A 144,179-nucleotide genomic window follows, 5' to 3' on the forward strand; every position below is an offset into this window, starting at 1 on the left:
CATCTTGGATCAAGTTCTCGGTATTCTCAAGAGGGAGGGTGGCCAGCCGGATGTTGTGGTTTATGTAGGGACCAATGACGTGGATAGGAAGAGTGAGGAGGTCCTGAAAGGTGAGTTTAGGGAGTTAGGCGCCAAGTTAAAGGATAGGACCTCCAGGATAGCAATCTCAGGATTGCTACCAGTGCCACATGCAGGTGGGTTTAGAAATAGTAAGATAGCGCAGATCAACATGTGGCTGAAGACATGGTGCAGGAGGGAGGGCTTCAGATTTATAGATAATCGGGCAGTTTTCTAGGGAAGGTGGGACCTGTTCTGGTGGGATGGTTTACATCTGAACTGGAGGGGGACAAATATTCTTTCAGGTAGGTTTGCTAGAGAGGTTCCAGTGCATTTAAACTAAATACAAGGGGGGAGGGGGGAGGGGAGCCTGAGTGTAAGAACAGATGTATGGGAGAAGGAAGCAAAAGAAGATAGTAAAGTTGTTTGCACCGTTAGTGATAAACAGAGAGTAAGAGGTGGAGAATTTCTTAAATGCATCTATTTTAATGCTAGGGGCATTGTAAGAAAGGTGGATGAGCTTAGAGCGTGGATCGAAACCTGGAAATATGATGTTGTAGCTATCAGTGAAACATGGCTGCAGGAGGGGTGTGATTGGCAACTAAATATTCCTGGATTTCGTTGCTTCAGGTGTGATAGAACTGGAGGGGCAAGAGGGGGAGGTGTTGCATTGCTTGTCAGAGAAAATAGTACAGTGGTGCTCTGGCAGGATAGATTAGAGGGCTCGTCAAGGGAGACTATTTGGGTGGAATTGAGGAATGGGAAAGGTGTAGTAACACTTACAGGGGTGCATTATACACCACCTAATGGGGAGCGAGAATTGGAGGAGCAAATTTGTAAGGAGATAGCAGATATTTGCAGTAAGCACAGAGTTGTGATTGTGGGAGATTTTAATTTTCCACACATAGACTGGGAAGCCCATACTGTAAAAGGGCTGGATGGTTTGGAGTTTGTAAAATATGTACAGGATAGTTTTTTGCAACAATACATAGAGGTACCAACTAGAGAAGGGGCAGTGTTGGATCTCCTGTTAGGGAATGAGATAGGTCAGGTGACAGAGGTATGTGTTGGGGAGCACTTCAGGTCCAGTGATCACAATGCCATTAGTTTCAATATAGTTATGGAGAGAAGGATAGGACTGGACCCAGGGTTGAGATTTTTGATTGGATAAAGGCTAACTTTGAGGAGATGCGAAAGGATTTAGAAGGAGTGGATTGGGACAATTTATTTTATGAGAAGGAGGTAATAGAGAATTGAAGGTCATTTAAAGGTGAAATTTTGAGGGTACAAAATCTTTATGTTCCTGTTAGGTTGAAAGGAAAGGTTAAAAGTTTGAGAGAGCCATGTTTTTCAAGGGATATTGGAAACTTGGTTCGGAAAAAGAGAGATATCTACAATAAATATAGGCAGCATGGAGTAAATGAGGTGCTCGAGGAATATAAAGAATGTAAAAAGAATCTTAAGAAAGAAATTAGAAAAGCTAAAAGAAGATATGAGGTTGCTTTGCAAGTAAGGTGAAAATAAATCCAAAGGATTTCTACAGCTATATTAATAGCAAAAGGATAGTGAGGGATAAAATTGGTCCCTTAGAGAATCAGAGTGGACAGCTATGTGTGGAGCCAAAAGAGATGGGGGAGATTTTGAACAATTTCTTTTCTTCGATATTCACTAAGGAGAAGGATATTGAATTGTTTAAGGTAAGGAAAACAAGTAGGGAAGTTATGGAAACTATGATGATTAAAGAGGAGGTGCTTTTAAGGAATATAAAAGTGGATAAATCTCCAAATCCTGACAGGATTTCCCTAGGACCTTGAGGGAAGTTAGTGTAGAAATAGCAGGGGCTCTGACAGAAATATTCCAAATGTCATCAGAAACGGGGATGGTGCCAGAAGATTGGCGTATTGCTCATGTTGTTCCATTGTTTAAAAAGGGTTCTAAGAGTAAACCTAGCAATTATAGGCCTGTAAGTTTGACGTCGGTGGGTAAATTAATGGAAAGTATTCTTAGAGATGGTATATATAATTATCTGGATAGACAGGGTCTTAGACAATAGACAATAGGTGCAGAAGTAGACCATTCGGCCCTTCGAGCCTGCACCGCCATTTTGAGATCATGGCTGATCAATTACTATCAATACCCGGTTCCCGCCTTGTCCCCATATCCCTTGATTCCCCTATCCATAAGATACCTATCTAGCTCCTTTAGACCATGATTATTATGAGATGATACTAAGGTAGGTGGTGTTGTGGATAATGAAGTAGGTTTTCTTATTAGGAACAGTCAACATGGATTTGTGCGTGGAAGATCATTTTTGACAAATCTCATTTAATTTTTTGAAGAGTTTACTAGGAAAGTTGACGAGGGTAAAGCAGTGGATATCGTCTATATGGACTTCTGTAAGGCCTTTGACAAGGTTCCACACGGAAGGTTAGTTAGGAAGGTTCAATCTTTAGGTATTAATATTGAAGTAGTAAAATGGATTCAACAGTGGCTGGATGGGAGATGCCAGAGAGTAGTCGTGGATAACCATTTGTCAGGTTGGAGGCCGGTGATTAGTGGTGTGCCTCAGGGATCTCTACTAGTCCAATGTTGTTTGTCATATACATGAATGATCTGGATGATGGAGTGGTAAATTGGATTAGTAAGTATGCAGATGATACTAAGGTAGGTGGTGTTGTGGATAATGAAGTAGGTTTTCAGAGCTTGCAGAGAGATTTAGGCCAGTTAGAAGAGTGGGCTGAAAGATGGCAGATGGAGTTTAATGCTGATAAGTGTGAGGTGCTACATTTTGGTAGGAATAATCCAAATAGGACATACATGGTAAATGGTAGGGCATTGAGGAATGCAGAAGAACCTGGCAATCTAGGAATAATGGTGCATAGTTCCCTGAAGGTGGAATCTCATGTGGATAGGGTGGTGAAGAAAGCTTTTGGTATGCTGGCCTTTATAAATCAGAGCATTGAGTATAGGAGTTGGGATGTAATGTTAAAATTGTACAAGGCATTGGTAAGGCCAAATTTGGAGTATTGTGTACAGTTCTGGTCACCGAATTGTAGGAAAATGTCAACAAAATAGAGAGAGTACAGAGAAGATTTACTAGAAATTTACCTGGGTTTCAGCTCCTAGGTTACAGAGAAAGGTTGAACAAGTTAGGTCTTTTTTCTTTGGACTGTAGAAGGTTGAGGGGGGACTTGATAGAGGTGTTTAAAATTATGAGGGGGATAGATAGAGTTGACGTGGATAGGCTTTTTCCATTGAGAGTAGGGGAGATTCAAACAAGAGAACATGAGTTGAGAGTTAGGGGGCAAAAGTTTAGGGGCCACACGAAGGGGAACTACTTTACTCAGGGAGTGGTAGCTGTGTGGAACGAGCTTCCAGTAGAAATGGTAGAGGTAGGTTCGATACTGTCATTTAAAGTAAAATTGGATAGATATATGGACAGGAAAGGAATGGAGGGTTATGGGCTGAGTGCAGGTTGGTGGGACTAGGTGAGAGTAAGCATTCAGCACAGCCTAGAATGAATGAGATGGCCTGTTTCCGTGCTGTAATTGTTTTATGGTTATAGCAAGCACCTCCTCCTCTTCGATCTGTATAGGTTCCATGTCCTCACTACCTGTTTGCTTTATTTCCATTGACTCCATGCCAGTTTCCTTAGTAAATACAGATGCAAAAAACCCATTTAAGATCTCTCCCATTTCTTTTGGTTGCATACATAGCTGACCACTCTGATATTCAAGAGGACCAATTTTATCCCTTACTATCCTTTTGCTCTTAATATACCTGTAGACGCTTTTTGGATTATTCTTCACCTTGACTGCCAAAGCTACCTTATGTCTTCTTTTAGCCCTCCTGATTTCTTTCTTAAGTATTTTTTTGCACTTTGTATACTCCTCAAGTACCTTATTAGCTCCCTTTTTCCGCTCTCTTCTTCTTTATCTGAGTTCCAATATCCCTAGAGAACCAAGGTTCCTTATCCTTATTCACTTTGCCTTTAATCCTGACAGGAACATACAAACTCTGTACTCTCAAAATTTCTCCTTTGAAGGCCTCCCACTTACCAACGACATCCTTGCCAGAGAATAACCTGTCCCAATCTACGCTTTTTAGATTCTTCCTCATTTCTTCAAAATTGGCCTTTTTCCAGTTTAGAACCTCAACCCGAGGACCAGATCTATCTTTATCCATGATCAAGTTGAAACTAATGGTATTATGATCACTGGAACCAAAGTGTTCCCCTACTCACACTTCCGTCACCTGTCCTAACTTGTTTCCTAATAGGAGATCTAATGTTGCATCCTCTCTAGTCGGTACCTCTATATATTGATTTAGAAAACTTTCCTGAACACATTTTACAAACTTTAACCCATCTAGACCTTTAACAGTATGGGAGTCCCAATCAATACGTGGAAAATTAAAATCCCCTACTATCACAACTTTATGTTTCCTGCAGTTGTCTGTTATCTCTCTGCAGATTTGCTCCTCTAATTCTCTCTGACTACTGGGTGGTCTATAATACAACCCCATTAATGTGGTCATACCTTTCCTGTTTCTCAGCTCCACCCATATGGCCTCAGTAGACAAGCCCTCTAATCTGTCCTGCCTGAGCACTGCTGTAACATTTTCACTGACTAGCAATGCCACCCTTCATTCCTCTGCCTCTATCACGTCTGAAACACCGGAACCCTGGAACATTAAGCTGCCAGTCCTGCCCCTCCTGTAGCCGAGTTTCACTAATGGCTACAGTGTCATAATTCCACATGTCAATCCACGCCCTCAGCTCATCAGCCTTCCCCACAATACACCTTGCATTGAAATAGACACACCTCAGAAGATTATTACCACCACACACAACCCTTCTATTTGTCACTTTGCATGAACTTTTAACATCATTTATTTTCACCCCCGCTCCACTATATACTCTGGCACTGTGGTTCCCATCCCCCCTGCAAATCTGGTTTAAACCCCCCTCAATAGCACTAACAAACCTCCCTGCAAGGATATTGGTCCCCCTGTAGTTCAAGTGTAACCCGTCTCTCTTGTACAGGTCCCATCTGCCCCAGAAGAGGTCCCCATGATCCTGAAATCTGAAACCTTGCCCCCTTCACCAGTTCCTCAGCCACGTGTTCATCCTCCAGAGCATCCTATTCTTACCCTCACTGGCACGTGGCACAGGTAGCAATCCTGAGATTAGCACCCTCGAGGTCCTGCTTTTTAACTTCCTATCAAGCTCTCTATACTCACTCTTCAGGACCTCCTCACTCTTTCTTCCTATGTCATTGGTACCATATAACCATATAACAATCACAGCACGGAAACAGGCCATTCCGGCCCTCCTAGTCCGTGCCGAACTCTTAATCTCACCTAGTCCCACCTACCCGCACTCAGCCCATAACTCTCCACTCCTTTCCTGTCCATATACCTATCCAATTTTACCTTAAATGACACAACTGAACTGGCCTCTACTACTTCTACAGGAAGCTCATTCCACACAGCTATCACTCTCTGAGTAAAGAAATACCCCCTCGTGTTTCCCTTAAACTTTTGCCCCCTAACTCTCAAATCATGTCCTCTCGTTTGAATCTCCCCAACTCTCAATGGAAACAGCCTATTCACGTCAACTCTATCTATCCCTCTCAACATTTTAAATACCTCTGGCTGCTCACCCTCCCATTTCAGAATGTTGTGCATGTGATCAGAGACATCCCTGACCCTGGCACCCAGGAGGCAACAAACCATCCGGGAGTCTCTGTTGCGACAACAGAACCTCCTGTCTCGAGCAGAATCATCTGCAGCTTAATGTGAAAAAGACTAAGGAGCTGGTGGTGGACCTGAGGATTACAAATACCTGGGGATACGAATGGACAATAAACTGGACTGGTCAAAGAACACTGAGGCTGTCTACAAGAAGGGTCAGAGCCGTCTCTATTTCCTGAGGAGACTGAGGTCCTTTAACATCTGCAGGACGATGCTGAGGATGTTCTACGAGTCTGTGGTAGCCAGTGCTATCATGTTTGCTGTTGTGTGCTGGGGCAGCAGGCTGAGAGTAGCAGACACCAACAGAATCAACAAACTCATTCGTAAGGCCAGTGATGTTGTTGGGGTGGAACTGAACTCTCTGATGGTGGTGTCTGAAAAGAGGATGCTGTCCAAAAAGAATGCCATCTTGGACAATGACTCCCATCCTCTCCATAATGTACTGGTTAGGCACAGGAGTACATTCAGCCAGAGACTCATTCCACCGAGATGTAACACTGAGCGTCATAGGAAGTCATTCCTGCTTGTGGCCATCAAACTTTACAACTCCTTCCTCGGAGTGTCAGACACCCTGAGCCAATAGGCTGGTCCTGGACTTATTTCCACTTGGCATGATTAATTTATTATTATTTAATTATTTATGGTTTTATATTGCTATATTTCTTCACTATTCTTGGTTGGTGCAGCTGTAACAAAATCCAATTTCCCTTGGGATCAATAAAGTATGTCTGTCTGTCTATTGAGTCCCCATCACTACCGCTCTCCTCTTCTTCCCCCTCCCTTCTGTACTGCAGAACCAGACTCAGTGCCAGAGATCTGGCTTCCGCAGCTTGTCCCAGGTAACTCATCCCCCCTAACAGTATCCAAATCGGTATACTTGTTGTTGAAGGGAATGACCACAGGGGAGCCCTGCTCTGCCTGCCCTTTCCCCTTCCCTCGCCTGATGGTAACCCAATTACCTGTGCGCTGCTCCTTTGACGTAACTGCCTCCCTGTAGCTACTATCTATAAACTCCTCATTCTCCCGAATAATCCGGAGGTCATCCAGCTCCTGCTCCAGTTCCCTAATGCGGTTTGTTAGGAGCTGCAGCTGGATGCACTTCTTGCTTACTATTTTTGCATGCATGCCTCCTAAGTTTCATGAATCTGTCTGTACTTTAGATTTGCACTGTACACCAATATTTACAATATTCTCACAGTTTTGAATAACTTTTTCTACTAATATTTTTCCAGCAGTCATTTTATGTATTCATCCAACATGTCTGTTTGTCTTTGAATAGCCTCCACTTTCTTCATGGTTCACTTTCCTGCCAAGCTTTGTGCATGAAATCTGTTTATTCATTCCAGTTATTAACACATATACTGTAAATACCTGAGGGCAAAGTTCTAATTTCTGTGGCACCCCATTAGTAGTTGTCTGCTACTTATTTATATTTTCCTTTTTTTTAACATATATATCCATGTAAATATATTACTTCTAATTCCATGATCCCTTAACTTATGGAAAAACCTTTAGAAAAATAAAATCAAGTATTATTATTCAAAATATACATGGATACAACTGAACGAGACAGTATTCCCAGCATTCCTCTGGAGCCCAGGTGCATAACATAGGGGAGAGAGGGGGAGGGGGGAGAGAGGGAGAGAAGGAGAGGGAGAGGGAGAGAGAGAGAACACATGTATAGTCCAAGTCCCTGAGCGATATGCAAATTGATGGTACAGCTCGCGACAATCCAGCCTGTCATTCCACTGGTTGAACACTGGAGGGCAACACTGGAGACCATGCTACACAACCTCCAGCACCTTCTCACCTGGGCTGCAACAGCGAGTTAGCCCATGGCTTGAGGCCTGGTCCTCATGACAACCGAGATCATACTGCTGCCTGTCTCGCAACCAAACAAGGGAAACAGGCCTGCATCATCTTACAGTAGCAATGTCCAAAGGGGTCTTGTGATCACAAGAGAAATGCCCAACACAGTCACTCATGGTTACTCTACACACTGCTTTTGTACACCAACTCCGATGTCTTCGAGTCCAGGTCAGCTCCTCCGAACCCAGTCTGGTCCTTCTGCTGGCTTCTCTTCCCCCTGGGCCGGGTGCCGGCTTCTCCTTCTTATCGTCAGCTTTTCCTTCTCTGTCCTGAGCACTGACTACAGAACCGAGAACATAGACTCAGAGAAAGGGGTCCTACATTTAGAACGGAGATGAGAAGAAATTTATTTACATAAAAGGCTTTAACCTTTTGAAATTCCCTGCCCTAGGGGAACTTTGGGTACTGTGGTGAACTACATATACCTGTCTGGACATGCCCCCCCTGCTGACTGCTCCTGTGGCTCCTCCCACAGACCCCTGTATAAAGGCGATTGGAGGCACTGCTCCTTCCTCAGTCTCCAGGATGTTGTGTGGTGGTCGCTTGCTGCTGACAGTGCTTTCTTCCAGCCAATAAAAGCCTACCTTCACTCACGTCTCCGAGAGTTATTGATGGTGCATCAGGTACTCAGTTGTTGGAAGCACTCAAGGCTGAGGATGATTCTTTTTGGGCTGGATCAGCCATCGTTTTATGGAATGCTAGGAGAAGCTTGAGTGTTCATATGGCCTATTCCTGCTTCTACTGTGCAGGTAATTGTGAATTAATTTCAAGGAAAACAGATTGTAATGAGTGATGATTTGCAAAGATTGTGATGGAAGGCTTTGAAGTTATACTGTTTGTGATTGGCTTTATCTGAATCAACCCTGCATTTGATTAACATTGTTACAATCCATTAACTGCAGTCTTTTTATTGGCATAGATGTTGCAAACCTGCAGTTTTGGCTGGGGTAACAAAATGTCAGAAACAATATAGACACTTAATTATGTTAATGGCTGTATGTACTAGAAAACAAATTAAATGTCACTGACAGACTAAGTGAGGAAATATTGCACTGTATGATGTGCTTCCAATAACTGAATTTAAAGTTGAAAAAGTATGCTTAATCTTTTATTACTAACCAACAATAAAATCATTCAACTCTTCCGTAATTCATGTAAAACAAAGATGACCGACACAAGTGTAATTGGATCAAATTCAAACAATGCTGAGCAGTCAACATAAAATATGCGCTCCCTACTCACCCCCCTCGATGCTGCCATGCAGATGAACAGGTGACTATATTCATTTGTTTCTACCGCTACCCAAACCCACGTGACAATTGACCTTAACCCCAAGTGAGGATGTCACTTATAGAGCTGTCCAAACAGCTAGTCTTGGTCTTGATGTGCACCTACTGCACAAATCCTCTTCTGTGTGGAAAGACTTGAATGGCTCTTCCCATGATCCGCGAGTTGTGAGGCACTGTGTCATCAACTATAAGCACGATGTCTCCTGGGAGGAAATTGTGCTTTATACCTGACCATTTCTGATGTTCCTGTAACTGTGGTAAGTACTCCTTGACCCACCATTTCCAAAACAAGTATGACATGTACTGGACCTGCTTCCATCTACGATGAGCATAAATGTCTTCCTTTTGGAAGTCTCTTGGTGGCAAAGATACTGAAGTCTTCAGAAGCAACAGATGGTTGAGTATCAGTGTTTCCAAGTCCTTGGGATCAGATGATGCCTTACTAATTGGATGACCGTTGATAATAGCCCCTATTTTGCAAGGACTGTGTAGAAACCCTCTTCGTCAAAGTTCTAAGCCTACATGATGGAATTGAGGACCTTTCACACAGACCTGATCAATCTCTCCCATGTTCCTCCATGATGTGAGCCAGCTGGGAGATTGAAAATCTACTTAATTCCTTTCTAAAGAAGGACATTGCTGACCTGTGAATGATTCCACTTCTCAGTGGCTTATCTTAACTCACGCTCAGCTCTAACGAAGTTTGTCACATTATCAGAGCACAGTTCACAAACCTGTCCTCCTCTTGCTATAAAATTCCTTTGCATTAACAAAGGAATCTCTGTCTAAAGAAGACACCACTTCAATGTGACCTATACCGCTTCACTGTACTCCATCTGCTCTTCACCTTAAATGGTCCAAAGTAGTCCACTACTGCAGACACTCATGTGGAGAGACCTGTCTAGAGGTCGATTGGCTGGCATCCTGGAGCTGCGTGCGACTGTCAACAAACAACACACTTAGACAGGATTCTTCTTATAGCTGTACTAGCACCTGGAATCCAGTAGTTTGGGCACAAGCTGGACAACATGTGGTCATAGCCACCATGTCCTAACTCTTGACGTAAATGCCTCAGAAGGATGTCTGAGATATGGAGATCCTTTGCCAGTGAAACAGGATGTTTACACTCATCAGGCATAGCTGCCCTACCAAGCCCTCCACCAACTCTCAAGGTATCTTCAAGTACTGGATTGAGCTTGCGAATATGGCTGTTTCTTCTCATACTTTCTTCTCTTGGCAAACGTGAGAATTCATCTGGATCTCTTTCTTTAGCAAAACCCAATGATCTCCATTTCAGCCCTTTCCATCTCTTTCTCCAAAGAATATTTTTGTTGTTCTCCATCCAAGTCAGACTGGCAAGAGTAATGTTCAATTACTTCCTCTTCTGACTAAGAAACAAGAGCACATTCTTAATTCTAAGAATTCAGGCCACTGATTTCCTCAAACGGATCTGCAATCTTCCTATTACTCTGCAAATTAATCTCCTCCTTTCTCAAAGGTAAATTAATCTGGTAGTGGCTATCCGTCAGCTTTGCAGACTTTGTAACCAGCTCCACGAACTTGTGGTCTTCTCTTGACAAATCAAGTTGTTCATCCTGACTCCATTCTGGGAAGTCTGCCTTAAACTGCTGCTGCCAAAGCTCATCCAAGTTCAAAACTGAGATCCTGTTAACCTTCAGGTTTCCCTATGTACTGTCTCTTCCAACAACGAAAATTTCCTTTCAGTGGTCCATTAACAGTCTAACCCAACATTGTTCTAGTTGCATAAAGTCCATCATTAACATTGTGAGTCACTTGCAACAGGTACATTTGTCCCTTTCAGCAGCTCAATTTCTGAATCAATATCTGGCAAAGGAACATATTTCAAGTGAGACCATCCCTGGAGATCCTTCTCTCGTAGAATGTTCCCTCTATGGACAGGCATACTTTCCTGTGTGTAGATGTTAGGCAGATCACAATAATTTTCATCACCTCAGCCAGCCACTTCCAATCCTGAAGCAATGCAGCCACTCACGATTTTCTCTTGAGCCATGGTGCATAACAGAATGTGTGCTCTTTTCCCTGTCAGATTGAGCTTGTTCCTGAGGCCCACTGTGCAGAACACTGCTATACCTCCTTGATCTAGGAAAGCATTAAGTAACCACTGTTTTGTTACCTTCACTTGTAGTGGAACTATGGAAAGTTTACAATCATGATTACTAGCTCCTGTAAGGACACTGGATGTCAGAACACTGCCCACTGCTGTGTCTGATTCTTCCATGGCTTGTTCTGATTCTGCTCCCCTTCTCTTTGGGTGGATATGAAATGTGCTGGGATGCTTAAAACTGCATACCTTGCATGAAAGACACTTCATGCAATCTTTGCTGACATGTCCTGTATACAAACAGCCGAAGCAGACACCATTTTCCTTTAGGAAGACAACTTTTTCACTATGAGCCCTTTTCTCCAGCTGAGGGCACAAATCCAAAGTGCATCCACCCCCACAGAACAGGCAAACCCTTATGTTTGATGAAATCATTTCCCTTCCTTCAGCGGCCACAGTAGTAGCAAAGCTGCTTCCTTTAGTTCTAGAATGCATGACCTTTTACCCTGAGTGAGGGTGCACAACACACTTACAATACAGACAGACAATAAATAATGACTGGCTCCTACAGTAACCTTGGACATGATGTGCTGCTTGTGAGTTTCTGAGTCCTATTTACATGAGACCAATCACCAATCCCTTGGAGTTGGATTCTGACAGATCTCTAATATCCATTCTTTGTGGCGCATTATAACAATATTGCTTACATCCACCTCAAAGTACTCACCAGTGCTGCGTGGGTTGCTTTGGGATAATCAAACAGAGTTAAGGCGGTATCTGAGAAATTATCTAATGCAAAGAAAGGAGACAGAATTTCTTCAGTGTGGTCATTAAATTTACAACAGGGGTTCCCAACCCTTTTTAAGCCATGTTCTCCTGCCATTAACCAAAGAGCTGTGGAACCACAAGCAGTTAGGTTAATACCAGAGGTGTCTCTCAGCTTACTTTGTATTGGTGGCAAAGGGAGTAAATTAAATGCAATTGAACTCCACTTAGTGTTGATTCAAGTCTGTATGTGATGCTGGCACGCCTTGGATCTCCTTAAAATGTACACTCTGCCATAGTACATACATTTTCAAACATCCTAATGAACCAATGGGGCACACACAAAATGCTGCAGGAACTCAGCAGGCCAGGCAGCGTCTATGGAAAAAAGCACAGTCAACGTTTCCGGCTGAGACCCTGTGGTAAAACTGGGGAGAAAAGATGAGGAGTCAGAGTAAGAAGGTGGAGGGGGAGAGGAGAAGAAGTACAAGGTTGTTGGTGATAGTTGAATCCGGGAGAGGGTGAGGGGTGAAGTATAAAGAGCTGAGAAGTTGATTGGTGAAGAGATAAAGGGCTGGAGAAGGGGGAATCTGATAGGAGGCCATGGAAGAAGAGGACAAGGAGAAGCACCACAGGGAGGTGGTGGGCAGGTAAGGAGATAAGGTGAGGGAGGGAAATGGGAATGGAGAATGGTGAAGTGGGGGGGCATTACTGGAAGTTTGAGAAATGGAAGCTCATACCATCAGGTTGGAGGCTACCTACAGAATAGAAGGTGTTGCCCCTCCAACCCGAGCATGTATCATTGTCAAAGGCAGCCTATTACAAACTGCCTTGAGACAGTGGGTGAACCTTCTTGTCAAGCACTACTGTAGTTTATGTCATGAATCCACATAGTGCAGTTATGCAAAAAGAACTAACTGCAAGAAAGCAACAATAACTTCTGATTTATTTACACTTCAGAATATCCAACTTGCAGACAGTGGTCTTTTGTCCTTATCAGTTGAGGGGGATTGGAATTTGCGGCAAAGAAGCCTTGGCAATTTGCTATGGATATATTTGTCCAGCACTGTACAAAGCAGCTAGGAACGCACACCCTAAACTGTATGCCCATAGCAATGGGAACAGTAATGCAACATTAAACTTGCGGTAAACACAAAGTACACTGCAGATGCTGTGGTCAAATCAAGACGTACAAAAAAGCTGGATGAAATCAGCAGGTCAGGCAGCATCCATTGAAAGAAGCAGTCAATGTTTCCGGTCGAGACCCTTTGTCAGGACTAAAGAAGGAGGGGGCAGGAGCCCTATAAAGAAGGTGGGGGAGGGTGGAAAACCAATCAGAGGAAAGATCAAGGGGTGGGGGAGGGAAAGTAGGGAGGGGATAGGCAGGAGAAGTGAAGAAGGAATCTAAGGGGAAAGCACTATGGGTAGTAGAAGGCAGAGTCATGAGAGGTGATAGGCAGATAGAAGAGGAGACAGAGTGAAGGTGGGATGGGGAAGAGAGAGGGAGGGAATTACCGGAAGTTGGAGAATTCAATGTTCATACCAAGGGGCTGGAGACTACCCAGACGGTATATGAGATGTTGTTCCTGCAACCGAAGTTTGGCCTCATCATGGCAGTAGAGGAGGCCATGTATGGACATATCCGAATGGGAATGTGAAGGAGAGTTGAAGTGAGTGGCAACCGGGAGATCCTCGATGAAGCGGTCCCCCAATCTGCGTCGGGTCTCGCCGATGTAGAGGAGGTCGCACCGGGATCATCGGATGCAATAGACGACTCCAGCAGACTCGCAGGTGAAGTGTTGCCTCACCTGGAAGGACTGTCTGGGGCCCAGAATGGTGGTAAGGGGGGAGGTGTGGGGACAGGTGTAGCATTTGCGCTTGCAGGGATAAGTACCAGGTGGGAGTTCTGTGGGGAGGGACGTGTGGACCAGGTAGTTGTGGAGGGAATGATCCCTGCGAAAAGCTGAGAGGGGTAGGGAGGGAAGGATGTGCTTGGTGGTGGGGTCCTGTTGAAGGTGGCGGAAGTTGCATAGGATAATATGCTGGATCCGGAGGCTGGTGGGGTGGTAGGTGAGGACAAGGGGAACCCTCTCCCTGTTGTGGTGACGGGAGGATGAGTTAAGGGCTGAAGTGCGGGAAGTGGAGGAGATGCAGGTGAGGGCATCTTTGATGACGCCAGAAGGGAAACCACGATTCTGAAAGGAAGAGGACATTTGAGAAGTCCTGGAATGGAAAGCCTCATCCTGGGAGCAGATGCAGTGGAGACGGAGGAACTGGGAATAGGGAATGGCATTTTTGCATTGGGCAGGGTGGGAAGAGGTATAGTCAAGATAGTTATGGGAGTCAGTGGGTTTGTAGAAGATGTCAGTGGATAGTCTGTCTCCAGAGATGGAGACCGAGAGATCAAGAAAGGGGAGAGAAGTGTCCGAGATGGACCAAGTGAATTTAAGGGCTGGGTGAAAGTTAGAGGCAAAGTTGATGAAATTGACAAGCTCAGCATGGGTGCAGGAAGCAGCACCAATGTAGTCGTCAATGTAGCGGAGGAAAAGTTGGGGAGTGGTGCCAGTATAGATTTGGAGCATAGACTGTTCCACATAACCCACAAAAAGGCAGGCATAGCTGGGGCCCATGCGAGTGCCCATGGCTACGCCCTTGATTTGGAGGAAGTGGGAAGAACCAAAGGAGAAGTTATTGAGAGTTAGAACAAGCTCCGCCAACCGGAGGAGTGTGGTGGTGCTGGGGAACTGGTGGGGTCTGTTATCCAAAAAGTAGCGGAGGGCTTTGAGGCCTTCTTGATGGGGGATGGAGGTGTATAAGGATTGAACATCCATGGTAAAAATGAAGTGGTCGGGGCTGGGGAATTGGAAGTTATTGAAGAGGTGAAGGGCATGGGATGTTTCCAGCAAACATGAGGAAATCTGCAGATGCTGGAAATTCAAACAACACACACAAAATGCTGGTAGAACACAGCAGGCTAGGCAGCATCTATAGGGAGAAGCGATGTCGACGTTTCGGGCTGAGACCCTTCGTCAGGATGTTTCCAGCTTTGGTTCCAGGCTTCCCAGTTCGGGCCCAGTGAGGATCCCAGGTACCGCCATTTTGTTAACCAATGCTCCCTCTGCTTCTCCCATCAGATTCTCTGAGCCACGCTTACCGCCATGTGGAGATACCTGCGGTTCCTATCACTGTCTCTGCCACCACTCCAAGCCACGCTTTCCACCGTCTGCCATGGTCCACTACTTCACTTCATTCTCCATCGGATTCACGCCTCCAACCACCGTTTCTTCTCCTTCCTCACGTCCAAGAAGGATTACAAGCTTGCTCACTTGCATCACACGAGGACGACTGCCTCCAGCCCTCTGGACACCTACTTCTCAGACCTTCAGCACATTGCAGAACCATCCGCCTTGGACTCCGACCCCAACTAGCACCACAGCCCCCTGGACATAGGCACCAGCCCCCAGCGGACCATGAACTCTCTCCCGCTCCAGACTCAGACCACAGATCTGGCACCATAGATATGGGCTCCAGCCCCCGGCGGGCCATGAACTCTCTCTCTCTCCGGACTCTGACCACAGATTTGATGCCCTGCGGGCTATAAACTCTGGAGGCCCCAGCTGTGGGTCCGGCTCAGACTGGGATCCTATGGCCGGGATCGTCGGTGCTGCCGTAGGGTCCTGTTCCCCTGCTACCTCCTATTCTCGTTGTGACTCCCAGCCTTCCCTTCATCCCTCATCCCCTCTCCATCCCTCATCCTCCCCTCTGCCCCCTCTCCCTGAACATCCCACCACCCCTCCTCCTCCTGAGACTTCCCACTCCTTACCCTCCCTTAACCCCAGTCCCAACCCTTGCCGTGTCTTCACCATCCCCCCTAACTTTCCCCTATCTGAGGCAGAACACTCTGCCCTCAGTAAGGGCCTCATTTTTGTCCCCCTCCGCCCCCACCTCAGCGAGTTCCGTGCCCGCCATGATGCTGAACTCTTCTTCCGCCGCCTACGCCTCTGAGCCTACTACTTCAACAAGGATTCCCCCCCTCCCCCCAGTGATGATCCATTCTCCTGTCTTCTATGCTCCTCCACCTCCTGGACACCCCCATTGGGCCTTCTACCTGCTCTTGACCTTTTCATCTCTAACTGTCGCCAAGACATCAACCGTCTTAACTTCACCACCCCTCTCTTATTCTAACCTCACTCCCTCTGAACGCACTGCCCTCCACTCTCTCTGCACTAACCCCAACCTCACCATTAAAACCTGCAGACAAAGGTGGTGCCGTAGTAGTCTGGCAGACGGACCTCTACCTCACTGAGCCAAATGGCAGCTCTCTGACACCTCCTCGTACTTACCCCTGCCACAGGACCCCACCAAAAAACATCAATCCACCGTCTCCCGCACCATCTCCACCCTCATCAACTCCAGACACCTTCCTCCCTCAGCCAAAAAACTCATAATTCCCAAACCCCGCACAGCTCGGTTTTACCTCCTCCCCAAGATCTACAAGCCTGACTGTCCCGGCAGACCCATAGTTACAGCCTGCTCCTGCCCCACCGAACTTGTGACTGCCTACCTGGACTCCATTTTATTCCCCATAGTTCAGTCTCTCCTCACCTACATCCAGGATACATCCCATGCCCTTCACCTCTTCAATAACTTCCAATTCCCCAGCCCCGCCCGCTTCATTTTTACCATGGATGTTCAATCCTTATACACCTCCATCCCCCATCAAGAAGGCCTCAAACCCTCGGCTACCTTTTGGAGAACAAACCCCACCAGTTCCCCAGCACCACCACACTCCTCCGGTTGGCGGAGCTTGTTCTAACTCTCAATAACTTCTCCTTTGGTTCTTCCCACTTCCTCCAAATCAAGGGCGTAGCCATGGGCACTCGCATGGGCCCCAGCTATGCCTGCCTCTTTGTGGGTTATGTGGAACAGTCTATGCTCCAAATCTATACTGGCACCACTCCCCAACTTTTCCTCCGCTACATTGACGACTACATTGGTGCTGCTTCCTGCACCCGTGCTGAGCTCGTCAATTTCATCAACTTTGCCTCTAACTTTCACCCAGCCCTTAAATTCACTTGGTCCATCTCGGACACTTCTCTCCCCTTTCTTGATCTCTCGGTCTCCATCTCTGGAGACAGACTATCCACTGACATCTTCTACAAACCCACTGACTCCCATAACTATCTTGACTATACCTCTTCCCACCCTGCCCAATGCAAAAATGCCATTCCCTATTCCCAGTTCCTCCGTCTCCGCCGCATCTGCTCCCAGGATGAGGCTTTCCATTCCAGGACTTCTCAAATGTCCTCTTTCTTTCAGAATCGTGGTTTCCCTTCTGGCGTCATCAAAGATGCCCTCACCCGCATCTCCTCCACTTCCCGCACTTCAGCCCTTAACTCATCCTCCCGTCACCACAACAGGGAGAGAGTTCCCCTTGTCCTCACCTACCACCCCACCAGCCTCCGGATCCAGCATATTATCCTATGCAACTTCCGCCACCTTCAACAGGACCCCACCACCAAGCACATCCTTCCCTCCCTACCCCTCTCAGCTTTTCGCAGGGATCATTCCCTCCACAACTACCTGGTCCACACGTCCCTCCCCACAGAACTCCCACCTGGTACTTATCCCTGCAAGCGCAAATGCTACACTTGTCCCCACACCTCCCCCCTTACCACCATTCCGGGCCCCAGACAGTCCTTCCAGGTGAGGCAACACTTCACCTGTGAGTCTGCTGGAGTTGTCTACTGCATCCGATGCTCCCGGTGCGGCCTCCTCTACATCGGCGAGACCCGACGCAGATTGGGGGACCGCTTCATCGAGCACCTACGCTCTGTCCGTCACAATAGACAGGACCTCCCAGTTGCCACCCACTTCAACTCTGCCTCTCATTCCCATCTAGATATGTCCATACGTGGCCTCCTCTACTGCCATGATGAGGCCAAACTCAGGTTGGAGGAGCAACACCTCATCTACCATCTGGGTAGCCTCCAGCCTGGTGGTATGAACATTGAATTCTCCAATTTCCGGTAATTCCCTCCCCCTCCCCCTTCCCCTATCCCAGGTCCCTCTCTGCCTCTCTCCCCTTTCAACTTTCTGCTTCTTTATCTCTACAGTTCTTTCATGCTTATCCCCTCCCCTCCCCCCTTTATCTTTCCTCTGATTGGTTTTCCACCTGGCGCCTCTAGGCCCTACCCCCTCCCCTATCTCTATTACTGGGCTTCGGCCCTCTCTTCCCCCCCCTATTCCTGATGAAGGGTCTCGGCCCAAAACGTTGGCTACTCTTTTCTCACAGATGCTGCCCTACCTGCTCAGTTCTTACAGCGCTGTGTACGTATTCATTAAGTGTGAGTACCAGTTCCGCCAACCTGAGGAGTGTGGTGGTGTTGGGGAACTGGTGAGGTCTATTGTCCAGAAAGTAGCGGAGGGCTTTGAGGCCTTCTGGATGGGGAATTGAAGTGTATAAGGATTGGACATCCATTGTGAAAATGAAGCTGTCGGGACCGGGGAACTGGAAGTTATTGAAGAGGTGGAGGGCATGGGATGTATCCCGGATGCAGGTAGGGAGGGACTGAACTATGGGTGACAAAATGGAGTCGAGGTAGGCAGATAAAAGTTCGGTGGGACAGGAGCAGGCCGAAACTATAGGCCTACCAGGACAGTCAGGCTTATGGATCTTGGGGAGGAGATAAAAGTGAGCAGTGTGGGGTGTGGGAATTACGAGTTTTTTGGCTGAGGATGGAAGGTCTCCGGAGTTGATAAGGGCAGTGATGGTACGGGAGACAATGGTTTGATGTTTTTTGGTTGGATCCTGTTCCAGGGGTAAGTAAGAGGAGGTGTCAGAGAGCTGCCGTTTGGCCTCACTGAGGTAGAGGTCCATCCGCCAGACCACTACGGCACCACCTTTGTCTGCGGGTTTGATGGTGAGGTTAGGATTAGTGCAGAGAGAGTGGAGGGCAGTGCGTTCAGAGAGAGCGAGTCCGACTGCCTGGTTCACACGTCCCTCCCCACAGATCTCCCACCTGGCACTTATCCCTGCAAGCGTAAATGCTACACCTGTCCCTACACCTCATCTCTTACCACCATTCAGGGCCCCAAACAGTCCTTCCAGGTGAGGCAACACTTCACTTGAGAGTCTGTTGGGGTAATCTATTGCATCTGGTGCTCCCGGTGCAGCCTCCTCTACATCGGCGAGACCTGATGCAGATTGGGGGACCGCTTCGTCGAGTACCTACCACAACAGACAGAATCTCCGGTTGCCACTCACTTCAACTCTCCTTCACATTCCCGTTCGGATATGTCCATACATGGCCTCCTCTACTGCCATGATGAGGCCAAACTTCGGTTGGAGGAACAACATCTCATATACCGTCTGGGTAGTCTCCAGCCCCTTGGTATGAACATCGAATTCTCCAACTTCCGGTAATTCCCTCCCTCTCCCTTCCCCCATCCCACCTTCACTCTGTCTCCTCTTCTAGCTGCCTATCACCTCTCATGACTCTGCCTTCTACTACCCATAGTGCTTTCCCCTTAGATTACTTCTTCACCTCTCCTGCCTATCCCCTCCCTGCTTCCCCTCCCCCACCCCTTGATCTTTCCTCTGATTGGTTTTCTACCCTCCCCCCACCTTCTTTATAGGGTCCCTGCCCCCTCCTTCTTTAGTCCTGACGAAGGGGTTGGACTCGAAACGTTGACTGCTTCTTTCAACGGATGCTGCCCCACCTGCTGAGTTCATCCAGCTTGTTTGTACGTCTTGATTAAACTTGCGGCTGGTCCATAACACCAGTGGAGGGGTGGGATGGGCGCAATAAGTTGCCACGTCATATTTTGTACAACTCCGTCTATTCCACTGTAAGTGGAGTTTTGAACGTTAACAACGGGCTCCTTGTAGACTGGCCTTTTATTCTTCTGGCAATAGTCAGACTGACATTCTAACGAGGCGGATTTCACTCAAATGTCGTATCTCATACAGTAGCCCAGCTAATAATGCCTTATCTTTATTCAGTAACGTATGTACTGCGGCAGCACAACTGTTACTTTCTGTAAATCTTTAACCACGTGTGTCCTTTCCGCAAGTAAGTCTGTTTTCCAAGCCCCTCGCCAAGTTTTCTGTGGGTCTCTGCCCCCCATATCTCCTTCGTTTCCCTCTTCCAGTTATAAACCCCCTTCCCCCAGCCCCCTTGCTGCAGCAACACAGGTACCTGCGCTGCATTTGGTGGTGTGCCGGCTGTGCTCGCCCGGTAGTTTGCCGGCTTCGTCATCCATTTGCATGCGGCGGAGGGTAGGTAGGTCGGGGCGATACAGGTCTGTTTTGCGGGCGGCCAGGCTCACCCGGCGGGGCGCCTGTTGCTTGTCAGGTCCTTGACTGACATTTGCCGACCTGTTTTCCATCGGACTGTGCTCGGCTATCCCCGAGGATTCAGCCCACCTACTTGTCACCGACGCCGTCATTGCCCACAGTGATTTGTATCCGGGGAGACACCAGTTACTTAGCAACGAAGTAGCATTCACTGTTACCTAGTTGGTGACTTTATAATTTTACCACTCAATTGGCATCCTGTAGTCTTTAATTTAGTCTGTAAATATAAGTCCTTGGTGTAATGTTGTCATATGCAGAGCGTTTGATGGTATTTAATTTCAGTTTTCGTCAACCAATAATTAAGACTTGGATCTTGGACAAGATTTTTCGATTTCTACAAGGAATATATAGGATATAAGACCATAAGATACAGCAGCAGAATTAGGCTATTCGGCCCAACGAGTCTGCTCCACAATTTCATCATGTCTGATCCAGTTTTTCTCTCAAGCCCCAATTTCCTGCCCCTCCTCAACCTTTCCCTTTGACTTGACCTCCTCAGCTGCCTGTGGCCTTTAGTCACTACTCTCTGAGTAAAGAAATTCCTCCTCATCTCTGTTCTAAAAGGATGCCCCTCTATTTTGAGCTGTGTCCTCTGGTTTCAGACTCTCCCACCATAGGAAACATCCTTTCCACATCCACTCTATCAAGACCTTTCACCATTCGATAGGTTTCAATTAGCTCACCCCTCAATCTTCTGAATTCCAGTGAAAACAGGCCCAAAGCCATCAAACATTCTTCATATGACAAGCCATTCAATCCTGGAATCATTTTTGTGAACCTCCTTTGAACCCTCTCCAGTTTCAGCACATCCTTTCTAACATAAAGGACCTAAAACTGCTCACAATACACCAATTGAGGCCTCTCCAGTGCTTTATAAAGCCTCAGCATTACATCTTTGCTTTTATATTCCAGTGCTCTTGAAATGAATGCTAACATTGCATTAGCCTTTCTCACCACAGACTCATCCAGTACTCCAAACCAACATACCTAGCAATCGACTCCAACAACTTCCCATCACTGTCTGACTAACTAGCTGATAGTGTCCTTTTTTCTGCCTCTTTTCCTTCTTAAAGAGTGGAGTAACATTTACAATTTTCCATTCCTTCACAACCATTCCAGAATCAAGTGATTCTTGAAAGATAATTACTAATGCCTCCACAATCTCTTCAGCCACCTCTTTCAGAATGCTGGGATGGACACCATCTAGTCCAGGTGACTTACCTTACCTTCAGACCTTTCAGTTTCCCAAGAACCTTCTCACTAGTTATGGTAGCTTAATACTTCATGACCCCTGGTACCTGAAAGTTCCACTATACTGCTAGTGTCTTCCACAGTGAAGACTGATGCAAAATACTTATTAAGCTCATCCGCCATTTCCTTGTCCCCCATTACTACCACTCCAGCATTGTGTTCAAGTGGTTCGATTTCCACTCTCAACTCTCTTTTACATTTTATATATCTGAAGAAACTTCTGGTATCCTCTTTAATATTTTTAGTGAGCTTAATTTCATTTTTCCATCTTTACATTTCTAATGACTCTTTTAGATGCCTTCTGTTGGTATTTGAAAGCATCCCAATCCCCTAACTTCCCACTAATTTTTGCTCTATTATATATCATCTCTTTGGTTTTTATGTTGGCTTTGACTTCTCTTGTTAGCCATGGATGTGTCATCTTACCTTTAGAATACTTCTTCCTCTTTGGGATGTATGTATCTTGTGCCTTGCAAATTGCTTCCAGAAATTTCAGCCATTGCTGCTCTGCCATCATCCCTACCAGTGTTCTTTACCAATCAATTCTGGCCATCTCCTCTCTCATGCCTCTATAAATCCTTCACTCCACTGTCATACGGATGCATCTGACTTTAGCTTCTCCTCAGATTTCTGGGTGAATTCAATTATATTATAATCACTTACACCTAAGGGTTCTTTTACTTTAAGCTCTCTAATCAATTCTGGTTCATTACACAACACCCAATCCAGAATAACTGATCCCCTAGTGGGCTCAACCATGAGCTGCTATAAAAAGCCATCTCATAGGCATTCTAGAAATTACCCCTATTGAAATCCCACACAAACCTGATTTTCCCAATATACCTGCAAATTGAAATCCCCCATGGCTATTGTAACATTGCCCATTGGCATGCATTTTCTATCCCCCGTTGTAATTTGTAGACCACATCCTTACTACTGTTTGGGGGTCTGCATACAACATCAGGGTCTTTTTACCCTTTCATTTCCTTAGTTCTATCCACAATGATTCAATAGCTTCTGACCCCATGTTACCTCTTTCTAATGATTTTATTTCATTTTTCACCAACAGAGCAATGGCAGTCCCTCTGCCTGCCTGTCTTTTCATTACAATGTATATCCTTGGACATTAAGCTCACAGCTATAACCTTCTTTCAGCCTACAACATCAAACATGCCAATCTGTAACTGTGCCCCAAATTCATCTACCTTATTCCATATACTGTGCACATTCAAATGTAACACCTTCAGTCCTGTATTCACTCTTTTCGATTTTGTCCACCTTTTACATTGTATCTTATCCTGTTGACTGCAATTTTGCCCTTTCATCAGCCTCTCCTTGCTAGGAGACTCAGTAAACACAGCCACTATCTCTCTTTGTAAATCAACTAACTCATCTTCAGCACTATTACTCTGCTTCCCATCCCCCATCAAATTAGTTTAAACCTACCTGAACAACTCTAGCCAACCTGCCTGCAAGGATATTGGACCCCCTCAGATTCAGGTGTAACCCATCCCTTTCTGCACATCATACCTTCCCCAGAAGAGATCCCATTGATCCATAAATCTGAGACCCTGTCCCCTGCACCAGTTCCTCAGCCATGCATTCACCTGCCAAATAATTCTACTCTTACCCTCACTGGCACATGGTACAGGGAGCAATCCAGAGATTAATACCCTGGAGGTCCTGTTTCTCAGCTTTCTACCTAGCTCTCTGAAGTCTCTCTTCAGGTCCTCCTCACCTTGTCTACCTATGTCATTGATGTTAATATGCACCAAGACTTCTCGCTGCTCACTCTCACCCTTGAGAATGCCATGGACCCGATCATAACAACCCTGACTCTGGCACCAGGGAAGCAACCTACCATCCAGATGTCCACAGAATCTCATTTCTGTTCCTCTGACTAAGGAATCTTCTATCAACACTGAGTCCTCTTCACTTGTCTGCTTTTCTGAGGCACAGCACCAAAATCAGTGCTAGAGACTCAGTCACTGTGGCTTCCCCCAGTAGGTCATCCTCCCCAATTGTATCCCCAGAGGTATAATTATTATTGAGAGGATCAGCCACAGGGGTACTCTGCACTGGCTGTGCTTTTCCCCTCCTTCTTCTGACAGACACCCAGTTCCCCGTAACCTGCAACCTAGGAGTGACTACCTCCCTGTAGCTCCTGTCTATCACCTCCTCGTTCTCCTGTATGAGTCAAAGGTCATCGAGCGGCAGCTCCAGTTTCTTAACACGTCCTCTGAGGAGCTGCAATTCGGTGTACCTGGTGCAGATGCGTTTATCTGGGAAACTGGAGGTTCTCAGACTTCCCACATCCCACACAGAGTGCAAAACACTGCCCTTGGAACCAATCTCACTAATCTACAATCCCCTAACAGACAAGAAATGAACAAATAAGGGCAGAGAGAGAGAGACAGAGTAACTTACAAGACAATGTACCTCACTCAAACCCGATGAGCCAAAACCACTCGAAATACTGGCACACTCAAAAGAATGGCTGCTCCAAGAATGGCCACTCCACTTGCACTGAAATTATTCTTATCGGCCCTTTCTAATGAAACCTAATGCTAATGAATTTCTAATGCTGATTGGTACTCATCAACTCAGAAGCTGCTGTGAAACTCTGCCTTTGAAATCTCGATCGCCCTCCTGATTGAAAGGTAGCTCTTTTTATGTAGATCTGACTTGGATTGTCCAAGCAAAGTGCATGATCATACACTTACCAACACTGTATTCCATCTGCTACTTCTTTGCCCATTCCCCTAATCTTTCTTAGTCCTTATGTAGCCTCTCTACTTCCTCAAAACTACTTGCCCCTCCACCTATCTTTGTATTATCTGCTAACTGGCCACAAAGCTATTAATGCCATCATCCAAATCGGTCCCACCACAGAACCATTGCAGTTCCTTAGTTCTACCTACAGTGATTCTACATCTTCCAATCCTATGTCACCTCTTTCTAATAACTTGATTTCATTTTTTACCAACACAGCCACGTCACCCCTTCTGCCTACCTGCCTGTCCTTTCAATACAATGTGTATCCTTGGATGTTAAGCTCCCAGCTATAATCTTCTTTCAGCCATGACTCAGTGATGCTCACAACGTCATACATGCCAATCTCTAACTATGCTACAAGTTCATCTACCTTATTCTGTATGCTGCACACATTCAAATATAACACCTTCAGTCCTATATTTACCTTTTAACATTTTGTTCACCTTTTACATTGCAACTTATCCTGTTGACTGCAATTTTGCCCCATCATCAACCTCTGCCTGCTAGCAGTTCCACTACACTGCCTCGGTTTGTAAACCAACTATCTCAGCATCAGCACTATCACTCTGGATCCTACCCCCCACCAAAATAGTTAAAACCCTGCTGAACAGCCCTGGCAAACTTGACTGAAAGTATATTAATCCCCCTCAGGTTCAGGTGCAACCCGTCCCTTTTGTACAGGTTGTACTTTCCCCAGAAGAGATCTCTGTGATCCATAAATCTGAATCCCTGCCCCGTGCACCAGGTCCTCAGCCACACATTCATCTGCCAAATCATCATATTCTTACCCTCTCTGACGCATGGCACAGGCAGAAATCCAGAGATTACTGTCCTGAAGGTCCTGTTTTTCAGCTTTCTGTTTAGCTCCCTAAAATCTTTCTTCAGGACCTTTTCACCCTTCCTACCTATGTCATTGGTGCCAATATGGACGAAGACTCTGGCTGCTCACCTTCCTGCTTTAGAATGCCATGGATCTGAACTGAGATCTCCCTGATCCTGGAACCTGGGAGGCAACATATCATCCAAGTGTCTCCATCGCATTGACAGTATCTCTCTGTTCCTCTGACAATGGAATCTCGCAGTCCTCTTCATCTCTCTTCTCTTCTGAGCCAGAGCACCACACTCAGTGCTATAGTCCCAGTCACTGCAGCTATTCCCTGATAAGTCGACTTCTCCAATAGTATCCAAAGTGGTATACGGTACTGATTATTGAGGGGAATGGTCACGAGGGTCCTCTGTACTGGCTGCCCATTTCCCTTCCTTCTCCAGTCACCCAGTTACCTGCCTCCTGCAATCTAGGGGTGACTACCTCCTTGTAGCTCCTGTCTATCACCTCCTCATTCTCCTGTATGAGCTGATGTTCATTGAGCTGCAGCTCCAGTTCCTTAATACCTTCTCTAGGGAGCTGCAGCTTGGTGCACCTGGTGCAATGTGATTATCCAGGAGGATGGAGGTCTCCCAGAATTCCCACATCTCACACACAGAACAAAACACTGTCCCTGGAGACATTCTCACTGCACTAACTGTGGCCCAACAGACAAGGAATGAAGAATAAAGAAGAAAAATAAAGAAACTTACCCGATACTTATGTCCCTCGCCCAAACCTGATGAGCCAAAGCCACTCTAACACTGGCCCACTCACAACAATGATTGTTCCACTTGGCCTGCCTTATTTTAATTCGTCCTTTCTAATGAATTCTGCTCAGTGATTGGTCACAGTCCAATTCTAAAAACTGCTGCAAAGTGCTGCCTTTTTAACCTTGAGTTGAACCTAAGTGAAAAGGTATCTCTCCTTTTGTAGTCCCGCTCAACGATTGATCACAATCCAGCTCCCGTCAAAGCATCTTCAACATAAGATGTAAGAGCAATGGTAGATCATGTATGTTATTTGTTACCAGGTTGCTAAATCCCTTGACTGCTTTTGCACCCCAAAATCTATGCATGTTAGCCTGGAATTCACTCAATAACCAAGAGCCAAAGGTCCCTAATTTACAACCCTCTAAGAAAATTCTCATTTTAGTCCTAAATAACTGTCCGCTAACATTGTGGATGTGGCCCCTAGTTATAGATTCTCCTATCTCCAGCTTAAAAGAAACATTTTTCAATATCTACCATCAATTCTTGTTTGTAAGAAACTTACAGACTCTACTTTCCCTTTATAGGTCAACTGCTTCTTCTCAGAGAGCAAACAAGAGAACCTATGCTACAATGTTTATCCTTTCTTATCTGTGGAGGGCCAAACTATAGTTTTGCTAAGTTTATACATAACTCCAATCATTTTCCCGAACCCCAGTACATATGGATGCAAAGGTTCTATCTTATTGGCCTATGGCTGTCAGAAATCTACAACTGTGGAATAATTTGTCTTGTTACATTTAAAATAGCTATGCACGTCATGTTAGTACATAACAGGAACCGCGAAATAATTATTTAGTCCAAGAATTGTACTTGCCAGAGGTAAAAAAGTTGGATCTGAAATTGTTTCAAACAAGAGTTTAATGCATTGATTTTAATCTCAAGGCACAAAATATTTATTGTAGCTTTTCTCAAAATACTGTATGAAAGAACTGGAATTCCACTTTATTCCTACATATTGAATTCTTTCCAACTGTGCTTGGTTGAGATACCGCGATTCAAATTTATGAACCAGCAGATTTATCTTTCGTTTTCCGGGTTGCTCAAGATACCTCCACGACTACGCTGAAATGAGAATCCAGAATTAAAATACTGTGAGTGCTGAACATCTGAAATAAAACAGAATACTCAGCAGATCAGGCAGTACCTGGACAGAGAGACATCGTTAATGTTCTGACTTCGTGTTGACGTGAACTCAATACAAGGGGCGGTTGTTCCATCAGATGAGTCATCTTTATACGGCCCAAAAAATTTACCCTCCGAGGCAGACTGGTCCAGGAAGTATCTGCCGGACATCTCCCACTCTCGACCGTGACAGCTGGGGAACTTGAGGTTGAAATAGCACGTGATCTGGGTCTCCTGAGTTTTCGTTGGGAACCCGTTGCTCATACAAAGTGCAGCTGGGCTTCCGTACACGCCCTTTCCCACACACCTTCACCTGATCGTCCAATCATGGCCCTCCGTCCCGCCACTCATGTGCGGGAATGCGTGGCTGCAGAATGGGCATTTTACCTTTGATCGATGAAAGATAGACAATACCTTTGGTAAAGTCGGTAAGATATAGATTCATCGGATTGATTCCCAAGAAGAGACAGGTGACCCGCAAGGAGAATTCAAGTAAAATTGGATTCTACAGTGTGTTGTGTGAACAGCATACTGTGATTTTTGACGGAGTTCCGCAACTCTATAAGGACAAGATTTATGGGGCTCCAGGGTATTGTAGTAAGGAAGAAAGGCAACCTTTTCACCAACTATTTCCCGGACCATGAAGCGAGGTGTTTATTTTGAAATGGCCTACATTGCTGTTGCAATGCCAAATTTCTTTACGCTTTTTGAAAAGTTGTATTTATTTTGAAACCTTTTGTAATCTTGTGGGGCTTTTTTTTGCAACTTTTAGTATTGGGTTTGCCATCTTTTATGGATGTTGACGTTCCTTGGGGGGCGCCGATGCTTTTTTGCTGGTGGGGGAAGGGGTGTCATTGCTTTGCTGCTGCTTATGTGTGGGAGGGGGAGTTGGGGGGGCTTTGGAGTTCTAACATTTAACTGTCATTCATTCTTTGGGACACTCCTCTTTTCGTGGATGTTTGCAAAGAAAAAGAGTTTCAGGATGTATATTGTATACATTTCTCTGACTTTTAATGTGCCTACTGAAACTTATTGATTATAATCTAGGGAGGTAATCGGGGTAAGTTCCCATTGCCTATTAAATGCTCCCAATGGTGTGTGTCTTAAACAGCCTCTGACAACCAAGTCTAGCTCCTGACCTTCACGCAACACTCACAAAATGCTGGTGGAACACAGCAGGCCAGGCAGCATCTATAAGGAGCAGCACTGTCGACGTTTCAGGCCAAGACCCTTCGTCAGGACTTCACATGTGGCTTTGCTTCTAAGCCGGTTGGAACCGTTTTTACGACAGGAGAAGGGGCAAAGGTGGGTTACTGGCACCATAAAGCCAGTCGTTTCGGGCAGACGGGGCTCATCAGCCGAGGTTGGCAGCTCATCTAGGAGAAGGAAAACTCTGATCTCAAACCACCGCCGCCTTGCAGCTATACTCACTCATGGGGAAGGTTTTGGGAGTAAGCCCTAAGGGTAAAATCTGGAGCTGGAGTTCCTAAGGCAGTCCTACATTGAGTTCAATGTTGACTGGCAACTCCTACGACACTGCTGGTGCTAAACTGTATCGGTCTCTGCCATTCGTTTGGGTTCATCAGATGCGTGGAGAGGGGGAGCTTGCTACATGGGCAACAGCTTGCTCTCCATATCATACTGCCCAGGTTTGTACAATCTAGACAGCTAGCATGCAATATTCAAGGACGACCCTGACTGACGGAAGCCTCATTATCATCATTACTGATATTGGTCGTATTGCTCCATTCATCAAGATCTGAGCCATTTTTTGCCAGTTTACATTACTTTTCTCTTTGTTGGTTGTTACTTTGCATTCTGAATAGGAACCACACACAATGCAGAGAAATCTATTGTTGATATGGTAGCAGTATGGTACACTGCTGTAATGTGTACTCCAAATGTTTGAATGCTTTGTTCTTTGTTGTATTGTTTGTGTCATGCATCCTTCATTTTTTGTGCATTTTTTCTCCATTTTAGGTTCATCTATAAATATTTTTCATGATTATTCTACTATCTTGCCTTGTTTTTGACAATTAATCTATTTATTTATTTTAAGAGATACAACACAGTAACAGACTCTCCCAGCCAACCCAATCTGACCCATGTGATCAATTAATCTATTAACTGGTATGTGGGGGGAAACTGGAACAGCCGGAGGAAACCCACACAGTCACAGGGAGAACGTACAGACAGTGGAATTGAACCCGGTTCACTGGCACGGTAATAGCATTACAATAACTGTACTGCCCATAATCAATCTCATTCAGGTTATTGTTCTCAGGCTTGTTATTTTCACTACATCCTTCTTCACTGTTCCATTTTATTAGTGTTGATGCTTAATTTTTGATCTCAGGCCTCTGATCTCATTCTGATTGAAATGCAGCCTGTTGCATTTCAAAAGCTGTTCACCAATGCAGCCTTTACATTATCTGTGCTATGCCAGTTTCCTATAGAATGAATATCTTTCTTCCATTCTTGAAAAGCATATTCACTCACTTGATTTGGCTTCCTCTATGCCAATTAGTAAGGTGAAGCAAACATTGATGATAAAATTCAATATTGCCTTCAATGTGAACGACAAGGAATATCTGAGGAACTTAATAAGTACTTTGCTTCAGTGAAGGTCGGCCTGTGAGACAGCGGAAGAGTTTAAAAAGCAAGCAGATTGATGGAGCGGGCGATGGAGTAGTGGGAGACAGAGTAGGAAGGCTTTGGCTCAAGAGGCTTCGGAGGGCAGAGGCTGAGGACGAGCTTGCCGGGTAAGGTAAGGTGAGGTAAGGCCAGGTAAGCTCCTTTAAGTTAATCTAATTAACTTAGAAGTAGGTAATGGAGGCAGCAGTTAGGGCAGTCGGGTGCTCTGTTTGCAATATGTGGGAAATCAGGGCGAGCACAATTGTCCCTGATGACTACACCTGTAAAAGGTGCATCCAGCTGCAGCTCCTGACAAACCGTGTTAGGGAACTGGAGCTGGAGCTGGATGAACTTCAGATCATTCATGAGGCAGAGGCAGAAATAGACAGGAGTTTCAGGGAGATAGTCACCCCTAAGAGTCAGGAGACAGGTAGCTGGGTGACTGTCAGGAGAGGGAAGGGGAATAGACAGAAAGAGCAGAGCACCCCTGTGGCCGTTCCCATCAACAATAAGTATACCATTTTGGATACTGTTGGTGGGGATGACCTACCAGGGACAAGTTGCAGTGGTCACATCTCTGGCGCCGAGACTGGACTCTCAGCTCAGAAGGAAAGGATGGAAAAGAGGAGAGCAGTAGTGATAGGGGATTCGATAGTTAGGGGGACAGATAAGAGGTTCTGTGGGAGAGATCGAGAATCCCGGATGGTCTGTTGCCTCCCTGGTGCCAGGGTCCGCGATATCTCGGATTGAGTTCTCCGTATTTTCAAGAGGGAGGGTGAGCAGCCAGAGGTCATGGTCCATGTAGGGACCAATGACGTGGGTAGGAAGATGGAGGAGGTCCTGCAAAGAGAGTTTAGGGAGTTAGGTGCAAAGTCGAAGGACAGAACCTCCAGGGTTGCAATCTTAGGATTGCTACCCATGCCATGTGCTAGTGAGGCTAGAAATAGGAAGATAATGCAGCTAAATATGTGGCTAAGGAGTTGGTGCAGGAGGGAGGGCTTCAGGTTTCTGGACAATTGGGCCTTGTTCCAGGGAAGGTGGGACCTGTTCCAACGGGACGGGTTGTTCCTGAACTGAAGGGGAACTAATATCCTTGCGGGAAGGTTTGCTAGTGCTGCTCCGGGAGGGGGGGGGGGTTTACACTAGATTTGCAGGAGGAGGGGAACCAGAGTGTTAGAGCAGATAGTGAGGTGGAGGAGGATAAAGGTCATGCGAGAACTGCAAGTATAGTGAATGCAGTAAAGCCAGATCTAACATATAAAGAGGCTTTGAGGAAAGAGAAGCAGAATAAAGAGCATAAAGGTAGTAAGGTAGAAGGGCTAAAATGTGTGTACTTCAATGCAAGAAGCATCGGGAACAAAGTTGATGAACTGAGAGCTTGGATACATACATGGAATTATGATGTAGTGACCATTACAGAGACTTAGCAGGCACCAGGGCAGGAATGGATTCTCAATATTCCTGCATTTCATTGTTTTAAAAGGGATAGAGAAGGGGAGAAGGGGAGGAGGGGTGGCATTACTGGTCAGGGATACTATTACAGCTACAGAAAGGGTGGGTAATGTATCAGGATTCTCTTTTGAGTCAGTATTGGTGGAAGTCAGGAACAGGAAGGGAGCAGTTATTCTATTGAGAGTATTCTATAGACCCCTGGTAGCAGCAGAGATACCGAGGAGCAGATTGGGAGGCAGATTTTGGAAAGCTGCAAAAATAACAGGGTTGTTATCATGGGTGACTTTAACTTCCCTAATATTGATTGGCACCTGATTAGTTCCAATGGTTTAGATGGAGCAGAGTTTGTTAAGTGTATCCAGAACTGATTCCTGTCACAGTATGTCAGAATGCCAGACTAGATCTAGTATTAGGTAACAAACTGGGTCAGGTCACAGATCTCTCAGTGGGGTGAGCATCTGGGGGAAAGTGACCACCACTCACTGGCCTTTAGCATTATCATGGAATGGATAGAATCAGTGAGGACAGGAAAATTTTGAATTGGGGAAGGACAAATTATGAGGCTAGAAGGCTAGAACTTGCGGGTGCGAATTGGGATGATGTTTTTGCAGGGAAACGTACTATGGACACGCGGTCGATGTTTAAGGATCTCCTGCAGGATGTTAGGGATAAATTTGTCCCAGTGAAGAAGATAAAGTAGGGTGAAGTAGGGATAATAGTAGGGTGAAGGAACCATGGGTGACAAGTGAGGTGGAAAATCTTGTCAGGTGGAAGAAGGCAGCATACATGAGGTTTAGGAAGCATGGATCAGATGGGGCTATTGAGGAATATAGGGTAGCAAGAAAGGAACTTAAGAAGGGGCTGAGAAGAACAAGAAGGGGGCATGAGAAGGCCATGGCGAGTAGGGTAAAGGAAAACCCCAAGGCATTCTTCAATTATGTGAAGAAGAGAAGGATGACAGGAGTGAAGGTAGGACTGATTAGAGATAAAAGTGGGAAGATGTGCCTGGAGGCTGCGGAAGTGAGCGAGGTTCTCGATGAATACTTCTCTTCGGAATTCACCAATGACAGGGAACTTGATGACGGTGAGGACAATATGAGTGAGGTTGACGTTCTGGAGCATGTTGATATTGAGGGAGAGGAGGTGTTGGAGTTGTTAAAATACATTAGGACAGTTAAGTCCCCAGGCTGCTCCATGAGGCAAGGGAAGAGATTGCTGAGCCTCTGGCTAGGATCTTTATGTCCTCATTGTCCACGGGAATGGTACCAGAGGATTGGAGGGAGGCACATATTGTCCCCTTGTCAAAAAAGGTAGTAGGGATAGTCCGGGTAATTATAGACCAGTGAGCCATACGTCTGTGGTGGGAAAGCTGTTGGAAAAGATTCTTACAGATTGGATCTACGGGCATTTAGAGAATCAGGGTCTGATCAGGGACAGTCAGCATGGCTTTGTGAAGGGCAGATAGTGTCTAACAAGCCTGATAGAGTTCTTTGAGGAGGTGACCAGGCATATAGATGAGGGTAGTGCAGTGGATGTGATCTACATGGATTTTAGTAAGGCATTTGATAAGGTTCCACACAGTAGGCTTATTCAGAAAGTCAGAAGGCATGGGATCCTGGGAAGTTTGGCCAAGTGGATTCAGAATTGGCTTGCCTGTAGAAAGCAGAGGGTCGTGGCAGAGAGAGTACATTTGGATTGGAGGGTTTCAAGGGTCATTTCTGGGACCTCTACTTTTCATGATTTTTATTAACGACCTGGATGTGGGGGTAGAAGAGTGGGTTGGCAAGTTTGCAGATGACATAAAGGTTGGTGGTGTTGTGGATTGTGTAGAGGATTGTCAAAGATTGCAGAGAGACATTGATAGAATGCAAAAGTGGGCTAAGAAGTGGCAGATGGAGTTCAACCCGGAGAAGTGTGAGGTGGTACACTTTGAAAGGACAAACTCCAAGGCAGAGTACAAAGTAAATGGCAGGATACTTGGTAGTGTGGAGGAGCAGAGGGATCTGGGGGTACATGTCCACAGATCCCTGAAAGTTGCTTCACAGGTAGATAGGGTAGTTAAGAAAGTTTATGGGGTGTTAGCTTTCATAAGTCGAGGGATAGAGTTTAAGAGTCACGAGGTAATGATGCAGCTCTATAAATCTCTGGTTAGGCCACACTTGGAGTACTGTGTCCAGTTCTGGTCGCCTCAGTATAGGAAGGATGTGGAAGCATTGGAAAGGGTACAGAGGAGATTTACCAGCATGCTGCCTGGTTTAGAGAGTATGCATTATGATCAGAGATTAAGGGAGCTAGGCCTTTACACTTTGTAGAGAAGGAAGATAAGAGAAGACATGATAGAGGTATACAAGATATTAAGAGGAATAGACAGAGTGGACAGCCAGCGCCTCTTCCCCAGGGCACCACTGCTCAATACAAGAGGACATGGCTTTAAGGTAAGGGGTGGGAAGATCAAGGGTGATATTAGAGGAAGGTTTTTTTTTCACTCAGAGAGTGGTTGGTGCGTGGAATGCACTGCCTGAGTCTGTGGCGGAGGCAGATACACTAGTGAAGTTTAAGAGATTACTAGACAGGTACATGGAGGAATTTAAGGTGGGGGGATATATGGGAGGCAGGGTTTAGGGGTAGGCACAACATTGTGGGCTGAAGGGCCTATAGTGTGCTGTACTATTCTATGTTCTATGTTTACTGTGGAAGACACTAGCCGTATGCCAGAGGTCCGTGAGTGTCAGGGAGCAGGTGTGAGTGCCATTGCTATTACAAAGGAAAAAATGCTAGGTAAGCTCAAAGGTCTCAAAGTGGATAAGTCACCTGGACCAGAATGACCACATCCCAGAATCCTGAAAGAGGTTTCACAAGGGATAATGGATGCATTGGCCATGATCTTTCAAAATCACTTGATTCTGGCATGGTCCCGTAGGACTGGAAAATTGCAAATGTCACTCCACTCTTTAAGAAGGGAGGAAGACAAAACAGAGGAAATTATAGGCTAGTTAGCCTAACCTCTGTGGTTGGGAAAGTGTTGGTGTCCACTATTAAGGATGACGTTTTGGGATGCTTGGAGACTAATGACAACATAAGTTAAAGTCACCATGGTTTCTGCAAAGGGAAATCTTGCCTGTCAAATCTGTTGGAATTCTTCGAGGAAGCAGGGTGGACAAAGGGTGGACAAAGCAGGGTGGAATAATGGCAGTGGTTGTCATTTACTTAGATTTTCAGAAGGCATTTGATAAGGTGCCTCACATGACCAAAGATGTAGGGGAGAAGGAAGAAAAAGATAATAAAGTTGATCGCATTGTTAGGGATAAACAGAGAGGAAGAGGTGGTGAGTTTCTTAAATGCATCTATTTTAATGCTAGGAGCATTGTAAGAAAGGTGGATAAGCTTAGAGCATGGATTGTTACCTGGAAATATGATGTTGTAGCTATTAGTGAAACATGGTTGCAGGATGGGTGTGATTGGCAACTAAATATTCCTGGATTTCGTTGCTTCAGGTGTGATAGAATCAGAGGGGCAAGAGGAGGAGGTGTTGCATTGCTTGTCAGAGAAAATATTACACTGGTGCTTTGGCAGGATGGATTAGAGAGCTCGTCTAGGGAGGCTATTTGGATGGAATTGAGGAATGGGAAAGGTATAATAACACTTATAGGGGTGTATTATAGACCACCTAATGGGGAGCGAGAATTGTAGGAGCAAATTTGTAAGGAGATAGCAGATATTTGTAGCAAGCACAAGGTTGTGATTGTGGGAGATTTTAATTTTCCACACATAGACTGGGAAGCCCATTCTGTAAAAGGGCTGGATGGTTTGGAGTCTGTAAAATGTGTGCAGGATAGTTTTTTGCAGCAATACACAGAGGTACAAACTAGAGAAGGGGGTAGTGTTGGATCTCCTGTTAGGGAATGAGATAGGTCAGGTGACAGAGGTGTGTGTTGGGGAGCACTTCAGGTCCAATGATCACAATACCATTAGTTACAATATAATTATGGAGAAGGATAGGACTAGACCCAGGGTTGAGATTTTTGATTGGAGAAAGGCTAACTTTGAGGAGATGCAAAAGGATTTAGAAGGAGTGGATTGGGACAATTTGTTTTATGGGAAGGATGTAATAGAGAAATGGCGGTCATTTAAAGGTGAAATTTTGAGGGTACAGAATCTTTATGGTCCTGTTAGGTTGAAAGGAAAGGTTAAAAGTTTGAGAGTGCCATGGTTTTCAAGGGATATTGGAAACTTGGTTCAGAAAAAGAGGGAGATCTATAATAAATATAGGCAGCATGGAGTAAATGAGGTGCTCGAGGAATATAAAGAATGGAAAAAGAATCTTAAGAAAGAAATTAGAAAAGCTAAAAGAAGATATGAGGTTGCTTTGGCAAGTAAGGTGAAAATAAATCCAAAGGGTTTCTGCAGTTATATTAATAGCAAAAGGATAGTGAGGAATAAAATTGGTCCCTTAGAGAATCAGAGTGGACAGCTATGTGTGGAGCCAAAAGAGATGGGGGAGATTTTGAACAATTTCTTTTCTTTAGTATTCACTAAAGAGAAGGATATTGAATTGTGTAAGGTAAGGGAAACAAGTAGGGAAGTTATGGAAACTACGATGATTAAAGAACAGGAAGTACTGGCACTTTTAAGGAAAATAAAAGTGGATAAATCTCCGGGTCCTGACAGGATATTCCCTAGGAGCTTGAGGGAAGTTGGTGTAGAAATAGCAGGGGCTCTGACAGAAATATTTCAAATGTCATTAGAAATGGGGATGGTGCCAGAGGATTGGCATATTGCTCATGTGGTTCCATTGTTTAAAAAGGGTTCTAAGAGTAAACCTAGTCACTAGTCATAGGCCTGTCAGTTTGAAGTCAGTGGTGGGTAAATTAATGGAAAGTATTCTTAGAGATGGTATATATAATTATCTGGATAGACAGGGTCTGATTAGGAATAGTCAGCATGGATTTGTGCGTGGAAGGTCATGTTTGACAAATCTTACTGAATTTTTTGAAGAGGTTACGAGGAAAGTTGACGAAGGTAAAGCAGTGGATGTTGTCTATACGGACTTCAGTAAGGCCTTTGACAAGGTTCCGCACAGAAGGTTAGTTAGGAAGGTTCAATCGTTAGGTATTAATATTGAAGTAGTAAAATGGATTCAACAGTGGCTAGATGGGAGATGCCAGAGAGTAGTGGTGGATAACTGTTGGTCAGGTTGGAGGCCGGTGATTAGTGGTGTGCTCAGGGATCTGTATTGGGTCCAATGTTGTTTGTCATATACATGAATGATCTGGATGATGGAGTGGTAAATTGGATTAGTAAGTATGCAGATGATACTGAGGTAGGTGGCGTTGTGGATAATGAAGTAGGTTTTCAAAGCTTGCAGAGAGATTTAGGCCAGTTAGAAGAGTGGGCTGAACGATGGCAGATGGAGTTTAATGCTGATAAATGTGAGGTGCTACATTTTGGTTGGAATAATCCAAATAGGACATAGATGGTAAATGGTAGGGCATTGAAGATTGCAGTAGAACAGAGTGATCTAGGAATAATGGTGCATAGTTCCCTGAAGGTGGAATCTCATGTGGATAGGGTGGTGAAGAAAGCTTTTGGTATGCTGGCCTTTATAAATCAGAGCATTGAGTATAGGAGTTGGGATGTAATGCTAAAATTGTACAAGGCATTGGTAAGGCCAAATTTGGAGAATTGTGTACAGTTCTGATCACCAAATTATAGGAAAGATATCAACAAAGTAGAATACGTACACAATGCTGGAAGAACTCAGCAGGTCAGGCAGCATCCGTGAGAAAAGAGTAGCCAGCGTTTCGGGCCGAGACCCTTCATCAGGAATGGGGGGGAAGAGAAGGCCGAAGCCCAGTAATAGAGATAGGGGAGGGGGTAGGGCCTAGAGGCGCCAGGTGGAAAACCAATCAGAGGAAAGATAAAGGGGGGGGAGGGGATAAACATGAAAGAACTGCAGAGATAAAGAAGCAGAAAGTTGAAAGGGGAGAGAGGCAGAGAGGGACCTGGGATAGGGGAAGAGGGAGGGGGAGGGAATTATTGGAAATTGGAGAATTCAATGTTCATACCACCAGGCTGGAGACTACCCAGATGGTAGATTAGGTGTTGCTCCTCCAACCTGAGTTTGGCCTCATCATGGCAGTAGAGGAGGCCATGTATGGACATATCTAGATGGGAATGAGAGGCAGAGTTGAAGTGGGTGGCAACCGGGAGGTCCTGTCTATTGTGACAGACGGAGAACAAAATAGAGAGAGTACAGAGAAGATTTACTAGACTGTTACTTGGGTTTCAGCAGCTAAGTTACAGGGAAAGGCTGAATAAGTTAGTTAGGTCTTTATTCTTTGCAGCGCAGAAGGTTGAGGGGGGACTTGATAGAGGTATTTAAAATAATGAGGAGGATAGATCGAGTTGACGTGGATAGGCTTTTTCCATTGAGAGTAGGGGTGATTCAAACAAGAGGACATGATTTGAGAGTTAAGGGGCAAAAGTTTAAGGGTAGCACAAGGGGGAATTTCTTCACTCAGAGAGTGGTAGTTGTGTGGAATGAGCTTCCAGTAGAAGTGGTAGAGGCAGGTTCAGTATTGTCATTTAAAGTAAAATTGGATAGGTATATGGACAGGAAAGGAATGGAGGGTTATGGGCTGAGTGCGGGCCACTGGGACTAGGTGAGAGTAAGCATCAGCATGGACTAGAAGGGCCGAGATGGCCTTTTTCCCATGCTGTAATTGTTATATGGTTATATGATAAAATCCTATGGTGTTACAGGGAATATACCAACATGAATAGAGGAATGGATGACAGGCAGAAGGCAGCGAGTGGAAGTAAAGGGGGCCTTTTCTGGTTAACTGCCAGTGACTAGTGGTCAGTATTGGGACTGCTACCTTTCATATTGTCAGTGATTTAGATAGTGGAATTGATGGCTTTGTGGCAAAGTTTGTGGATGATACAAAGATAGGTGGAGGGGTAGGTAGTGCCAAGGAAGCAATGTGTTTGCAGCTGAACTAGACAAATTGGAAGAATGGCCAAAATAGTAGCAGATGAAATACAGTGTTGGGAAATGTATGCTAATGCATTTGGTAAAAGGAACAATAGTACAGACTATTACCTAAATGGGGAAAAAATTCAAATATCAGAAATGCAAAGGGACTTAGGAATCCTTGTGCAAAACTTCCAGAAGGTTAATTCACAGGTTGAGTCTGTGGTAAAGAAGGTAAATGTAACATTGGCATTTATTTCAAAGGGAATAAAATATAAAAACAAGGAGATAATACTGAAGCTGTATGGGATACTATTTGGGCTGCACTTAGAGTGTTGTCAACCGTTTTGGGCCCCTTATCTCAGAAAGGATGTATTGTCATTATAGAGAATCCAAAGAAAGTTCACGAGGATGATTCTGGAAATGAAGGGGTTAACATATGAGGCGTGTTTGGCAGCTTTGGGCCTTTACTCACTGGAATTTGGAAGAATGCATGGGGATCTCATTGAAATCTACCAAATGTTGAAAGGACTAGATTAGGTTGAACAAGTTAGGTCTTTATTCTTTGGAGCATAGAAGGTTGAGGGGAGACTTGATAGAGGTATTTGAAATTATGAGGGGGATAGATAGAGTTGATGTGGATAGGCTTTTTCCACTGAGATTAGGGGACATACAAACAAGAGGACATGAGTTGAGAGTTAGGGGGCAAAAGTTTAGGGGTAACACGAGGGGGAACTTCTTTACTCAGAGAGTTGTAGCTGTGTGGAATGAGCTTCCAGTAGAAGTGGTAGACGCAGGTTCGATATGTCATTTAAAGTAAAATTGGATAGGTATATGGACAGGAAAGGAATGGAGGGTTATGGGCTGAGTGCGGGTCGGTGGGACTAGGTGAGAGTAAGCATTCGGCACAGACTAGAAGGGCCGGGATGGCCTGTTTCCGTGCTGTAATTGTTATATGATTATAAGATGGATGTGGGGAGGATGTTTCCTCTTGTGGTGGTATCCAAATCTAGAGGGCACAGCCTCAAACTTGAGGGCAACCTTTTAGAACAGAAGGAGGAATTTTTTTTTAGCCAAAGAGTGGTGAATCTGTGGACTGCTCTGCCACAGACAGTGGTGGGGGCCAAGTCCGCGTCTATATTTAAAGCGAAGTTTGATAGATTCTTGATTGATATCAAGGGATGTGGTGAAAGAGCAGGTATATGGGGCTGATGAAATGAAATGGTGGAGCGGACTCGGGCCGAATGGCCTAATTCTGCTCCTGTGTCTTATGGTCTTAATGTGCTACTCAAATGAAAAGAATATTTAAAAATAATAGAAGTAAGTGATGTTAATTATTTTTGAAGGGACCATGTTTGACTTTAAAGATGTGGACTAATAGATTAGGGAAAACCAGTGGATTTGGATTCTAGTAGCTTTGAATAAAGCCTACAGAGGAAACTAATTAACAAGTTACAATATTATGGGTAATAGGATTAATACACTGACATTGATTGAGAATTTGTTATTGAACAGGCAGCAAAGAATGGAAATAATTAGATCTTTCTCAGATTGGCAGTTGTAACATATGAGGTACCTGGGGAATCAATGCTTGCACTGATCTATTCAAGATCAATATCAATGGTTTGGCTGAGGAGTCAAAATGGCATAGTGTAGGTTTGCCTGTGATACTACTCTAGGCAGGGTTGTGTGAATGGATCAGGATGGAAGAAGACTTTAAGGGGATGTGGTCAGGCTGGGTCAGTGGCAAGAATATGGCAAAGTATGGCCATCTATTTGATATACAAGAAAGAAAAGCAGAGTACCTTTTGAATGGTGAGAGGATAGGTAGTGTTGATATCCAAAGAGAATATCTTGTGCACAAGTTATTGAAGATGAATGGTAGGTTAATCTTTATTTGTGTTGAAGATCAGGTGGCCAGATATAGCCCAAAACTTGTCATTTACTAGGCAATAGTGATCCCTTCCATCTCATACACTGCTGAGATCTGGACCACAGCAGATACCCTCCAGGCACAGGGACAATACCATATCTCCATTAAATCATTCAGATTTACTGGAATCATCATTATTGTTCTCTACAGTACAGATAAACCCAGAAATCCGATCTTGGTTAGTCTAAGTAAATGTATTAGACCAGCTGTGATATTACACTTTTAACAAAGGTACTCTTTGGAGTTCTATCAGAAGAGTTGACCAAAGAATCAGAAGATCCTAAAATGAAAAATTGCAATTCCCTTACTGACCCTTAAGAACCTGCACAAAATGGATTGGGATGTGACCAATTACTTCCATCAAGAACACACAAGCCATTTGTAACTGGCAGAAGGAAGAGACCTCCACTTGTCTGTCCCATCAAGCACATTCTATTCCATTTGTGGATGGGTCTGCATTTCACATATTGCCCTCCTCAACCACAATCCTGAGGGTTTGCCCAAGAAGAAGAATACATTGTTTTGGTAGTTATTCCAAGATTACTATCTTTGAGGTTCTGTTTCTTAATTTAGTTTCAAAACTCAGAATCCTGACTCTTAGTTATGGGTTTCTTGTAGCTATCCATCTATCACCTATTAAACAATAAAGGCATGATCCCACGGCCTTAGTGTTGCAGCTATTGGGCCTGTGGGTTGACTGAAATGTCAGTTTAATGTCAACTTAGTGATTACTAAAGGAAAAACATGATCAGAGATAATTTCCATTACAATCTTTACTTGAAGATAAATTGCATGCTCCTGATATTGAATGTTAATTATTCACTTGTACAAAATAGTTGCTTTCTTCTGTGGTTTGCAGCACAAAATATCGAGGAGAAATTCTAAACAAGCCCAAGGTCCTGTATATACTTTAACATCTTGGTTGGCATCTGTATTTGCAATAGAGAGAGCTGCTGTTAACCAGTAACTGAGGTATCTAAACATATTGCAGGATAACGGAAAAATATAGTGAGCTGTATTTCATTGACCAAGTAGGACCAGCAGTTTTACATACCACCTAGAGATCTGGAATGTTCAGGATCTCATCCTCACAAAACGAATTATTCTTACAATATATAAACTACACAATGTGATATCTTCAAAACCTACAAAGTCAATTCTTTTGGATAAAATGCATATTTACAGTGAAAATATCCTAGAGTTCACTGTACATGCAAATGAATTTTCAAATGTGAATAATCATATACTTAGAAATCTTGTACATTTAATCATGAATTCTAGTGATATACACTTACACTTGAGTAAAATGCATTTATACACATTAATGATTCTAGCCCACAAAGTAGATTTCCAGTTTGCTATGTTGAGGACTGGTTGCCTGATTTCTGCCCCATCTTTGATGCACTGCTTTTGGCTGGGTTACAAGGTAGTAGGTTCCATCAAATGATGGAATATATGACTAAGAACATAAGGCACAGGAGTAGAGTTAGGCCATTTGGACCATCAAGTCTGCTCTACCATTTGATCATGGCTGATTTATTTTCTCTTCAACCCATTCTGCTGACTTCTGCCTGCAGAATTTGATGCCCTTAATAATCATGCCCTTTCTAATCAAGAACCTATCAAACTCCTCTTTAAACATAACCAATGATTTGGCCTCCACATCCAACCATACCGATGAATTCCACAGATTTATCATCCTCTTGCTAAAGAAATTACTCTGTATTTTGAGACCGTGTCCTCTGGTCCTAGACTCTCCCACAATTGGAAAATCCTCTCTACGTCCACTATATTGAGGCCTTTCAATATTCAGGACATTTCAATGAGACCCCACTAGCCACCTTATTCTAACAGACTCCAGTAAGTACAGGCCCAGAGGCATCAAATGTTCCTTTCATTCCTGGGATCATTCTCACAAACCTCATTTGAACCCTCTCCAATGCCAACACATCCTTTCTTAGATATGGAGCCCAAAACTGCTCATAATCTTTCAACTGTGGTCTGACCAATGCTTCATAAAACTTTAGCTTTACATCCCTGCTTTTGTATTCTATTCTCTTGAAATTAATGTGCAATTACATTTGCAAGCTCACGCTCATACCTATCAGTGTTTATTATTTCAATAGGAACATTTTCTGATCATATTTTTCTGTGGCTAATCCAAGGATGAAAGCGTTAACAACTGTATAGTGATTTGTACCGTGGTTCTTATGTACTTTATAAAGTTAAAATTCTTCAGTTGACATCTGACTTTTAATGTTAGATTCCAGAGTTGAAGAATAAATAGAAAAAAACAGTGAATGCTTTTACTATTTTACAGTATAACAGACATTTATAATTAATCTCCAAGACATGATATTGCTACCTACCCCTATAAGATGAGGTTAGAAGGATTTGAGGAACTGGAGTGAGGAGCTCGATAATGGTAATGGCCTTGAATGGAAATAAGGAAGTGGGAGATAGCTGAGTAAAGCCATTTGTTTTCATAAAAATGTTCTTTGTATTTATATTATTTCCCATGAAAGGTGTATAGGGTGTCCAGGGAGGGGTAGCACCTGTGGTGGCAGGCTTATTGTGCTCTGCGCAAGGGCAGCTCATCCACCTTTAGTCCCCACCTGCCACTCCAAGTAACTGTTTGTATGAGACAGTGGCCACACCCCGGTATACTGTTTTGACAGGTGGGCTAACCCAGGTGAGGGTAGCTAGGAACCTCCAACCCCAATGAGATAGAGATATACCTAACCCAGCAGGCAGAGCCAGTTCCGGCGGACTGGGCAGATGAGATTAGCTACAAGATCCAATGGCCAAGAAGGCGGTGCTGCAATACTTTGTGGAGAGCGAAGGGCATGATAAGGCACAGAAAGCATCATGGCTATCCACTGCAGCTGAGGAAGTCTCCAGTCATGATAATTTTTCGTACCATTGGACCAAGATTTTTGAGGCCAAAAGAATGGAACTGCCCAGTGCAACAGGTTTTTCACTATAAAACTCCTCCTGCACATGTTATGTCATCAATGGAAACAACAGACAACCAACACACACACTTTCCATGAACAAGGGGGAAACAACTAGAAGCCTGATCTTGGCTCTTCTGTTCTTAATACATTACAACCAATGTAGGTGACAGAAATGTTATCAGCTATTGTTGTAGTCATTAACTTGAACATAATTAGGGTCATGATGGGGTTGATGTGGAGAGGATGTTTCCTGTTAGGAGTAAATTTAGAACTAGGGGAATACTTTTCTTCAAAGGGTGGTGCAAGTAGAATTTTTGAATATTTTTAGGGCAGCTAAATTCTTAATAAGCTAATGCTATTTTGTTCATGGACTCCACTGAAAACAAATTAAGTACTATCCAAGGTAATCTCTTACACACTCCCATGTTCTTCACCATTGCAGAACACAAATAAAAGTAGTAGACAAACCCAGAAGCTATACTGAATTTGAGGTTGGCGGTAGTCATTGGAGAAAGAAGCGTGGAATTTGGGTTGTTGGACTGGGATCTGGGTGAGGATACTGAAAGCGTGAATCTGGGTCAGGATAAATGATCATGACTGGGGATGATGAGACGTGAAATGAGTTCCAAGAGGTGAATTAGGGTCAGGAGGTGCAGTTGAGGGGTTGCATTGGAGGATCAAGGGCAGGAAGCAGTGGTTTGGGGCTGGTGAGCAAAGTTTGGTGCCTATTTCCCCTGGGTCTTAAGTTGTGAGGATGGGGAGTTAAAACTGGAATTTGGTACAGTTTTGAGGGTAGCAATCGCTGAGGACAGAAAAGACCAGTAAATTCCACTGAGCATTAACAAAATTTAAACATTTACTGCCTGAAACTTACACAAATCACAGTCTGTACTGAATTCTCATGCAGACACAGTTCAACTTCTCTACAAATTCATTTTCTATGACCACTTTTACAGGAAATTGTAAAAGTTGCTGATTTAGGTTGAGACCCTTGCAATCCAACAGATATCTATAGATGCTACTTGAACCACTGAGTTCTTCTAGAATCATTGATAGGTACTTGATAGTCAGTGTGCTTCTGTGCCCTATGACTGTTCCTTTCCATTTGAAGCCACACGGTACTTTGGCCATCATCGTTGCAGACCTGTCAGTCTTGCGTTAGTTGTAGGGAAGTTACTGGCGAGGATTCTTGGAGATATGATTTATGAGCATTTGGAAAACCATAGCCTAATTAGGGACAGTCAAAGTGGTCTTATGTGGGCCAAGTTATGTCTATTAACTTGATTGGCTTTTTCCGAGGTGACAGAGTAGCACAGTGGATGATGTCCACATGAATTTTAGTGAGGCATTTGACAAGGTCCCTCACAGGAGGCTCATCCAGAATCTATGGTAAATTGGATGCCTGAATTCAGAATTGACTTACCCATGGAAGACGTGGTAGTAGTTGATGGGGCTTATTCTGACTGGAGCTCCATGACTCATGATGTTCTGTACTGTGACCGTTGCTGTTTGTGATTTTATGTAAGTGACCTGGATGAAACTGTAGGTGTAAATGAAAATGTAAATATCATGCAGATGATATGGAAATTGGTGGTGTTGTGGACAGCGTGAATGACTGTCAAAGGATAAGATACAATGGGATATTTACAGTTGCAAATATGGGCAGAGAAATGGCAGATAGCATTTAACCCAACCAATTATGAAGTGTTGTATTTTGAGAGATCTTATGTAAAGAGGCAGTATGGTGTTAATAGTTTTTTTAACAGTGTTTATCTGCAGAGGATCATAGGGTCAAGTCCACAGCTTCCCGAGAGTGGCTACATAGGTTTATAGGGTACTATAAAAGGCATGTGGTATACTTGCTTGTATTAGTCAAGAAATTAACTTCAAGAGTTGCTAAATTATGTTCCAACTTTATAAAACAATCTAGTTGCCCCATTACAGTAAGGATGTTGAGGCTTTGGAGAAGGTGAGGCTTAGCAGGTCTGAATCAGAGGGCAAGTGCTACAAGGAGAAGTTGGACAACCTTGGATTGTTCTGTCTGGAGTAGGGGAGGCTGATAGATAGAGATCTGAGGAGGTTTATAAGATGATGAGAGACATAAAAAGAGTAGATACCCAGTATCTTTTTCCTGGGGTTGAAACGTCTTAAACCAGAGGGTATTCATTTAGGGTCAAATAAGTTGAAAGAAGTGCACAGTAAGTTTTTGTTTTTGCATAGACAGTTGTTGGTTCCTGGATTGAGCTGGATGCAAATATGATAAAGGTGCTCAAGAGGATCTTAGGCACATCAATTTGCATGAAATGGAAGGATATGGACATTATGTAGGCAGAGGGATTAGTTTTGTTGGGCATTTGGTTACTAATTTAATTAATTTGCACAACATTGTGAGCTAAAGGGTCTGCTTCTGTGTTGCACTATTTCATGATCTATTGATTTAATTTTAACCCTAATAGTCTTTCCCTCTATCTTGGGTACCTTATGACTCCTGCTGCACTGTATGAATTCTATCTGGCGTAAGTAGGCAGTGTTTAACAGTTTTGGTTCCTTGGAGGAAGATGGGTAATCTGGTAGGTATGGAGGTAGATGGTAGGAAGATGGAGGAAGATGGGTAATCTGGTAGGTATGTTTCAGCTTGGAAAGTAGAACTGCCATAGCACATGTTACATCAGGATATTGACTTTTTTCCCTTCAGATATGGGAAAAGAGCAAGGATGCCAGCAAGTCTGAAATAGTTGATTTAGGGTGTTTTACCTCACACGTCTGCCTCACTGTTCAGTGAGTTCCTAGATGATCATCTACCCCACCCCACTAAATGGACATTCCTTGATTACCATAATATCCAAAAATCAATCTGTCTTTAGTAAACACACTGACTGAACTTGCTCAGCCCTCTTGGTTAGCAAATTCAAAGATTTACTATCCTCTGGGTAAAGAAATTTCTTCTCGTAATTGAATTGCCAAATCCTTATTTTGATACGGTGGACAACACCCCTCCCCCCCACCCACTGATGTAAATACATCAGCAAGGGGAAATGTGGTCTCTGACTGAACGTGTCCGCCAAGCTCCTTAACAATTTTGTGTGCTTTGATGAAATCACCTCTTGAGAATAAATGCTTATCCTGTTTGCTTAGTCTCTTCTTATGGGGCAGCTCCCAATCCTTTGAACATTCCCACCCCAACTCTTAATTTGTATGTTGTATTCTTTTGAGTCCGAATACTTGAACAGCACTTCCAACATCCTGTTCCACAATTAAGCATATGAATGATCACAAATGCTTTCCACTTACACAGCTATTGAGTGCCCTTTTGAAGCTTCCTTTACTGTAATCCTTGATAGTACACTTGAGATCTTAATCTCATTATTTAAAAATATTTTTCCTATCACATTTTGTTCTTTTACCACTTGTATTTATTCTTTGTTCTTTATATTTTGATCATTCATCCAATAAGGAAAGTTTTTCTTCATCTGTTATCTGTACTCTTCATAGATTTAAATACCATTAACAGATCTTTTGCAATTCCCTATGCCTGAATGAGAAATCACTCTAATGTGATTATATTACAGACTGCTCCCCCTGCCCCAGTAGCCACTGGGACACTGAGGAACAGATTAGAGTGGTTGTTGTGGGTGACTTCAGTTTTCCTCATATAGACCTCCTTAGTGTAAAAGTGTTAGGTACATCCAGGAAGGTTTCAGAAATTGCCATGTAGATATGGAACGTAGTACAGCACTGGAACAGGCTACTTGGCCCATATTGTTGTGCTGAACCAGCTGGAAAGTAAATCAAAAGTACCCAAATACTAAGCCCTCCTTCTACACCATGTCCATATACCTCCATATGCCCATCTCTTAAAAGCATCTAACCTTTGCCACCATACCAGGCAGTGCACTTCAGGCATCCACAACTCACTGAGTAAAAAAAAACTTAACCCTCACATTCCTTTTGGACCTACCCCCTCTCCTTTAATGCATGCCCTCTGGTATTAGACATTTCTACCCTGGCAGAAAGATAATCTCTGTCCACTCTATCTATGCCCCTCATAATTTTATAAGCCTCTATCAGATCCCCCCTCAGCCTCTGATACTCCAGAGAAAACTCCAACCAGAGTTTTATAAAGTTGCAACATAACCTCCTGACTTTTGAATTCAGTGCCTTGACTAATAAAAACATTCCATAAACCTTCTTAACCACATTATCAACCTATGTAGCCACTTTCAAGGAGCTATGAACTTAGATCCCAAGATCTTTCTGCTCAGAAACACTGTTAAGGATCTCACCCTTAACAGTGTACAGTCTACTTATATTTATCCTTGCATTAGAGACAGTCATGTAAGAGGAGTGACCATACTCAACCTGGAGTTGGGAAATGAGCCTGGCCTGGGAACTGGCCTTGAAGTGTGAGAGTAGTTCACGAACAGTGACCACAACAAATCAGGTTTAAAGATAGCTATGCATAAGGATAAGTGTGGTTTGCAGCAAAGTATTTAGATTAGGACAAGTTACAAGAATATATGATGGGAACTAGTGAGAACTAATTGGGAACAGAGTTTTTTAGGCAAGTCAATACCTAACATATGGAGGGTGTTTAAAGACCATCTGTAGAGAGAACAAGACAAGCATGTCTCAGTTAAAAAGAAAGCCAAGGATGGCAAGCTAAGGGAACATTTGATTGTTCAGAGAGGTGTGAATTTAGTCAAGAAGAAAAAGGAAGCATACGTAAGGTTTAGGAAGCTAAATCAAATGGAGCCTTTGAGGATTATAAAGAAGATAAAAGCAAACCAAGAAAGGAATTAGGAGAGGTGGAGGGAAATGAAAAGTCCTTGGCAAACAGGATTAAAGAAAATCCCAAGGTAGTCTATATATACATCAAAGACGAGGTTAACTAGGGAGAGGGCAGGACCACTTAAGGATAAGGGAGGGAACATATGCTTGAAAGTGGAGATGTAGATAAGGTCCTCTTCTGCACTAACATCCAAGCCCTGTCCCAGGGGATAGACTATGAAGCACTGGCGGAGGCGCAGCAGGCAGACGAGGAGATCCCTAGTTACAGGACTGCAGTCTCCGGTTTGCAGCTCCAGGACCTCCCCGTAGGCCCAGGTGAGAGGACCCTACTCTGTGATGTCACCACCGGCCAACCCCACCCCATCGTTCTGGCAGCCTGGCGAGGGCACGTTTTCAACTCCATTCACAACTTAGCGCACCCCTTCATCAGGACAACCGTCCAGATGGTAGCCAACAGGTTCGTTTGGCACGGACTCCGCAAGCAGGTCAGTGAATGGGCCAAAACGTGCATGCACTGCCAAACAGCCACGGTGCAGCAGCACACCAAAGCTCTGCCGCAGCAGTTCCACCCCACCCGCCGGCATTTCAACCACATTCATGTGGCTATCGTGGGCCCCCTGCCAGTGTCGCGAGGAGCGCGGCACCTCCTGACTATCGTGGACCGGTTCACAAGATGGCCAGAGGCGGTCCCGCTCACCGACACCACCTCCGAATCTTGCGCCCCGGCACTGATTGCCACCTGGGTATCTCGCTTTGGTGTACCGGCCCACATAACCTCCAACAGAGGCGCCCAGTTCACCTCCAGCCTGTGGTCAGCTATGGCCAGCCTTTTGGGGACACAGCTGCACCACACAACTGCCTACCACCCACAGTTGAACGGACTAGTGGAGCGTTTCCACCGTCACCTGAAGTCGGCTCTCATGGCCCGCCTGAGAGGACCTAACTGGGTGGACAAGCTTCCCTGGGTCCTGCTCGGAATCCGCACCACGCCCAAAGAGGATCTGCACACGTCGTCGGCCAAGTTGGTGTACGGCGCACCCCTGGTCGTCCCAGGAGAGTTCATACCAGCCCCAAGGGGTCAAGAGGAAGAACCTGCAGCAGTCCTGGGCAGACTACACGAGAGGTTCGGTAACCTGGCCCCCATACCCACTTCACAGCATGGGCAGAACCCGACCTGCGTACCCAAAGACCTGCAAAACTGTAAGTTCGATTTTGTACGACGGGGCGGACATCAGGCACCGCTACAGCGGCTCTACGAGGGGCCGTTTACGGTGATCAGAAACAACGGGTCCACATTCGTGCTGGACATTGGGGGGGACAGAGGAGGTTTTCACAGTGGACCAACTCAAACTGGCCCATGTGGACTTGGCGCAGCCGGTCGAGGTTCAGGTACCGCGGCGCAGAGGCAGACCTCCCAAACAGAGTCCAACCCAGACTGTGGACTTTGGGGGGTGTATCGCCGGTTCTGGGGGGGGGGGGTTATGTGGCGACCCACTTCCCAGCGCACTCGAACCGGCTCACAAAGTGGCGCGCACCGGCATTGAGGCTGGTCCCAAAGAGGGCGCCAGGCCTGCTTCACCAGCAAAGGGAAAAGCCCACGCACAGGACGGGACTGTGAATATGTGCCCCCTGCAGCATTCCTACCCGGGGAGGGTGGGATCAGGAAGGCTTTAAAGCGAGGCCGCAAAGTTTGAATAAACCTCTTTTGCAACTGCAGCTCACCGACTCCGTGTCGTTATTTCAGCACTGCGTGTAGCACACCGCTACAATATCACCAGCAGAGCATTCTAACTGGTTGCATCACCATCTGGTATGGAGAGACCACTGCACAGGTTGAAAACTCAGCCAGCTCCATCATGGGCACTAGCCTCCCCAGCAACATTCCCCCTAATATTTTTCCAACAGCTGTGTGAACCAACAATGCCCTAAGATGGAAATTTTTACACAGCCTGGGAACTGCAAGGCACTTTAACATTAACATTATATAAAATTAAATTCCAGCTGCGAGTCAAAGGTTACGTGTCCAAGACGTTCCAGTTATTGTGTGGCCGCACACCCACGCAGCTTAACGGGAACCGTGTTCTCAGTATTGTGGACATCTACAAAGGCGTCACCTCAAAAAGGTGGCATCCATCAGTAAGGAGCCCCATCCCCCAAGACTTACCCTCTTCACATTGCTCCCCTCATGGAGGAGTTACAGGAGCCTGAAGACACACACTCAGCATTTTAGGAACAGTTTTACCCCTCCACCATTAGGGTTCTGAACAGACAAAGATCCCATGAACACCAGCTATTTTCCCTCTATCTTTGCACTACTTAATGCATTTAATGAAAGATAAACAGTATATATTTCTTACTGTAACTTAGTTTTCCAAGTACAGTCGGCCCTCCTTATTCGCGGGGGATTGGTTCCGAGACCCCCCCCGCGGATACCAAAAAATGCGGATGCTCAAGTCCCGTATTCTCAGTGTGGTGGACATTGGGACCCAGCAGTCAGGCTTTGAATCTGTAGTGTTTCTGTTCACGAAAATAATCACGATCACGATTGAAAATAAGGTGGAAGTAATAAAGCGATCGGAAAGAGGTGAAACGCCATCGGTCATTGGAAAAGTATTAGGCTACAGTCAATCAACCATCGGAACAATTTTAATGGAGCATGTGAAAGGCTCTGCCCCGATGAAAGCTATAATTATTACTAAGCAACGCAGTGGTTTAATTACTGAAATACTTATGTTTTTGAAGTGTTTTATATGCATAGAAAGGTAAAATATGTACTATATACTAAGAAAAACATTTGACTAACTGACGCTAAATAATACCAGATGTACCTGTTCTGACTTCAAATCTGATTTAAAGACAGACTCAGGAATGGAACTCATTCATAACCCGGGAACTGCCTGTACTTTTAAGTCATTTCTAGATTACTTATAATACCTGATACAATGTAAATGCTATGTAAATAGTTGTTATACTGTATTGTTTAGGGAATAATGACAAGAAAAAAATAGTCTGTACGTGCTCAAACAATGAGTGCTGGAGAGAGAACTTCCGGATTTTCTTGATCCGCGGTTGGTTGAATCCACGCATGCAGAACCCGCGGATAAGGAGGGCCGACTGTATTGCACTTTACTGCTGCCACAAAACAACAAATTTCATAACATATGTCAGTGATATTAATTCTGATTCTGGTATTTGGTCATTTCCAGAGGTCCCAGCTTTGCCCCATTTCAACGTTGCTAGTACTGATTAGATACAGCCTGTACTTCCTTTGCAGCTGTATCTGGAAGTAGAAGTCATTGCATGGATCTTTCAAACTTGCTGGAAGCCAAGGGTAATCAGAGATAAGATTTCCCAATGCAGCATCTAGGGCCTTGGTCAATGAAGTAGAAATAAGGAGAGAAGTCTTCCTCCCACAGAATGATAGGAACCCTTCAGAAAAATAGTCAAATAACAATGGTAGCAGTTTTCTGAAAAGGTCAGTGTTGGAATTAAAGCATTCAGCATTTGGAGATATTGCCACACAAAATCAAACCCCATCAACTTACAACTCTGCTACCAGCTTCACAACCTTTCCTTGCAATAAATTCATTCATCTACAATCAGTATTCACATCTAACATTCAAATAGAATAATCCTGGTTCCAGGAACATTGTGAGCAAAGTTGCTGCTAAGAGCTCAAAAGACAAAATACTGAAGGCATTCGCAGGGCTATTTGAAAACCTGTACTATCTGATAAGGGTAGTCCAACCTCAGTCAAACATATGATTGCAGAGAGCCTGGGGCCCTTAAAACCTAGTAAGGAAATACTAACTCAATTTTAATATTTAGTAACCTAAGAATTCTTAGATCTCATCTGATAACTGAGATCTTAGATTCGGGTACGCCACAAGCAGAAACCACCCAATGTCTAAATGATGGCGGTTCAGAGCTTTGCTATACATCAACATATTGTCATCATAACTTAGGATACAAGCTCTCAGACTAACTTTGAGGGTTTCTTAGCACTCCAGTTAATGTGCAGATTATTAGGATCCCTGAGGTAAAATTTAGGTGAGTAGCAGCAGCTCTGCGAAAAACACATTAGAGTTGGCAACCTTCATGTTCGCATACCTGCCACTCTACCAGTGTTGTTTTATTGCCTGTTGGCAGTCAGCCCAATCCTTCTGCTCATACAGTCTGAAAATGCTCTTCCTATGCTGAGAGGTTTGAAAAGTTCATGCTAATGACTGTCTACAGTTTTCAGTACTTCTTACTTGCCATCTTCTAATGCCCTTCCCTTGGGCAACATCAATGGCGTGAAGAGGGGAGACTTGCAGCATGGGCAACTGCCGGTCTTCCATACAACCTTGCCCAGGCTTGCACCCTGGAAACTTTCCAAGGCGCAAATCCATGGTCTATTGAGAATAACGGAGGCCTACACACACACACTTGCCATTTTAAGCCACTGTTGGTACACAGCATTAGGGCAATGAGACAGCAAGCCCAGAAATTCACAAAGGTCATTGGTTGATGTTGTATATTTTTCTTATCATTGCCTGTCTGAAGGGTTGATTTGTTCTGATTCCTTTTACATCAATTATGGTCAAGAGGGCATTGAAATGACGAGCAACAGAGGAAAGGCAAGAAGTTTTGTATTGGAATGTTATTTCCTGAATTTTGAAAGCAAATTCCTTGATTTTGGTCCAGTGACAATGGATGGAGGTACACTTTGCTGAGTCATGATGGCAAAGATAATGTCATTGATTATCAGAAGAAGGTGGCTACACTCGACTGAGAAAGTCATGACCTAGGTTAGTGAACGTTACTTGCAGCTCATCAGCTTTGATCTTGCTAAATATAGGGGTGAGCTGCTTCATTATTTGGTGAACTACTTCATTATGTATGGGTTTCCAAATAGAATTAGGATTTTGTTGAAATTTTATTATCCATTATTTTTTGACTATCTGAATGGTTTGGGAGTCCAGACATTGTTTCCTTTTCCTATTCTTGCATTTTATGTCATGCACATACGTCCTTGTCCCAGATGCTGGCAATGTTTGAGTCTACATTATTGCAAAGTTGCAATATGTAATCTTAAATTTCGATATCTGGTCAGCAGTATGCTACAGAACAGTTTCAGAATTGTCTAGCCAGTGAAATCTTTAAAATACCAGTCTTTTTTTTTGCCATGATGTCCCAAAATGGCTCTTTTTAAGTGGTATTTCAGCAGAGTAAGGGAAATTACAGTGGTATGAGAGAGGAGTTGGCCAAAGTAAATTAGAAGGAACTGCTTGCAGGGATGTCAGCAGAGCAGCAATGGCGTGCTTTTCTGTGTAAAATGAGGAAGGTGCAGGGCATGTGGTTTCCAAAATGAATAAATACTCAAATGACAAAATAGCTGACAATGACATTGGCTGACAAGGGAAGTCAAAGCTACTGTTAAAGAAAAAAAAGGGCATACAACAAAGCAAAAGTAAGTGGGAAGATAGAGGATTGGGAAGTTTTTTAAAAAATCTACAGAAAGCAACTAAAAGAATTAGAAGGGAAAAGATTAAATATGAAAGGAAGCTAGCAAATAATATCAAAATGGATAGCAAAAGCTTTTTCAAGTATGTAAAAAATAAAAGAGAGATGAGAGTGGATACTGGACTGCCAGAAAATGAGGCAGGAGAAATAATAACAGGGGACAAGGAGATGGCAGATGAACTAAATGAGTATTTTGAATCAGTCTTCACCGTGGAAGACACTAGTAGTGTGCCAGATTTTGTAGTGTGTGAAGGAAGAGAAGTGGGTGCATTTCCTATTACAAGGGAAAAAGTGCTCAAAAAGCTGAAAGACCTAAAAGTCACCTGGACCAGATGAACTGCACCCTAGGGTTCTGACAGTGGTGGCATTAGAGATTATGGAGATATTAGAAATGCTCTTTCAAAAAAAATCATTGGACTTTGGCATGGTGCCAGAGGACTGGAAAATTGCAAATGTCACTCCACTCTTTAAGAAAGGAGGAAGGCAGCAGAAAAGAAATTATAGCCTGACCTCAGTGGTTGGGAAGATGTTGGAGTCAATTGTTAAGGATGAGGTGATGGAGTACTTGGTGACACAGGACAAGATAGGAAAAATTCTGCCTGATGAACCTGGTGGAATTCTTTAAGGAGATAACAAGTAGGATAGATAAAGGGGATCCAGCAGATGTTGTATATTTGGACTTTCAGAAGGCCTTTGACAAAGTGCCACACATGAGGCTGCTTACCAAGTTAAGAGCCTGTGGTATTACAGGAAAGTTACTAAGATGGTTAGAGTATTGGCTGACTGGAAGAAGGCAGCAAGTGCGACTAAAAGAATCCTTGTCTGGTTGGCTGCCAGTGACTAGTGGTGTTCTGCAGGGGTTGGTGTTGGGACCACTTCTTTTTATGCTGTATATAAATGATTTAGATGATGGAATAGATGGCTTTATTGCCAAGTTTGCAGATGATACAAAGATTGGTAGAGAGGCATGTAGTGTTGAGGAAACAGATAGGATGCAGAAGGACTTAGATTAGGAGAATAGGCAAGAAAGTGGCAAATGAAATATAATGTTGGAAAATGCATGGTTATGCACTTTGGTAATAGAAATAAATATGCAGACTATTTTCTAAATGGGCAGAAAATCCAGGAATCTAACATGTAGACGGACTTGGGAGTGCTTTTGCAGAACACCCTAAAGGTTAACTTGCAGGTTGAGTTGGTGGTGAGGAGGGCAAATGCCATGTTAGCATTCATTTCAAGAGGTCTAGAGTACAAGAGCAGGGATGTGATGCTGATGCTTTATAAGGCACTGGTGAGGTCTCACCTTGAGTATTATGAATAGCTTTGGGCTCCTCATTGCAGAAGAGCTGTACTGGTGTTGAAGAGGGTCCAGAGGAGGTTTACAAGGATGATTCCAGAAATGAAAGGGTTATCATACGAGGAATGTTTGATGGCTATGGATCTGTACTCAATGAAATTCAGAAGGATGGGGGGGGGGGCATCTCATTGGAACCTTTCAAATATTGAAAGACCTAGACACAGTGGAAGGAATGTTTCCCATGGTAGTAGAGTCTAGGACAAGAGGGCACAGCCTCAGGATGAGGGTGGGGGGGGGGATCCATTCAAAATAGAGATGCTGAGAAATTTCTTTAGCCAAAATTGAATTTGTGAAATTTTTTGTCACGTGCAGCTGTGGAGGCCAGGTCGTGGGGTGTATTTAAGGCAGAGATTGACAGGTTCTTGATTGGAGATGGCATCAAATGTTACGGGGAGAAGGCTGGAAAATGGGGTTGAGGAGGAGAGAAAAAAAAATCAGCCACGATTGAATGGCGGAGCAGACTCGACAGGCCAAATTGCCTAATTCTCCTCCTATGTCTTATGGTCTTGTAAGTGATTTAGAATGTTCCATGTCAGGGTTTTAGGAATACCTGTTGACCAGCAGCATTTTTGGAAAATAAAATCTCTTGTGGCTTCTGCAAATCTTGTAATTCTGGTTTGGCATACTCAATGCCAATGGAATCAATAGGTCTGTGAATTATTGATAAGCCCATGATCTTTGAGAATTCCCATGCTCACTCTGCTAATCTTCCCAATGTGACCACGTGCTGCAGATTGAAAAAGGTTCTGGATAGGGCCCCTGCTTGGAGGCCTTCTCTTTCTTTTAATTTATGCAGACTATTTTCTCTTCATTATGACTTCAGGAACATCTGGAAAAGCTCTCCCTGTCTCACCTCAATAAGTTTAAGTGCACTCCTTCACATTTCTTCAAGATCTCTCAAACTGTGACATTCTCCAAATATCAACTTCCAGCAAACATATACAACTAGCTCTCTTTACAAATCTATCACCTATGAACAGCAAGAATTCATGATCCATTTAAGTAGTAAATGAATCAGTGAATTTTTTCTGCTAAATTTTTTCTCCTTTTATGCTTATTGCATGGTGTTAACTGAGCTGTTAGGGTCCAATTTATAGTCCTTGCATCAAATGAATGTTGCCCAAGGATTGATATCATTCTACTTATCCTCTGTTTATGGGATCTGTAAATGATGGAATCACACTGCCTTCTGAGGTATGGCAGATAAGGCAAATTGTGCTAAAATTCATGAATGAAACTTCAGCCAAATCAACTGGTGCAGTGGAGAACAAATTTGTGATTTTGATTTCTAAGAAATCTGGGTGAGGCAATTAACTAAACAACTAACCTGCTCATTAATTGAATTCATTAAATCAGAATCAAGTTTAGTTTTCAATGGCATGAAACCTCTTTGGCTAGAGGTTTTGACATGTTGCTTTCCATTTGAATTATCTGGGTCGATGTACTTACCAGCAGTGTCTGCTGTGACCAATGTTTTCTCTATTGTTATTTATAAATTCTTTGGCTGGAATGTTACAAATTGAAAAAAAAAGTACACTAGAAGAACTTGCCAACATCTCAGCATCTCGTTTTTATATGAAGCCAGTGGTGTATCTAGGGCATGGCAGGTGCCCTGGGCACCACTGAGCAGTTTCTATTAAAGCCAGACAAGCCATCCTCGGATAGTGAAAGAAGAATTTTTCTCAGATGTATGATCTGTCTTTGATTATCATGGGTGAGAAGCTCTAGGATGGCCTTATTTCAGAACATGGTGTAAGAAGACCATGAAACGTTTCTTCACGAAGAAGGGAAGTGGAGCTGAAGGATGGAAGAGATGAAAGTTGGAGGCAGATGAAGCCAAGAAGTTGAGCAAGTTCTTCATGCCCTTCTTTGAAAAGCCTGGAACAAGTAGTTCGACACGTTGCATGGAGTCGCCTGCACCTGCTACAAGTTTGTTAGAATCTGAAGGTGGATCAAGTACAAATGCATCACAAGCTGAGGAGGAAGTCAAGTCAGATAAATCCAAGTAAGATGAGATTAAGAGTGAGGCTGCCACAGAAAACATGGACATGACAGGGGAAAGACGATGGCAGTGGTGATGTTGAGTTTATTGACGAGATTTTACCTGACAAGATTGAACCTGTTGACACTAAACCTAGTGAACTGGATGGTGTCAAACAGCCTCAAACTGTCATACCAGAAGTGATTGAACAGCATGACATTGGACTTCTGAAGTTCGACGAGGATACTGGGAAAACAATTCTGCCTGACATGTTGAGAAATAATAAAGCTGGGTTCGAAGTATTTCCAGAACAGTGAGGGGCCTTTCCTACCAACAAATAACCGCTCAATGAACAAAACTTGGTTCAAGAGGAAATTGGGAAATGGTCATGGTGAGGAACTGACTCGCCCATGCTGGTCTATTCCCCTTCTAAAAAGTCTGCATTTTGTATCTGTTGTCTTCTCTATTCCCTGTCAGACCATCAATCCTCATTAGAGCAGGAAGGTAGATTCAACTAGTGGAAAGCACCTGAAAGGATTAGTGCTCACAAAAATGTCAAGAATCATCGGGAATGCCTCACACATTTCAAAGAAATGGAAAGGAATTTAGCTGGAAACAGAGGAGTTATTGACGCAGTATTTCAGTCACAGATTGAGAAGGAAAAGCAGAAGTGGTGTGATATCTTGACGAGAATCCTTCACTGCATAAAATTCCTTGCGACTCAAAACCTGGCTTTGCGAGGACACAGGGAGTCACTTCAGCTAGACGATGACTCCAATGTGGGAAATTTCCTTGGCTTACTGAAACTACTGGCCATCTTTGACCCTGTCATAAAAGAACACCTCAATCATTTGGAAATTCTTATCTTTCACCAGGTAACCAGAATGAATTCATCCACATGATGGCATCCACTGTTTGCCAGAGTTTACTGAGAAGCATTCGTAAAGCCAAGTACAATGGTCTCATGTTCGACTCAATTCCTGATCAGGCACACCATGAGCAGATGTCAGAAGCAGTGAGGTACATGGAAGTTGATTTTGAGAGGAAAACAGTCCGTGTTAGAGAGTCCCTCCTTCCTTCCTTCCAGATAGCCAGACGGATGCTGAGAGCTTGGTTGAAGACATCTTGAAACAGCTAGAGAAGGACGAAATGGAGCTACAAGATTGTCAGTCACAGTGTTATGACAATGCCGCTGTGAAGGCTGGACACAGAAGTGGCATTCATCAAAGAATAAGTGAGAAAAACAACCTGGCAGTGTTTGCAAAATGCAACAATCACTCACTCAACTTGGTGGGTGTACATACAGCCAAGCAGGATACAATGATGGTCACATTTTTTGGAACCATCAAAGCTCTCTAAGTGTTTTTCTCTCGTTCAACACAGCACTGGGAAAAACTCAAAAACACCGTGCCTGTGGTTGTTAATTTGGAGTCCAAAACCAGGTGGAGTGTAAGGACAGAAGCAGTGAAGTCCGTCAACAAGTACCTTGAGGAGATACTTCAAGTTCTCCAGGACATGATAGACAATGAAAATGAGACCAGTGAAACAAGAAGTGACACAAGGCAGCTGTACAACTGCATGTTGAGTTATGATTTTCTGATTTTGCTAGGATTTTGGAACAAAGTACTCATTCACATTGACCATATTCAAAAGAGGCTGCAGGATCCTAGCATGAACTTCCACGATGCTGCCCTGTATTTCAAAGCCCTCTGAGATCATTTTTATGATGAAAGAGAAGTGTTGGTCAGTGAGTCATTCAGAGGAGGAGTAACTAAAGAAAATAGTAACGACAGTAACGACCTAAAGAAAATCTGAGTGAATTGTACAGCTCTGATGTTGATGTACAGCAGCTATATGAAGAAATTTTGGATTGCAGAATGTTGCTATCAAGGCGGGTCAACACGAAAATATCAAGACCTGAAGAGCTTCTTGAATTTGTTGTTCAGTATGGAGATCTTCTCCAATCTTCGCATTGCTATTCAGATCATCACAGTTTCCATCGCCAGTTGTGAGAGATCATTCAGCAAGTTAAACTAATACGTTTGTATTTGAGAGCCTCCATGGGTCAAGGCAGACTCTGTGATCTTGCTCTGCTGAGTGTAGAAAGAGAAGAAACTGAAAAAACTGACTTTGATCACATCATAGACCAATTTGCATCAATGAAAGCAAGGAAGGTGCAGTTATAATTTTCATGTAGTGCCATTATTTGCTGATTAAAAGATTAATGAGCTTGACTTGTATTTTTGAGCTGATATTATGGTAACGTTATCTAAAAGATGCGTGTCAAGATTTTGGATAGGGGCAAAATTTTAGTGCTTGCCATAGGCGCTATTTTCTGTAGATATGCCTCTGTATGAAGACTATGGTTAAAGTCCTTTGGTGGACTTGGCTACCACTGCCACAAAAGAGGTTTTGGCAAAATTTAATGGTGACGTATTTTATATCCAGCCATTTATCTTCTTGATTTGCTATTCTAGCTGAACATCTTACTAGGTCTCCTTTGCACTTTGCCAGAATGTTGCCATTCAGGATTCCAGCAAGTCAATTGAAATGCACACTCAGTCGACACTTTAAAGTGGCCACTGAGTGTATATTTGTAGCTTCTGCTGCTGTAGCCTATCCACCTCAACGTTTGACGTATTGTACATTCAGAAATGCTCTTCTGCCCATCACTGTTGTAATGCATGGTTATTTGAGTTACTATCATCTACCTGTCAGTTTGAACCAGTGTGGCTATCCTGCTCTGACCTATCTCAATAACAAGGCATTTTTGCCCACAGAACTACAGCTCACTGGATTTTTTCTTCTTTTGTTTTTCACATGATTCTTTATAAACTCTAGAGAATGTTGTGCTTGAAAATCTTAAGACATCAGCAGGTTCTGAGATACTCAAACCGCCATGTCAAAGTCACTTAGATCACATTTCTTCCCCATTCTGTACTGTTTATACTGAGGCCCTGTTTTGTTACCGTGCCCTCAAATGTCTAAAATTTTAACTGAGATTGCTAAGAAGCATCCATACATGTATATTTACAGAAATGAGGGAGTCCTCTGAATGTGTATTTGCAATGCGGAAAACATTAGTTTGCCATGTTTTTGATCAATGAGCTCAAGTTGTGCCACACAGTAATGTCCAGTCATTCCAACTGAGATAAATTTAGTGCTGACCAAAGAATGCAGTATTATCACTATCTGGCAACTTATCCAAAGAGATCATGGTTTATAATTTTCCACCCAAAAGATATTTATCATAACAAGCAGATACTAATCAGCATTTACTAGAAAAGGAAAAGGTACTCACCTGATAACAAAGCAGAATTATGATCTAAAAAAAAAGAAATTTTTATTAAATAAGAAAGGAAAGAAAAGATGGCAAGAGTATAACACCACAAACTAATAAAATATTACCTGCTTTCTTTGGTTCAGTCCATGGTTGTGGGCTAGGGGATGAAAGGGTTGGTCTTGGAGGTAGATTCTGCTGATGAATTTCTTTTATTTGATCTATTTGATTTTGTGGATAACTTGTGTCTGATGAACTCCTTGCCACACTTATTTTACCAGGAGAACTTGAATTAAACAAACAATTAGTCAGGTTTGAGCCTTCCTTGTTTCCAAAAACTAAATTGAATGAAAAAGGAGAAAGATTCCAAACTAACCTCTGTGAGTGTGGTTTCAAATGTCTGATCGCGTAGCCAGAGAAATGTACTTCTACAGAAAGAAGGAGAAATGCCATCAATAAAGGCTCAATACTGATATTTTTTAGTTTGCTTTAAGCCCGGGGATGTCTCAAATTGGTTCCACAGCATTCTAAAGGGAGAGGGTGAGCAGGCGGAAGTCATGGTACATATTGATACCAACAACATAGGTAGAGAAAAGGAAGAAGGTCCTTAAGAGAGAATATAGAGAGTTAAGCTGTAAGCTGAAAAGCAGGATCTCCAGAGTAGTAATCTCAGGATTGAATGTGTGGCTGAGAAATTGGTGTAGGGGGCAGAGTTTCAGATTTCTGGATCATTGCAATCTCTTCTGGGGAAGGTTACACCTGTACAAAAAGGATGGGTTGCACCTTAACCCGCAGGGGACCAATATCCTTGTGGGCAAGTTTGCTAGAGCTGTTGAGGAGGGTTTAAACAAAGTTGGTAGGAAACTGGAGTGATAGGGCTAAGGATGGGCAGTTGGTATACAAGTTGATACAGTGTGTAACAAGACTGTAAGGAAGGACAGGTTGATGATAAGACAAAATTGCTGTCAATGGGATGAGTTGAAGTGTAACATGAAAAGAGTAATGAATACAGGACTGAAGGTGTTATATTTTATATAACACATTATATATAAATGTAGTATACAGAATAAGGTAGATGATCTTTTAGTGCAGTTAGATATTGACAGATATGACGTGGGCATCACTTAGTTGTGCTGAAAGAAGATCACAGTTGGGAGCTTAACATCAGAGGATACAACTTATATCAAAAGTTCAGGCAGGTAGACAGAGGGGATGGGGTAGCCCTGTTGATAAAAAAATGGACATAAATTCTTAGAAAAAGGGGACATACGTAGGATTAAAAAAAATGTAGAATCCTTGTGGATATAGTTAAGAAGCTCCAAGTGTAGAAAGGGCCCTGATGGGATTTATATAAACAGGCCTCCAAACAATAGCCAGGATGTGGGGTATAAATTATAATGGGATATAGAAAAAGCATGTAAAAAAGGTAATGTTATGATAGTCATAGGGGATTTCAATATGCAGGTAGATTATAAAAATCAGATTGATGCTGGATCCCAAGAGAATGGATTTGTAGAATTCCTACAAGATGACTTTTTAGAATAGCTACCAGTAGAGAGGCTGGTGTTAAAGCATATCAGCTCATGTCTGAGACAAAACTTGAATCCACTCCAATTCACCTACCAAAGCAACAGATCTACAGCAGATGCCATCTCATTGGCTCTTCATGCAACCTTGGAACATCAGGATTGCAAAAGTGCAAACATAAGGATGCTCTTTATCAATTACAGCTCAGCATTTAATACCATCTTCCCAACAAAACTAATCAGTAAACTCCAAGACCTGGACCTCAATATCCCCTTGTGCAATTGGATCCTGGATTTCCTCACTTGCAGACCCCAGTCAGTTCAGATTGGCAAAAACATCTCCTCCACAATTTCCCTCAGCACAGGAGCTCCACAGGGATGTGTACTTAGCCCCCCTGTTCTACTCGCTTTACACCTATGACTGTGAGGTCAAGTACAGCTCCAACACCATATACAAGTTTGCTGATGATACCACTGTTGTGGGCTGTATCAAAGGTGGTGCTGAATCAGCATACAGATGGGAAAGAGAAAATTTGGCTCCACTCAATATCAATAAGACCAAAGAACTGATTGTATTCTTCAGGAGAGGAAACCAGAAGGTCCATGAGCCAGTAGTCATCGGAGGATCAGAGGTGGAGAGAGTCAGTAATTTGAAATTCCTGGGTATCACTATCTCAGAGGACCTGTTCAGGACCCATCACATAAATATAATTGCAAAGAAAGCACAACAGCTTCCTCAGAAGTCCGCAGAGATCCAGCAGGTCATTAAGAACATTGACAAACATCTATAGATGTGTGGTGGAAAGTATGCTGACTGGCTGCATTATGACCTGGTATAGGAACACCAATGCCTTTGTGGAAAAATCATACAAAAGGTAGTAAAATCCTCCCAACCATTGAGCACATCTACATGGAACATTGTCATAGGAAAAACAGCATCCATCAAAGATCCTCACCACCCAGGTCATGGCATCAGGTAGAAGGTACAAGTGTCTCAGGACTCACACCACCATGTTCAAGAACAGTTACTACTCAATCACTAAGCTCATTTTAGATTTTCTGTAACACTTATTAAATGATTGTGAAGCACAATTTTTCTGAATCTTTCCTGACTTCTAAACAACCCTTGTATTAAAACATCAAAATCCAACAATTGGTGTAGTTGGCAGGATGACGGCAATGTTTTGTGGATGTGGAAGATTTGCAGATGAAGTGGAAATGTTTAGTGTGCAAATAAAAGTTCAAAGTAGATTTATTATCAATGTACATAGATATCATCATATACACCAAGATACATTTTCTTGCAGGCATACATAGTAAATCCAAGAAACACAATAAATCGATGAAAGACCACACTGAACAGGATGAAATAAAAACAACTAACTTGTTTGGTAAGAACTCCTGTTGTTAAATGTCTGAGAAAATTAGTTCCAAGTTCACGACATAGGATAGAAGTACTATTGAGGAAATTTCTATGTTTGCTGTTTTGAAAACAGGTTTGTTTAAAAAAAATGCAAGCCAGTGGAGCCATGTGCAAGATGGTAGAGCATCACAAGCCAGTATAACTTTTCTGAATTAAATATGTACAAGGTATAGAATACATGGAGAAAATCAAATCAAATTTAATCATCATTCAGACCATACATGGATACAGTTGACTGAGACAGCATTCCTCTGGGGCCAAGGTACATAACATACATTCAAAATAGTGAGAGAGAGGAAAAAAAACAAAGCATATATATAGTCCAAGTCTCTGAGCGACATACAAATTGATGATAGAGCTCCTGACAATCCAGCCTGACATTCCGCCAGTTGAACACTAGAGGACAGCACTGATGGGACAGGCTAGCTCCAGCATTGTCTCACCTGGACTGCAGCAACAGGCAAGCCCACTTGATGCCTAGTCCTCACTACAACCACGGCCATGCTGCTGCCTTGTCACCTGTCTCACCACCAAACAAGGGAAACAGACCAGTGACATCTCACATGATCAATGTCCAACAGGGTCTTGCGATTGCAAGTGAAACGTCTAAAACAGTCACCCACAGATACGCTGCATGCTGCTTTCACGCACCAACTCTACAGTGGCCCTTAGCGACTCAAGCGAGGATGACAGTGATGGAACAATAAGATCCAGCTGTATCACCACTTGCTCCAATTAAAACCAAGGGAGTGAAGACACACAGGGCTGAAGATGAAACCATTGCTCATCAATGTATTGACAAGCAAGTGGCTCAACCACTCAACAATCTGCTGAAAGGCAGTAAGCAGGGCAGATGACCCTGTGACTCAATGAAGAACTGAAAGTGTTTCAAACTTTAAAGGCAACATTGTGTATTGCACTTGCATTAAGAATCCCTGATACAGGCAAACCATTTAGCCTGAGAAACACATGACAGCAGGCTTAATTCAAGAACATGGACCTACAGCCTGTTACTTAGCCAAAGATTGATTCTGTACACTGATGGCTCCTCAGTGATTGAGAGAGGAATTTGAATGGTGAAATGGGTGATAGTTCCTGGAATTGAAGTGCTGGCATCAGGAAGCATGGCTCCTGGCATCTCTGCACAGCAGGCAGAACTAAAGGTTTTGATTGAAGCTAGTAAGTTGACAGAAGGAAAATCAGCTAATATTTACACTGATTCACAATATGTTTTTGGAGTTGCTCATGATTTTGAAAACTTTGCTGTCAGAAGTTGCTGTACTAAAATGTAAAAGCCACTTCAAAATGATTACATGGAAAGCTGTGGAAATGCATTCATGGATAAAATTGTGGAGAAGGGGGCATGGGAAGAAATGAAAGCAGTAAAAGAAGTACTACAAGCACATGCAGTGAACCTGACAACTGGAATCATGCAAAAAAGTTGAATTCTGATTCACCAAGATACAAGATATTTGAGAGATGCAAGCTCAATGCTCTAACCAGGAATAATGGTTCTGAATGGAGAATGGTAGGAAATTGAATAGTGATGGAGCATGGGGATATGGCACTAGTCATAGATTAGTAGCTCCAATTACATTGCTTCCTTATCTTGCATGGCAAACACACTCCCTGGAGTGCAGAAGTTGATTAACAGATTCTCCCAGTGGTGGTGGAATACAAAGTTCAGGGCATGAGCTTGAAAGATGTATGAGATGTTAGAAAATAAATCCTGGACAAGCAGAAAAGCTACCACTATTAAGTGCCACTGCCCCACCTGGTCCATGTTTACACTTAAAAGTGGACTACATTACTTTGCCAAAGTTTAAAGGATACACTGGTAATAATGTAATTTTCAAGATGGGTGAAAACTATTCCAGCAAGGAAAGCCACTGCCATACACACAGCAAAATTCCAGGTGGGGATGACCATTTTACATTGACTCTGACCAAGGAACAACGTCATTGGGAGTGTTTGTCAGAAATTACGTCAGAAATTGGATTTGGAAGAAGGCTGCGAATGAACGGCTGATTTTTTTGGAGCGAAGGGAGTTTTTTTACTACTTGGGTAAAAGAGAGGTGAGACTGCGCAGGCGTGTGATGTCAGCCAGTAGCGTGCGAAAGGTTTAAAAAGACCGCCGTATCCAGCAGGCAGCAGAGTGACAGGGCTTTGGCTCAACGGGCTTAGGCAGTAACGAGACGAGGCGAGGTAGGTTTAATTGTGTTAATTGCAGGAAGGAGGTAGTATGTGTGTGAGACCAGTTTTCTGTGCTCAGTGTCAGATGTGGGGGGTCCCTGTGTCATGTTGGTTTGTTTTTCTTGAGATTCTTACACACTTGATACAAATGCAACACGCAAATTTCTGTGGATAGCCACAATTCTTTATTTAAGCAAGTACAAGTTTTTTGGAGGATCGCTTAACAAATTTCGCAGAGCTTGCGGAGCCGTCAAGTAATGCTTTCCGAACAGAGGAACAGTCCTCCCTTTTTATAGTGTTTTACACCACAGTCAGTCACGCATGCAAGATACAATTTTTAGCTACCCCCACAGTCACATGCCTGACAACAGTGATAGTACGAGACAGAGAATACTGAAGGATCTAAAGCAAAAGCAAAGGTCATCCACCCAGGAACAATGTGTGCAATTAGTATCTAAATTCTTGCATGTCATCAGGACAAATTAATCCTCTAACATTTCAACAGTACTTGACAAAGACCACTTAATCACCTAAAAGCATCTAATTTCCTGCAAGTCAACAACACAAATTATTCTTTAATATCTCACTTGAGTTTCCCGGCCTCCCGGACGGCCATATCTGCACCAGGTGTGTCAAGCTTCAGCTCCTGAGGGACCGACCGAGTTAGGGAACTGGAGATGCAGCTTGTTGACCTTCGCCTGGTCAGGGAGAGTGAGGAGGTGACAGAAAGGAGTTATAGGCAGGTGGTCACACCGGAGCCACGGGAGACAAACAGGTGGGTCACAGTCAGGAGGGGGAAGGGGAAGAGTCAGGTACGAGAGAGTACCCCTGTGGCTGTACCCTTTAACAATAAGTACTCCTGTTTGAGTACTGTTGGGGGGGGACAGCCTACCTGGGGGAAGTGACAGTGGCCATGCCTCTGGAACAGAGTCTGGCCCTGTGGCTCAGAAGGGTAGGGAAAGGAAGAGGAAGGAAGTAGTGATAGGGGACTCTACAGCTAGGAAGTTAGACAGATGATTCTGTGGACACAGGAAAGAAACTCGGATGGTAGTTTCCCTCCCAGGTGCCAGGGTCCAAGATATTTCGGATCGCGTCCAAGATATCCTGCAGTGGGATGGAGAACAGCCAGAGGTCTTGGTACATATTGGTACCAATGACATAGATAGGAAAAGGGAAGAGGTCCTGAAAACAAGACTACAGGGAATTAGGAAGGAAGTTCAGAAGAAGGACCACAAAGGTAGGAGCACGATGAGGTGGAGGATAAATGCGTAGCTGAGGGACTGGAGCAAGGGGCAGGGATTCAGATTTCTGGATCATTGGGACCTCCTTTGTGGCAGGTGTGACCTGTACAAAAAGGACGAGTTGCACTTGAATCCCAGGGGGACCAATATCCTGGCAGGGAGGTTTGCTAAGGCTACTGGGGAGAATTTAAACTAGAATTGTTGGGGGGGGGTGGGAACCGAACTGAAGAGACTGGGGAAGAGGAGGTTGGCTCACAAATAGAGAAAGCTTGTAGACAAGAGGGACAATAGGCAGGTGATGGAGAAGGGACAAGCCCAGACTGGAGGTTTGAGATGTGTCTATTTTAATGCAATGAGTGTTGTGAACAAAGTGGATGAGCTTAGAGCGTGGATCAGTAATTGGAGATGTGATGTGGTGGCCATTACAGAGACTTGGATGGCTCAGGGACAGGAATGGTTACTTCAAGTGCTGGGTTTTAGATGTTTCAGAAAGGACAGGGAGGGAGGCAAAAGAGGTGGGGGGTGTGGCACTGTTGATCAGAGATAGTGTCATGGCTGCAGAAAAGGTGGACGCCATGGAGGGATTGTCTATGGAGTCTCTGTGGGTGAAGGTTAGGAACAGGAAGGGGTCAATAACTTTACTGGGTGTTTTTTATAGGCCGCCCAATACTAACAGGGATATCGAGGAGCAGATAGGGAAACAGATCCTGGAAAGGTGTAATAATAACAGGGTTGTCATGATGGGAGATTTTAATTTCCCAAATATCAACTGGCATCTCCCTAGAGCGAGGGGTTTAGATGGGGTGGAGTTTGTTAGGTGTGTTCAGGAAGGTTTCTTGACACAATATGTAGATAAACCTACAATAGGAGAGGCTGTACTTGATTTGGTATTGGGAAATGAACCTGGTCAGGTGTCAGATCTCTCAGTGGGAGAGCATTTTGGAGATAGTGATCATAATTCTGTCTCCTTTACAATAGCATTGGAGAGAGATAGAGACATGTTAGAAATTGGAGTAAGGGGAATTATGAGGTTATCAGGCAGGAAATTGGATGCTTAAATTGGAAACAGATGTTCTCAGGCAAAAGTACAGAAGAAATTTGGCAAATATTCAGGGGATATTTGTGTGGAGTTCTGCATAGGTACCTTCCAATGAGACGGGGAAGTTATGGCAGGGTACAGGGACTGTGGTGTACAAAGGGTGTAATAAGTCTAGTCAGAAGCTTACAAAAGGTTCAGAGAGCTAGATAATGTTAGAGATCTAGAAGATTATAAGGCTAATAGGAAGGAGTTTAAAAAGGAAATTAGGAGAGCCAGAAGGGGCCATGAGAAGGCCTTGGCGGGCAGGATTAAGGAAAACCCCAAAGCATTCGACAAGTATGTGAAGAGCAAGAGGATAAGACGTGAAATAATAGGACCAATCAAGCGTGATAGTGGGAAAGTGTGTATGGAACCGGAGGAAATAGCAGAGGTACTTAATGAATACTTTAATTCAGTATTCACGATGGAAAAGGACCTTGGTGATTGCAGTGTTGACTTGCAGCAGACTGAAAAGCTTGAGCATGCAGTTACTAAGAAAGAGGATGTGCTGGAGCTTTTGGAAAGCATCAAGTTGTTTAAGTCACCAGGACCGGATGAGATGTACCCTAGGCTACTGTGGGAGGCGAGGGAGAAGATTGCTGAGCCTCTGGCGATAATCTTTGCATCATCAATGGAGACAGGAGAGGTTCCAGAGGATTGGAAGGTTGCGAATGTTGTTCCTTTATTCAAGAAAGGGAGTAGAGATAGCCCAGAAAATTATAGACCAATGAGTCTTACCTCAGTGGTTGGAAAGTTGATGGGAGAAGATCCTGAGAGGCAGGATTTATAATATGAGAGGCAGGAGAGGTATAATATGATTAGGAGTAGTCAGCATGGCTTTTTCAAGGGAAGGTTGTGCCTTATGAGCCTGATTGAATTTTTTTGAGGATGTGACTAACCACATTGATGAAGGAAGGGCAGTAGATGTAGTGTATATGGATTTCAGCAAGGCATTTGATAAGGTACCCCATGCAAGGCTTATTGAGAAAGTAAGGAGGTATGGGATCCAAGGGGACATTGCTTTGTGAATCCAGAACTGGCTTGCCCACAGATGCAAAGAGTGGTTGCAGACGGGTCATATTCTGCATGGAGGTCAGTCACCAGTGGGGTGCCTCAGGGATCTGTTCTGGGACCCTTACCCTTCGTGACTTTTATAAATGACCTGGATGAGGAAGTGGAAGGATGGGTTAGTAAGTTTGTTGATGACACTAAGGTTGGAGGTGTTGTGGATAGTGTGGAGGGCTGTCAGAGGTTACAGCGGAACATTGATAGGATGCAAAACAGAACTGAGAAGTGGCAGATGGAGTTCAACCTAGATAAGTGTGAAGTGGTTCATTTTGGTATGTCAAATATCATGGCAAAATATAGCATTAATGGTAAAACTCTTGGCAGTGTGGAGGATCAGAGGGATCTTGGGGTCCGAGTCCATAGGACGCTCAAAGCAGCTGCGCAGGTTGACTCTGTGGTTAAGGCGTACGGTGTATTGGTCTTCATCATGGAATTGAATTTAGGAGCCAAGAGGTAATGTTGCAGCTATACAGGACCCTGGTCAGACCCCACTTGAGAGTACTGTGCTCAGTTCTAATCGCCTCACTACAGGAAGGATGTGGAAGCCATAGAAAGGGTGCAGAGGAAATTTACAAGGATGGTGCCTGGATTGGGGAGCATGCCTTATGAGAATAGGTTGAGTGAACTCGGCCTTTTCTCCTTGGAGCGACAAAGGTTGAGAGGTGACCTGATAGAGGTGTACAAGATAATGAGAGGCATTGATAGTCAGAGGCTTTTTCCCCAGGGCTGAAATGGTTGCCACAAGAGGACACAGGCTTAAGGTGCTGGGGAGTAGGTACAGAGGAGATGTCCGGTAAGTTTTTTTATTCAGAGAGTGGTGAGTGCATGGAATGGGCTGCCGGCAACGGTGGTGGAGGCGGATGCAATAGGGTCTTCTAAGAAACTTTTAGATAGGTACATGGAGCTTAGTAAAATAGAGGGCTATAGGTAAGCCTAGTAATTTTTAAGGTAGGGACATATTTGGCGCAACTTTGTGGGCCGAAAGGCCTGTATTGTGCTGTAGGTTTTCTATGACTGCTGAACATTATGTCCTTTACATTTGCTTATCGTCTTGAATGTGATTCTGGAACCATTGGAGCCTGTGATTTGCAGTTTGGAGATTCTTTGGGTGTTCCAGCGCTCTGCAGTCTCTGAGAGGATTCCAGAAGGCAGAGGCAGTGTGCAGGAACCTCATGGTGAGCAGGCTGTGGGATGTTTGACTCCATTTCACCAATTAATGCTTCCATCGTTCACCGATTACAGCAAAGAGTGAGATTGAAACATCGGGGTGAATGCAGAAAGTGAGCAACTGCTGCCTGCCTTGTGATCTTTGGGGGAAATTGTTCTGCTATCAGAGGGGAGACTACCTTGTGATCGCTGGGGAAAATCATTCTGCTATCAGAGAAGGGAGAGGTTGCCGCTGTGCCCAGAGAGTGTTACCCAGGTTTTCTGCATTTTGGATATGGACTTGGACTATACCATACTGTGTTTTTCACTCAATTTTCTTCGACTTTTGTGTGTTGTTGTGCCTGTTATGTTTTTGTTTGTTCTTTTTTGTTGGGAGGAGAGATTTGGGGTTGATGATCATGCTGCTGTTCTCTTCTTTCTTGGTTTTGTAGCTAAATGGAGAAGAGTTTCAGAGTTGTATACTTTGATAATAAATTAACCTTTGAACCTTTCCATTGACAACATTACCCACGGTCAGCAGGACAGGCTAAACAAATGAATGGAGCCATTAAACAATGACAGACAATATCATGAACACAGCCTACCATGGCATTGTTTTGTTTAGCATCAGAACAACCCCAAATAAACTAAGTCCTTTTGAGGTGATAACAGGGCATCCTATGTCACTGCCGGCAGCCCTCGATCTCAGGGAGGCTGATATACACATTATGGCAGACAGTTTAGTTAACTATTGTGTGAAATTAACCCAAGCTGCACAGTCTGCTTCTCCACAGGTTTCTGCTGCTTGGAGTGATTTAATAGGACAAACCTCGATTCCTGGTGAGTGGGTCCTGATGAAGAAACTGCATAAAGAATCACTAGAGCTTGATGAGAAGGTCCCTGTCAAGTGCTGTTAATTACCAACTCAGTGATGAAAGTAGAAGAAAGTAAGTGGATACACGCCAGCCACTGCAAGGAGCTAAAGTGGTTCCCGACCCGGCCAGGACAACAAGTGCTGCAGTTAATGTGGTCCCTGACCCGGCCAGGACAACAAGTGCTGCGGTTAATGTGGTCCCTGACCCGGCCAGGACAACAAGTGCTGCGGTTAATGTGGTCCCTGACCCGGCCAGGACAACAAGTGCAGCGGTTAATGTGGTCCCTGACCCGGCCAGGACAACAAGTGCTGCGGTTAATGTGGTCCCTGACCCGGCCAGGACAACAAGTGCTGCGGTTAATGTGGTCCCTGACCCGGCCAGGACAACAAGTGCTGCGGTTAATGTGGTCCCTGACCCGGCCAGGACAACAAGTGCAGCGGTTAATGTGGTCCCTGACCCGGCCAGGACAACAAGTGCTGCGGTTAATGTGGTCCCTGACCCGGCCAGGACAACAAGTGCTGCGGTTAATGTGGTCCCTGACCCGGCCAGGACAACAAGTGCTGCGGTTAATGTGGTCCCTGACCCGGCCAGGACAACAAGTACTGCGGTTAATGTGGTCCCTGACCCGGCCAGGACAACAAGTGCTGCGGTTAATGTGGTCCCTGACCCAGCCAGGACAACAAGTGCTGTGGTTAATGTGGTTCCTGACCCAGCCAGGACAACAAGTGCTGTGGTTAATGTGGTCCCTGACCCAGCCAGGACAACAAGTACTGTGGTTAATGTGCTAGTAACCTCTTGCTCACAGTACCTACACTGCTGGGTTACAGTGAGTAAATGACTAATCAGCAAGTAAACTACTGGGCATGATGATGTTTATTCTACTATTACGTATTGGTATACGTTCACCAATTTTCCACACTCACAATGTGCTAATTGAGATGACTCAATGTATACGTGACTATCACATGAATTTGAGAGAGCCATGGTTTTCAAGGGATATTGGAAACTTGGTTCGGAAAAAGAGAAAGATCTACAATAAATATAGGCAGCATGGAGTAAATGAGGTGCTCGAGGAACATAAAGAATGTAAAAAGAATCTTAAGAAAGAAATTCGAAAAGCTAAAAGATATACGGTTGCTTTGGCAAGTAGGATGAAAATAAATCCAAAGGGTTTCTACAGTTATATTAATAGCAAAAGGATAGTGAGGGATAAAATTGGTCCCTTAGAGAATCAGAGTGGACAGCTGTGTGTGGAGCCAAAAGAGATGGGGGAGATTTTGAACAATTTCTTTTCTTCGGTATTCACTAAGGAGAAGGATATTGAATTGTGTAAGGCAATGACACTGCTGATATCTTGGGAAAAGTAACAAAAGAAATGGTTGCCATGAACAGGATGGTGCCTCAAAATCATATGGCATTCGATCTCTGAACAGCTGGGATGGGGGATGACACGTGCAGTTATAGGCAAGGAGTGTTGTACTTACATACTTGAGGAGTCTGAAGACATCACTCATTTGGCTGATCATATTTGGAAAGAAGCGGCTGAAATACATCAGTTTGATGGATGGGGTTTCGTTGACTGGATTCATTTAAGCCTCAGAAACTGGAGTTAATATTCATACTAACATGCCTTATCATAATCAACCTCTTTCTTTACACGTTTAAGGGCGATCGTTGATAGAATAATTCAAACTCACATCTCTTGTCATGGCTACTGATCTGCCTAAGCATGAATAATCTAATGAATTCTTTTAAGAATATACACCCTGTGGTGGCTCGCCCACGCAGCAAGCGAACCGGCTCCAGCAGTTGCAGGCGAGTCCACAGCCAGCAGCAACCGAGAGGGCTCTGAATGCAGGGCAGACCTTGGCCCGGAAGCCAACATCACTTCCGCCCCACAAAGAGTTGGGGATGCTGGGAGTGGGGACTTAAGTGTGCGCTGATTGAAACAGTAAACAGTTCAACCAGACCCTGCTCGACTCAGTGTGTTGCTTTCACTTGTTGCGTATCAGCGTGACCACATTGGTGACCCCGACGGTCCAACGGCATTCGGACCCAGCATGAACGACTCAGCTCTGCAGAATGCAGTTTCCCTTAAACTGCAAACCTTCTGGACCACTCAATCACTGGTCTGGTTCGAGCAAGCAGAGGCCCAGTTCCAGGTCAGGCAAATTGTCTCAGACGCCACGAGGTATTACTAACTGGTGGGTGCTCTCGATCAGGAGACAGCGGGCCGCGTTATCGACTTTCTGCATCAGCCCCCAGCAACAGACAGGTACGAGGCACTCAAGGCCCTGTTAATCCGCACATTTGGCCTCTCCCGCAGTGAATGGGCCGCGTGGTTACTGCATATGGACGGCCTGGGCGACCGCGCACTATCAGCCCTGATGTGCGGCATGCTAGCACTGGCAGACGGCCATAAACCTTGCCTGCTTTTTGAACAGATCTTCTTGGAGCAAATGCCTGAAGACATCCGCCTCCTGCTAGCAGATGAAGACTTCAGAGACCCACGCGGACGTGCTTTGGTGTGCCAAACAAAATGGCAGAACCACCATCGAAATTACTGCTGAGGCACGGCCGAAAACCCAGCCCTCCCACACCCCAGCAGTGGAGCACGTAACACCCACACCAAGGGGCGGTACCACTTCTGAGTTTTGGTGTTTTTATCATCAAAGGTGGGGTTCCGGGGCCCGCCATTGCCGACTGCCATGCTCCTTTCAGGGAAACGCCAGGACCAGCCCTCGCTGATGGCTACAGCGGCTGATCACCGTGATAACCTCCTCTACGTTTGGAGCAAGCACTCCAGGCGTAGGTTCCTGGTGGATACAGGGGCAGAAATCAGTGACCTACCCCCCTCGAGCCACGATATCCGAACTAGAAGAACAGGACCGGAACTTACGGCAGCCAACAGCAGCACCATCCGCACCTATGGAACAAGAAACATCCCCTTGCAGCTCAGTTCCAACCGCTTTACATGGACATTTACGCTGGCCACAGTATCACAGCCATTGCTGGGTGCGGACTTCCTCCGTGGATTTGAAGGGACGACGATTGGTCAACGCGAAGACGTTCCAGACTTTCTCACTCAGTGAGGCCAGGTTACCGGCCCTGCACCTGGACTCCGTCACTTATTCCAACAACGAGTTCGCCAGAGTGTTATCAGAGTTCCCATCTATCATCATGCCGCAGTTTTCCTCAACAGACCCCAAGCACGGCGTGATGCACCACATCCCCACACAGGGACCTCCCCTTCACGCCCGGGCCCGCAGGCTACCGCCCGAAAGAGGAATTCAAGAAGATGGAGGAGATGGGGATTGCGCGGCATTCCGACATCCCGTGGGCCTCCCCACTCCATATGGTGCCCAAGTCCGCGGGAGGGTGGAGACCGGGCGGCGACTATAGGAGGTTGAACGACGCCACCACGTCCGATCGCTATCCAGTACCACACACCCAGGACTTTACGGCCAAACTACATCTTTTAGAAGATTGACCTGGTTGGAGGGTATCATCAGATCCCAGTCCACTCGGATGTACCCAAGACAGCCCTCATTACCCCCTTTGGCCTGTTTGAGTTCCTCAGGATGTCGTTTGGGCTCAAAAACGCAGTGCAGACGTTCCAGCGCCTAATGGACGCAGTAGGACGAGATCTGGACTTTCTGTTCATCTACCTGGATGGCATACTTATCGCCAGCCACTCCAGCCAGGAACATCTAGCACATTTACGCCTGCTCTGCTGCCGCCTAAGCGACTACGGCCTGGCTATCAACCCCGCCAAGTGCCAGTTTGGCCTACCCGCCATCGACTTCATGGGACACCGGATCTACCGCCATGGAGCTGTGCCCCTGCCGGCAAAAGTTGAAGCCATCTGCCAATTCGCCAGACCCAGCACTGTTAAAGGCCTGCAGGAATTTGTTGGGATGGTTAACTTTTACCACCGTTTCCTGCCCTCAGCGGCCCGGATCATGCGGCCCCTTTTCGGCTTGATGCCTGGCAAGGCCAAAGAGGTCACCTGGACAGAGGAGGCGACGGCGGCTTTCGAGCAAACCAAGAACATACTAGCAAACGCCACACTCCTCATCCACCCCCGGGTCGACATCCCCATTGCCCTCACTGTGGATGCCTCTGACGCAGCAGTTGGCAGCGTGCTCGAGCAGCTCATCGAAGGCCAGTGGAAGCTGCTCGCTTTTGTCAGCCGGCACCTACGACCCCCGGAACGCTTTCGACAGGGAGCTGCTGGCCCTGCACCTTGCCATCTGGCACTTCAGGTATTTCCTGGAAGGGAGGGAGTTCACGGTCTTCACAGACCACAAGGCCCTCACTTTCGCATTTGCCAAAGTGTCGGACCCGTGGTCGGGCCGCCGGCAACGCCACCTGTCATACATCTCGGAGTTTACCACCATGATCAAGCACACCTCCGGGAAGAACAACGTGGTAGCTGACGCGCTGTCACGCACCTCATCCAATCAGTGCACTCTCTGTCTCCAGGGGTGGATTATGTGGCGTTAGCTAAGGCAGCAAGATGCCGGCGTATCGAAATGCAGTCTCAGGACTCCGCCTCGAAGGCATACCCATTGGGCCAGAAGGTCAGGAGCTCCTGTGCAATGTGTCCACCGGGCAACCCTGGCCCATTGTCCCGAACGCTTGGAGGTGCCGCGTTTTGGACGCCTTGCACGGTTTAGCCCACCCTTCCATCCGGGCGACCATCTGGCTGATCGCAGACAGGTTTGTGTGGCACGGCCTACACAAGCAGGTCGGGCACTGAGCCAGGACATGCACGCACTGTCAAACCTCCAAAATCCAGAGGCATGTGAGGGGCCCACTGCAACCCTTCCAGCCGACACATAGGAGGTTCGGACATGTCCACATGGACATCGTCGGCCCACTGCCGGTTTCGAGTGGAGCGAGATACCTGTTCACCATGGTGGACAGGTTCGGTGGCCGGAAGCTATCCCACTCGCTGACACGGCCAGAGAGACATGCGCCAGAGCCCTGATTACCACCTGGGTGGCACGGTTCAGACTCCCAGCCCACATCACTTCAGACAGAGGTGTGCAGTTCCCATCAGCTTTGTGGTCTGCACTGGCACATCTCCTCGGAACCCAGCTCCACTGACCGACTGCTTACCACCCGCAGTCCAACGGCCTGGTGGAATGTTTCCACAGGCGCTTGAAGTCAGCCCTGATGGCACACCTCCAAGGGCCAGACTGGGTTGACGAACTCCCCTGGATGCTGCTTGGCATCCGCACGGCACCCAAGGAGGACCTGGACACATCATCGGCAGAACTTGTTTACGGTGCCCTGTTCACAGTTCCTGGTGAGCTTGTGCCAGCACCCCGTGGCCAGAAGGACACAACTATGGCGGTCCTAACTAAACTCTGGGAGCAGCTTGGAACACTTGCCTTAGTCCCAACGACCCATCACGGAACACCCTCTCGCGCCCAAGGACCTACAACTGAGCAAGTATGTTTATGTTTGCTGAGGCACGCACAGACCACCCCTGCAGCGACCATATGAAGGACCCTACAAGATGGTGCGCAATAATGGGGACCTGCGTTCTCGACATTGGCGGTTGTGAAGAGACTTTTACCATTGACCGTCTCAAACCAGCACATCTAGACCTTGAATGCCCGGTTGCGGTGTCACCCCACGACGACGAGGCCGGCCACCTAAAAGAACTGACGGTGTGCAGGCTGTGGACTCTGCACCTCCTAGTGTCGGTTCTGGGGGGGGTGGGGTGTCAGGTGGCCACTCGCCCACATGGCAAGTGAGCCGGCTCCAGCAGTCGCGGGCGAGTCCGTAGCCAACAGCAACCAAGAGGGCTCTGAGTGCGGGGCAGACCTCAGCCCGGAAGCCGACATCACTTCCACCCCACAAGGAGCGGGGATGCTGGGAGCGGGCACTTAAGCGCACACAGATTGAAACAGGAAACAGTTCAACCAGACCCTGCTCGACTCAGTGTGTTGCTTTCACTCGTTGCGTATCAGTGCGACTACAACCCTTTGATATTTCCTAACTTCGGTAATTTTTGATTATTTTATACTTAAGGTAGATACCACAAATTTTTCTGCTCTGAATTTTCAGAATTTATGATTCTAATATGTGATTTAGAATCAAAGGTGGATTGTTGGAGCAGTTTTCTTTGCAGTTTAAAAATTTTCTTACCTCTATAAAAAAACTGGTCCTCTTTGAGCACCAGCTTTTGTCTTTTTTTCTTTGGTTTCTCCCTTCTACAAGCAGCTTCTGCTCCTGTCACTGTTCATTTTAGATTTTCTTTGTTCTATTAATGCTTAATAAAACAATCATGAAGCAACAAATTTGGTGCCTCTTTCCTGACAACCGAAAGAACCTTGGATTAAAACATCACAATCCAACATAATATAGCAAAAATTAGTGGGAAGTTAGAGGTTTGGGAAGCTTTTAAAAATCAACAGAAGGCAGTTAAAAAGCCATAAGGAGGAAAAAAAGATGAAATATGAAGGTAAGCTAGCCAATAATATCAAAGAGGATACTAAAAGAGAGATGAGAGTGGATTTTAAATATTGCTACTATTTAGCAATAGGGGCCAAAGAAATGGTGGACAAACTTAATAAGTATTTTGCATCAGCCTTCACTGTCGAAGGCATGAGCAATATGCCAGAAACTCAACAGTGTCGGGACATAAGTGTGTGCAGTTGCTATTACGAAGACGAAGGTGTTTGGGAAGCTGAAAGGTCTGAAGATACACAAGTCACTTGAACCAGGTGGACTGCACCCCAGGGTTCCTGAAAGAGATAGTTGAAGAGATTGTAGAGCTATTACTAATGACCTTTCAATAATTCTAGAATGGTTCTGGAGTACTGGAAAATTGCAAATGTCACTCCACTCTTAAAGAAGGGAGGGAGGGAAAAGACAGGAACTTATAGGCCAGTTACTTTGACTTCAGGTTGGGAAGTTGTTAGAGCCTGTTGTTCAAAATGAGGTTTGGGGTCATTTGGAGGCACAAATCAGCATGGTTTCCTTAAGGGGCAGATCTTGCTTGACAAACCTGTTGTAATTCTTTGAGTACAGACAAAGGAGAGTCAGTGAATGTTATTTATGTGGATTTTCCGAAAACCTTTGTTAAGGTGCCGCACATAAGCTGCTGGATAAGAGCCCATGGTATTACATAAAATATGTTACCATGTAAGATTGGCTGACTAGCAGGAGGCATAGAATGGAAATAAAAGGGGCCTTTTCTGGTTGGCTGCCAGTGACTAGTGGTGTTCCAAAGGGATCACTTCATGTTATATGTCAATGCTTTGGATGATCCAATTGATGGTTTTTTAGCCAAGTTTGCAGACAATATGAAGATAGGTGGAGGGGCAGGTAGTGGTAAGGAATCAAGGTATCTGCAGAAGGCTTAGACAGATTGGGAGAATGAACAAAGAAGTGGCAGATGGAATATAATGTCAGGAAGTTGTTTGGTCATGCTCTTTGGTAGAAGACAAAGGCAAGGGCTATTTTCTAAATGGGGAGACATTTCAAAAATCAGAGGTGCAAAGGGACTTGGGAGTCCTCATGCAGGATTCCCTAAAGGTTAACTTGCAGGTTGGGTTAATGGTAAGGAAAGCAAATGCAATGTTAGCATTCATTTCAAGAGGACTAGAATATAAAAGGATATAATTCTTAGGCTTTATAAGGCATTGGTCAGACAATGCTTGGACTATTATGAACAATTTTGGGCTCCTTGTCCAATGTGCTAGCATTGGAGAAAGTCCAGAGGTGGTTCATGGGAATTATTCTGGGAATGAAAGGATTAATGTACTTCCTGGAGTTTAGAAGAATGGCCGGAGGGGAGGGGAAATCTCACTGAACCCTGTCAAATATAGAAAGGCCTAGACAGAGTGGATGTGGAGAGGTTTCCTATGGGGAGTCTAGGAGCAGAAACCACAGCCTCAGAATAGAGGAATGTCAGAGACACAGAGAAATTTCTTTAGTCAGAGGTGTCGTGAATCATTCATTGCCACAGACAGCCATGGAGGCCAAGTTATTGAGTATATTTAAAGCAGAGATTGATAGTTTCTTGATTAGTCAGGGCATCAAAGGTTACAGGGAGAAAGCAGGAGAATGTTATTAAGAGGGATAATAAATCAGCCATGAAGGAATGGCAGAGCAGACCTGATGGGCTGAATGACTAATTCTTCTCCTATGTTTATGGTCTAAATATAACCATCTTCCTCAAAGGACTGGAAGTAGAGTCCTTAAATATTCTTAAGACAGGCAAATCAACTTTTGGTAAGCAAGAGTGAAATATTATCAATCATCCTGGTAGTGTTGTATATTCAACCACTGGCCAACATCAGGCAGGTACTGGAGGAGCTGAGCACTGTAATCAGCAGGCACAGAACAGCACACCCTGATGGCCTTCCCTGTCACTGTGGGGATTTCACCCAGGCCAGTCTGAAGAAGTCTCTGAACTACCACCTGTGGAACCAGAGGAGCCAACACTCTTGACCACTGTTCTACCACCATCAAAAATGCTTACCGTGCCAGCTCATACCTGCACTTCAGATAGTCCCACCACCTGGCTGTACTTCTACTCCCAGCATATAGGCAGGGAATAAAGACCGCAGCACCAGTGGTGAGTACCAAGAAGGTATGGCTAAGGGAAGTGGAGAAGCACTTATAGAACTGCTTTGAGTTGGTGAACATGTCAATATTCTGGGATTATGCTTAGGATCTGAATGAATACATTGCAATTGTCACCAACTTCATCAAGACCTGTGTGGATGAGTGTGTGCCCTTGAGAAGACACCGAACATGCTCAATCCAAAAGCCATGGATGAACCAGGAGATTCATAGTCTACTGAGGGCTAGACCTATGGCATTCAAGACCGGAGATCAAGAAATGTACAGGTATAACCTACAGAAGGCTATTTTAAGGCCACAAAAACAATTCAATTGAAGTAAGAGACAGAATCGGTTGCACGTCAGCCAATATTTGCAACAAGGCAAAACCTAACGCCGTGAATGGATATGCTACTTCACTCCCAGATGAGCACAACGTGTTTTGTGCATGCTTTGAAAGGTAGAATAAAATTATACCTGTGCGAATCTCTACAGCATCTGGTGACCCTTTCCGTGACCCTCTCACCGTAGAATCGTAATGAGTTGGCTATACTGTGAACACAAACTAACAGCAACATAACTCTACAATGCATGGAAATAATGATGAAAAGGACACTTCCAGTAAATAAACATGTCTAAGGTGGATATGATTTGGGTAACCACAAATTTTGAATGTTTCTTCTAAGGAAAAAATAAGACAATTACCTGTATGAGTAAATGACAAGGCATCCATGAAAACTTAACATTCACCAGGAAGCAATAATTCAGCTCACACCAGTATACAGTCAGATTAAAACTGAAACAGTTCTGCACTGAAGAACCAGTCCAAGCAAAAAATATCCACACAACATCCAAGGAAAAAGACCATATACTGCATAAGGATTTGCTGACATCAATATCTGTCCTTCCAAATTGAGTTCCGTGAGTGTTTCACCATGTTCTTCTGCTATGTCCGTTGTCCATTTCTTTCCTCCATCTTTCTTCCACACTCTCTGCAGAAAAATTGCTACCCACTCTTCTCCTGGGCATTTCATTGGCCAAAATGTTAACAAGACAAATCCTATTGGCTAACTCAACAAGCCTATTTTATCAACTGAATTTTTAATTTAAACAGAAAATTTGAAATACCAGATTGTATAATGTAATTAAAGGAGTGTATACATATATTTGCATTTTGAGAAAATCTGCAGAAAATAAAACAAAATGTCCAATACAGCATAACTGTATTAATAAAATAAAGCATGGTCTGAAACCAGGGTATTACATTGGTTTCGGAGGACAACGTCATGAGGGTGAAGCCTCACAAGGTATCAGGCCCTGATGGTATTCCTGCTAGGGCAATGAAAATCTGTGGAAACCAACTGATGGGAATATTCAGGGACATCTTCAATCTCTCACTGCTGCAGTCAGAAGTTCCCACCTGCTTCAAAAAGGCAGCAAACATACCTGTGCCCAAAAAAGAACAGGGAGAGCTGTCTCAATGACTATTGCCCAGTTGCACTCACATCTACTGTGATGAAGTGCTTGAGAGATTGGTCACAGCCAACTCCTGCCTAAGGTAGGACCTTGATCTGCTGCAATTTGCCTTTCTACAGCAGAAGTAATCTCACTGGCCTTAGATCACTTGGACAATAGGGTCCAGGCTTCTGTTTATTCACTATAGCTCACCATTCAACACAATCATACCTTCAAGTTCTAATTAACAAACTCCAAAACCTGGGCCTCTGTCCCTGCTTCTGCATCTGGGTCCTTGACTGGGACACCACAGTCAATGCAGATCAAAAATATCATCTTTTTGCTGACAATTAACAATAGCACACTTCAAAAATGTGTCCTAAGCCCACTACTCTCTCTCTCTCTCTACACCCACAATTGTGCGGCTAGGCACAGCTCAAATGCCATCTATAAATTTGCCAATGATACAACTATTGTTGACAGAATTCCAGATGGTGATGAGGTGGTGTACAGGAGTTGAGTGGCAACAACAACTTTGTACTTAACATCAGTAAGACCAAGGAATTGACTGTGGCATCTACAGAGGGGAAGTCAAGGGATTAGCAGCAAAAAGGGCAAGTAGTTTTAAGTTCCTGGGTTTTGACATCTCTGAAAATCTATCCTGGGTCATAAATATTGATGCAATTATAAAGGAGCCACACTAGTGGCTACATTTCATTAGGAGTTTGAGGGGACTTGCAATGTCACCAAAGACTCAAATTTCTTCAGATGTACCATAGGGAGCATTCTAACTGGTTTGTTTGTTTATTTTTTTTTAAATACAGCATAGAGTAGTCCCTTCCATCCCTTCAAGCTGCATCACCCAGCAACTCCCAATTTAATCCTAGCCTAATCACAGGACAATTTACAATGACCAATTAATCTGGTATGTCTTTGGAATATAGAAGGAAACTGGAGCATCTGGAGGAAACCCACATGGTTACAGGGTGAACGTACAAACTCCTTGCAGATAGCGGCAGGAATTGAACCTGGGTCAGTGGTACTGTTATGTTTTATGCTATCCACTACACTACCACACAGCTCCGTGTTGTATCACTGTTGGGTGTGGAGGGGCCACGGGATTGGAACTTACTGATTAACACATTGTCATCAATTGTTATCATCTTGGCCGAAAGGCTATTTCACCTAAATGGAGAACTCCATCTTTAAATATTATTTTCCTACTTCTAGTTGGCAGACAGACTGACAAGCTAAAACAAAAAATAAGTACATCGACTTTAGAAATGGTAACATTCAGTTTGTGCAGTGTTTGCATGGGATTTTTTTTTAAAGAGTCAGGAATAATTTTGAAGGATGGCTTTCTTTTTTTGGAAAGGAGAAGCAAAATAATAATAATGAGAATGGTACAATACAGGCAGAAGGCTACAGATAATAGATGCAACATTACTGGATGATAATGCATTGGACAATGAGATTAGTATGGACAGGTATTTGATGGGCAGTATGTATAAAGTGGGCTGAAGTTGTAGGAAGATTGAAAAAACGGCTATTTAGAGAAAGGATACTATTCTAAAAGGAGTGCTGGAGCAAAGTGATCCTGCAGTATGTGTGCAGAAATCATAGAATGTTACAGGACAATTGAGAAAGTGGTTAAAAGGCTTACAAAATTGTGGATTTTGTCAATGGATACACAGAACATAAAAGCATGAAAGTTCTTCTTTATCTTCAGCCCATCACACCTGCTGGGGATAGGCAGATCACCAGAGTTCTCAGTCCTGGGTTGAAGGCTGGGTTGTAGCTTCTACTTTCACTACACGATGTCATATGTCTTCTAGGTGAAGATCCTTCTTCTTCCAGGGATGAGGTCTTTTGTGTCCCCGTTGGCAATTCTGCAGCACTGGGTTTTTATGAGATGGGGGTGCTAGCCCCATAACCAACCCTTTCACAGCTGTGCTTGGCACCGTCAATGGTGGAGTTATGAAAGTTATACTGAACCTTTAGACAACACCGCTTGGCCTCAGGTTATAGTGTTCAGTTCTGGTCACTGCATGCCAAGGGCATGAAGACATTAGAGAGAGTGGGTGCAGAACAGATTTACAATATTTCCTGGGTTGAAGGCCCAGAAAGAAGAATGGGAAAAAACTCAGTTTCTCTTTGCACAGATGTTGACTTATCTGCTAATGTTTCCTGCTTGATATTTTAACGTTATTTAAAGTAGGTAAGGGAAGTGTTGGGGGTTAATTAGCTTTAACAACTACCTCATTGATTATAAAACGTTTGGGAAGATCCTAAGACTGAAATATACTATATTTTTCCCATACTTATCTCAGGAGCAGTACTTTTGGTACCACAGTGAGTTTCGTAGGTGTATACATCTATTTCTCTCCTCTCAGGGAGTAACATTTGGCACTGAATGTCTCACTCCCTCCTTCTCTCACCCTCACTCCTTTGAGTGTTCACTATCTCTCTTACAGATCTGTGATTCACACTCCTGACAAACTACCGTTTAAATCTCATTTCATAAATTTTAGCACAGCCTCTCTAGACCTGCGCCGTTTTGTCAGAGTGCACTCTGCTTCTCTGCTGCCTCAAGGAGTTAAAAAGGTACATAGTACCGTGTGAAGAACACTGTTTGACGCCCGGTGTCTTTTTTCTTCTGCAAATAACCACTTAAAATAGTATTTGCACATTGTGCATCATTATTAGTTGAATGTTACTATGAGTGAATATTACTAAAGTACCGCACTGGTTAAAACATACTTCGTGATGTTCTGAGCTTCTGAAGGTGTTAGATCACTGTATCCCGAATAATATTTAACAGTGAACGTTTCACTGACAAAGATAAATCCTCTCGCTTGGCGTTACAGATTGAACGAAAGTATATTCGTCTTCTAGGCACTCTTACCTCAGTCCCACAATGAAAGTTACCTGTGCCACCCGGTACTGTGCTCCACAGCTCTTCGTTGTCTTTCCCGAAGGTTTTCTCATGGAAGTTTTTGCGTTTGTCGGCTTGGTGCGCTTTGGCCAAGCCGGGTTTATATTTAAGCATAGCCACACTGGTCCGCTTCGCGCCCTCGTGACCTTCCAACTTGACCTGATTTGGTTTCGAGGCCTGACGCTTTGAGCCCCCGGGCAAAACCACATCCCCGATGGTCATTTCCCTAGTGGGCGCTTTTCCCATTTTTTCCATGTCGTTCTTCGCCACATTTTTGTTCTGCATTAATGTACGGACAGGCGACGCGGCTCTATCCCGCGGTCACAATACCGCGGCCACCTAGCCATGTCTGTAGGAAGCGCGTGCAACCGTTACTAAGCAACCGAGTACCACTAACAATCGCCTAATTACCCTCTGAGTTTGTTATTGCCCATTGCACGACGGCTGTTCCAAGAGGTTGCGGTCCAATCAATGTTGACTTCAGTGTTACAGAATTTGAGAAGAAACATAGGTAAAACAAACTACACTTAAGGTTCTTCTTAATGTCCCGTTTTTTGTTTACACTCGAATGTGTCTCACATAGACACACACGTGGAAAAGCGAGTTGACAGCACCTTCTCAGCCCTATGTCTTCACCTGAGCCTAGTGCAGCAGGTCCCACAGTTGGACTCCAGCCGACTAGGGGTTAATCGAAGGTGCAAACCGTCCTCCTAACATGGTTTCCCTTCAAACGTTTGCTTCCATGGGCTTTTATCACTGTGGCCAGCTGCGAGAGCCGCCAGGGGAATACAGTACAGAACTTACTGTTTAAATGCAATGTACTTGTATTGGCAGTTTGATCAAACTTTCAAACGTTTGATCAATTTTGTCTGAAAATTCTCTTTTGGCAGTGTTGTATAATACATATTTAATCCCACGTGTAAAACATCCCATCATGCCCGAACAACATTTCAGCAAAATGGAAGAGATTAAACCGAAACGTATTAAACTTTGGTGAGTCAGATCAATATCTGCTAACTGAGGGTTCCCGAGATGTCAACTGCCTTTAATTAGCCTTCTCAAATAGACATTCTACTTTAGGACAACGTATGTATGAACTTAAAAAATGTTTTGCCTTGCATTTTCATAACACAGAACTAAATTAAATCATGATATTTCTGAAGATCAACCAATACAGAGGGACATTAGGGTGTCAAATATTTTGCTACCAGGAGAAAAGTACGTATGTTTGACATCACCATTGCTACTGCAGTGCATGCTTGATAATGAACAATAGCATTGGGCTGGATAAGGTGATGTCAATATTTACTCCAAACCAATTGCCAGCATGTTCCTTAAGTGGTAATGTGAGTCACTAAAATTGATCCTTCCACCCTAATTGGGTGTTGCTTGTCTGACATTGAAGTTATTCAGGAGAACAAGATGTTCCTTGCAGGGGGTATTTCTGGTGGCAGCTACAAGGTTCTCCTAAAACTCAGCCTTTCCCTCAGATGAGGACACTCCTCCCTCACCTCATGGCATTGACAAAACATGGGAAGCAGCAGCTACACTTGATTGATTAGAGTGTGGTGCCTTGGGTGCCAATGGTGGGAGAGATTCTTGGATCTCAATGGACAGCTACCATCCACTTGAAGCTGGGAAGCTCCCAGTCACCATCAAGAAGGTGTCCTCCTGCCAAGGTTTGCATTCTCCTTTGGGTGCATGGGGATTAGGTATTATCCAAACTGCAGACTGAAAACACTGCACCAGGCAACATAACACAACTAAAGAGACCACCTCTAGAAGTGAGATGTTGGAATGTCCAGAGAATGATGACTGGCCTGCCTGATAATCTCCAAGACATCAGTGATGTCAGAAAAGCAGCTGTAATAAATTAGCTCAGTGGACATAGCCACACACCAGGAGATGCATCTGACTGACCCAGGTACTCTAAAGGAGAATGCCTACACCATTTTCTGTCAAAGGAAGTGCCCTGACAAGCCCAAAGGGCATGGAGGATGCTTTGCAGTGAGGAACACATTGTTGAAGATGGTGAAACCAGGCAGCAACGGATCTGAGTGACTTCTTACTCTTCACCCCAACACCACTGAAGATCCAGTTACTCTTGTCAGTGTGCACACTCCTCACTGTGCTCCATATATGATCGCACTGTTTTTCTAAATAGTTGTAGTGTATGCTTGCTGAAAGGAACCCTATAGCCCAAGATAGAGCCGTCCTCCTGAGTTAACAATTTGAAGAACAAATTACTTTTAAAATCAACATATTTAAAGATAAATGTTTTAAAGATTAGCTTTATTTGTCACATGAACCTTGAAACATTGAGTGAAATGCATTGGTTTGCGTCAAAGACCATCACAGTCCATGATGTGTTGAGGGCAGCCCGCAAGTGTCGCCACACTTCTGGCGCCAATATAACATGCCCACATCAATGTCTTGTGAAAGGATCACGTGTTTAGATCCTAGTGTGCTAATTTGTTTTTCCATTAATAAAGTCAGGAAGCTAAACTCTTAAGTGGAAGCAAATCTTTGTTTCGGGATTAGATTCTTGATGGAGGAATCTTCACATATAACAATGTGCACAAAACCCAAGTCAAATCCTGCCTGTCAGAATACTCAATCATCAAGTGAAAGGTGTCAATAATAGTCCTATCAAGTGGCATTTATATGTTGATGGTCTGTATCCAGTCAGATGGAGGTGGGTTCAATTGCAGCAGCTTCTCTGCAGCACCTTTCAATCAAAGGTTATTGTCTCTTTAATTTTTATTTTTACGATTGCAAGACTCTACTGGATGTTAAGAACTTAAAGTACTGCAGATCTACCCCATCAGTGAGTTGCTGTTTGGTGGAGAAACTGAAGGAGATGGACTTGGTGTGGATCGTGCTGCTACCTGTGTCAGAGAGGTGCTGCAGGAGTCGGTGAACAAAGGCAGTGTGCAGTCTAACAGGAGTCAGTGCAGGAAGACTGTGTGCAGTCAAACAGGAGTCAGTGCAGGAAGACTGTGCAGTCTAACAGGAGTCAGTGCAGGAAGACTGTGTGCAGTCTAACAGGAGTCAGTGCAGGAAGACTGTGTGCAGTCTAACAGGAGTCAGTGCAGGAAGACTGTGTGCAGTCTAACAGGAATCAGTGCAGGAAGACTGTGCAGTCTAACAGGAGTCAGTGCAGGAAGACTGTGCAGTCTAACAGGAGTCAGTGCAGGAAGACTGTGCAGTCTAACAGGAGTCAGTGCAGGAAGACTGTGCAGTCTAACAGGAGTCAGTGCAGAAAGACTGTGTGCAGTCTAACAGGAGTCAGTGCAGGAAGACTGTGTGCAGTCTAACAGGAGTCAGTGCAGGAAGACTGTGTGCAGTCAAACAGGAGTCAGTGCAGGAAGACTGTGCAGTCTAACAGGAGTCAGTGCAGGAAGACTGTGCAGTCTAACAGGAGTCAGTGCAGGAAGACTGTGCAGTCTAACAGGAGTCAGTGCAGGAAGACTGTGCAGTCTAACAGGAGTCAGTGCAGGAAGACTGTGTGCAGTCTAACAGGAGTCAGTGCAGGAAGACTGTGTGCAGTCTAACAGGAGTCAGTGCAGAAAGACTGTGCAGTCTAACAGGAGTCAGTGCAGGAAGACTGTGTGCAGTCAAACAGGAGTCAGTGCAGGAAGACTGTGCAGTCTAACAGGAGTCAGTGCAGGAAGACTGTGCAGTCTAACAGGAGTCAGTGCAGGAAGACTGTGTGCAGTCAAACAGGAGTCAGTGCAGGAAGACTGTGTGCAGTCTAACAGGAGTCAGTGCAGGAAGACTGTGTGCAGTCAAACAGGAGTCAGTGCAGGAAGACTGTGTGCAGTCAAACAGGAGTCAGTGCAGGAAGACTGTGCAGTCTAACAGGAGTCAGTGCAGGAAGACTGTGTGCAGTCTAACAGGAGTCAGTGCAGAAAGACTGTGTGCAGTCTAACAGGAATAGTACACATAGGCAGTGTGCAGTCTAATCATTTTCCTTGTGGTTTCAAGATCCTGTTAGACATTGTTCATGTGGAATGCTGCAAGTCTGATTGACTTATTTATTGGCTGGTGACAGGGGTGGACGGCAGGTGAGCTGCGTGGTTGTAGCCAGGACTAGGCCTCAAGCCACGGTGTTGCCTGTTTACAGCCGTAGGAGAGAAGCGTGGGAGTGCTGCACCGTGGGCACAGTGGCCCATATCCAGGCTGGATTTGGTGCTATCCCCAGTGATAGCTCAGCAAAAGAGAAGCTGTGTTGTGTTCATTTGCAGACTGGTGCAACATTCATGGATTCAGGGTCTTGGACTATTTTTTGTGTAACTGTATTTTACCGATATGTTATACGTGGTTTCTTTCTTAGATGCGCTTTATCAGCCTTGTACTGTGTATGACTATTGGTACTGTGTTTTTCAAGCTCAACCCAGAGTAACACTATTTCATTTCGCTGTATTCATGGGTATTCATGTATGGTTGAATGACGATTAAACTTGAAATTGAACTTGTTTACGATTTGAGATTACACAGCAAGGAGCATATATCATCTGGAAATCAAATGAGAACACTCCACTTATTGGAATCATATCTTTTCTAAGGAAGACGCTTGTGGTTGATGGGGTAGGGGGAGGGTTAATCCAGGGCATCACTGTAGGAATGGCTTAGAATAGTGTTGTAAATCTAATCATCATAAGATCAGGTGTGGAGGATATCCTCTGATGATTCAACAATGTTTAATTCCATTCAAAATTCTGCATAAAATAAAGAAGATTATGCTGCCATATAGCAAAACCTGGATGACAGCCAGGCTTCGGTGGATAGGTGGAAAATATAACTCATGCAAGCAAAAGAGAATTTAACCAGCTCCTGCTGATACTCAATACATTACATCACTGAATGCTCCCTCTCCCAACACCCAGTGGTTGGATGTTTAAATAGACCAGCCACAAAAAATGCTATGTTTGCAAAAACAAGTCAGAGGCTAGGAGACTTAGTTGCTGTATGTATTATTGCACTGAAATTAACACCAAAGCTATTCTGATAGAAATTACATATTAATAACACCACCTGGAGGTTCACCTCTAAGTTTAGAAATAAACCATTATTCCGTCATAATCACAGGGTCCAGACTGTGGAATTCAATATTCATCTGTCTCATGAAGGACTGCAGATATTAACCAGCAGGTTTTCTAAGACAAGTATGAATGGACAACAAATGCTAATCATGTCACAGATGCCCAGTGAATATGAGGGCTTTATAGGTTGGATTACCATTTTGCTAAATATTAGTGGTGTAGGCTTGTTGAAAGGACCCCTATAATCCAAGGTAGTGGCATGCTCTTGAGTTAAAGTTCGATTTGCTTCTTCGATGGTAACAACAGTTTTAGAGACTGTAAGTTGGCAACAGAACACAGTATCAAAAGCTGGTTTTATTTTTTTTTTTAAATACTTATAAAGCCAAATAATCTAGCGGCATGAAACACACATGGGTCTTTTGCAGCAAGTGTAAATTCATTTTTGTTTAAATGGAGCTTTGTGAATATTGTTCCTTCATGAGTTTATGACATGTTCTGACTTTGGCCTGTTCATTCTGTATCAGTTTATGTCTTGACCTTGATCATTGTACTTTTTTATTTTTTCCCAGGTTTTACTGTAAGTTCTGTATGACAGCTGGAAGACAAATTTAAATAAATTAGTGCTAGTTGATCACAACTCCTTTTTCAAAGCCTTGTAAATATCTGTCTCTCCTTCTGAAACAGCTTTTTTTTTTGACAACCTCTTAAATCTCTCATTTTATTACCCTGAAGTTGATCTATTTAGGATTATCTTTCACTTTTACCACTAGTTTTCTGGACTTGAATTTTCCACCCTGTTTAATCTATTACAGTGACATTAATATGGCAGGTAGTAAATGCATTGTAGATAATTTCTGTCTGGCAGTAGATGTGAAAGTTAAAGCATTCCTTCCTACCCAAAGGAGTTCTCCTCCTTTTCTGCCTCTTCTGTGAGCAACTCGTGTCTCTCTGCTATAATTTTTCACAAGTCACAACCCCACATACGTCAAAGGGATATTTGTAGAGACACATTTCAAAGCAACTCCAATACTTTGAAGTAGATTAGCTTTTTATACCGGCACATACAGCAGCAATTGTATACCTTGGATAATTCATAAAGCTGCTATGATCCTAATTATACCCCAATTGCTTTATTTATGTCTTTGCAGCCTCTTTCTGAACGTTACACCATTAACTTTACTGATCTCACCTATCATTAACCGTGAAAACATTAATTTAGAACTTATTGGCCCTTTTGTGTTTCCTATAGCACAGTCAATCATCTGGATGACACAGAAAACAAACTAGACTAGAGGGCATGATTACATATTCTTTTAAGGTTCTTATTCACATGCGTAGCCGCCATATAGATGCAAAGTTTTATTTGATTTCAAAGATGTTTTGACATTTTTCTCATTATTCCATGATAAAATATACAAAGGGACCCATTAACCATGATAAAGTTGTATACTATGTGTTTAAATGGGATTGTTCATTTGCAAGAAAGATAGATTGGCATTTCTCAGCATATATCTGTTCACTCTTGCAAACACTGATAGAGATCAGCTACTCTCATGGAGTTGCGCAAAATGTAACAGATTCCATCAAATATCCATTTTTTACCAATCTTACACTCTCAATATTTTATTCATCCCACATTCCCATCAATTATCCTGCCCCAAATTTTGACATTCACCTGCACACTAGAGCAATTTACAGTAGCTAATTAACCTACCAACCCACAAATTTCTGGGATGTGACAGGAAACCAGAGCAATGTGAAATCCACACAGTCACAAAGTTTATGAAAATTTCACAAGATAAGAATGCCCTCCCCCCGCCCCCCCACAGATCAATGGAACTGCAACACAGCAGCACCACTGGCTGGCTGTCCCTCTACATCACATACATTCTGCCATTTAAGAGACAATTCTATGCTGGTTATATATTTACTCCAGGTATCATAGTTGCAATTATGTACAGTTAGAATTGTAAGTCGTTATCAAGCCTGCAGGCTAAATGCAGTCCCCTTTCCCATTACTTCCCAAACCCACACAGAGTGATACTCACCTCTGCAACATCCACCTTGCGTTCCCAGGTTTTCATTTTTTTGTCTAGGTCAAAGTGATTCCAGGTCTCCTGTACATATTCAAGAATGTCTGGCACTTTGTAATTGGAAATGTCATTTCGAAACTTCCTGTTTAGCCTCTCTGCTTTGGCTTTGTCCTGTGTAAAAAAAGACAAATAAATTGCTTCAGAAAAATTCATCAAATTTCAGCTTTTACATACGTTTTACTCTATTAAGAATGCTGCTTTTAGACATTCATATTTTGTCAGTGAAGTGAAACCCAAAGAAAACATGTGCTTCTGACATGAGTGAGTAAACAATCTTTTTTACCTTATGGTTAAGCAAGACCAGGTTTATGGTCAGTGTCCTGAGTTTGAAAAATACACAATCACTGGCCCTTTCTGATTCAAGACAACTGCAACAGCTCCCAGACCTGTATCGTGTAGAATTGCAGCACCCAAACCTGACATCTCCAACAACAGGAACATTTCTAGAGAGGGCAGGGGAGGCTGGGATGGTTTCAAATGTTTTGAAGCCTAATGCAAGAGTCCAAAGCACCAATGAATGTAAAAATGTACATTTACCCAAGATCTTCCTCCAATGTGGAGTTAGCAAGTTGGAGAGAAGTTTGTTAGGGGATGGGTTAAGGAGCAAATTGCCAAGACTGGTTATTGGATATCATATTAGTGCAAAGATTGCAGTGATTTGGGGAGTAATGGGAGAAAGATTTAAAGAATTGTGGGAGATTTGGTGGGTGCACTGGTAAGGCAGGTCAGGTTGATGGTTAAGATGAGGGCTTGAAAATGGGGTTTGCAAAGCTGGATGGGAGACAGAGGAGTAAGAGGCTTGGATGCACACATGTTTAGGGTGTATAAAAAAAAATAAGGTGGTATTGAACTGTAACAATGAAGAGTTGAAGATGGCTCCTAACTGGGGAAAATAGTTGCCTTGGACTCTCAACTCTTACAGAGTGCTGACTATCCTGTTGTCATTTTTCAGTAAAAGCGAAGTTACTAGTTCCTATAAAACACTGTGTATCACCTACTTCTTCCACTTCTGTGGTCTCAAGTTCAATCTTCTGAAGCAGTTCACGTCTCGATTTAATCTCACTGATAAGTTGTTTTGTCTCTGCCAGCATTTTCTGTAATTTCCTCTGAGGGATCGGTGGTGGAGAGTAATCACAGATTAGAAAGTATAACAGATACTTTAACAACACTAAAATTGGAAACACTTCAGATTTTATCACTGCAATCATTTATAATCCGATACAAATCTGTAATTTAGGCATTACGTCTCTAAATGAATGAATCTTGCAGATTCATCACCCTTTCCCTTCTATAAACCTCCTTCCCCTCCTGCAAAATATTTAAAATCTAAACTTGTATTTCAAAACATTTACCTCCCTTATTCATCTACTCTAATTTTGACCATAAATATCTTTCAAAATTGAATCATCAGTGACAGGAATAAACAGAAAAAAATCAGGTGACACGCGTGCGCGTACATATACACACACACACACACACAATTTATTTTGCAAGGTGGATTTGTAAAATCAAAGATCCAAAATCTCTAAAGTTTATTCCATTCATAACATTACTGTAGGCCAGGAGGGAAACCACCATTTTTCTATCAGTTGCGGGTGAGTTCAGAGTGTGAGCCTATCCTATAAGGAATTAAGCCTAGTACTTTGTTTTCTTATTGATTGAGAATTCAATATTGTTTAATGTCATTTCCAGTACTCTAGTAGAGGAAAACAAAATAATTGTTACTCTGGATCAGATGCAGCACAAAAAAACTCAATAAGATAAAAAATACAATAATTAGAAAAACAATAAATATAAATACGTAAGATAGCTTATGTTCATAGATTGATTATATGTCCATAAAGTGACTCTAAGTAGAGGAATGTCTATAAATAAGGTGACTCTGAAAGGAAATAATAAAGTAGTGGTGGTTGCGGATGTGGTGGAGGTGTTGATCAGCCTTACTACTTGGAGAAAGTAACTGTTTTTGAGTCTCATGGTCCTAGCATGGATGCTACATAGCCTCCTCCCTGATGGAAGTGGGACAAAACGTCCATGAACAGAGTGGCTGGGATCCTTCATGATGTTACTGGCCCTTTTCCAGCACCTTTCTGTATAATGTCATCGATGGCAGGTAGGCTGATGCCAGTGCTGTGTTGGAGTCAGAGTAAGGAGGTGTTTACCACCAGTTTCAAACTTGAAAGGTGAAAGGAAACTCTTTTGCATTACCCCCTTGCCCAGCTCATACCAGTAAAATGATATGAATCAATATGAGCAAAACAGATCTTACATTTCTGTTTATGAACATCATTACTTTGAACTATATGTGAATAAGAAACAAAGAAACGAAGAAGGGAATGCCTCCAGTAACAGCAATAGGTACGTCTAAAAGTTATTTCCCTGCTTAACAAAACTACAGCAAAGGACTACTTGCATGAAAAGTAGTGAAAGCATCATACAACAAACACTGCTCTCACAACCATTCTGTAGATCAAAATTTATAAACAGTGATGGACATGTAATCAGCTAATGAAAGAAGATGGACAGATGAAAATGCTCATTCTCATTGAGCTTTTGGCTTGCCTGCAGCCAAAAATTAACTTGCATCATTTCTACCCACCTTGAATCACAAACTGACAAGATTTTTACAGCATCAAAATCAGGCTTCACTTAAATTGTTTCACACCAATTGACAGGAAGAAATGGCTGAAGGCATTGGATACAGGATAGACAATGGGGCTATACTCAGCTGTTATAGTGGCATACACTGTGTGGAAAACTACCAAAGCAGAGCATGTCGACGAAAGACAAGACCTATCAAATCCAGCTAATGACTGTACATTAGTCCGCTTAAAATCATCAGCAAAGCGATGGAACCTCTCAGCAATAGTGTTGCAAATGGCACTTGAACCTGCAAGTTGTTTACTAAATGTTGTTTTGCTTTTTTTTCAGGCCAATTAAATCAAGATCTCTTGCAACCATGGTTCATACATAGACAAAAATGAGGTGTAAGCAATTGCTCTTTTTCAGCCCTATACTATAGAAAGTGATTGTGGTAGGTTGTTGAGGTCAATCACCTCTGTCCAGGATATTCCCACAGAAGTTCTTTTGGAAAGTGTCTTGAGGTCAATCATCTTTATTGACCATCTGTCATGGGGGGCATGGTGATGTAGTAGTTAGCACAATACTTTACAGTACAGGCGACCCAGGTTCAACTCCTGCGCTGCCTGTAAGGAGTTAGTAAGTTCTCCCTGTGACAGTGTGGATTTCCTCTGCGTGCTCCGATTTCCTCCGCAAGTCCAAAGATGTACCAGTTGGTAGGTTGTTTGGTCATTGTAACTTGTCCTGTGATTAGGCTAGCATTAAAATGGGGGATTTGCTAGAATTGTGGCATGGCTCAAATGATCAGAAGGGCCACACTACATCTCAATAATTAGGTCAGGAATAGGACTGATTTCACACCATTCAATAGCATTCATGGCTCTTCAGGAAGTAAAGCTGCCCATGCCTGTCGGCAGCCTGACCTGGACAACAGTCAGGTTTGCACTGATAAGTGACAAGTAAAATTCACACTGTACAAGTGATAGGCAACTGTCATCTGTAACAAGGGTGTCTAACCACCTACCTGAGATTTAAAGGCATTACTGTTTTCAAGTCCCCTACCATCATCATCCTGGGTATCACAATTGATCAGAAATCTAAATAAAGTAGACATATAAATATTGTGACTTCAATAAACAGAACAAAAGCTGGATAGCCAGCTACTGACTCCTTTCTGCCATCCACACTGTACAAATGAGGTTGATACAATAGTCTCCACTTGACTGGATGAGTACAGCAACAACATCTCTTAAAAGATCAGCAACATCAGTATATTGCAGTCCACTTAACTGGCATTTCATCCAACACCATCAATATTCACTCTCAATCCTACCAGCACACTACATACACTATATCACCTCAAAACATACAGCAATTATTCACCAAAGCTACTTTGCTGGCTTCTTTCAAAACCATAATCTAAGAGGAACAAAGACAGTGTGGATTCTGTCTGCAGGTTCCTCTCTAAATCACAAACTATTCTGACTTGGGAATATAACTCTGTTCCTTCAGTGTTTTTGATGTAAATTGTGGAGTTCTCCTGTCAGTAGCAATAGAAGTGTCTTCAACAGAATTAAGAAGGCAGTTCACACCACATTCTCAAGGACAATCATAAGTACTCACCTTGTCAGCAATAATCAAATTCTCACAATCAATAAGAAAGATTGAAACTTACTTTATAGGAGTTCAGAACAATTTGTGTTTTCCCTGTCGTTACTTTGAGCTGGAGGAGGTCCAGATTATACTGCTCAATCTGCCTTAAAAACTGTGTGTTTTCAATCTTCAGCTGTTGGAAGTCAACTTCACGCAGCATCTCTCCTGCCTCTTCTTTCTATAAATAGGGACAAATATTAAGAAAAGTATCCTTTTTTCTGATTTGTATTCATATTTTCTACCTTCTTCCCAAAACACCATTCCACAGCTGACCAAGGGGATGTGCAATCTTTACTTGATTCTACTCTGAGACTCATTTGTAAAAGATAAACCAGAGCTTATGGGGAAACAAAAGGATGTTAAATTTGTGTTGCTTCTTTAGGCTGGATCTTTCCATGAATACAATAATGAGGCTAAAAGAATTCACCATGACTTATGTGCAAATCAAAAGGTTAGTTGTAAAAATCAGAAGTTGCTGTCCGAGATATGCAAATGTTTCAAATCAATGGAAAAATGCATTTCAGTAATATTGATTGGCAACAAAATGAACTTGTTATTTAGTTACTAAATGGGACAATGTTTCTTAGATTCAGCTATCAATTTAAATTTTAAATTTACTCTGTAGCTGAAACAATCTGAGATTACTGGATTCAGAAAACAAACACTTTTATTTTACCTATTAAATATAATTTACATGCTTCCTCCACCCTCAATTTTGGACAACTCATCCATCATAGCCTCTCCTCCAATGAACTTCAAATTCAGGCTTGCAAATTCCAGTTCTGCCACTTCCAACCTGTCTGACATCGCCCTCAAGATGTACTGCAGTGTTGAAGGCTCACCCACCCACCAGGAAACCAGTCTTTCTTTCAGGCTCACTGCACCAGAGAAACTTAAGTAAATTATGATATACTGGAAGGAAATCCGATCTCTTTGGCTACCCAATCACAAAAATGCTCCTCAGTAACTTTACGATTGGTGCCTGTATCATTCAGTTTCCCTTCATCTAATCATTTCCTTCGCCATTGTTCTCCTGCTCCCTATATTTTCCTGTTTTCCCCTCAACTGCCTCTTTATGTCCACCAATCTGAATCAAGGATTGTGTGTCCAATGAAAGGACCATTGGGAGCATCCATAAAATGTCAATACATTTTCACTGTCCAATTGACCATAAAATGTATTTTATTCCAGTATCATATCTGTTCCCTTTCAAGAAGCCATCTACACTTAATCTCACCTCAGCATTCCTTCACACCAATATTAAAGTCTGAAGTCTATCTCAAAGTTCTTTTTTCCATTTACAAACAATAATACTTCAAGTACTTGCTGATAAATTCTCCTAACCTGGTCCAGCATTGCAAAACATTTAAAATGTTCATTTCAGTGTTCAGATTTCTTTTTAGCCTCACCCCACCCATCCCCTGTAATCTCCTTTAGCCCCATCACTCTTTGGATCTCTCCAGTTCACATCTTATTTCTGCTGCATATTCTTGGGTGTTGTATCTTTGGTAATCTACCCTCTCCCTCAAACCCCTCTGTTTCCTCCTTTAAGATGCCCTTCCTCTTTAACTAATCTGTTAGACACCCTACTTGGTCATATTTTGTGGAAAGCTGCAGTATCAGAGGTGACATTGTTTTTGAGGAAATGTCAAATCAAGGCCTTGTCACCTGTCACAAGGCTCTTGTGACATTAATCTTTAAATAAAAAAGCAGGAAAGAGTTTTCAGCAAATACCTTGGCCAATATTTTTCCCAAATTAACATCTCTAAAATTAGCTCATCTTCTCTTTATCTTATTGTTGTTGGCACATGTGCAGATAGGCCTCCAATACAGCATTGACTACACTTTAGAAAATTGCTCATTGTCTACAAAACAACACGATACCCCAAGATCCTGAAAAACTCTTATGTATATATAAGCTTGTTTTCTTTTGCCTGGTAACATTCCTACCACACGTATAGTGATGTTTTACTGTGTTAAAAGTGCTATATAAAATTGTAATTATGCTGCATGCGATAGTTAATTACAAATGTCTATATCTGGGTTGCTGCTGTTGCAGGATAATGCTCTACTCAACATGCATGACTCAGTTCTTTGCACAACAAGGGTCACTGCACATTGCTTTGTAACTTTTTCCTTGCATCACCTCACCCTTTCCAATGCAGCAATTCAATAAATATCATACATCAAAAAGATGATAACGGCACGGACTTTGGGATTCAAAAGACCTGCAACAAAATTGACACAGCTTAGCATTTCAGAGATGATAGATTGTTGACCATGCTTCAGTCTGTCCCTTCCTCCACCCCTTTACAAACCAGCTGGAGCTGTTGGTGCATTTTCGCCTTCAGCATCTTCCATGCATGATTCTTCAGCTGCAGTTTATCGATCAGCATCTCCTGACAGAGGGAAAACAAACAGTCAAATACCGTGTAGATTAACATGCAACATTTCTCACAGTTAACATTCAGAGTATGCAAAATGCTTACTGGGAATATTAAATACTCGGTGATTTGTGAAGATGTGGCCTGAGCTGAAAAAAGAAGCCCAACTCAAGGCATAAGGAACTGTGAAGTTTAAAGCTTCATAATATTATGCATTTAATATTTCAGTAATCTTGTATAAGCATTCTTGTTCATTTAAATAATTCGTTATGAGTTATTCATTAATTCATTTCATAGCATTGGTTTCGAGATATTTTTAAAGTGAACTCGAGGTGGCTACTGACTTGTTGAAGCACAGCCAGGTGTGCTAGTTAAAAGAAAAGTACAATGAGGAACAGTAGAGTTTAAAAAAAGCAGTGTAGCACATATTCTTTGGAAGGGAAGGCATGATCAAGTCTAACAAAAAATGTAAAAAATGGAGGAATTCACTGGTTGCTAAAGAGTGAGGGCCAGATGATAATACTCATAAAAAGAAGAGAAGAAATGGCTGGCTATATTCAAAAGATAAACACATTTGATTACTCAATGGGTAAATGGCTCTAATTGAACAGTATTTTGAAGCAAATGAAATCGCCAGTGAGAAACAAGTACCAATTTTTCTGAGTGCACTGGGTTTAAAGGAATACAGTATGCTTTGAAGTTTAACTGCTCCAACCAAATCAGCAGAAATGAGCTTCACTGATATTGTGAAAGTAATGCAGAAACATTTAGAACTAAACCCATTGTTGATTGCAGGACACTTTAGGTTTCATATGTGGAATCAAAAGGAACGGGAGTCCATTTCAGTGTATGTGGCTGAATTGAAAAAATTGTCAGAGCATTGTCAGTTAAGTAATAGGTTTAATGGATGCACTGAGAGATCATTCAGTTTGCGAAATCTTACAAGAAAGCATTCAAAAACAGCTCCTAACTGAAGAACAACTTACATTTAAAAGAGCAGTTGAAATTGCTGTATCAACGGAAGTAGCAGACAGAGATTCAATTGGATTGCAGGCAGGATGAAATTGAGCGTGAACCAAATTGCAACATGTAAACAGTAACCAATTAGGCTGAACAAATTATGTTACCATTGTGCCAAGCAGAGTGAACCCCCCTTCGCAGGAAAGACATTATCCCACAAGAGTAAGAAATCCTCCACAGCAACTAAGTCTTTAAGCCTGAATGGAACAATTTAAAAGTTTCTGTGCTGTAGATATCTGTATATCATAGCTGTATTATATAATAAACTGTGTTTCTAGTTGAGATGCATTCTCTATTGATTTGGAGTTTAGAGCTAAGCAGGGAGGAGTGTATCTAATATTTCAGTAATATTTGAGTAATCTTGTGTGTGTGTATGTGTGTATATACGTGTGTGTATATATATGTGTGTGTGTGAGTGTGTGTGTATATGCTTAAGTATTCTTGTTCCTTTAAGTAATTCAATACACATGCTCTTGTTTTCCTTTGAATTAGTTTTTATGTTTTGGAGTTACAAAGCATAACAATAAGTCTATGAATAAAAATGAAAAATGCAAATTCTGAAAGTGTAAAATAAAAACGTAACTGATCAGAAATAGCAAATCCTTTAACAATTACAAATGGAATAATATCTTTACTATTACTCCAGCAGGCTCATGACTTAGGAGTGGGAGCAAGTCACTCCACCACTTGAGCTGTTTCAACATTTTAATAAGATCATGGCTAATCAAACTCTGCATTCCTACCACAGTAATCTTTCACTGGCTGGCTTATCAAGAAATTATATACTAATTTAAAAATATTCACACTCTGCTTCCACTCTCCTTTAAGGATGAGAGTTCCAGAAACAGTTTCTCTTCATCTCTGTCTTAAATAAGCAATCCCTCATTTTTGAAATTGAGAAGGTTGAATAGTGATTTGATAACAATGTTAAAAATCATGAAGCGTTAATACAAAGGGAATGAACAGAAACTTTTCCTGCGAATGGGAGAGTGAAGATCCAGAACATAATTAACATAAGAGGGAAATATGATGTGAAAACTTTTTTCAATCATCAACCACGATTGTCTGCTCAATTGCCATGTCATCTTGGCAAAAGACACAAAAACCTTTGTAATAATCCATATTGTGGACCAGGAACTCAAAATCAAAATTGATATTGATGCCACATCCAAAAACAATAAGCCAGGTGATTATCAGAAAGTACAGTAAACTGGTTACAATCTGGAGTTCACTAAGTAAAAGGAAGGTGAAGTATATTCAGTATTTTGAGTTTCAAAACAGAATTGATATGTATGTGGATATGTACATGGGTGAAAATATACAAGGTATGGAAAGGGAATTAACTGGATTGCTTTTATAATGGGCCATTTTGCATCCCAGTGGTCTCAGTCAGTCACACTCATCTGTCAATGCACAAAGCATTTGATTATTCCTAGGGTCACATGCATTGGCTCAAAGCAATTTGAGTAGTCTCACTGCTACCTGTGACCAAGACTCTTTGGGCCTGTTTTTCAATTACTGGCTAGATATATTGTAGTCTGCACCTAGAACCAAATTACATAAAGACATTCAACCCATCAAACCTGTGTCAGCTCTCTGAATCCCATTCTTTCCTCTTTCTCCACAACACTGATAATTGTCTATGAGCAGAGATACAATATTATTATCATTATTACATTTTAAACATCAGCTCTCCCCTCTCATATTCATACCTTCTAAAAGCATTGCCCTCCATTCTCCCCACCAATCCCAATCTCACCATCAAACCCACAGACAAGAGGATTGCTGTTAAGGTCCACTAGATAGACCCCTACCTTGCTGAGGCCAGGCGGCAAGTCTCAGGCCCCTCCTCTTTCTCACTCCTTTAACAGGACCCCACTAAGGAACATGAGATACTGCCTCCAGCACCATCACTGACCTCGCTGATTCTGGAAATCTCCCATCCAACTATCTTCATATTGCTCTCCCTCTTGCCTTGTGAGAAAGTTGCAATGTCGAGTTCAAATTCATATATTACTTCAAACATTTTAAGTTCCTTGACCCTGATGATCACCTGATTGTCACCATGAATGTCCAGTCCTTTACACTTCTATCCCTCATGAAGAAGGCCTTAATGGTCTCCTCTTCTTTCTGGACAACAGACCTAACCAGTTCCCCTCCACCACCACCCTCCTCCATCTGGAGGAACTCGTTCTCACCCACAACAATTTCTCTTTTGGCCCCTCCCACTTTCTCCAAATTCATGACATGTTGGTCTATGGCCTCTTCTACTGCCATGTTGAGGCTACACTCGGGTTGGAGAAGCAGCACTTCATATTCTTTCTGGGTGGCCTCCAACCTGATGACATGAACATCAATTTCTCTAGCTTCTGATAATTTCTCTCCTTTCCTTTCCTTTCCCCATTTCTCCATTCCCCATTTTAGTTCCCCTCTCATATCTTTTCTTCTCCTTACTTGCCCATCACCTCCCCCTCATGCTCCTCCTCTTTCCCTGTGTTCCATAGGCCATTGTTCTCTCCTATCAGTTTCCTTCATCTTCAATCCTTCACCTATCACCTCAGCTTTTTACTTCATCCCCCTACCCTCACCCACCCTCCTTCCCCTCAGCAGCCAACTTGTATTCCTTCCTCTCACACCATCTTCTAAATCTGGTGTCTTCCCCTTTCCTTTCCAGTCCTGGTGAAGGGTTTCAGCCTGAATCTTTAACTGTTTACTCCTCTCCACTGATGCTGCCTGTCCTGCTGAGTTCCTTTAGCATTTGTGTTGCTCAGGATATTCAGCATCTCCAGGATCTCTTATGTTGACAATATTTTTTGAAAGCTTTCACACGTTCATAGGCAGTGCATTCCACATATTAATAATATTCTTTCATTTTATCAAGTATTTTATATCTTTTAGTTATATCTTTATAACTTTCTCTTTCTGATATCTTTAGTTATCAACCCTCTTGCTGGAGGAAAGTTTATTGCCGTCCACTTTATTGAAAACTTCTCATAATAATGAGTGGTGTCCAGAGATTTTGATGTGTCATGATGTTTTGCTTATCAGCTGTGTTAGAATAGAATGATTGTCATCTCTCACGAATCTTCAAAGCAGAATTAATATCAGCAACCTCAAACTCGAAATCAGAATTGGCAACAACACCACATACAACATTGATGGTCCATGTGATTACTATAAACAGATACTGATGTGGACAGTTCATTTTCTGCAATCAATACCACTCAGTGGAGGAATAACCTCAGAGATTTTAACTTGGTCCCTTCTCAATGTTACAGTAATTCTTTCTTTCTTTATGTAAATCTGCGCATGGCACCGCAGTTAAAACGTGTACCCAGAAACAAGAATGCTAAAGAACAGAGTTGATAGACTCTCTCTGGAAAACAAAATCTGTAATGAAGGAATGGAAAATAATAGTTCCTTTTACTAAAGATCTAATTAATCCATGTATAATTAGAGTCAGCCCTGTTAATCTTGAATTGAAATGCAACCATTTTTCCTTCTGTAATACTTCTCCACACTAAAGTTCATCTGCTATGTGTTACCCTATTTCACTGATCTGTCTACGTCCTGAAGCCTGCTACTACCACCTGAATATTAACATATCAAAAAAATGCTGTTCTCCAGTAGATAGATGTTCAGCTGATCCACAACTTCATGACGCTGAACAGTGGAGAGTCACCACAGTCATACCACATATTCAATAAACTAGCCCACTGTTTCAATTGGTGAGCTCATGCAATTTTAGGTCGACTGTACACCAAGTTCTAGTTCTAATTGTATTGGTCAAATTTTGCTTTCCATTGGCAAAAATTAACTTGAATTATCACTCACTTTTGCATGGATCTTGTCCTCAAAGTACTTAAAGAGTGTTTCTGTTACAATTGTGCTCTCCTTCTTGCCTTGTGAGAAAGTTGCAATGTCGTGTTCAAATTCAGAGACTACTTTCTTTGTTTCAGTTAATGCACATTCAGCTTCTTCAAGGGTGGCCTAAAGGAAAACAAAAATACAGAGTTTTCTATTTTATGAGAGGTCACAATTATATTAACGGGAAATTTGGTGCAAGACTTTCTTCCATGCTGCTCTACTGCAACATGGAAGGTGGCATGGAAGTTTGAGTGTGGAGGAATGCAGCCAGTTCAAAGGATGGTTCTTTTATTATCTTTGGGATGAAGGTATCATTGGCAAGGTTAGCATTTATTACTGGTCCTTAATGACCTCATGACTCATGTTAAAATGTTGCAATCCTGCTGGACAAAAGGTACAATACAGTAGGTCTTATTGGACTTGTAGTGGTGGGTAACATAGTATATTTTCTAGATGGTATTCAATGTGCTGGTGACAGAGAGGTAGTGAATGCTTAAGATGGTGGATGTGGTGCTTACCAAGAGATGGAAATTACCATATTATGTATTTACAAACAAGACAAAATCTGCAGATGCTGGAAATCTGAGCAACACACACAAAATGTTGGAGGAACTCAGCAGGCCAGGCACCATCTATGGAAAAAAGTACAGTCGACATTTCAGTCGGTTTCCGCCCAAAATGTTAACTGCACTTTTTTCCATAGATGCTGCCTGCCCTTCTGAGTTCCTCCAGCATTTTATATTATGTATTTATAATGGAATGAGTAAGACTTGGGATAAGATTTTTGCACATGGTTCTCACCCACACATGTATTTACCTAGCCTGGATACTGAGACACTACCTTGCTGGTCTTGAAGTGTCTCAGAATCTAGTGGCTTGGTCTGGATGCCAGCAGAGTGTCTGGCAGCCTTGTGAGGAGGTCTGATCATAAAACTGTCCTGAAAACTGGTTAAGTAACTCCAATAGATTTGCTGCCTGACATTCAGAGACATTTAAAATATATTAAAATAGATATAAACAATCTTAAAATATATTAAATGTTTAAAAAAGTAATAATAATCTTTAATGTCTGTAGCACCTACTAATAATTGAAATCATTAATTAAAATTGACACTTACATTTGCCTCTAACTTGTAGTCTTTTGAAATCAGTGGGATCTTGATCCCACATTAGGTCTAAACTGAGAGGGCACTGGGGAATATCAATATGACTGGTCTTCATTTAGAATCCAGCAGTATGAACCAATCTGTCGGTAAGTCTGACGTATCTATTTCTCCACTAGGGGTCTCATATTAACTGTTGTTAAAAAGACTAAAGGTCAGCAGTTCCTTTAAGTTACACAAGCATTACTTGGCATTTCTAGCCCATTATTTTTTGCAAAGCGGGAACAAAAAGTAAAAATTTTGTGGCCACCCCCCTCAACAACAGCTACTATAACTAGAGAAAAAGGTTCTGGGGAAACTGAAAGATCTGAAGGTTGGTGCACACCCCAGGTTCTGAAAGAGGTGGCTGAAGAGATTGTGGAGGCATCTTTAATGATCTTTCAAGAATCACTAGATTCTGGAATGGTTCCGAGAGACTGGAAAATCACAGATGTTATTCCACTCTTCGAGAAGGGAGAGAGGCAGAAGAAAGGAAACCATGTGCCAGTTAGTTTGACCTTAGTAGTTGGGAAGATGTTGGAGCTGACTGGAGTTAGAGTAAGGATGAGGCTTCAGGGTACCTGGAGACAACTGATAAAATAGGCCATAGTCAGCATGGTTTCCTCAAGGGAAAATCTTGCCTGACAAATCTATTGGAATTCTTTGAAGAAATAATAAGCAAGATAGACAAAGGAGGATTGGTTGATGTTATGTACTTGGATTTTCAGAAGACCTTTGATAAGGCTGCTTATCAAGCTACAAGCCCATGGTATTACAGTAAAGAGAAAGCAGTGGCTAATTGGCAGGAGGCAAAGTGGGAATAAATGTAGCCTTTTCTGGTTGACTGCTGGTGACTACAGGGATCTGTGTTAGGACTGATTATTTTTACATTATATGTCAATGATTTGGATGGTGGCTTTGTTTCAAAGTTTGCAGACAATATGAAGATAGTTGGAGGTAGTTTTGAGGAAGAAGAAAGGCTACAGATTAGAATGGGCAAAGAAATGGCAGTGTCAGGAAGTATATGGCATGTACTTTGGTAGAATAAATGAAAGGGTTGATTAAAGAGAAAGTACAAAAAACTAAGGCACAAAGGGATGTGAGAATCCTTGTGCGTGATTCCCAAAAGGTTAATTTGCAGGTTGAGTCCGTGGTGAGGAAGGCAAATGCAAAGTTAGCATTAATTTCAAGAGGACTGGAATGTAAAAGCAGAGATGTAACATTGGGACATTATAACGCACTGGTGAGACCTCACTTGGACTATTGTGAACAGTTTTGAGCCCTTTATCTTCGAGAAGATGTGCTGAAACTGGACAGGGTTCAAAGAAGGTTCATGAAAATGATTTCAAGATTGAATGGCTTGTCACATGAAGAGCGTTTGATGGCCTAGGGCCTGTATTCCCTGGAATTCAGAAGAATGAAGGGTGACCTCATTGAAACTTATCAAATGGTGAAAGGCCTTGATAAGAGTGGATGTGGAGAGGATGTTTACTATGGCGGGAGAGTCTAAGACCAAAGGACACAGCCTCAGAATAGAGGGGTATACCTTTAGAATGGAGATTAGGAGGAATTGCTTTAGTCAGAGAGTGCTGTATCTGTGGAATTCTTTGCCATAGGCAGCTGTGCAGGCCAAATCTTTATGTATAGTTAAGGTGGTGGATGATAGGCAGAGTGTTTAAGACAGAGGATGATAGATCATCGATTGGTCATGGCATGAAGAGATATGGGGAGAAGGCAGGAGATTGGGGCTGAGAGAAAAACTGGATCAGCCATGATGAAATGGCAGAGCAGACTCAATGGGCCAAATTGCCTAATTCTGCTCCTATATCTTATGATTTTATGGTCTTATAATTTGATGAAGTTCCAGCTCTTTAATGAGGTGCCATGATGGTCACCTTTTTTAAAGGAGAGATAAAATATGATAAACATATGTTAGTCAAATTTGCCAAAGAGAAGATTATCGTTGTAATGCCTTGGTTAAGATTTCTATGGCTATGCTGTGAGGTATCCTATTTTAGCAGTTTTCTGTAAAAGCAGTATGTCCTTCTGGTAAGAGTGTTTGGGCTTTGGCTAAAGACAAGGAGACATGTTGTCCAGCGTGTTGTGTCAGCCAATCAGGAGTGGGATGGCATGGAACATTCTAGAGAGTGGTACAGGAAGAGTTTTCTGAAGAACAGTAGTCTGGTTTGGGGTCTTTAGATGGGAGGTGCAGAGAGAAGAGCACCAGGGAAGTTACCTGGTAGATCCCATCCAAAGGGGAGACCCGATTGCAAAGAGTGTTTTGCGAGGCGGAGGATTCCATAAAAGGAAGTTCTACCAGTGGTTAGTGAGGAGAATTAAGTAGAGTAAAGATACTCCCAGCTGCTACAGAAATGAGCTCCAACATTTATGTGCACATTTAGACTGGTTAAACGGTAATGGTCTCTTTTATCTTTCTTCTTCTTTCTCTGTTAACTATTTGAGAAAGTTGAAAATTCATAAATATACTTTCTTTATAATTTTATGCTGGTGTATGATCTGTCATTTCTGGCCTACTGTGTATGGGCAGTATTTACACAGAATTCACTCAAATGGAGGTTTCTTCAATCAGAATATCCCAATGTTCCCGTTTGATTGAATCCCAAATCATACCAACCCCAGAGGTGTATTGCTTATGAAAGGTGGCCTTTTCACCCCTGCGTCACATGGCCATTAGCAAAGTTAGCTACTGAGCCAAGTTGGTGTATCAGCACCGGTGAGAGGGCTGCATATTAATTACCAGAGCCAGAGAGAAGGTCTGATATACCAGGGCAGAGAAAGCAACCTTGTACATCATAAAAAGTTATAAAATGATTTGATTTTCGGTGAATCAACAGCCCATTTATTGCTCTACAGATTTTTATTTTGCTTGAAATATTCTTTCCAAGTGCAGTATGCTGTGGTAATATTGGGAAACATTTCGATATTAAAGAAAAAGGAAGAAGAATTTCTGAAATGCTTAATCAGTATGTGTTCAGTCTAAGAAACAGATATTACTGGATCTAATGAAATGGACCAAGCAATTGTGGAAAAACAGCTGGGGAAGAGTAATCTTTATATCAAAAAGTTTAAATTAGTAATAAAAGTGTGAAAGGAATAAACTAAAGTACAGCTTCGAAAAGGAAGAGGGAAAATTTAATGGGATCAGAAGGGATCTAGCCAAAGTAAAAGAGAAATAATAGTTAACAGGAAAATTCGTAATGGAACCATGGGAAATCTTTAAAGGAATTTTTTCAGGTACAGGTGAGGCACAAGAGGAAACCAAAGCCAGTTTTCCTTGAATAATAAGAGGGAACCAAAGCCAGTTTTCCTTGAATAACAAGAGAGAAAGATAGTAACGCAAAACTAAAAAAAAAGATTGTATATTGCAGAGTAACACACACAAAATGCTGGAGGAACTCTGCAGCTCAGACAGCATCTATGGAGAGGAATAACAAGTCAACATTTTGGATCAAGGCCCTTTATCGTGACACTGATGAACATTCCACACTTTTATGAAAATCACAGCAACTACAGATTCAACAACATCAGCCTTCCTTCTAAAGAAGTATGAATACTCAAAATCAGTACTAACTGTCTACAGTATCTAGTTAGAGTCAAGTTTGCTAATATTTACAGATTAAATGGGTAGATGTTTTTGTTCCTTACCTGTAGATTCTGAATTGTACGGTTTGAATCCTGTCTCAGTTTTGCTAACATCTCTTTTGTTTCCTCCAATTCTCTATAAGCAATGTTGCACTTTTGTTCTGCTGTTAAGTTCAAAAGGCGTTCAATTGTTGCTGTGCGAGATCTGGATCGATGCCTTGAACGACTCTACAAAATTCACCACGTTTTGAGTTCTGACCATTTCCATTCATAATGAAATACAAGATAACTGTTTTATCTAACCCCTTTTATACAATGGCTTCTGCCACATAACTCTAGCTAAAAAGACTGCAAATTAACTTCAATAACCTATAAATTGAAATGCTACATAAAAATGCCTTGATCTCGCTCAGTTTTTAAGTTTCCTGCTTCTCATTTGGAAGACTCTTATTTGGTGTTAGTTTATTATTGCCCACAGTGAAGTCATTGTAACTGGAATGGAATTGCAGCAGCAAACCACTCCACAGATTCACAACTATATTGCAAACGCATCAGGGACTGCTGGCCGATGAATGACAGGTACTGATCCGACATGATAATTTTAAAAATCCATTATTGGCAGCTTCACATAGTGGAAAGGAAACCAGGAGGAGGGAAAGAGTGATTTTTCAAATATACGACTATGAAAAAGAGCCCGTTTGTATGCCAGAACACCATTATTGGTGGACAGTAAGTTAGTTTCCTTGCTGCCCTCCTTACATCCATTCTGCCTGTTCTTCAAGTATAACTGGTATTTAAAACCTTATCCTTGCTTTATTTTAACTACTAAAAACAGTTTGTTAGGTAGTTGTCTGTTCTGAATGGGCCCCAGTTTCCTCACAGTCCTTAATATCATTTAGTTTTTAGTTTCTTTTGGATCCATTGTCTGCTTGTCCAATTCCAAATTAATCCATTTGGGAAGGAAGAACTTCGTAACCTTCCTAGTGCTAATCTCTTTGCTTCAATCATCATAAAGTATGATCCTTTTAACTACAGAAAAGCAAAACCCAGGCAAACCTATGACACAGAGATCCTGTACTGAACTTTCAAATCTTTCATTCATGCTCTAAACATCACAAACTTCCTAGGAAATGTTAATAGTGTGACTTGATTACAACCTGTGCCACTTGTACTTCAGGAGGCACAGTTTGAAGTTGTTGGTCTTCTTCCTTGGGAACCATCCGTTCATAGTACTTGTCATACATAGCATTCTCTCTCTGCATGGCTGCATTGGAAGCACTGAGTAGAAAGGGAAAAATCTTATAGCTTCATTATCCATCATTCAATAATAATACATGGCTTATTCCAGAAAGTCTAGATGGCTCAAGTATATAGAAAAGAACCACCCATAGTAAATGATCAATAATTTACAGCAATTCTAAGTAAATGGAAAGAGTTGACAGGATGTGTACAAAGGTGTAAGATTTCCACCTATTTATTGATAATATCAGACACAAGAGACTACAGATGCTGAAATCTGGAGCAATAAACAAAATGCTGGATGAACTCAGCAAGTCAGGCAGCATCTGTGGTAGGAAATGGACAGAACATGTTTCAAGTCAAGACCCCTCATCCAGATTCACTCCAAAATGACAACAATTTCTTTCCTCTCACAGATGCATTGTGACCCGCTGAGTTCCTCCAGAAGATTGTTTGTTGCTCGAGAATCCTGCATCTGTAGTCTTTTGTGTCTCAAAGCCTTCTTGCGAGTTCAATCAGCTTATCAATCATCACTAAGTGCCTAAGTGAGTTGGTAGACAGATAGCTCCTTGAGAAAATTGGTAAATTATATTCCAAATGCTATTGACTTTAATTTGGCTCCCTTTATAGATCTTCTGCATCGTCATAGCATATTTTCCCACCAGATATTGTAACATCACCAAATTATGATACAATACATATTGTCTTTTTATTAACAGACTCTAAAAAGCTGAGGACCTAGTGAACCCAGTAGTACTTCACTCAGAAATACATGGCCATTTGAAATACAGTTTATTCCTAATCTATGTTTCCTGCTCTTAATCATCTGTCCATACTAGTGAGCTGCTGTCATGCACAGCAAGCCTGTTTGCAAGTGACTGATAGTTGTTGGTTGAGCATTGGTTATGATGAGAGAGCAGGGGAGTCTCATAACATCCACACGGCTTCATGACTTTTCCAGTAGTATTTTCCATTTGCTTCCTAGACAGGAATCACTTTATCTGCTTCTTATCTACTGTCTATAGTCATGAGAGAGAGAGAGAAGAAAAACATTCTATTTACTGTTAATAAATACAAATGACAATTATAATGAAACTCAGCTCTGGAAAAAAATACAACTAAAACAAAGAGGGAACATCTGCTTCTGTCATACCTGAAACCAATTATAATAATTAAATTTTCTGTCATTTTTATAGATGATATAGTGATTCAGAGGGAAGGGGGGAGGAGAGGAGTGCTGTAGTGATAAAGGATTCCATAACTAGAGGAGCAGACAACAGATTCTGTGGACGTGAAATAGATATTTGGATTGTATGCCGCCTCCCAGATGCCAGCATCAGGAATGTCTCGGATCGGATAGGCTGGTTAGACAGAGGAGGTGGGGAGACTCTGTTGGTAAAAAAGTTAAATCAAATTCTTAGGAAGAGGTAACATAGGATCAGAAAATGAAGAATCCTTATGCGTAGAGTTAAGAAACTACAAGAGTAAAAAAAAATCTTGATGGGAGTTATATACAGGCCTCTGAACAGTAGCCAGGATGTGGGGTACAAATTACAACAGATACAGAAAAGGCATCCAAGGCCAATGTGGCGATAATCTTGGGGGATTTCAATATGCAAGTTGTTTGGGAAATTCAGGTTGGTGCTGGATCCCAAGCGAGGGAATTTATAGAATGCCTACAAAATCAGCTTGTGGTTGAGCCCACTAGGGGAACAGCAATTCTGGATTGGGTGTTAAGTAATGACACAGATTTGATTAGGGAGCTTTAGGAGACAGTGATCGTTATATGATAGAATTTACCCTGCTGTTTGAGAGAGAAGATTACGTTAGATGTATCAGTATTACAGTAGAGTAAAGGAAATTACAGAGGCTTGAAAGAGGAGCTGGCCAAAGTTGATTGAAAAGGGACACTAGAAGGGATGACAGCAGAATAACAATGGATGGTGTTTCTGGGGAAATTCAGAAGCTGCAGGAAAGACACATTCTAAAGAAGAAGTTGTATTTTAAAGGGAGAATGAGGTAACCTTGGCTGACAAGGGAAGTCAAAGACAGCATAAAAGCAAAATAAAGGGCATATAACAAAAATTAGTGGGAAGGTAGAGGATTGGAAAGCTTTTAAAAACCAACATATGGCAACTAAAAAGCCATAAAAAAAGATGAAATATGAAAATAAGTTAGCCAATAATATAAAAGAGGATGCAAAAAGCTTTTTTTTCTCTATAAAGAGTAAGAGAGACAAGAGTGGGTATTTGACTGCTGGAAAATGATGCTGGGGGGGGGGTAGTAATGTGAGACAAAGAAATGGCAGATAAACTTAAGAAGATTTTGTGTCAGTCTTCACTGTGGAAGACACTAGCAGATTGACAGAAATGCAAGAGTGTCATGGGGCAGAAGTGTCTTAGCTATTACTAAGGAGAAGGTGCTTGGGAATCTGAAAAGTCTTAAGGTAGAGAAGTCACCTGCACCAGATGACCTAGGGTTCTGAAAGAGATAGCTGAAGAGATTATGGAGGCAATAGTAATGATTTCTCAAGAGTCACTAGATTTGGGACTGGAAAATTGCAAATGTCACTCCACTTTTTAAGAAGGGAGAGAGGCAGATTAAAAGGAAATTATAGGGCAGTTAGCCTGACTTTAGTGGCTGGAAAGATACTGGAGTTTATAAAGTTTCAGGATACCTGGAGGCACATGATAAAATAGGCCAAAGTCAGTATAGTTTTCTAAAGGGAAAATCTTGCCTGACAAGTCTGTTGGAATGCTTTGAGGAAACAGCAGGCAGGATAGACAAAGGAGAGTCAGATGTTGTTTATTTGGATTTACAGAAAGCCTTTGAGAAGGTGCCCTACATGGGTTCTTAACAAGCTAAGAGCTCATGGTACTACAGGAAATATACTAGCATGGATAGAAAATTGGCTGTATAGTAGAAGGCAAAGAGTGGCAATAAAGGGGGTCTTTTCTGGTTGGCTGTCAGTAATGTGCCTAGGGGTCATGTTGGGACCACTTCTTTGCCAATGATTTGCCATTGTTCTATGCCAATGTTTTGGATAAGGGAATTGATGGCTTTGTGGCCAGATTTGCGGACAATACAAAGATAGGTAGAGAGTAGGTAGTGTTGAGAAAGCAAGGTATCTGCAGAAGGTCTTAGACAGATTGTGAGAATGGGAAAATAATTGGTAGATAGAATATAGTGTAGGGAAGTGCATGGTCATGTACTTTGGCAGAAGGAATAAAGGTGTAGAATATTTTCTAAATGAGGATAAAATTTTAAAAAACGGACTTAGGAATCCTTGTGCAGGATTCCCTAAAGGTTAACTTGTAGGTTGATTTGGCAGTAAGGAAGGTAAATGCAATGTCATCATTCGTATTGAGAGGACTAGAAAACAAGAGCAGGGATGTAATGTTGAGACTTTATAAGACATTGGTCAGACTGCATTTGAAGTATTGTGAGCTGTTTTGGGCCCCTTATTTAAGAAGAAATGTGCTGGCATTGGAAAGGGTGCAGAGAAGGTTCATGAGATTTATCACAGGATTGAAAGGGTTGACATATGAATAACATTTGATGGCTCTGGGCTTCTATGCATTGGAGTTTAGAAGAATAGGGGTGGGATATTATTGAAAGGCATAGATGAATGGATGTGGACAGGATGATTCCTGTAGTGGGGAGTAGTCTAGGACCAGAGGGAACAGCCCCTGTATTGAGGGACATCCATTTAGGATAGAGGTGAGGAAAAATTTCTTTAGCTAGTGTGTTGAATCTGTGGAATTCATTGCCACAGACAGCTGTGCAGACCAAGTCATTGGGCAAGGTGCAGAGTTAATCAAGTCGTCAAAGATTACGAAGAGAAGGCAGGAGAATGTGGTTGAGAGGGATAATGAATCAGCCACAGTCTTTTGATGCTTTTCAAAATGTAATGAGAGATTTATTCTGGAACTTAACAAATTTTCAAATATATATACAATCTTGCCCAAGGAAAAGTAGAATAATTTGGCATCATAAGTGTGGAACAGAGAACTAATTGATGGAAAGTTGTAGTAAACAAACTCTACTGTAAATGAAGGATAGGACTGTCTTCCATTCCAGTGTACTGTCACATCAACTGCAATATTGTCCTTACTACACTGAGCTATCAAAGTCAGTTTTATGGTAGGAATGACAATATAACTCCTTTATTCTGCTTTGTCATGTAATTCAGCCTTAATCAAACTGCATCTAAACTTTGGTTGGCAGTCTAGATTTCAATACTCTGATACCTTTATCTAAAAAAAATCTCGGTCATTTAAGCTTCAGTTGTCCCAGCATTTACAATCTTTGAGAAGGAGAGTTCCAGAATTTCTTTCTTTGTGTAAACAAAGGAAATAAATTACTTATTCTTCTCTTTTCTTGCCTACTCGGTCACATCACTAAGCACTCACTGCTTGCTATTATAAGCAGTGATCTATCAATTATCTATCTCTTGATCTATCAATCTACCTTGTCATACCCATAAGACAATAAGATATAGGGGCCACAATTAGGCTACTTGACCCATCGGGTCTTCTCCATCAAATCATGGCCGATTTATTATTCCTCTCAACTCCATTCTCCCGCCGTCTCTCCATAACCTTTGACACCCTGACTAACCAAGAAGTTATCAACCTCTGCTTGAAATATATTCAATGTCTTGACCTCCACAGCCCTCTGTGGCAATGAATTTAACAGGTACACCACCCTCTGGCTAAAGAAATTCCTTCTCATCTCTGTTCTAAATGGATATCCTCTATTCTGAGGCTGTGCTCTCTAGTCCTAAACTCACCCACTATAGGAACATCCACTCTGTCTAGGTTTTTCAATATTTGATTGGTTTCAATGAGATCCTCACCCCTTCCCTTGTTCTTTGAAACTCCAGCGAGTACAACCCCAGAACCATCAATTGCTTCTCATACATTAATTCTTTCTTTCCTGGAATCATTCTCATGGACCTCCTCTGGACTCTCTCCAGTGCCAACACACCTTTTCTTAGTTAAGGGGCCCAAAACTGCTCTTGATACTACAAGTGTGGTCTGACCAATGCCTTTTAAGCTTCAGCATCACAACCTTGCTCTTACATTTTAGTCCTCTTGAAATGAATGCTAACATTGCATTTGCATTCCTCACCACTGACTCAAATACAAGGTAACCTTTAGGGAACCCTGCACAAGGGCTCCCAAATCCCACTGCACCTCTGATTTTTAAATTTTTTCCCCATTGAGAAAATAGTCTATGCCTTTATTCCTTCCAACAAAGTGCGTGACTAAATACGTCCCTAACCAATATTCCATCTGCTACTTCTTTGCCCATTCTCCCAATCTGTTGAAATCCTTCTGCAGCCTCCCCGATTCCTTGACACTACATGCCCCTCCACCTATCTTTGTATTGTCTGAAAACTTGACTACAAAGCCACCAATTCTTCATCCAAATCATTGACATATAACATGAAAAAAGTGGTCCTAGCACCAACTCCTATGCACACCACTAGTCACTGGCTGCCAATCAGAAAAGGCCCCTTTCATTCCCACTCTGCCTCCTGCCAGTCAGCCAAGTCTTCTAAACGCACTAGCTTCAGCCCCTTGTACCACTTCCTCATCCACTCATACCATCATCCTATTCCTGCCTTGTCTAGCACGTGGCTTTGGGAGTAATCCAGGGATTACAACTTGGGAGTCCTGTTCCTCGGCCTTATCCCTAACTCCCTCTACTCACTGCCCTTACTTACCTATATCATTGGTGCAAACCTGCATCACGACCACTGACTGCTGGGCAGCTGCTCTGAGGCATCCTGCACCCTACCGCCTGGGAGGCAACTCACCACCCTAGCCCTTCCTTGCACTTTATTTGTTTGCCTGACTGCACTTTCTCTAGACTGTAACACTATTTTCTGTTTTCTATATTTTTGTAAACCAATTACCAGTTTCATAATATGGATCTTGCATTTATTCACACAATAAAAGTTTCCATATTTTGAACCAATACATTGTATTGCAGGTTTATCTAAAAAAAACTTATGAAGCCTTCTGTAGATACAATATTTTAACTTTTTATTCTATGCTCTTCATCTTCTTTGCAAGATCTTCTAAAACCTTTATCCATTCAACTGTGCCTTCCTAGAAAAAAAGGCATACGTATTTAATTAATGAGAAACTGCAGAGCTCTGAGGTCGAGATGGACCTGGATGGCCTTGTTCATAATTTACAAAAACTAATATATTCAACAAATAATTAGGAAAACTAATTGAATATCATTGACTATTGCTCAGTGAACTGGATTCAAAAGTAGTATGGTTGCAGTTCAGTTATTGGGTATTTATTTTTCTCAGAGTGATGTGACTCTTCCCCAAAGGGAGGAAGAAGCCTTTGAATAATTTTATGAGACAGAAAAGGCGTGAAAGGTTGCTGCTGGTAGATGGGCGAGCTATAATCTTATATCACAGAGCATGCTCGAAGGACTGAGTAGCCAGCTGTGCTCATAATATGTATGTTTATATATAACATTCTGATAGTTAACACCTTAGAAAATCGCACATTCTAGAAGTATTTTGCACAGTTTACGAAGTCAGGTGACATTTCTAAAATTCCCATATTATTGCTGCCTGACCTGTCAAGCGTCCCCAACATTTTCTTATTTATTTCACACGTCCAGTTTTGGAGCACAATGTTTAACTTTTTCAAAGTTGGACCTGCTCTGAGGGAGAGAGACACACCAGCAGTGCCTGGTGTGAGTTATGAGACTTTCAGTTTCAAGCCGGAAGCAGCGCGCAGCTACCTGATTTCATCGACTAACGTCTGCAGCTCCTCGTTAGTCATCTCCTGGACACTTTTATCCTTGTGGTGATCCGCAGACTCGACTTTGGAATTGTCCACCTCCTCTGCTTCTGCCATGTTAACCGGGAGCAGCTTGTGTTTCCAACTGTTGCCTTGGAAACCACCTGGCGCTAACTGAGCAGGCGCACCGGACTGACTCCCACCAATGAGCGGAAGCGTTGTAGCCTCACCGGCAATTCCCACTTCACGGTCCCAGGTTACGCCTCTGCTTCAGCAGCAAAATTAGTAATACAGTCAGTTAATAATCGACATCGTGCTGATTTTAAATATTAACGCGAAAAATAATAGTCGATGGGAAAGAATGCTTTTCGTGTGGGGGTAGTCACATTTCAAGACGTCAGGCCGAGCCAAGTGTTTCACGGATCATAAATTAATTTCGGAAACGTAGTCGCTGTTATAATGTCTCATAAACCACAGTCTGATAATGATCAGACAAATGTTTCAACTGAAGTTATTTAGGGTAACAACATTGAGGAGAATGTGGGGGAAATGGGTCTTTGGTGGTCGGGTTTGCTGAAGGGACTTTTTCCTTGCTGTAGGACATAGAACTTTACTGCACAGTACAGGCTCTATCAAGTCACCTCTCATCCTCCCGGTAAATCTTTTCTGCACCCTTTCTAAAGCTTCCAGAGCTGGACACAATGTTCCAAGTCCAAATGAAGTGTCTCCACCTGAAATGTTGTCTGTTTACTCTTTTCCATAGATGCCACCTGGCCTGCTAAGTTCCCCCAGCATTTTGCATGTGTAGCTTCGGATTTCCAGCATCTACAGATTTCCTCGTGTTCACAATGTTCCAGTGTTTTATAGAACTGCAACATTGACTCGTGGCACTTGAACTCAATCTCAACTAATACCATACTTAATAACAATCCTATCAACTTGTTTAGCATCTTTGAGGGATCTAAGGACATGGGCCCCAAGATCCCTTGTTTCTTCCACACTGCTAAGAATTCTACCTTTCACCCTGTTTTCTGGCTTCAAATTCAACTTTCCAAAATGAATCACTTAAATTTTGGGGGTTGAATTCCATCTGCCACTTCTCAGCCAGTTCAGCATCCCATCAGTTGTAACCCTCGACTATCCACAACACCACGCCACCAATATGTGTGTCATCTGCAAACTTATAACCCACACTTCCAGTTCCTTATCCAGGTCATTTATAAAAATCTCAAAGAGCAGGGGTCCCAGAACAGATCCCTGTGGAACACCACTGGTTATTGGCCTCCAGGCAGAATATTCTCCATCTACAACCACCCTTTGCCTTCAATGGACAACCTAATTCTGAATCCACACAGCCAGGTTTTCCTTGATTCCATGCCTCCTGACTTTCTGAATGAGCCTACACGGGGAACTTTATCAAACACCTTATTGAAATCCATATACACCACTGTTCCACCTTTATCAATGTGTTTTATCCCATCTTCAAAGAATTCATTTAGACTCATAAGGCAAGACTTGCATCTCACAAATCCATGCTGGTTTTCCCTAATCAGTCGGTGCTTCTCCAAATACTTATAAATCCTGTATCTAAGAATCCTCTCCCATTTTCATATGAATTAAACGGTCTGATCCTGAACCTTATTGTCACTATCCTGAATTGTGTGGATGGAGGTTGGGAGTCATAGGCACTACTGTATATATATAACATTATGCGATTGCCCATGTTGGTTAGTTTTTTTTCTATTTAGTTGTTGTTTTTTTTTTTTGGGGGGGGGTTTCTCTTAATCATTTATATTATTATATGAGTTTGAGAGATTCTATGTATGGATCAATATATATTTGAATGTTTATCAATCTATTATGTACTCTCAAATGTCTTGTAACAATATTTTTCTTCTGTTTTTTTAAAAAAAACTAATAAAAAGACTTGGGAAAAAAAAAAAAAAAAAAAAAAAGAATCCTCTCCAATAACTTACCCAGCACTGATGTAAGACTGACTGGTTTATATTCTCAGGATTATCCCTACTCCCTTTCTGAAACACCCTCCAATAATCTGCTACTACTGCTTTGGCCAGTGAGGCTGCAAAGATCATCACCAGCAATCTCTTCCCTCACTTCCTGGAATCTGGGATATATCCTGTCTGGCCCTGGGAACTTATCTATACCCAAGTTTTTCAAAAGTTCTGGCATATCCTCCTTCTTTTTGGTAATGTTCTAGAATAACAGCTTGTTTTACGCTGACCTCGCAAATGTCACAATCCTGAACCAAAATATTTATTAAGGATCGCCCTTCCCTTTTCTGATGTGTTTTCTCTTCTATTTCGGATTGGTACTACCCTCAATCTTGTCACTTTCCTGTTCTTCATGCACACGTGGAATGACCTGGGATTTTCCTTAATCCTACCTGCCAAGTAGTTATCAGTATTACTCAAAGCAGGGACATGGGTTCTTGAAAGTGGATATTTTTTGATTCAGATATAAGACCCCTGCAGTCTTAACTGATGGATTAAATCTGGAAATGATAAACTTTTTTATGTTTTCAAGTTTTACATTTGTGAAACTGTAGCAACCAAGTGGAGTGTTCAAGGATATCTTCAACCTCTCACTGTTGCAGTTTGAGGTTCCTGCCAGCTTCTAAAGATCATCAATCATACTGGTGCCAAGAAGATCAGGGTGAGCTTCCTCAATGACTAATGCCTAGTATCACTCATATCTACAGTGATGAAGTTCTTTAAGAGGTTGGTCATATCTATGCAAGGACCTGCATCCAACCAACACACACAAAATGCTGGGGAAACTCTGCAGGCCAGGCAGCATCTCTGGAATATAGTCAACGTTTTGGGCAGAGACCCATCATCAGGACTGGAAAAAAAGATGAGGAGTCAGAGTAAGAAAGTGAGGGGAGGGGAGGAAGAACCTCAAGGGGATAGGTGAAACTGGGAGTTGGGAGGGGGTGGGAAAGTGGTGAAGTAAAGAGCTAGGAAGTAGATTGGTGAAAGAGGTACAGGGCTGGAGAAGGGGAAGACAGAAGACCAAGAAAGAAAGAAAAGAAGGAGGGACATGATAGACTGGTGAGGGGGTAAGGTGAGAAGGAAATGGGAATGGGGAAGATTGAGAAATTAATGTTATGCCATCAAGTTGGAGGTACCCAGACAGAATATAAGGTGTTGCTCCACCAGCCTGAATGTGGCCTCATCGCAACAGAAGAGGTGGCTATGGACTGAAATGTCGGAATGATGTGACTTGCATCCACTGCAATTTGCCTGTCTCCACAACAGGTCTACAGCAGATGCAATCACGCTGGCTCTCCACTCAGCTTTGGAGCATCAAGACAACAGGAGAACATGTCAGCCTGCTGCTTTTCAATTACAGCTCAGCAGTCAACACTCTCTAGTAATCAAGAAGCTTCAAAACCTGGGCCTCTGTACCTCTTCTAGAACTGGATTCTTGTTTTTCATATTGGAAGACCACATATAAATTAGCTGATAACATCATTGTTATTGGCAGAATTTCAGACAAGGAGGCATATGGAAGTGACTTAAGTCAGCTTGTTGAGTGTTGTTGCAATAATATCCTCGCACTCATTGGCAGCAAGAGTAAGGAATTGATTGTGGACTTCAGGAAGAGGAAATTGTGAGAAGAGATATTGGGCATCAACATGTCTGATGAACTTTCCTGGTCCCAGCACATTGATGCAACCACAAAAAAGGAACATCAATGACGCTACTACATTAGGAGTTTGAAGAGATCTGGTCCAGAGAAGTGGTACAGTACAGGGACTCAAGTGAACCGAAGGTGGCTAGAGCAGGGATCTAAGTGATGACTGGCAGGAAGTGGAGGGCAGAGGAAGCTGTTCAGGAAGCAGAGGAAAGGCTGCGTCACAGGAGGCCGAGCTGGGCTAGGATCCTTTCCAACCCCTGTTACGTACCCTGTAACGGGTAAAAAAAACCCGGCAGAAATGGAACACACCTGGAGTCTGGTTTTGCTATTAACAAAACACTATTTATTAGTTTCCAAGTAATATAGTAATAAAAGACCAGATAAGTCAAACAGGTTAGCAGAGTTTATGCATATATAAGTGTATAAATATAAAACCCCAAACTTCTTCAAGCTTAGGTGGTAAATGATACAGTCTTAAGGTGGTATAGGAATGAAGTCAGTTCAGTTCATGATATTGAGTTGAGCAGAACTGAGAGAGAGAGGGAGAGAGGTGATTTGTTTTCCAAGTAAGCCGATGCCGTCGATCTTTCCGTTGTCCTCCGAAGTCCTGTTAAAATCACTGAGTGTGACCACACAAAAGGGTACCATCTTCACGTGGTAAAGCTATCAATCCAGGCAAGGGTTAAGCACACTGATAGCCTTCCACTGGTCACCCCTTTTCCACACTGTGAGCCAAACCCACCCTTTTTGTGGGCACTCAATGTTCATCCAGTGTCTATTTCTTCTGTATTTCTGTCCATGTCTTCCATGTGTCTGTCTGAAAAGCAGCTGACCTTGTATATATGCCAAACATGCTGAACGCCTGCTCTCCATTATATAACTCCGCCCTTCCATCACCATAGCAACTCACGAGCTGCTTGGTGCTCTTTCTCGCTGAATTAATATACACACCCTCACTCTCTTTTTAAAGGCACAGTCCATAATGAATAAACCTTAGGATCTCGTCACATCCCCAAATGGACACCATCAGAGGGAAGGAAAGATCACAAGACAAAGGAGCAGAAGTAGGCCATTTGGCCCATCCAGTCTGCTCTGCCACTCCACCATGAGCTAAACTATTCTCCCATCTAGTTCCAATTTCCGGCTTTTTCCCCATATCCCTTGATACCCTGACTAATTAGATACTTATCAATCTCCTCCTTAAACACTCTCAATGACTGGGCCTCCACAGCTGTATGTGGCAACGAATTCCATAAATCCACGACCCTCTGGCTAAAAAAATTTCTCCTCATCTCTGTTTTAAATGGGTACCCTCTAATTCTAAGACTGTGACCTCTTGTCCTGGACTCACCCACCAAGGGAGCAGCCTTTCCACATCTACTCTGTCCAACCCTTTCAACATTCGAAATGTTTCTATTAGATCCCCTCTCATTCTTCTATACTCTAATGAATACAATCCAAGAGCTGACAAACGCTCCTTATATATTAGTCCCTGCAATCCAGGAATCATCCTAGTGAATCTTCTCTGAACTCTCTCCAACATCAGCACATCCTTTCTAAGATAGGGGGCCCAAAACTGCACACAGTATTCCAAATGGGGTTTCACCAGTGCCCCATAGAGCCTCATCAACACCTCCTTACTCTTATACACTATTCCTCTTGAAATAAATGCCAATATAGCATTCGCTTTCCTTATTGCCGATCCAACCTGGTGGTTAACCTTTAGGGTATCCTGCATGAGGACCCCCAAGTCCCTTTACACTTCCGATTTTTGAATTTTCTCCCCATCTAAATAATAATCTGCCCGACTATTTCTTCTTCCAAAATGTACAACCGTACATTTCTCAACATTGTATCTCATCTGCCATTTCTTTGCCCACTCTCCTAAACTGACCAAGTCTCTCTGCAACCTTTCCGTTTCCTCAACACTTCCTGCTCCTCCACCTATCTTGGTGTCATCTGCAAATTTAGCCACAAAACCATTTAATCCATAATCTAAATCGTCAATATACAGTGTAAAAAGAGGAGGTCCCAACACCGACCCCTGCAGAACACCACTAGTAACCGGCAACCAACCAGAATAGGATCCCTGTATTCCCACTCTTTGCTTTCTGCCTATCAGCCAATGCTCCACTCATTCCGATATCCTTCCTGTAATTCCATGGGCCCTCATCTTATTAAGCAGCCTCTTATGCTGCACCTTATCAAAGGCCTTTTGGAAATCCAAATACACAACATCCACAGCCTCTCCCTTGTCAATCTTATCTGAGATTACCTCAAAAAATTCCAATAGGTTGGTGAAGCAGGATCTTCCCTTCACGAAACCATAATACAAAAATACAACTGCAGATGCTGTGGATCAAAGAATACATACACAACGCTGGAAGAACTCAGCAGGTCAGGCAGCATCCGTGAGAAAAGAGTAGCCAATGTTTCGGGCCGACACCCTTCATCAGGAATGGGGGGAAGAGAGGGCCAAAGCCCAGTAATAGAGATAGGGGAGGGGGTAGGGCCTAGAGGCGCCAGGTGGAAAACCAATCAGAGGAAAGGTAAAGGGGGGAGGGGATAAGCATGAAAGAACTGTAGAGATAAAGAAGCAGAAAGTTGAAAGCTGAGAGAGGCAGAGAGGGACCTGGGATAGGGGAAGGGGGAGGGGGAGGGAATTCAATGTTCATACCACCAGGCTGGAGGCTACCCAGACGGTAGATGAGGTGTTGCTCCTCCAACCTGAATTTGGCCTCATCATGGCAGTAGAGGAGGCCATGTATGGACATACCTAGATGGGAATGAGAGGCAGAGTTGAAGTGGGTGGCAACCGGGAGGTCCTGTCTATTGTGACGGACGGAGCGTAGGTGCTTGATGAAGCAGTCCCCCAATCTGCGTCGGGTCTCGACAATGTAGAGGAGGCCGCACCGGGAGCATCGGATGCAATAGACAACTCCAGCAGACTCATAGGTGAAGTGTTGCCTCATCTGTGAAGTCTGGGGCCCGGAAAGGTGGTGAGGGGGGAGGTGTGGGGACAGGTGTAGCAATTGTGCTTGCAGCGATGTGCCAAGTGGCAGTTCTGTGGGGAGGGACGTGTGGACCAGGTAGTCACGGAGGGAACGATCTCTGCGAAAAGCTGAGAGGGGTAGGGAGGGAAAGATGTGCTTGGTGGTGGGGTCCTGCTGAAGCTGGTGGAAGTTGCAGAGGATAATGTGTTGGATCCGGAGGCTGTTGGAGGAGCAACACCTCATCTACCGTCTGGGTAGCCTCCAGCCTGGTGGTATGAACATTGAATTCTCCAATTTCTGGTAATTCCCTCCCCCTCCCCCTTCCCCTATCACAGGTCCCTCTCTGCCTCTCTCCCCTTTCAACTTTCTGCTTCTTTATCTCTACAGTTCTTTCATGCTTATCCCCTCCCCCCTTTATCTTTCTTCTGATTGGTTTTCCACCTGGCGCCTCTAGGCCCTACCCCCTCCCCTATCTCTATTACTGGGCTTCGGCCCTCTCTTGCCCCCCCATTCCTGATGAAGGGTCTCAGCCCGAAACGTTAGCTACTCTTTTCTCACGGATGCTGCCTGACCTGCTGAGTTCTTCCAGCGTTGTGTACGTATTCTTCATGAAACCATGTTGGCTTGGGCCTATCTTGTCATGCACCTCAAGGTAATTCATAATCTCATCCTTGAGGATCAACTCCAATAACTTTCCAACTACCGATGTCAGACTAATAAGTCTGTAATTTTCTTTTTGCTGCCTCCCCCCCTTTCTTAAACAACGGAACTACTTTTGCGACCTTCCAGTCCTCTGGAACCGTGCCAGAGTCTACTGATTCCTGGAAGATTATTTCCAATGCCTCCACAATCTCCAAAGCCACCTCCTTCAGAACCCATGGATGCACTTCATCCAGTCTGGGAGATTTATCTATCCTTAGTCCATTTAGCTTCTCAAGCGCTTTCTCTCTAGTAGTCTTGACTGTACCCAATTCTATTCCCTGAGACCTCTGGCTATCGGGTATGTTGCTAATGTCTTCCACTGTGAAGACTGATGCAAAATACTCATTTAGTTCCTCTGCCATCTCTTTGTTACCCATTATAATTTCTCCAGCATCCTTTTATCTCTATCTACCCATGTCACTCTTTTACTCTTCATATATTTTTTAAAATCTCTTAGTGTCCTTTTTTATGTTAATTGCCAATTTCCTTTCATAATTCATCTTTTCTTTCCTAATGACTTTCTTAGTTTCCTTCTGTAAATTTTTAAAATTCGTCCAGTCCTCAGTTTTCCCACTAATTTTTGCTTTTGCTTTTATTTTAGCCTTAACTTCTCTCATTAGCCACATTTGTGTCATTTTTCCTTTTATATTTTTCCTGCACTCTCTTTATTTCTTGTAGGAATTTCATCCAATTCTGCTCTACTGTCCCTCCATTTAGCTTACTTTTCCAATCAACTTGGGCCAGTTCCTCTCTCATACCACTGTAATTTCCTTTGTTCCACTGAAATATTGATACACCTGATACCAGCTTCTCCTTTTCAAATTTGAAACTGAACTCAACCATAAGCCCACCAGGGGATCAGCTGTTTTGGATTGGGTGCTGAGCAATGAGTCTGAGGTAATTAGGGAGCTAGAGGTAATGGAACGCCTTGGAAGTTGTGAATTTATGGACAAGCTGCTCCAGAAGGCAATCCCGTAGGCATTCTACAAACTCCCTCTCCTGAGATCCAGTATCTTCTTGACTTTCCCAATCCACTTTCATATTAAAATCTCCCATAGTTATCTTGACGTTTTCCTTCTGTCACACTTTTTCTATTTTCAGCTGTAACTTATAGTCCACATCCCGGCTGATGTTTGGAGGCCTGCGTATAACTGCTATTACTGTCTTTTTACCCTTGCCATTTCTTGACTCGACCCATAGGGATTCTATTTCTTCTAATCCTATTTCCCATCTTCCTAGTGATTTGATATTATTTCTTACCATCAGGGCCCTTTACCTACCTTCCTATCTTTGTATCCTTGAACACTCAGCTCCCAATCACATCCATCACTTAGCCATGACTCAGTGATGGCCACTATATCATATCTTTTAACCTGTAGCTATACATCAAGGTAATCCACTTTATTTATTTTTTTTGTAAATTTTTTTATTGAAATTCATCAAACAAACATTTCCATAAGATGTATTTCAGACATTGTACATATATATCATATAATCATATATATCACAAATCTCCACAAAGTATTTATCTAAGGTATAAACTTATAGAAAAGAGTGGGAAAAAAACAAGCAAAAGGAAAGAACGATGTATAAGTAGGGAGTGATCTTTTTTTTACAACATATTCATTGATTTGTGAGAATAAAATCAGGCCTATGAGGCATTATGTAGTTAAACCATTTTTCTCAGTATGAATCAAATTGTTCCAGCTTATGATTAACAGATGCTGTTATCTTCTCCATTTTGTAAGTGTCCATTGTAATTTCCATCCATGTATTTAAAGTTGGGCTCTCCTGTGATAACCATTTCCTAGTAAGAGTCTTTTTACGAGCCACCAAGAGTATATTCATTAAATATTTATCTCTTTTCAACCATTCTTGAGGTATATATCCAAAATATACTCTTATTCTCTAAGGGTATTTCACATTTAAAGATGTCTTGTAGGGCATTGTGTATCCCCCTCCAATAGTTTTTGATAACAGGGCAGTCCCAAAAAATATAATGATTTGCATTTTGATTTCCACAATTTCTCCAGCAAACAGGGAGGTTACTATCATAATGGGATTTCTGAGAGAGTGTAATAAAATATCTTATCAAGTTTTTTCCATCCAAACTCCCTCCATTTCTGTGAACTGGTACACTTCCATTGATACCTCCATACTGTTGTCCATTCTTCCTCAGATATAATTACCCCTCCCTCCTTCTCCCAGTTTGTTTTAATGTATGAAGTTGAATGTGTTTTAAGATTTGACAACCTCTTATACATGCTTGAAATGATTCTACTACCATTATCTGAATTATATGCTTTTCTAAATAGCTCTATCAAGCATGTACTTGCCTTGGTTACATCTTTAAGCATCTTATTAACATATTGTTGCATCTGTAAATACCGATAAAAATCTTGTTTTTCTAATAAGTGTTACTCTTTAAGCATTTCAAAACTGAACAATGTTCTTTCTTTCATTATGTTGCAAAGAACTGTTATTCCTTTAGCTGTCCAGTCCTTAAATCTAGCATCCAATTTATTTGATGTAAAATCAGAGTCATATGCACACCATTTAAGAATTGCAATATCTCCCTCTAGATTATATTCTTTTATAGTAGTTTTCCATATTTTAACAGTCAATTTCACCCATGGGTTATTAATAGTATTTATGTACCATTGCAGGTTGTTATCAGCCAAAATTGCTTGTATGGGGATGGGAAGTACCCACTCCTCAATGTTTTTCCATTGAGTGTCATATGATGGGTTGCACCAACATATCACAGCTCTCAACTGTGCTGCAAAAATAATAATCTCTAAGAGAAGGTAGGCCCCATCCCCCCTTTTCCTTTGCTAATTGTAAAGTTTTGAGACGAACTCTAGGCCTTTTACCCTGCCAAATATACCTTGATAACATCTTGTTCCATTCATTGAATTGATTTTGATTAATCTCTATTGGTAGGGTCTGAAAGAGATATAACAGTCTGGGCAGTATATTCATTTTAATAGACTCAGTCCTTGAACTGAAACTGAAAAAAGGAATCGGGTTCCATCTTGCCACATCTTCCTTAATTTTTTATATAAAGGCTGATAATTACATTCTGATAATTTTGCCAAATCTTTTGGCATAATGATGCCCAAATATTTGAAAGACTCTGTGTGCCATGCCCAGGGGTATCTACTTACAATTTCTCTTGGTGGGCTATAGTAACATGAAAGTAATTGGGTTTTATCTATGTTGATCTTGTATCCTGATCATTGACCATATTGTTCAAAGGATTGCATCAATTTAAGTAAAGAGTATGTTGGTTGCCCTAGATAGATCAAAATGTCATCCACATAACAAGCCAATTTATGCTCTGTCCCTTTAATAGTAATTCCCCTGATATCTTCATTTTGTCTGATGTATTGAGCTAATGGTTCTAGATATAACGCGAAGAACAGTGGTGACCATGCACAACCCTGTCTCGTGCCCCTTTCTAGGGTAAGACTATCTGATAAATATCCATTGATTTTAATCCTAGCAGTAGGATTGTCATATAGTGTCTGTATAGTTTTAATAATTGTGTCTTGGAAACCAAATCTATGTAAAACTCTGTAAAGAAAATTCCAATCAACCGAATCAAATGCTTTTTCAGCGTCCATGCTTATCACTATTGCTTCGATTTTTTTTTGTATATGATCCATAATGTGAAGTGACCTGCGTATATTGTCTTGTGTCTGGCGTTGTCGTATAAAACCTGTCTGACCATTACGTATCAGTATGGGTAGAAACTCCTCTAATCGTTTGGCCATGATGGAGGTAAATAATCTATAATCTACATTAAGAACAGATATTGGTCTAAATGACCCGCATTCCATTTTATCCTTGCCTTCTTTCAGTATAGCTGAGATTATCGCTTCCTTCTAACTGGGTGGCATTAGTGCATTTTTTAGAGCCCAGTTCAGTGTGGGAAGTAAAACAGGAATTAACTCATTTTTAAATTCTTTGTACCACTCTGTCGTATACCTATCTGATCCTGGTGACTTGCTTAATTTAAGCCTACTAATTGCAGCTTTTAATTCAACTTCAGTTAAGTCAGCAGTCATCGTTCTATTTTGTTCTTCGCTTAAAGTGGGTAACTCTAGAGAATTCAAGAAGGTGTCAATTTGGGTTATGCTTCCCCCTGGAACTTTGGAATATAGAGTGTTGTAAAACACTTCAAAAGCTTCTTGAATTTCACTAAGCTTATTTTTTAATATTTTCATTCTTGGGTCCCTAATTCTATGAATTGTATTTTCTGCTATCTTTTTTTTCAGTTTCCACGCCAGTATTTTCATAGATTTTGATCCACTTTCATAATGTGTCTGTTTCAGAAACATTAAGTTTTTCCTGATTTCTTGCGTAGCCAAATTATTTATTTCATTCCTAATTCTTTTACTTTCCCCTAATGTTTCCTGTGCTAAATTCAATGTGTGTTTTTTCTCTAGTTCCTTCAACCTATTTTGTTTTATTCCTCTAATGTTTTATTCCTTATTTTTTTCTTATATGAAGATATCGCTATAATTTTTCCTCTTAAGACCGCCTTCAGAGTATCCCATAAAATGGGAGGTGAAACCTCTCGACTATCATTAAATTCTAAGTAGAGACTAATTTCTTTTCTAATTTGTTCCTTAAAGTACAAATCATTGAGTAGACTTGAATTTAGTTTCCAAATAGTATTCTTTGGTTGTAAGTCAAAATCAACAGATAGATATATAGGTGCATGGTCACTTACATCTATTGTCCCAATTCCACAGTTGTTTATTTTGTCTTTGTCTTTTCCAAATGTTATGAAATAGTCTATTCTTGTATATACAGAATGGGGAGCAGAATAATGAGTGTAATCCTTTCTGTCAGGGAACAGGTCCCTCCATATATCTATTAAACCAACATCTTCAAAAAGTGTATTAATTTTCTTATGTAAAGATTTTATTTCATAGGTTTTTCTATTGGAATAGTCTAAGTTTGGTTGTAATTGTAAATTTAAGTCTCCCCCACATATCAGGAGACCTTCTGTTTCTGTTACCATAAGATCAGTAATTTTCTGAAAGAAACCAATATTACTTCCCAGGGGTGCGTATATATTCAACTGAATAACTGAATTGCCATCTATATTCCACCTTACCAGAATATATCCACCCTTTTTATCTCCCATTTCGAATACTTTTTCAAAATTTAGCTTACTTGAGATAAGTATAGCAACTCCTCTCCTATGTCCTGATTTATATGAGGAGAAAAACAGATTAGTGAAGCCCATTCTCTTTAGTTTTTTATGCTCATTATCACTTAAATGAGTTTCCTGTAAATATACTACATGGGCTTGTTCTTTTTTCATTTTGGATTAAATTCTCTTACGTTTGATTGGATTGACATTAACATTGACATTAAAAGAAATGAATTTTACCTTGTCCTTAGCCATCTGTATTTATCTGTCAATGTATCATTGAAATTAGAATAAAACTTAATCGATCTACTCCCTGAACAAATACAAACCAAGAAACGTAAATAATAACAAAAATAGCAACGATTGTGTGATTCCAAAGCTGAGATTTCCTCGTATATATATATATATATATACACATATACACATATGTACACACACACATTACCTACATACACCTATATGCACACACACATATATATATTCTCATTTTGGTGGGGAAAAAGGAATCAGTGAGCGAATAAAGAATAACAACTAAGTAATATAAAATCCACATTATAATAAGTATTTCTCGAGATAGGTATATCACCGTGTACTTTTGCTTTTGTTTAGCTTCTCAACATTTTTAAAGTTAGCTAAACCTTATGGCTCTTCTGAAGGGGGTGAGGACTGTCTTTGGGAAACTCCCGTTCTCTTCCTGATATATTTCTCTTGGCCTCCTCCTGTCTCCTGCCTTCTCGATTCTCGCACTATTTCCCAGGCGGAGCAGGATAATTCCTCTGCCAGGCTTTCCTTCATTTTGATCACCCTGACGGGCAACCCTCTGGCCTTCATGTCTGTAGTCGCCTCTTCCACTGTCCGGTCCAACTGCGTCCTGTTGTCATAAAACACTCGAAGTTTAGCAGGGTACGGAGTTTGAAATCTAATCTTATTTTGCTTTAGTACTCGCTTTACTTCGGAGTATTCTTTGCATTTCTGGAGGACTGCAAGGGGGTAATCTTGGTCGAAATATATTAATTTATCCTCTAAAAACACTCTCTTCTTACCCCAGGCCCTTCGTAGAATCTCCACCTTGGTGCTGTACCGAAGGAATTTAATTATTATTGAGTGTGGCTTTCTATCCTGGGTAGGTTTTGGTACTAACGCACGGTGGGCTCTTTCGACTTCCAGCTCCATAGCCGGGGGGAGATCCAGCGTGTCCCGCAGTAACTTTCCCACAAACTCCGTCATAGACCAGCCCTCCACTCCTTCGGGAACGTTGTAGATTCTGATATTTTTCCGCCGTGATCTTCACTCCAGGTCAAACAATTTACCTTCTTGGTGATGTATTATTTTTATTGTCTTATTCAGTATCCATTTCACATTTTGAACGCGATCTTCCACCTTCTCAATTTGAGTCTCTGCCACCACTATTTTTTGATTAACGCTGGCGAGCTCTGCCTTAATATCACGGAGCTGCTGCTCTATTTCTTTCTGGAACTCCCTTATTCTGTATTGTCTGAAGAAACCACAACCAAAGGAGTTGAATGACTTCAGACCTGTTGCCTTGACGTCGCACGTTATGAAGACCATGGAGCGGCTGATAATACAGAATCTGAGGCCACAAACCAGGCACGCCCAGGATCCTCTTCAGTTTGCGTATAAGGAGAAGGTGGGAGTGGAGGATGCTATCACGTATTTGCTGCACAAATCACTCTCTCACCTAGAGGGGGTCAGTTGTGCTGTGAGGATTACATTCCTTGACTTCTCTAGTGCCTTTAACACCATCCAGCCCAAGATCTTAAGGCACAAACTAACGGAGATGGGAGTAGACTCTCACATGGTGGATTGGATAGTGGACTACTTGACAGATAGACCTCAGTATGTGCGGTTGGGAGACTGTAGGTCTGACACGGTGGTCAGCAGCACAGGAGCGCCGCAGGGAACCGTACTCTCTCCGGTCCTGTTCACCCTGTACACATCAGACTTCCAATATAACTCGGAGTCCTGCCATGTGCAGAAGTTCGCTGATGACACGGCCATAGTGGGGTGTGTCAGGAATGGACAGGAGGAGGAGTATAGGAAACTGATACAGGACTTTGTGATATGGTGCAACTCAAACTACCTGCGTCTCAATATCACCAAGACCAAGGAGATGGTGGTGGACTTTAGGAGATCTAGGCCTCATATGGAGCCAGTGATCATTAATGGAGAATGTGTGGAGCAGGTTAAGACCTACAAGTATCTGGGAGTACAGTTAGACGAGAAGCTAGACTGGACTGCCAACACAGATGCCTTGTGCAGGAAGGCACAGAGTCGACTGTACTTCCTAAGAAGGTTGGCGTCATTCAATGTCTGTAGTGAGATGCTGAAGATGTTCTATAGGTCAGTTGTGGAGAGCGCCCTCTTCTTTGTGGTGGCGTGTTGGGGAGGAAGCATTAAGAAGAGGGACGCCTCACGTCTTAATAAGCTGGTAAGGAAGGCGGGCTCTGTCGTGGGCAAAGTACTGGAGAGTTTAACATTGGTAGCTGAGCGAAGGGCGCTGAGTAGGCTACGGTCAATTATGGATAACTCTGAACATCCTCTACATAGCACCATCCAGAGACAGAGAAGCAGTTTCAGCGACAGGTTACTATCGATACAATGCTCCTCAGACAGGATGAAGAGGTCAATACTCCCCAATGCCATTAGGCTTTACAATTCTACCGCCAGGACTTAAGAACTTTTTAAAAGCTATTATTAATGCTTTTTGAGATAGTGATTTAGATGCATATCATATTTTTTACTGAGTTAAGTATTGTATGTAATTAGTTTTGCTACAACAAGTGTATGGGACATTGGAAAAAAAGTTGAATTTCCCCATGGGGATGAATAAAGTATCTATCTATCTATCTTATCTCTTTCAAGATTTTGAAGGTATTCGCCGCTTCACCTGAACAAGGCCCAGTATCCGCCTCGCTAGCACGCGGTCGGGTAGGAGAGCCGCTCGCTGCACTCCTCTCGGACGCAAACTCCACAGTCTTGCTTTTTTTATTTCCATTCCTTTTCCCCATTCTTGCCCCTCTTTTCAGTTCAAATATTTTTTGAAAAATATTATATTTGATGAGTTAACGGGACTTAATATGTGTTTTTCCGGAGGAGCTAGTGACTTAAGCTGCCATTCTCGATGATGACGTCACCAGACTATCCCATCCACTTTATTTCTAATGCTGCGGGTATTTAAGCATAGTACATTTAGATCAGTATCTGTTACTGATTCTGCTATGTTTCTATCGCACAGCAGATTATCCTGTCTATTCACCTGCCTGTCCTTCTTGCCATCTTTGCTGCACAGAATCTTTGACTTATTTCTATTTTCCTCTTCCTCGACCCTAACACCTTGGTTTCCTCCCCCCTGCCAACTTAGTTTAAACCCTCCCTAACAGCTATATTAAACAATCCTGCCAGGATATTGCTACCCTTTGAGTTCAGGTGTAACCCATCATTTCTGTATAAGTCATGCCTCCTCCAAAATAGATCCCAGTGATCTAAGAATTTGAAGCCCTGCCCTCTGCACCAGTTACTTAGCCACACACTCATCTGCTTAATTCTGCTATTCTTACCTTCATTAGCATGCAGCTCAGGCAGTAATCCTGAGATTATTACTCTGGAGGTCTGGCTTTTCAATTTTCTTCCTAGCTCCCAGTAATCTTCCTTCAGGACCTCCTCTCTTTTTCTGTCTATGTCATTGGTACCAACATGTACCAAGACTTCTTGTTGCTTGCCCTCTCTTCTCAGAATACTCTGGACCCAATCTGAGATATCCCGCATCCTGGCACCAGGGAAGCAACACATCATCCGGGTATCCTTGTCTGGCTCGCAGAATCTCTTATCTGTTCCCCTCACGATGGAATCCCCTATAGCTACGGCATTTCTCTTCAATTTCTTTATCACGGCACTGGAAAGGCACTGCCTAGTTCAGGAGGAGGTGAGAGCAGCAGTGGAGGAGACAAGAACCTATATGGCGGTGGGAATGAAGAAACAGGAAGCTTGGATAAGATGGGAGAATGCGGTTGACAGGAAAGTGACCTGGGCTGAGTTTTGGAAAGCCGAGCCACACCTCATCCAATTTCTCATCCAGGCAGTGTACGATGTGCTTCCAAGCCCATCAAACCCCATGTGGGGCAAAGCAGAATCATCTGCATGCCCACTGTGTTCCAAGTGAGGAACCCTGGAGCACATTCTCAGCAGCTGCACAAGGGCACTTGGTGAGGGTGTTACGTAACCCCGTAACCAGGTAACTTACCAGCAAAGATAGATGGATCAGCTGAGTCGGATGCTACTATTTTAGATAGATAGATAGATAGATAGAAACTTTATTCATCCCCATGGGGAAATTCAACTTTTTTTCCAATGTCCCATACACTTGTTGTAGCAAAACTAATTACATACAATACTTAACTCAGTAAAAAATATGATATGCATCTAAATCACTATCTCAAAAAGCATTAATAATAGCTTTTAAAAAGTTCTTAAGTCCTGGCGGTAGAATTGTAAAGCCTAATGGCATTGGGGAGTATTGACCTCTTCATCCTGTCTGAGGAGCATTGCATCGATAGTAACCTGTCGCTGAAACTGCTTCTCTGTCTCTGGATGGTGCTATGTAGAGGATGTTCAGAGTTATCCATAATTGACCGTAGCCTACTCAGCGCCCTTCTCTCAGCTACCGATGTTAAACTCTCCAGTACTTTGCCCACGACTTTCAAATGATTTTCAAACGTTTTATTCAAAAAGGGCACAAACGTATGGTTAATACAAAACATTCAGATCATATACATCGTCAAAACTCAATCTAAAACACCGGTGTAATAATAATCAATCAGAAATAAGCTCTATAGTTGTCTAGGGGTAATACTGAGTCCAATTGAAATATAAAGAGTCACTCAGAAGTTTGCAGGCTTTTCCCTTTTGGGAACTGCTGGGGTTTTCACGTTGTAGAGAGAAAGAGATGATTTAGAAAAGATGAACACTTGCCCGTTGTCTTTGCAGAGCAAATCCTTGGAATCAGGGGAGCAGGCTTCCCCGTTGTTAGTTAAAAGCAGTCTTTCGTTGGTTCTAGCCACAGATTCAACATTTGGAATCTAACGCACGTGGCTTCCTTCAAAATGGCTTCCCGCTCCCACGGGAGTCGGTATCGTGCTTCCTTCATCTCCTGGGTGCGTCTGAGGGTTTCCCCCCCCTCAGACCCTCCTTTATACTTCTTCACGGGATCGCAGGTGTCAATCAAGTTGCAGGTAATGCGATCTCTCTCTCAACCAGCCCACTTTGCCCAAGGGCTTTTCACGTGGTCTCCATGAGACAATAGTCAAGGTCACCTTTATTCTGCTTCTTGGGAGAACGTGGTCTCTCTCTCTCTCTCCCATTTTTCTGTGTCTATTCAGCACGTCTCTTCCTCTTTTGGGTCAGCTGACCCCCCCTTGACTAGGGTTCCTGAGATTCTCACAAAGGAGGGGGCCGACGGCATAACACCTCCCCCCATAACGGGTTTTTAACCAGCGGTTAAAAACAGGTTGGTACAGGATTTTTTTTTTTGAATCTACATACTACACAAGCTTTTCTCTTCAGAGTACTACTGTTATACATTCAAGTCAGTATCTAAACAGGTAACAAGTACACTGCCCCTTTTCTTTAATACCTTAACCTCACGTGCTATGCTAATGCCTGGTAGCATCAGACTTCAGCTCAATGACCACCTTATTTATTTGCTTTCTTCAGCAACATAACTAAGGAGGTGTGATCTTAGCTTACCTACATCTACAAAGGTTCATGCAAAATACTAATTTTTATGTTACTTTCAAACTTAACAGTCAAGCTTCCATGGGTGTTGTCTTTATTATTCACATACTTTGTCAAAATCCCTTAAAACCGGCTTCTGCTATTTAAAAATCGCGTCCCCATTAACCCTCGCCTCTTTTCCGGTTAATTCCCTCGTGGTGATCTTGGGCACCCTGGCGAAATAGGCTTTCGCCCGCTCCTTTCATAGTAGTTATTTTATCAACGTGTTCCAAACTTAAACCATCTTCCAGATTTCCACCCAATTCCTTAATTTTGTGCAATTTGTTATTTTTCTCTTCAGGACCCGTCATGCTATTAGTTTCCAATTTAAGATCTGCAAGCGATCCCGCTTTGTTCAGACAGCAGGTTAAGTGCTGCCTGTTCACACCACACCCTTGCATAACAATAGCGTGTGGGGCCCCTTTACCTTCCAACTCAACCTGTAATTGATTCACAGGCTTTGTGGTACCAAGCCATTGTCTCTGTAGCCTGGTTGCTGCTTCTGATATCAGTCCAGCCTTTAAATTTTCTTCATTCAATTTGGGAACTACACATTCCCCTTTTCCTTCAATATTAAGATTCACCTCACCAACTTGTAACCCACCTTCGAGCATAAACACCTGGGAACTCGCACTTCCCAAGGGTAACCCTTTTTTTCCCGAACCAAGTCTATTTGATCCAAAAGGACGGCCGTCCCGTCCGGCTGAGTCAAATACCTCCACTTTTCCCTGAGCTTCGTGACTAGGTTCAGCACCACGTGCATCCCCGTCTTGGACACACTCAAACGGGACATTGGCCTCTTCCAGGCTTTCAACACCCGTACCTTTTTCAAATTCTAACGTCCCCCGATCCTTCCAGCTACTCTCCAGGCAGCCCCCCCGTTGGGGAAGGTGCAACCCTGCGAGCTGAAACAACCTCCTCGGCCATTTCAGCTGACTTCTCCACAGCAAGGATACCCTTCTCCTCTAAGACTGCCCTCATTTCACTCTCGGGACCATCGAGAACACCTTTAGAACTCTCAACTTCTCCAAACAATTCTGCCAAACCAGACAGATCAACCATGTCCAACTCTGGACGTTTTAACAGCTTTATCCGTTTCTCATCTTTATTTCCTACCTCTAGGACCTTTCTCTTCACTAAGGGGGGGGCTATCTCCTCGCCCTTACCCCCGTTTACTTTACTACCTTCTGTTTTATCACCCTCTGAACCCTCGTGGTATAGGGTCGGTAAAAACGTCTTGGCCAAGTCACTACTGGCCCGATTTAAACTGCTCTGGTTCTCAGCTGCTTTTCTCGACAGGCTGCGAGTGACCGCGCATGCGCGATAGCTCGGGGACTCCATGGGCGGGGCCTCAACTATCAGGGCGGTTCCCATCTTCCCACCCGCGAGGTCATTACCCAAAAGGAGGTCCACACCCTCCCCCGGCAACTCCGGCAGGACTCCTAGTTCCACAGGTCCCGACACCAACTCGCAATCGAGAAGGACCCTATGCAAAGGCACGATCTCGGTCCGGTTCCCTATACCTCTCAGGGCTACCTCCCCCATGCGAGGGCCGAATTTTAACACATTACGGCTAATTAACGATAGTTCCGCCCCCGTGTCTCTCCAAATTCGTACGGGGATGGGGGGGTCCCCTTCCCTCAAAGACACGGTTCCTTCGGAACTAAATGTCTCCCGCCCCTCCGGTACTCCATCTACCTGGGGCCCTCTTGTCCATTTCCTGATTACCACTGCACGCCCGATAGGGATCGCTGCTCTCTCCCTCTCTGGCTCCTTTCTCGGAGCAAAGCAGTTTGATGCGATATGACCCACCTTCCCACAATTAAAGCAGGTTAAACCAGAGGGTCTCCAGGTTTCCTGTCTGTTATCCTCACTTTTGCTGCTAACTCCCGGCAGGATCTCCGCCTCAGCCGGCGGGCTTTCCCTACCATTCCGACGGTCTCTCGGGTAACTTTTTGGCGAGGAAAACTTTGTCTTGTGGGTTAGGGCATATTCATCTGCGACCCTAGCCATCTCTGAGATGGACTGATTCGTCCTCTCATTTAAATACATTCGGATCTCTTCCGGAACGCAACCTTTAAATTCCTCAATCAAAATTAATTCCTTGATACGCCCATAGTTCTCGGCCACCTTTTCAGCGGTGCACCAACGGTCCAAGAGCACACCCTTCTCATGGGCTAGCTCGGTATATGTTTGATTCCATCCTTTTCTTAAATTTCGGAACCTTTGTCTATACGCCTCAGGTACTAACTCGTAACCTCGGAGAATGGCCTCCTTTACTTGATCATAATTCCCGTCCCTTTCTGGGGGCAGCGCGGCATATACCCGCTGTGCCTTCCCTCGTAACACACTTTGTAACAACGCCACCCACTGCTCTCTGGGCCACTTTTGATTCCTTGCTACCTTCTCGAAAATCAAGAAATAACTATCAACATCCGTCTCCTCGAACGGGGGGACCAACCTCAATGCCTGTCCAGCTCCAATTCATGGCCCCTTTGTTTCTCTTTCTCGGCTACTTCCAGCTGCTTTAACTGGAGCTCATGATCCCGTTTTATCTCTAATTCCTTTAGTTTGAACACATGCTCTCTTTCCGCAGCCTTTTCCCTCGCAGCTGCTTCTACTTCTAGCTGCTTTACTCTAAGCTCATGGTCCAACCTTGCTTTCTCCAACTCTGCCTGATCTGTCCCACTTGCTAATCTCCTTTCGGGGATATTTTCCAACTCCTCAGCTGCAAACACCTTCTTCCCAACGTAATGCTGTTGTATGATCCTTTGCACTTCCTGCTTTTTCATTGCTGGCTTCACCGCTGTGAGGTCTAACGCCTGCGCCAAATTTACCAAGTCTGATTTTGTAGCCTTCCCTAGCGCCTCTACTGTTGGGTTGCTCATAAATTCCTCCACATCCATCTTTGCTGGTTTCCCGTCTGGCTACCTGTGTAACCAGATTTAAGTTTGGACTTACAACCCGATTCACTGACCCTCCCGTTTGGTTTCAAATCCGGGACGAGAACCCCACTTGTTATGTAACCCCGTAACCAGGTAACTTACCAGCAAAGATAGATGGATCAGCTGAGTCGGATGCTACTATTTTCAAACGTTTTATTCAAAAAGGGCACAAACGTATGGTTAATACAAAACATTCAGATCATATACATCGTCAAAACTCAATCTAAAACACCGGTGTAATAATAATCAATCAGAAATAAGCTCTATAGTTGTCTAGGGGTAATACTGAGTCCAATTGAAATATAAAGAGTCACTCAGAAGTTTGCAGGCTTTTCCCTTTTGGGAACCGCTGGGGTTTTCACGTTGTAGAGAGAAAGAGATGATTTAGAAAAGATGAACACTTGCCCATTGTCTTTGCAGAGCAAATCCTTGGAATCAGGGGAGCAGGCTTCCCCGTTGTTAGTTAAAAGCAGTCTTTCGTTGGTTCTAGCCACAGATTCAACATTTGGAATCTAACGCACGTGGCTTCCTTCAAAATGGCTTCCCGCTCCCACGGGAGTCGGTATCGTGCTTCCTTCGTCTCCTGGGTGCGTCTGAGGGTTCCCCCCCCCCTCAGACCCTCCTTTATACTTCTTCACGGGATCGCAGGTGTCAATCAAGTTGCAGGTAATGCGATCTCTCTCTCAACCAGCCCACTTTGCCCGAGGGCTTTTCACGTGGTCTCCATGAGACAATAGTCAAGGTCACCTTTATTCTGCTTCTTGGGAGAACGTGGTCTCTCTCTCTCTCTCCCATTTTCCTGTGTCTATTCAGTACGTCTCTTCCTCTTTTGGGTCAGCTGACCCCCACTTGACTAGGGTTCTTGAGATTCTCACAAAGAAGGGGGCCGACGGCATAACAAGGGACAGTACCAATAGAGGCATGATCAGGTCCTGAAGACCATCGCTGAGGCCATCAGTGCAGGAGTGGAGTGGGTGAAGCTGTTCTGACCATCCAAGAAGACCATTGCCTTTGTCAGAGCTGGGGAGCAGCCAATACCTGCCAAAAGAACATCTGCAGGCATCCTGACCTCTGCAAGGGACTGGTAGCTGTGGTGGACCTCGAAAGGCAGCTGAAGTTCCCCAACTATATCGCAGCCACCACCCTGCGACCAGACATTGTCCTTGTGTCTGAGTCTACCAAGCAAATGGTGATGCTGGAGCTGACAGTCCCATGGGAAGATCGCTTGGAAGAGGCCTTTGAAAGGAAGCTCTCCAAGTACGCAGGACTCGTCAGCAACTGCCAGCAGGCTGGATGGAGAGCGAGGTGTCTCCCAGTGGAGGTTGGTTGTAGGGGATTTGCAGCCCGTTCCTTAGCCAGAGCCTTCAGCAATTTGGGCATCAAGGGAGAGAAGAAGAGGAGAGCCATCCGCAGTACCACCGATGCGGCAGAGAGGGCCTCAAGATGGCTGTGGCTCAAAAGAGGGGAGCCATGGAGTCATAAGTAGCTGGACACAAGCTGGGGTCTGATCAGCCCCGGCTGGGTCACCTGGAGAAGGATGTATGATGTTGAAAGACCCGAAAATCCGGTGATTCCTTGAACATCACTGAAGATGTGTCCAGAGGCATCAGGAGATGTATGTAGACAGTGGTCTGTCACAAAATCTCCACAGATTTATGGCGGAGAGCATTCAGAATGAAGGCTCCAATACACAGGATCACAAGAGGTTGTAGGGTGTTATATTTTAGCCAGTTCCACCATGAGCAAAACCCTCTCTGTCATCAAGGAAAGGTAGTGCTTCAAGAAGGCAGCAACCATTATTAAAGACCCTCACCATCCAGGACATACCTCTTTGCCTTATTACCATCCAGGAAGCCTGAGGTCCCACACACAACAGTTTTAAGAACAGCTTCTTCCCCTCTTATGTTTTGTAACTACAGAAACACTGAAGCCAGGAAACGGGATGTTCACCTTTTACTTTTCTTTAGTGAAGCATGTCGCATAATATGTCGCAGTGATGTAATGATGAATGCCATTCACATACTTTTACATGCAACTAGTAACAAATTATGTAAACAACAAAGAATGCTTCACCAAAGAATATATTTACAATTTTCCTCAAACATTACACTATAAACTCTAACACAGTCTCCCTCTACATCCCTCTTTATCTACACACACACACACACACACACACACACACACACACACACACACACACACACACACACACACACACACACACACACACACACACACACACACACACACACACACACACACACACACACACACACACACACACACACACACACACACACACCCCCGTATAATACAATTACTATATAGACATCCACAGCATAGTAAATTCAGGCCTAAAGATTTAATTGCTGTGGCAAATTTCTTACTTTTGTGGGATAGTGTCTTTCCTGACAAGTGGGTTTCACTCTTCTTGGCAGGAGAGACTTGCGGCTGTAAAACAACCTCATGTTCTGGGGCTTTCTTTGTGATGGTTGTAGGATTTGACTCTGGGACTACTAGAAGTAGTTCTGACAGCTCTGGGCATCTTTTCTTTCCTACTCTACTCTCCTCAACTGATTGATGTGTTGACTCCAGTTGACATCAGGTGCAATCTCCATTGTGTAGGAGAATGATCCAGTTCTGACCTTAAACTCTCCAAGTACCTACAGTACTTTTGACCACAAGTACACTGCAGATGCTGTGGTCAAATCAACACGTACAACAAGCTGGAGAAACTCAGTAGGTCGGGCATCATCCGTTGAAATGAGCAGTCAACGGATGCTGCCCGACCTGCTGAGTTCCTCCAGCTTGTTGTACGTGTACTTTTGACCATCTCTCCAGGACTGCTTGTCTCGGAATGAAACATTGAACTTTCTTGTTTGAGGAGCCTTTAATTTGTCTCAGCTGTTTATCCTGAATACTCCTTCTGAGATTGGTTGTGAGAAGATCTAAGCATGAATGTAAGGAACGACCCAGGAACAGCATAGCTGGTGTGTAGTTGGTTGTGGTGTGAGCTGCATTGTGAAATGCAAGGAGGAAATTGGCGAGTTTCTGATTCAGTTTTAGTGTAGTGTGTGCTGCCAACATTGCTCGCAGTGTGTTCTTTAGACTCTGGACAAAACTTTCCGCCAAGCCATTTGTAGCTGGGTGGTATAGTGCAGATGTAAAAATGGCTCATTCCATTCATTTTCAGGAATGACTGAAACTGTTTTGCAACAAACTGTGATCAATTGTCACTAACTGTTCTGGAACACCAGTCTTTGGGAAGAGGCTTCTCAACACATCAACAGCATGTGAGGCTGTAGTGGAGGCCATTGGGACCACTTCTGACCACTTTGTAGCTGCATCCACTACTACTAAGAAATTTGTGTCCATGAATGGTTTGGCAGATTCTAAATGAATCCTTTATTGGGATAATGCAGGCCATTCCCAGGGATGGAGGGGTGCTGTTGTTGATATCCTGAACAGTGCATGGCGTGATGCTCAATCTGCTGATCTGTCCAAGGCCAGCAGACAAAGCTTCGAGCCAACGCTTTCATTTTGACCACAGCTAGATGACTGGCTTGTAGCTCCTCCAATACTTTAACTCTCAGCTTGGATGATACAACAATTCTCAAACCCCAATATGGCAACCTCCATCAAGGGCAAGTTCATCTTGGTGCTGGAAACAATGAGGGAGCTGGAATTACTGCTGCACATTCCAGTCATTTTTGGGTTGTCACATATATCTGACACAGTGCGGGGACTTTTCTGGTTTCTCTTTTGAATACCTCAGCCATAATAGGGAAGCTTTGGATTTGAATTAGGGAGAACACGTAAAGAGGAGTGTTCTCTTTTGTAAATGTTTCCAATATTTCCTTTTCCAAGCATTTCCATGATTAGTTGTCCTCTTGAATTTGATTTTGTAATTGTGTCCTTCAAGAAACAAGCCCATCTCTGAATTCATGCTGCTGCTATTAGTGGAACACCCTTCAGTGGATTGAAAATGAAAACCAAGTTGATATCAGATCAGTAAGGAGGGTAAAAGCTCTCCCATGTAAGTTCTAGTTGAAATGTTCTACAACCCAAACCAGACTCAGGGTCTGTCAATATGTACAAAATTTGTCTCTGCAGCAGTAAGGGAACGTGATGCAAAGACTATGGGCATTCACTTCCATCACTCATAACATATGACATGACTGACCTATACCATAAGGCAAATCATCACAGGCAAGCTTCACTGGACAGTCTCTGTGGATCATAATGTGAGAATACAGCATCTGACATCACCATTTTCTTTGCCTTTTGGAAAGTCACCTCACACTGCAATGTACATTGCCATTTCTTCTCAATCTGTAGTAATGAGTTCAAGGGGTGGAGCACATTGGCAAGTTTGGCAGGAACCTGATATAGTAATTGACAGATTCTAAAAAGGACTGGAACTGTAATACATTCTTTGGCTTCAGAGCATCCATTGCTGAATTTTCTCAGCACACTTGTGTAATTCTTGTGCATCAATGGTGGTACCACAGAAAATGATGCTTAATTTAAAGATTTCACACTTGTTGCATCATGTTTTCTAATCTTTTTGACACTATTTTAAGATTTTGGACATGTTCCTTGTCATCCTCACCAGTAACAATGATGTCATCCAGGTAATACTGAATGCCTGGGCAGCCTTGCAGCACCTGGTCCAGAGCTTTTTGGCAGGTGCAGATGCTCCTCCAAAAATAAGCCTATTATAGTGATAATGCCCTTTGTAAACGATATGATGAGAAACACTTTGGACTCTTCTTCCATTTCCATCTGAGGGTAGGCCTCTGATAAGTCCACTTTGCTGATGTTTTCCTCCAGAAAGGTTTGGAAGATCTTCTATCCTGAGCAGACAGTTTTGATCTACTTTCAGTACTGGGTTAATGTTGACATTTAAATCACCACATATCTTGACAGATCCATCCTTCTTGGCTACTGGGACCACTGGTGTTGCCCATGGGCTCCACTAAACCTTTGACTAGTTTGGTTTGAGCAGTTAAACTTATAAGCAAACTGTATGCTTTTCTACCTGTTACACACAGCAAAACGGGCACTTGTTTCTTATTGGCTATTTCATTTGCTTTAACATACTGCTAAATTTGTTCAGTATACATCAACTAGTTATCTGTTGTACAATCAAAGGTGTCCATCTTTCCAATGTAGCCAGCCATTTCTGCTTTTTTAACATTTATAATTATTATCACCTAGTACTCGCCATTCATGAACCCATGAATTTCATCTATTTTTTCCCTTTTTTAATTTGACTGTTTCTCTCCTATTGTAAAGAAATACGGGCCTCACTGTTTTTTAAAACTCTAAATATCTCTATCTCTCCCTTGTAAAGAAAAAAAAGGCAACAGGCAGGCAATCGCCTTGGATTAATTTTAAAACTTCCTCGTCACCACTGTTATATTTTGTAACTACAGTACAGAAACTAATCAAAAGAAAACCCAAGTGCTGGGAAATGGTTCTACTTACTTTCTACTTTCCTTTTCTTTAGTGAGGCTCACCCATATGATGTAGTGGCATAATGACGTATGCCATTCACATAATTTTACACATAACTCATAATGCTAACTCATAATCATAACTCCTAAGAAGGTTGGCGTCATTCAATGTCTGTAGTGAGATGCTGAAGATGTTCTATAGGTCAGTTGTGGAGAGCGCCCTCTTCTTTGTGGTGGCGTGTTGGGGAGGAAGCATTAAGAAGAGGGACGCCTCACGTCTTAATAAGCTGGTAAGGAAGGCGGGCTCTGTCGTGGGCAAAGTACTGGAGAGTTTAACATCGGTAGCTGAGCGAAGGGCGCTGAGTAGGCTACGGTCAATTATGGAAAACTCTGAACATCCTCTACATAGCACCATCCAGAGACAGAGAAGCAGTTTCAGCGACAGGTTACTATCGATGCAATGCTCCTCAGACAGGATGAAGAGGTCAATAATCCCCAATGCCATTAGGCTTTACAATTCTACCACCAGGACTTAAGAACTTTTTAAAAGCTATTATTAATGCTTTTTGAGATAGTGATTTAGATGCATATCATATTTTTTACTGAGTTAAGTATTGTATGTAATTAGTTTTGCTACAACAAGTGTATGGGACATTGGAAAAAAAGTTGAATTTCCCCATGGGGATGAATAAAGTATCTATCTATCTATCTATCTATCTATCTATCTAATGCATTATGTAAACAATAAAGAATGCTTAATCAATGTTTTACAATATTACTCAAATATTACTGAAATACTAAATGCATAACACCCTCCACCACCAGATTTCTGAATGGTCCATGAACACCACCACATTATTTGTCCTTTGCACATTTTGTTAATTTTTGAAACTCATAGTAACTTTAAGTCTTGTTCTGTATTGCTGCCTTAACAAATTTTATGACGTATGTCAGTGGTAATAAACCTGAATCTGATTCTCATTTATTTAGTGTAAGTCAAACTAGTGATTATAATTTTATGATGATAGAAAAGGGCATGTGGAGAAAGGTAACTGAAAATGATGACTTCTGGATTTGCAGTGTCGAATTGGAGCAAATTGTGCTTGATGTATGACTTTATGTCAGACAGGTCAGGATTACAATATTAAACTTGGGCAGGGAATGATGAAGATTCAGAACTGTGTTCCATTTGCATGTGTGAAAACAAATCTCATAATGACAGCAAAGGGAAATCTGTAATTGTGGGAAAGGAAAGCAAATGAAGGAATTTTACGTTGCAACAGTAACAGCCATATTGTAATAGGAAAAGAGCTCTGCACAATCTTTCAATATGATTAAAAGAGTACAGAGAAAATTTATAAGGATGTTACGGGACTATAGGACCCGAATTGTAGTGGCTATGTCTTTATTCCCTAGAGCATAAGAGAAAGAGGGCAGATCTGATAGAGGTATACAAAATCATGAGGGGTTGGATAGGGTAAATGTAAACAGGCTTCTTCCACGAGGTTGGGTGAGACTAAAACTAGTAAAACTAGAGAACATGGATGAAAGGTGAAAGGTGAAATGTTTAAGGGGAAACATGAGCAGTAACTTCTATGCTCAGAGGGTGGTGAGATGGTGGAACAAGCTGCCAGTGGAACTGGTGGAAGTTTGGATATGTAAATGGATGGGATGGGTATGGAAGGTTATGGTTCAAGTGCAGGTTGATAGAACTAGGCAGAGTAATAGTCTGGCACAGACTATTGAGCTAAAGGGTCTGTTCCTATGCTGGAGTGCTCTAAAATGTGCTATCTGCATTTTAACCACAAAATGGAATCATGTAGATGAATGCCTTGGAAATAGTTGAGGATGCAGCAAAGCCAGAATCAGAGAAATGTCCCAGAATGCGGTACACGTAGAACGATATCAGAGTGTTTCGGTGAGATATGAATAGATTGTAAATAAGGACAAGGAACCTGTAAAGACTGGATGAGAAGCAAGTGAAGCATACAGTATAATAGGCTTTGGGTAGTGTATTTTGGAGCTAAAATTGGAATGTCAAAGTGGAATGTCAAAATTCATTGGGGTTGGAGAAATCAAATGACTAAAATATTTATAGCAGTACCATTCTTAGCTTGTGTCTGTTGTTAGAATGCTGGGGTTCAAGCCTGAGGAAGTAGCATGACCAGGTGAACATAGTAGACAAAATAAAATATTTTATGCAAGCACAATCCTAAGTACATTTGAGAGGGTGAGTAGTTTCAAGTTCCTCCGTATACACATCATTGAAGAACTCATCTGAATCGTAGACACCAGCTGTGTGGCAAAAAAAGCACAACAGCATCTCTTCCACCTCAGGCAACTGAAGAAATTCGGCATGAGCCCCCAAATCCTCAAGACCTTCTACAAGGTCACCATTCACAGCCTGGTACAGGAACTGCACCAACCTTGACCGCTGAGCACTGCAGAGTGATATGGATAGCCCAGCACATCTCCATTAAGGACAGTTACAGCAGCAGGTGCAGAAAGAAGGCCTGGAAGATCTTTGAGGACACCAGTCATCCCAACCATAAACTATTTCAGCTGCTTGCATCTGGCAAATGCTACCGCAGCATTGAAGTCAGGACAGCCTCTTTCTACAAGCCATTAGACTTTTAAATTCACATGTCTGTACAATGCAATGGAGTCATAACAGAAAGATTTTTACTCCCTCACATTGTGGGACAGAGGTAAG

At 42.9% G+C, this 144,179-nt stretch overlaps 2 protein-coding genes across 2 annotated transcripts; both read right to left on the reverse strand.

Moving 5' to 3' along the window:
• Nucleotides 1–40,773: 40,773 nt before the first annotated feature.
• Nucleotides 40,774–83,681, reverse strand: LOC140740961 (uncharacterized). Its single transcript, XM_073070602.1, has 5 exons — nt 83,342–83,681; nt 60,199–60,250; nt 59,951–60,108; nt 59,844–59,867; nt 40,774–40,883 (listed from the first exon to the last, which is right to left on the reverse strand). Exons 1-5 carry the CDS (start codon nt 83,631–83,633, stop codon nt 40,774–40,776), a joined length of 636 nt encoding a protein of 211 aa, XP_072926703.1. The 5' UTR covers nt 83,634–83,681.
• A 5,046-nt stretch (nt 83,682–88,727) lies between these two features.
• cfap263 (cilia and flagella associated protein 263) lies at nt 88,728–114,910 on the reverse strand. Its single transcript, XM_073069624.1, has 9 exons — nt 114,752–114,910; nt 107,893–108,013; nt 106,799–106,963; nt 101,958–102,113; nt 97,038–97,118; nt 94,742–94,897; nt 91,485–91,592; nt 90,442–90,597; nt 88,728–88,988 (listed from the first exon to the last, which is right to left on the reverse strand). The coding sequence occupies exons 1-9, from the start codon at nt 114,865–114,867 to the stop codon at nt 88,914–88,916; spliced, it is 1,134 nt and encodes a 377-aa protein (XP_072925725.1). The 5' UTR covers nt 114,868–114,910; the 3' UTR covers nt 88,728–88,913.
• Nucleotides 114,911–144,179: the final 29,269 nt, after the last annotated feature.

The sequence above is a fragment of the Hemitrygon akajei genome, chromosome 17, assembly GCF_048418815.1.
Source record: "Hemitrygon akajei chromosome 17, sHemAka1.3, whole genome shotgun sequence".
Lineage (NCBI taxonomy): Eukaryota > Metazoa > Chordata > Chondrichthyes > Myliobatiformes > Dasyatidae > Hemitrygon > Hemitrygon akajei.

Bases quoted from the DNA above. Each gene is read 5' to 3' on its own strand.
- LOC140740961 (XM_073070602.1), bottom strand. From the start codon at position 83,633: ATGCAGAACAAAAATGTGGCGAAGAACGACATGGAAAAAATGGGAAAA. The intron at 60,251-83,341 runs GTAACTTTCATT...TTCTTTCTGTAG, and splicing joins CACAGTACCGGGTGGCACAG to AAGTACATTTCTCTGGCTAC. The intron at 40,884-59,843 runs GTGAGTACCTTT...TTGCAAATACAG, and splicing joins TAATTCTGCTTTGTTATCAG to ATGCCAACCAAGATGTTAAA.
- cfap263 (XM_073069624.1), bottom strand. From the start codon at position 114,867: ATGGCAGAAGCAGAGGAGGTGGACAATTCCAAAGTCGAGTCTGCGGAT. The intron at 102,114-106,798 runs GTAAGGAACAAA...GTTTTCCTTTAG, and splicing joins GTACAATTCAGAATCTACAG to GCCACCCTTGAAGAAGCTGA. The intron at 97,119-101,957 runs GTGAGTGATAAT...TCCCTCTGTCAG, and splicing joins AGGACAAGATCCATGCAAAA to GAGATGCTGATCGATAAACT.